Source organism: Indicator indicator, chromosome 1 (assembly GCF_027791375.1).
Source record: "Indicator indicator isolate 239-I01 chromosome 1, UM_Iind_1.1, whole genome shotgun sequence".
NCBI lineage: Eukaryota > Metazoa > Chordata > Aves > Piciformes > Indicatoridae > Indicator > Indicator indicator.
The window spans coordinates 73,393,267-73,536,923 of record NC_072010.1 but is presented as its reverse complement, the minus strand read 5'-3'; the positions used below and the strand labels follow the sequence as shown (position 1 = coordinate 73,536,923).

The following is a 143,657-nucleotide window of genomic DNA, read 5'->3' as shown; positions in this document are numbered from 1 at the left end:
GATTCTTTGGTGTATCTCTTCCCCACTTTGCAGCATCAGCAAACTTGCTGAGGGTACACTTCCCCATTAACCAGGCCGCTAATGAAGATATTGAACAGGTCTGGATACAGGATTGATCCCTGGGGTACACTGCTGGCTACTGGCCTTCAAGGAGGCTTTGTGTCACTAATACTATGCTCTGCCTGGCTATTCGGCCAGTTTCCAATCTACCTCACTGTCTGATCATCCAGCCCACACTTCAGAAGGTTTCCTTTGAGAATCTTATGGGAGACAATCTTGAAAGTCTTACTGAAGTCCTGGTAGACAATACCCACTGCTCTCCCCTCATCTGCCAAGAGGATATGTGCCTTAACACACTTCGGATGTGGAAAGTTAGACGCTCCACTGTTTCATAGATTGAAGACTTTTACAAAGAAAGCTTGTATGGGCATATCCCTTTGAAAACAAGAGAAATCTGCATTTAAATCTGAGAAGATTTAGGTGGTTTTGAAAGCCCAAATATAGGTTGGTTATTTTTTTTCCTGTATGAGGGAAGAAGCTGTAATCCCATTCTTGTTTCTCTATAGATAAATTGATTGCACATCAGCGCAGCTGACAAAACCATGCTGCTGCACCATTACACAAGCTGTAATGTTTCTGCAAATAGGAGCAGAATAACAACATGCTTCCAGAAGGATCTAAGATGGGTGGAAACTTATGCCAGTACACTTAAAAGAAAAAAACAAGACAGATCTGGAAGAGCAAAATATTTTTAGTTGGAAAGGGTACAATAAAAGAAGAAAGCATCTACTTTTTTTAGGAAAAAAAAGGAATAAGCTGCATATGGTAGAACTGTCTAAGAAAGTTTGAAGGTTTTAATCGGTGGGAAAAGCCAAGAAAACAGAACTAGAACATAAATGATTATGACTGGCTCCACAGACTGCAACACCTACTAGCATTCACGAAGGCCATGATGAGTTTCCACAGAGGATTAAAAGAACAGCTCCACAGTCTAGACTGCAAACAGGTAAGAAAACCTGGGGCTCAGGGCAACCCCATTTTTTGGGAATTACAGTACTGAAGGAAAACACATTAAATCCAAGTAAAGTTCAGAGTAAAATGTCATTATTTCAGCAAAGAGGCGTTCCATGGATACAGTTTCACTAAGCTACAGCCTGACTGTTGACATGTAACTGTTCAGTAAGTCTGCAGGTGGTCTCAGCAAGGTGCTGAAATGGTCTCTTAAACCAACATACTAAGTACGACTGAAAAAGGTGAGAGTCGCTGGACTGCAGAGCCCCTCTACCAAATCTGAGGGATGAGCATTCTGTTTTAACTAACCGACTTCTGATCCTCCTATCAAGACACGTGTTGCATTTGCGTTTCTAAAACGAACTCCGCCAACTCAAAGCCAGCCCCAAGCTCTTTATTTAGATGGCTATTAATAATTACTCAACCCGGTTTATCACGCCTCTGTGGTGGCCCTTCCGAAGGTAAGTGGCATTTCCGCGACACAAAGACACTGCAGAAGTGGAACTGGAAAGCTAGTACCACTCCATCCAACGCACTCCCCTAACCCAGCCTCCAATACCCTCCCAACCCCAAGGCAGGACACGACACGCAGGCCCCGCCCTCTACGCCACTTCCAGCCCCGCGCATGCGCGCTCCCCACTACCGCCTCCCTCCTCTCGAAATCCCCGCTGTGGGCAAACTCTCGCGGGAAGTCATAGGGAAGTATCGCGAGAGGTGCGCCGGCCCGCGCGGCTGTAGCGGCGGGAGGCTCCGTGGCGCCTCCCGGAGGTGTTGCCCGGGTCTCCCACCTCGCCGCGGCTGCCGCGGCCATGGCGGCACCGCTGGCTTCGCCGGGCCACCGCAGCCGCTTCGAGCAGGAGCAGGATCGGGCTGTCCGCGCGCTGGTACGCAGCGTGACCGGCTTGCCCGAGGAGGAGCTGGGCGGCGGCCCGTTCCAGACGGCGCTGAATTTCGCTTGGTCCAACTTCAGGTCAGCGCCCGTTACCCCCGCCCCGGGGAGAAGCTCTGCGGCAGTGGCGACCCCACGTTGATCGTCAGCGAAGGGGCTGAGGACGTGCGAGCGGTCTCCTCTGTCCCGCCGGAGCTCCCCGGCGCTGGTCTGAGGGACTGTGCTGTGGTGTGACTCGCCCGGCAGCCGCTGTCCCCTGCTCTCCTTCAAACAAGGAGGATGCTTTGTGGCTACTGGGCTGTGGTACAGGGCCATGGCCTGCCGTGCCTTCTGGGCATGGTGTCAGGGGAAGAGCTGGGAGCCGTTTGCGAGTCTCTGTCAGAGGGACAGTGGCTGTTAACTCTCGGTCTTCTAGGGTTTTTCTTCTGATCTGTAAAAAGGTACCCTTCGAAATCTAAAATTTTGTTTATTGGAGGGCATGAAATAGGCATGAAGAGAGCAAATAAAGAGAACTTCACCAAAATGCAATAAAGCTGCTGGCCAAGAACGCTGTGCTGCTTGAAATAAAGGTTATCAAGCCTGCAGGAGATAATGTTTGACGTTACTTGAATTTGTCATAAACATGGTCTTTATTAGCCTGGAATGCATATTATGTCTCCCTTTAATTCTATTAACTGCCGTCTAAAATGTCTGTACCAAAGTTGTGCACACTGCTTTTTCAGTTACAATATTTACCATTTCAGTGTCTGCTGACAATTTTAACAATCTATTTCCAGTTTTCCCATATTGTCACTAACTGCTGCCTCATTGGAGTTCTAAGTACATGCTTAACTTCATGCAGCAAATACCTAATCCATATAAAATCACTACTTCTTATGTTCTTTTATACTGTTTAAATAAAATTTTAAAGGTGAGCAATAGCATAACGGCATTGCATCAAGTCCAGCTCTGAATCCTAACTACTAATAAGTTCAAATAAGATTATTTTAATAACCAAATACCCATTGATCAATAGTAAAGATGGGTCTGAGGTGTGGGAGAGCTAGGTATGAACTGTAGCCAGTGTCTTGAAAAGCATAGCTTTTTGTTGAGTTCAGAGGGAGCTTGTTATATTCATCGGGAGTGCAGGAATATGGAGTTTGTAACTGTTGTATCCCAATTTCTTGTAATGCATCATAGGATTGCATTTACTGGCTTTGCAGCTCCATAAAAATAGGTGCTTTTAGTAGTCATTATTCTGAGTCTTCATGTTGATAACGGTAGCAAGGTTTCTCCAGCCAGGTAAATACAACCCGTCTTCTATCTCTTCCCTCTGTTTTGGTGACCCAGTTTGTGCAGCTGTGTGCTGTTTTAGACTGGGGAATTGTTGGCATGGAAAGAAATCGGAGTAATGCACAATAGAGGGAGTTGAAAACAGAGCCTCTGTTTAGTTCCAAGTTTATGAAACTTGTGGTTTGTATTAATCTGGTGATGTTTCTGTGTTGTAGTTCTCAAGTTCATCTGTTTCTTTCCATACATCTTCTAACTGGCCAAAAAAATGATACTTTTTATGTATATGTGTGTTAGTGTTAGGGTCATTAATTAAAGCTTTAAATAATAGACTAAAGGAATTTCACCAATAACATCCCTTCAGCTTAATTGGTCTTTTCATAGAATCATTAAGGTTGGAAAAGACTTTTAAGATCAAGTCCAACCATAACCCAACTTCCATGACCACTAAACTGAAGTGCCTAAAGTGCCACATCTACACACTTCTTGAATACCTCCAGGGATGGTGACTCCACCTGGGCAGCTTGTTCCATGCCTCACCACTCTTTCAGTAAAGAAGTTTTTCCTAATATCCAATCTAAACCTAGGAGGAAGTTCTTTACTATGAGGGTAGTGGAATAATGGGACAGGTTGCCTGAAGAGCTGATGGAGGAGAGCCTAGTCCTGGAGATGTTCAAGGTCAGGCTTGATGGGGCTCTGAGCAACCTGATCTAGTTAGAGATATCCCTGCTCACTGTAGGAGGATTGGACCAACCCAATGCATACCATGATTCTTGATGTGATGTTTATATTGCTGTCTTTTCAGTCTGTTGTTCTAAATCTTCCAGTTCTTGTATTTTGCCATTTTCTATTTGGACTAATGATTCCATATGTAAGCTAATGTGCTGTAATAAATATGAGGTAAGCTGTATTTTCTTACCCTAAATGTCAGCTACCTAGTTAATTTTAGTTTTTTTTTTCATGCTGTTTTCCCAAAGCCTTATACACAGCTCAAATCAGACTAATGGGTCTGTAGTTAAAACTATTTTTGCTGGAGGGAAGTGAGGAAATAAGCACCATATATAATAATATATAGCCACTATTTGTTGGAACAATGAGGGAGCCAGCCTCTTTTCCCTGGTGGCAAGGACGAGAGGAAATGGTTTCAAGCTGCACCAGGGAGGGTTCAGGCTGGGTGCTAGGAAATACTTCACAAAGGGAGTTTTCAAACATTGCAGTGCTCTGCCCAGGGCAGTGGTGGAGTCACTGTCCCTGGAGGTGCTTAAGCAGCATGTGGACCTGGCACTTAGGGACATGGTTTAGTGTTGACCCTTCACTGTAGGGTCAAAGGCTGGACTGGATGATCTTTGAGGTCTCTTCCAACTGGATATTTTCTGTGATTCTCTGATATATAAAAAGCAAATAAAGACATAAGCCCATTTTCTTTGAGTGTATCTTCGTGATCAAAAATCCTTGCTACCTGCCTTACAGTTTTATTTTTTAGCTAATTACTTTGACACTGAGATGATTTTAGATTGTCTTTCCAAATTCAGCCTGTTTAGCATAACTTTGCTTCTGATTCAGATCCTGTAGTTTTTGTTTCTGTTTGTGGTCACAAGATTTACCTGGTATCCAGTACAGTTGTTGGTGGGAGGTGAGGCAAAATACTGGGTTGGCTTTGAGGACCTACATATAGAGTGCTGTCACGTTCCATTCCCTGGCTTTTCTCTCTATATAACTGCAGAGCCTTATTCATATTCTCATTTCATCTGCAAAATCCATCTTGCCTTTCATGAATTCTTATTTTGTCCTTCTACATATTGCCTGGTATATCTTTATCTTGAATAAGCGCTCTTTTCTTTTAGGCACTCACCTTTACTATTTATAAAGGAGCTTCATTTGAGTTTAGAGGCCTTCCCATGTGGGTCTTTGTTTTACGTGTGCTTGTGATGCAAGTCCCAGATAATTTTTGTGCATTTGACACAGATGCCTTTGACAAAAGAGTTCTTGGCCGAGTTGCTCCACTTAATGTAACTGACAGCATACTTTAATTGCTAAGTTTGATGATATAGTAGCAATTTTCCATTCTGTTTAAGGTACTGGTTAAATGTAACCTGCACTCCATTTTTCTCTTTAAGGTTAGTCATACTCAATCCTTGAGTTAAGAGAGACTGAGAATAAATTTTGTTGATGCTTAATGCTGTTGCTGAATTAAGCATGTGTTATTAAACTAATAATGTACCTCATATGTTTTAATCAGCTTTATTTTCTTCTTTAGTTAAGCTTCCTTTGAAAACTCTAATACAGATTTCTTACACAGATTTCACCGTTTTCTTGATGTGAACAGTCACAAAGTAGAGAGGACAATAGAAGGGTAAGTTTTATGCTTATGGATTGATAATGGGTTAATTAACTTTATTAGAAGCATTTTTCTGATACTATTTTTGTTATTAGAATACATGAAAAATTGATAGTTCATTCTGACCTCGGAAAAGCTGCAAGCTGGAAAAGACTGACAGAAAAGTTTCTAAACTCGCCACTCCCCGGTGTTGAAGAAACAAAGGTATGCATGGTGCAATTTCCTTATTCTTTTTTTTCCCCAGCACTGTTATGTTTTACTGACAATGGGGACTTGTTGTTTTGGAAATTTCAGATGACTGAAATGGGGTTTTCAGTTGCAGTTCAGGTTGTGAATTTTCAGGGTTGAAATTTAGAAATGTGTTTATTGTCTTGCTAGGGCTTCCCCATGCTCTTAAAGGACATCTTATTGCAGAGCAGATGATTATACAAAAGTTGTAGCTGGAATCCAGCTGAATCTAGCTTGATTCCTACCTATTCTTGAAACAACAGTGAACTGAGCAGTTGTTGCTCTTTTGCCAATTTTTTTACCTTTAGTTCTGTCCATTGGGACATTTTGATTTTAGTATTTCCAAATGGTGTGTTCCTGCCCTTTAGCTTCTTCATTGAGACTGTATATATGTTTCACCTTTAATACACTTTGTGTGAAATCAGTTCAGGGTAAGGACTGGATGGGTATGGCAAAAGTTGTGTTACTGAGACTCTTAACACTCTGGTAGTTTAAGGATGAATTTGATCTTTGAAAACAAAGTTCCTGCTATTGGGAAATAAAAGTTTGTGATTTAAGAGGTGGTGCCCTATATAGTGATACTTTTTAATAGGCCTGTGTGTCTGATTTTACTTTCATTGAACTGACATTTATCTTTAGGTTTCCTCTAATTTGTGGGGAAAACCCTGGAACCCTCAATAGCTTACACATACCTGTTCTCTCTAGATTTTTTTTTTTTAAGTACCTTTAATTGTGTTTGTTTTGAGAGTCAAAATAAAAAACAAAACAGAAGCCCAAACAAACACTAAATATTTGAATGTTTCAAGTATCCTAAGACTTGAAAGAACCTTTTATTTTTCTTCTGAAAATGCAGTTGGGCTATAGCTGGAGATAGATACTATCTCATATTTGGGATGTTAAACTGTATTTCATTTTTAGCAGTGGCAAGTAACAGGCAAGAATGAGTATTTATCAGTTTTATGACTGGTAGGTAAAACACTAGCAGCACGTGTAATTCTGTTGACAGCCTACTGGTGTTCGTTGACAAACTCCTGTAGAGCAGGTAATGTTCAGTAGGAACGTATTATATTCCATCTATACTAGATGAGTATGATTGTGCTTTGTCAGAAATTGGGGCTCTGTTTTTTGTTTAAAAATAAGAGTAGATCTGGTACCAAGACAGCTGTAGGAACAGTTTGTGTATGTATGTCAAAGTATATAGGATGTAGATAGCAGAATCTCTTCTACTGAAGAGATTTGGAAAGTCAAAATCAGGCCAAAGAAAACCCTTTCTTCAGTAAGAAATGGTTGTGTTGTAAGCAGATATTAGGGAATAGACCATAACACAAATCTCTGCAGCAGAGCAGTGTTGGCACAGTATTCTAACCTGATGGAAGGAAGACCTCTGTTTCACAACTATATTAGTGCAGTATTGGAGTTAAAGGTGCATTTTTAATGCTTTTTGTAGCTTTTCAGGTGAGGGAAGATAATATGAGTGTGGTCTTAATGCAGGGATTTTGTCAAAAATCTTCATATAATCACAGAATTGTCAGGGTTGGAAGGAACCCCAAGGATCATCTAGTGCCAACCCCCCTGCCATGGGCAGGGACACCCTCCACTAGATCAGAGCCACATCCAGCCTGGCCTTACAAACATCCAGGGATGGGGCTTCCACCTGGGCAACCTGTTCAGTGTCTCAACACCCTCAAGGTGAAGAACTCCATCCTGACGTCTAATCTAAATGTCCCTTCCTCTAGCTTGGATCCATTTCCCATAGTCCTATTACTACCCGAGGCACTAAAGTCCCTCCCCAGCTTTCTTGTAGGGCCCCTTCAGATATTGGAAGGCCACAATAAGATCTCCTTGGAGCCTTCTCTTCTCCAAACTGAACAATCCCAATTCTCTCAGCCTGACCTTACAGGAGAGGTGCTCCAGCCCTCTGATCATCCTTGTGGCTCTTCTTTGGACACATTCCAGTGCATTAGTATCTTGTAATAGAGGCTCCAGAGCTGGACACAGTACTCCAGGTGGGGTCTCACAAGAGTGGTGTAGAGGGGGAGGATCACTTCCCTCGACTTGCTGGCTACACTTCTCTTGATGCAGCCCAGGATGTGATTGGTTTTCTGGGCTGCAAGTATACACTGGTGGCTCATGTTGAACTTCTCATCCACCAGCAGCCCAAGTCTTCTTCTTCAGGCCAGCTCTCAAGCCAGTCACTGCCCAGCCTATATCAGTGCCTGGGATTGCCCCAACCCAGATGCAGGACCCTACACTTGGTCTTGTTGAACCTCATGAGGTTGGCTTGTGCCCACCTCTCCAGCCTGTCAAGGTCCCTCTGGATGGCATCTCTTCCCTCCAGGATGGCATCCCTTCCCTCCAGTGTGTCTACTGCACCACACAGTGTGGTGTTGTCGGCAAACTTGCTGAGGGTGCACTCAGTGCCACTCAATTTAACTTCATTTTACCCTCTATTTGAAATAATCATCTGTATGAATAGAGGAATGAAGACATGGTTTCCTGTGGGCCCATCACCTGTGTCGTTCTGCTGAATGTAGCTGTCCATTACCCCTTGTCCTGTAGCAAGTTCGTACTTTTATAGTACTTCAGAGTTCCTCTTATGTTTTCTCAGTATTCACAGATTATCAGCTCAGTAAGAAGCATTTTATGCTATGGCTACTTTTGAAGTATATTGCTTGGCTAATTAGGAGGCAAAACATCAATGTTGCAGATACTCCTTTTGTAGTTCAGGACTGGGGAATGGGAACTCACATGGAGAATTCCTGCAGATAGGCTGAGTTTGTTCCTAACTAAAACCTTTATAGGCTGCTTATTGACTTGCCTTTTTTAATGTTTTAAAGACAGATACACACTATTCCATACTGTCTCTTCTGTTGTGTTTGTCTGATTCTCCATCCAACACCACCTATGTGGAAAAACCAAGAGACAAAGAAGTGGGTAAGTTTACAATATGTAATGAAAGATAAAATCCATTCATGGAATCTGACAAGGACATTTTCCCTCTCCATTTTATTACCTCCTTCATATTGAGGTGCTTTATTGATTGTCATTTTATGATTTATAGCCTGCAAATCTTTCCTACCCCAATTTATGTTACCTCACCTAGTTAATTTTCCAGCCACCCATATACCTTGGGAATTCTTTTTGCCTTGTACCGCTGTTACTTGCAAGCATTCTCCACCTATTCAGCAGTGCTTACATGCTTAAAAACAGATGAGTTTGTGTCCTCATCTGTCTTGTACCTCCATATGAGGTCTGTTGAAACAGCTGTGGTGATGTAAATTTCTATGTTCCCTATGTAGTCAAGGAAAGGGAGATACCTTTAAAGGTTTCCAGAGGGCAATCCCAGCTACTTGCTTTCTAGTGTAGGACTATTTTGCTCAGTGCCTAAAAATGAGGCTTGCGCTTAAGTTTGAGTGGATACCATCCCCCATTTGTTTACGGTGTTGTATCATAGAGTGAAAGAAGAATATTTCAGACTAACCTAAAGAAAATCTTGCATCTTAAGATTCCTTTTTGAATGATCTCTGCACATTCCCTCGGCGGTGTTTTGAATGCACTTTCAGCCCATTCCAGGAATGTGAATATGAAGAGGTTATCTCAAACAACACTAATTACAGTTGAGTAAGCTTCATGTTTAAGATATAATATATTGTAAGTGTGATTGTTATTTTTAAAGTATTACATAACACATCATGAGTATGTGGTGTCTTTTTCAGAGTAAGACAGTTCTTGCTTTATGTTGTATGCAGTTCAAGATCCATGTGCAAATGTAAATTATACATTTAGAATGTTTCCACCCAGCTAAATGGAACTAGTCACAATAAGTGATGTTGCATGTTTTTTCTGGGATTGAAGTTTAGGGTAGTGTAACATTGTACAGGTAAATGTGCTGATGGCACACTATGTTGCGTATTTTGAGCGTGTAAGCAACAAGATTGAGAATTAATAGATAAGGAATATATGTGGTTGATATGTCACCATTTACATGTCTGAAAATGTGTAACCTTGTAAAGGAACAGTGGTGTAACCTTAAGTGGAACGGAAGGCTTTTTTTTTTAGATCTAGAGTAACAACATGATTTTAGCTTTGGAAATGTTTTTACAGGAAAAGGAAATCACAGTTACATAATGTTTACATTTTTTATGTTTATACCTTTCTTAGAAAAGGAAGAAGAATTTGATTGGGGAAAATATTTGATGGAAGGAGAAGAAATTTACTTTGGTCCTGGTATAGAAACACCAGTAAGTAACTTCTTGAAGTGAGTAACTCAACTGTATAAACTGGTTTGGAGTATGTTGGAGACCTGATTGGTATGGTCTGTGTGATTCTGCTCTGTTGCTTCTTACTTCATACCAAGAAATATATGCAGACTCAAGTACAGTTACACTGAAACGAATTTGTTCTTCATCATGTTTTGCAATTAAACTGGTTCCTTTTGCTGACCCCTGCCTGCTCCTGTAAGAACTTCTTGTAATTCTGTGATCTCCAGTTTTCTCATTTTTCTGGATTTTAATGTTACATATAACTTCAACCCGTCTCTGTCAGATGGTTCAGTTAGTCTTAGTGCCCTGAATTTATTTGGTAGTGACAGAAAGAAAAGAGTTTATGTTGTGCTTCTCTTGTCAATAGGAAGTGAATATAGATCTGTCTGTTATATTGTACTGCAATGTACCAGGCTTTGTTGTGCTTCATAGGATTGGTCTGAAGAAAGTGAAGAGGAGGAAGATACTCAGCCTTTAAGCAGGGAAGACTCGGGTATTCAAGTGGATAGGACACCTTTAGAAGACCAAGATCCAAATAAGAAAGCAGTACCTAATGTTTCCTGGAAAGGTTAGAATAAGCATAATTCTTACAGTGTGGTCATATATACTCAAATTTAGCAAGCTAATGCAGCTTAATTTATTATTCCTTAAAAAGGTATTATGTTTTAGACTTGTACTTTTAAGGTGTACTACTATTTTATATTTTTAGCAGTAAAGAAGCAGTATGGAAGCTTTGATCTGATGTCTGCTGATGCTGATGGAGAAGTCTTTGTTTGTAGAAATGTACATGGTTATTCCAATGTAGCATGTAGTTTTATGAGTATAATGTAATGTTTTGTTTATTAAGTTTCAAAATGATGACACAATTTGCTTGACAACAGAAACATTTGATTTGGTTCTGTGTACAAAGCATTAAAAAAAAAAAGTTTATGTAATTAAAACACTAGTGGCTTAGACTTGAATATTGGCTTCTGCATACAGTGTTGTTGTGTGCAAGATACCTTGTATAAAAAGACTGCATAATAATCATACGTTGTATAAGTAGTAGCTCTCTAACTGAGATTAGATAAATTTTCATGGTAACCACAAAAGGAAAAAATCCACATTTTTAAGTCAAGTACTAAATGCATAGTGAAAAGGAACATAGTGACGATGTTTGTGATATCTGGCAGTTTGTCTTTCTAAGTCAGCTTGGTTTTGTATACAACATTTGAGAATTACTGGAGACCAAAGCAGACTTTCAGAAGAAAATTTGGAAACTGCCTAAATCTCCTGAATTAATTTTTTAGGATTTTTGTAATTTTTAAGAGATGAGACATTTCTAAGAAGATTAGTTTGTGCACAGTAGTATTGTACATGTAAATGCAGTGAAGTGTAAATAGTTGAGTTGTAACTTGTATGAAAAAATCTGTGATGCTGCAGCTGAGAGGACAGGCTCATTAATAACTTGTTCCTGGGTGATCCATGATGCTGCAGCTGAGCGGATAGGCTTATTAATAGCTTTTTCCTGGGTTTTGTAAGCATTTCCTGAATAAAAAAACCACCTCACTGCCTGCCACGTGTTCTCACAGTTGGTGAAGCTGATGCTCGCAGCTGGTTGGAGCAGCATGTAGTTCCTCAGTACTGGACAGGAAGAGCTCCTCGCTTTTCTCATAGTTTGCACTTGCATTCCAACCTGGCTGCAGTCTGGTAAGAAAATAGTTCACTTATGCATTTCTTACTGGCATATAAAGCTAAATAATGACTTTATTAAGCATCTTCACTGTAGAAGCATAAAGTTACTATAGTTATTACTGATTTAGTTAAAAACAGAATTTAAAGGCTATGAATTAATAAGGTAAACAAACAAGCTGCGGGGTTTTTTTCTGTTAATATATTTATTTTATTTTTATTGTATTTGTATATCAGAGAGAGAGAGAGATATGTTATTTTTTCAAAGAAGCAAATGTAATTGTTGAATTTTGTTTGGTATGACCCTTACAAAAGTCTGTGAGGAACTAATAGAAGTGGGTTGTAAGCGGTCCTGGAAATTAGAAGATCCCTAAAGCCTAACTTTTTATTTGGGTTTGGTGCCTCTCTTCCATATTTACTCTTAAACACAGATTTTGTGTGGGAAAGGAACATAAAGTATATTATCACGTTCCACTGTGATTTTGGAAAGAAAATTAGAAGGAAGTTCAATTAAGAAAAAAAAACAAAAACCCAAACCTGAATCTTCCCTCTGTCCTGAATTCTGATGTAGCAGTATTGCATTAATACAGATCATTAGATTTGTCTTCCATTCCTTAATTTGATGAATTTCTTCATCAAGGTGTTAAATTTATTTTAGTGTTGATTGATTATCTTGCCAATTAGGAAAGAAAATTCATAGTGAATATTAGGAAACCAGTAACATAAAGCAACACTGTTGCAGCATGTTACATATATGTAAACAACCAGTATTACTTAATTTGAATTTTTAAATTTTGAACATGATTGCCTAAGTTTTGCCACTGGTGATATTAATGAGTCAAAAATGCTACAGGTACAATTAATTGTTCTGTACTTTGCTAAAATGTTAAAAATACTGTGGAAGGTTTACAGTGCGTTACATAACTTGGCATCATAAGGGAAGGTTGTGAAAGTTTTAATTTCTTAACTAAACTTGGTCTAAAGTGAATTTTCTTGTATGGGTTAGAGAAATGAATATTTTACTTTTTAGCATAGTATTTTTAAAAGAAAGTGACTTGTTTTCGTGTTACTCTATGTGAAATAATAAAATAATCAAGAATTAAAAAAAAAGAAAAAAAAGAAAAAAACCCCAAACAATAAACCCCAAAACAACCCAGATTCACTGCTTCAAGAATTTGAATGCTTTCCATAGTATTTTGGAAACAAACTCTGCTTTTGCTTGTATACTTAAAATGCCCCCATGAACATTGAATTTACCCAGATATAATTAGAATAAAACTGAGCCTTAAGATTATTGCTTCACTTTTACTTTTAGGCAATTCAGTTGTTATTTCAGCCATTAAATTGTTTTAATTTCCTTTCCAATAAGGGACCACCATTTGTATACCAGTGATGCTTTATATGTGCCAGAAGAGAGAACGTTAGTCACTGAAACTCAGGTTATACGGGAAACACTTTGGTAAGAGCAACATCAAAAAGCTTGTATTTTAACTCTTAGTATTTCTCTCAAGGAAATGAAAGACTTATCTTTGAAGTTGTGTCTGAAGGAAGAATTATTACTAAGCTTTTAGCTTGCACCATCACTGGCAATAGAGGTACTGCTTACGTGTGTTAACCCCTCAGAGTCACAAAGAAGAAAGTAGCAAACTGCTTCTGGTATGTATTGGTTCTTCAAGTCTAACTGTTAAGAAGAACCAACTTGTTCTTATCCTGCCCTTTAATACAGTGTCCAGTTATAGGAAGTGTGTTTGAATTGTGCCATAGCTGGGAATACTGCAACCTGAAAGGAATCATAGGAGATATTTACTTGATGCCAGTGTTTTATTGTTCTTGTTCTAGCAACAATTTACACTACAAATAGCATTGTAGTTATCTGTGATCGCTTTGTGTTTGAAGAAAAGCAGCTTGTAGGCAAGGGAGAGCTAATTCTTTATATATATATAATTGTGAGCCCTTTAAGGGGGGAAATTACTACTCTCTCTGTTTCTTTTCAAGGCTACTTTCAGGAGTGAAAAAGCTTTTTATATTTGAGCTGAATGACGGAAAAGTGGCTGTGCAGAATGATATTATTGTAACTCATTTAACCCATGTAAGTTGTTTCTAAATCTCAACTGAATATATCTGTCATTAGAAAGATGTGATTTTGAGGAATTGGATATTAAGCTACTTGTGGGAAAAATCACACTTTCACAATTGTGTTTTCACTAAATTAGCAAAATCTGACAATAAAACTGAATGGGCTGCTCCCGTATCTGAGAATGTGGTGAAGTGATTGAGGTGGCAGAATTTTATTACTTTAATTCATTGTGTAAGTTTTGGGTTTGTAAAACAATTTTCATTATTTTAATTTTCAAAGAAATTTTCATTAAATGATTCTAAGAAGTGTTTGCACTTTTCCAGAATTGCCTGAGATCTGTGTTGGAGCAGATAGCGGCATATGGTCAAGTTGTGTTTAGACTACAGAAGTTTATTGATGAAGTGATGGGTCACAGTCCGGAAAGCATAATGCAGGGAACGGTTTCCACTCCAAAGAAAACTACCGAAGCCCCATTCAGAACCTACCAAGCTTTCATGTGGGCCTTGTATAAATATTTCATTAGCTTTAAAGAAGAACTTACTGAAATTGAAAAATGCATAATCAACAAAGGTAAAGTGCAAAGGACATTTTACAAGAGGGGGGCACAGAAGGAAATTGTTGTAGGAGGGAAACATGAAAAACATGATGGAGATGCATTTTGAAACTGTGAAAGATGCCATGATGCATTTTAAAGCCTCATTAATAACATTGACAAAATCTGATTTTCTGATGGCTGTTACCTTTGTTGTTGTTTTCCCAGATAAAACAGTCACACTTTCAATAGTAATAGATAAGTTGTCTCCCCGACTGGCACAGCTGAAGGTGCTTCACAAAGTTTTCAGCACGGGAGTAGCAGAAGTGCCACCTGACACTAGAAATGTTGTACGAGCATCTCACCTGCTTAATACTCTCTACAAGGCAATTCTTGAATATGACAGTGTTGGAGAAGCATCTGAACAAACGGTAGAGAAAAAATGTTCCTTTCTTAATAGAACAGCATGCTAGAAAATTTAATAACCTCAATTTCTTAATGTGGCCTTCAGCTTCAGAGAGTTGAGGGCAAGTCTCATAGTCATAGTGTATTACTGTTTTCTGACATCAGCCCATTCAACCTAGACAAAATCAGGTTTATGAAGAGATTAGCAGCAATGTCTTTTTAGGACTGAGGGGAGGAACTGTGAAGAATCAGAGGCCAGGAAACTGTTATGAAAGAGAGACCTTTGGAATAACTTTCCCTCTTATTTTCTTCAGAGTTTGGGTTTCTTACGGTAATTTGGTGATTATACTACTGAAAATGTAGTAGATGGCATGATGTTCTTTGGTTTCCCTGTTTTATATGTTACAAAACCAGAGAATGTTTTATGACTATCCCCCTAACTGTTTAAGAGATGCTAGAGTGAAAAAAGAAACAAGAGGAAGCATGCACAATAGGGCATTAAAATACTAAGGCTGTAATTTTCAGTTGAACATTTTATCTTCAAAAATCTTAAGTGTAGCTAAGTGTATTTTACAAATGATAATTTCACAATTAAGAGGTTAGGTTTTGCTACATTGTTTCTGATGCTTACTATAAAAACATTCACTCAGTTGTTCCTTTTTTTTCCCCTTTTAAATATAGGTATCACTTCTGTTCTCTCTCTGGGTTGAAACTGTGAGGCCGTACTTACAGACAGTGGACGAGTGGATAGTCCATGGTAATTTGTTTGATCCTGCAAAGGAGTTTATTATTCAGAGGTAGGAATGCTGATGCTAGACACACACAATGCTGTGCAAGTATGAATACAAAACCTCCTGTAGAGCCTAGGAAGTAAAGGGTGACAATAACAGTAGGTCCTTCACATTTTTTATTTTACTGAAGTAGAATTAATTTCTAAACTCATGCTTTTATAATTTGTCACAAACTTCCTATTAATACAGTTATGGAGCCCTGCTAGTTATTGCTCTGGAATAAAAATAAATCTGTTTTGTTTTGTTTTCCATCAATAATAATAATCAGCAGTCTGACTCCTAGTGTCTTGACTTTTTAAAAAGCAATTAACCATTTTTCAAAACCAAGACATTTGCAAAAATTAAAAAATTTACATTTTAATTCTGCTACTAATCCTGTAGTTGTTATAAATCAAATGCTATTTTGAAATAAAATAGTTATTGCTTCCAACTTGTAATACAAGTTAATATGATGTCTTCAATTACATGCACATATTCTAAATGTTATTTGATCTGTTAATTTTATTTTTTTGTTTGTATGCTACTTTTTGCTGGTCCTTTTTTTGAGGGCTTGAAGTGTAAAGTGAATGTAGAAATTAGAATTTCGGCCTGCAGTTACAAAGCTGTTTCCCAATATCTGCCAAACTTAAGTGAACCTCTGCCTGTTAAAGCAGGCCACAGTGAGCATGAAGTAAGGGAACAGCTCTAATACCACTCTAGTAAATCCTTTGGTCTTTGACATCCTTGACTTTTCTTTGTGTGGTTCTGTAGTTGTGCTGTCAGTGCTGCCAACAGGTAAGATTTTAACTTTTATGTATATTTGTGCTTCATCGTAATTATCTGTTTTAGGTCGTTTTCCATCTGACTTCAAAAACCAAACTGTATTTATGATGTAAACAACACAAAAAAGCAAAGTGAACTAAGAATTTAGTTTGATCTACTCTAGAATTTTTCAGCTTTCCCAGTAGTATTTGCTTCATTGTAGGTTTTAAATAAATCTGCAAGTCAATGACTAACCATTTTGTTATTAAGTTTGCATGCCACTGTGAATAAAGTTAACTTCTGGGACAAATCTAATAGTTACTCTGTTTGCCTTGTTTTGGGGATTTTTTTTGTTCATACAATTATCTCCTGTGAGCTATCGCTACCATCTGTTTTAGAGGTGTTTTGATAATTTGTGATAGGACAAGGGGCAATGGATGTAAACTACACCACAGGAAGTTCCTCAATGTGAGGAAAAACTTCCTTACTGTAAGGGTCACAGAGCACTGGAACAGGCTCTCCAGAGAGTTTGTGGAGTCTCCTTCACTGGAGACTTTCAAGGCCTGTCTGGATGCATTCCTATGTGACCTCTGCTGGATTATATGTTCCTGCTCTGGCAGTGGGGTTGGACTCAAAGATCTCCAGAGGTCCCTTCCAACTCCTAATCATGTGATCCTGTAAATGGCCTTACTTTGTATAGTTTTGAAAGTGCTTCTTGGCTATTCTGAGAGAAAGGCAAAGATGACAGGCATTTTCCAGTAACGAAGCTTTGTCTTTTGACAAGGGAAACACTCCTCACCTCTTCATTTTTTTTGCAGAAATAAAAATGTTCCGGTTAATCACAGGGACTTTTGGTATGCTACCTACACTCTATATAGTGTGTCAGAGAAGACAGAGAATGAGGAGAAGATGAGTGATAATGCCAGCGCCAGTTCTGGCAGTGATCAGGCCCCTTCAAGCACACAACACACTATGGTCTCATTCCTGAAACCTGTGCTAAAGCAAATCATCATGGCTGGAAAATCCATGCAGTTGTTGAAGAATCTTCAATGCAAAGATGGCTCTCCACAGCAGACCGCATCAAGAGGTGAGGTGTCAGTTTGCAGACCCTCGTACATTAGAGTATGAGTATACTTTTCATAATAGTGTTTCCTTGGTAATAGAATACTCCATCTTGAATGCCAGTGTTGTGACTGGTAACTTCAGATCTGATTGAAAACTCTCTTCCAATGCAAATGTGTGAGAAGAGCAAAGTGAATGAAAATTCAATGTTCCCTTTGCTTTTTATGGCTTTAAATTTTTCTTAAACTTGTTTTCATGTACTTGCAAAGTATTTTTTTGTTTGTTGTGAAATAAAGGAAACCAACTTTTATGTTCTAATAGTAAACTTTTATTTTATTAAATAGTTGTTTTCCATTACTAAGTGGTTGAATAATTCTGACTTAGCATGTGGAACTTTCTATGTCTTTAAAAAAATACTATTAATAATCTGATGAAATAAAGTTTGATATTTAGAATCTTTGAATGGTTGCAAAACATACTACAACAGTGTAGGCAATTATCTTGATTTATATTTTTTTTTTTTAGGAAACAAAAATAAAGTAGAGATGGTTACATTATTTGGGAGACTGTCTAGGTTTATTTCCTCCTTTGGTGTGAGAGTATAATTTATTCTAGTTAATACTGAAGGAGTGTTTCAGGGGCTAAGTACAAATTGCCTTTACACCTAAAGGCGGAAATTTTCCAACAATCTCATAAATACTTTGTATTTCAGACACCCATTCAGCAATCCACTTGAACATATGCCTGACTTAGGCATAAATCTAGTCCTACTGTTTCAGCAATGCTTATTTAAATATGTATTCAAGTGTTTTTCTGAACGGTGGCCTAAATTTGGTTTGGTTTGGTTTTGTTTTGTTTTCTCAAAGTTAGCAAGTAAATGTTGGACTGTGGAGTTATTCTAGTTCGGATGATGATTTCTCTTAGAACAAAATCTTACTGTGGAATGTGTTGCCTGATTTAGATGCTGAACGAAAGAGTTTGTATACACTCTTCTTGGAATCGGTGCAGTCCCGTCTGCGGCACGGCGAAGAGTCTGTTCCAGACATTATTACAGAACAGCAGGCCACAAAGCAGAGCCTGATAAAGATGCAGTCTATAGCAGAAAGACATTTGGAACTGGATGATGTTCATGACCCACTGCTGGCTATTAATTTTGCCAGGTAAATGAATGATCTCCTTAAGAGCAGTGTTCTGCCTGGTGATATTTTGTAGAAATTTTTATTGCTGTTGCTGAAAGCAAGCACAGAATAAAGAGGAGTACCAACAGGCAGTGAGAGAAGCTAAATTAGCACTATCTTTGTGCTGAGTTAAAGAAAAATAATTAAAATCACTGAAGAATCTGAGTAGCAGACGTGAATAACGTCGGTTAACACAGAAAGTGGGAGAAGTTTTTATCATAACAGACTTTTATCAAGTAAGTGTTTTAATAGCGAACACTTGTAAATTCTAAACTACTGAATGTGCTTGCTTGGAATTTGTACACAATGTCTTTGATTTGCAGAAAGCATATTGTTTGAAGAATGTGGCTTAAGTGCTGTACTTAATTTAAATTTCAAAAGCCTTCAAAAATTCATGTTAATTGTATAAAAATCCTTCATTATTCATAATGAGGGAAGTCATGTAGTGATTATAAATGTCATGGAAATTAACAGAAAAGACACTCTGAAAATCTTATTTTGTGACTGCGAAGAAGAAAACAGCTATATGTGTTCTGCCTAAACACTAGCTGATGATTTACTTGTTTTCAGGTCTAGGAGGACTTTGTTTTAAAGAAATCATAATTAAAAGTAGATAAGACTATTACTTCCTTTGTTCATTGGGACTATTTTATGTGTCAAAATTGATAGATGAATTCAAAGTCTGTCTCATACAGTCTGTCTCAGCATAGTTGCTCAGAGCCAGGTATCCTCTTACAGTGGCTTCAGCTAGCAAGTACCTTATTGCAAGTTATTAAAATAATTTGATCTTTTCTGTGACAAAATAGTTAAACTTAGTAAATGTAGTCTGAAAATATTCTTTTCCCATGATATAATATTACAGACAATATATAGGGAACCCCATATTTGAGGCTCCTCAGACCAGTTCCCTCTGTGTGTGTGGTGTTTTTTTGTTTGTTTGGGTTTTGGTTTGTGGCTGCTGCTTACATTTATACTCGGATTCTTTAATTTTCTTTTCTGGGACGTTCATCTGGCTGCTGTATGTGCACAATATACTTTTTTTAAGTTTCTATGATACTGAGTTTGTTTATTAAGCTGTATAGCGTTTCAACTTGGCTGTTGCTTTTTCAAGGATTATTCCTTGAGTAATTACGTGATTACAGTATGTCTGCTTGTACAAAAACAATATGAAGGATCACTTAATAGATTGGATATGTATTATAGTTATGAAACAGCTTTTATTATGTCTGCACTACTTATTTTGGAGAAGAGGATCCAATTTTGATTAAAAATTTTGAAGGTATGCCATTTTTGTTTTATATATTGTATGAATTATGAACCTCCTGTAAGTAGTTTGCTTTATTTTGAAGATTATATTTGGAACAGAGTGACTTTCACGAGAAGTTTACTGGTGGAGATGTTTGTGTGGATAGATCCTCAGAATCTGTGACCTGCCAGACTTTTGAACTCACATTGAGGTCTTGCCTTTATCCGCACATACACAAGCAATACTTGGAATGCTGTGGTAATCTAATGCAAACTTTGAAGAAGGATTATAGGTAAGAAAGTTTTCCCTTAAACAGTTGTTTAAATTGCCACTGGTATGTCATAGGCTGAAAGCAGGAATGTTATGTTGTGTTTCTACTACAATTTAATAATCAATACAATAAAATCATTAAGGAGGAAAAGGGGGACCTAACAGGAGAGAATCCTGGGTGAAAACTTGGTCTGTCTTAACAGCAAAGCTATCACTTGTTTTCAGTGGATATTCAGTAGGGAAATTACTTTAAACGGAACTTTTAATAGCATGATCATTTGAAAGTGGAAGACAAATTTTAGGAAAACAATGTATTTGGTTGACATGAGATTCAATTATGATACCATAAAATCTGACAAAATAATATAATCTGACATATAATATGTGGTACTTTTATATTACTTAGAAGAAAGTGGGCTGTTCATTTTACCTTTCAGGTGGTCATAAATTGTCATACTTGAAATATTTGATGTATTTATAGTCACAATTCTTGTGAGAGGTGGGGTGGTACTATTCTTCCTACTTTACCTGAAAAGGGAAAGCCATACCATAATTTTCTGGGGCTCCATATTAAAGTCTCTTCTTAAACAGACCTCTCTCTGAAATTGCATTCCCCTCTCTGTTTATGGAGAGGGACTGGATTTCCAGACTCTTAAACTGTTTTTCAAAATGGCCTGGCCTGTAAGACAGCTGAATACCAGGGCGTTTTTGTTGAAGTTGGTGCATCTGTTCAAGTTTACAGGGCAAACATGGCTTGGTTATTTCATTTTATTTGAATGTATGTGAAAGCTGTCTTGAGAATTAAGCTAAGAATTTACTGTGGACTTCATCAATTTTATGTTCAATACTGGATTCTTGTGGTTAATAGATTTAGGATTTTTGTTTCTGTAACAGTTCTGTTTGATTTCACTTGTATGGTTAAGACTGAGAAAATATTATATATTTTCTCCTTTTCAGGCTTGTAGAATATTTGCAGGCAATGAGAAACTTTTTCTTACTTGAAGCTGGAGATACCATGTATGACTTCTATACATCTATTTTTGACAAAATTAGAGAAAAGGAAGCTTGGCAGAATCTTTCTTTCTTAAATGTTCAGCTTCAAGAAGCAGTTGGGCAACGCTATCCAGAAGATAGTTCAAGGTAAAGTAGGGAATCCGTCAAAATATGGTTTAGTTATGTTTCTTTCATGCTTACCTATACTAATATACTTAACTTGCATTGTGCAATACAGTACTAATTCCTGTGTACTTATTACAATAATCTGTTTTAATGAAGTTCTCAGCTGTTGTCATCTCTTCTACCCAAGCCCACCAGATTAAATCAGTTAGTATTTAGCAATAAGAAATTTAAATAAGATTAAACTAGCCACTAATTTAAAACAGATCACCACCAATTAAATTACTTGTTTCTTTGCATAGGTTATCTATATCATTTGAAGCTGTTGACGCAGCAAAGAAGAAACTCCCTGTCCACACCTTAGATGGCCTGACACTGAGTTACAAGGTAGTGAGTTAATGTTGCTGTAGTTCTTATTCTAGAACAGATTTGAAATGTTTTATTAAAGTGACTTTTTTATTTTGTCTTCACTATCCTCTCCTTAGGTTCCTTGGCCTGTGGATATAGTTATAAGCTTAGAGTGTCAAAAAATTTACAATCAAGTTTTTCTGCTCTTACTGCAAATAAAGTGGGCTAAGTATAGTCTAGATGTTCTACGATTTGATGGTAAGAAACTTTCTTAATGAAAGATACTCAAAAAACTTGTTCTGTGGTCTAAGGATGTAAACAGTTTGCTGCTTTCTGCAGTAAGTGGTATAAACCAGTCAATTTTTATTCATTCTGTAAAATATATTCATCTCTATTAGCTTTGCAAATTAGATACATTAAGCAGGGCATGTTTTTCAGTTCTTTTCAGCCTTAATGAATGAATAAATACTGTTTATTCATGGATATCCTCTGTCTCTGGCACAGGTGTAGTTAGTTATATAGGAAGTTATTACTTCAGACCTTGCAGTTGAAAGGTCTGTTTGGCGCACCCTAATATTTTGCTTTGTGTACAGTTCAAGTTTTCATGAATAGTACCTTGCAAATGAGTCAAGAAAACAAGATCAAAACCATAAAATAGATAGTTTTGAATAAATAATCTAAGCTACAATTTAAATATTCGGAGGTCGTAGAAAGAGATCTCTTAGCATTTTTCTTCATCAGGTTAATGCTTATACTCTTCCTGTCCCATGTAAAGTGGAATCATACTTCCTGTTGTAGAAAAATAAACCAGAAAGCTGATGGGTTCATTTGTATTTTATATATCAGTTAAGTAACTCTTCCTAAAAGTATACAGGTTTCTGTTGTTTGAGTATGGCTTTGTGCTTATGCCTTTTCCACTTTGTGGAGATAGTATACACATTAAAAATAAATGTAGATTTTAATGTTTTTTTTTTTTTAATCCTTTTTACATACTCTTTAGCTGTTAATTAGCATTTTCTATTCAAGTATTTATCAAATTGCATTGTACATATACTGTCAATTCAGTATCTTGTTGCTATATTTTAATAACACATCTGAATTGCAAGAAAAATCTTATGTGCAGAGTAGTAAGATATAACAGATTTCATTAAGTAACATTCTAGCCATTGTTTGTCTTTGGAAGCACTTCGATATGATACTGTTGCCTTTTATTTTTAGAACTAGTCTGTGCCGCAGAAAATCCACAGGTTAAGGAAGGACCTTCACTAGAACAAGGAACACTTCCTGTATTTGGACCACAAACTGAAAGTATAAAACAACAAATACATCGCATGTTCCTCTTAAGAGTGAAACTTATGCATTTTGTTAACAGCCTGCACAACTACATCATGACAAGGGTGTGTCTTGTGACAAAATTTCATTTATAGTAAGAACTTGTAACTGGAGGTGAAGTATTAATTTTCATTTAAAAATAAAAGGCAAAATCGTAGTCTAATGTCCGTCCTGCAAAATGATTTTGAACTTAAACACATTTCATTTCTAACTTGCCAGTTCTAAATCAGTAATTCTAAAAATGCATTAGAAGTTTGACATGCATATGACATTTGGGTATTATTAGTTCTTTTTGATTGTCTCTCCCAGTACTAGATGACTGAAGCACAATCATGTATAAATAGTTTTCTGTGAGCTGTTACACTCTTAGGAGTTGTTATAAAAGTGTTATTACAGACATTTTAGTTAAAGGTATCCTTCTCAAAAGACTCCTTAATACACAGATCCAAAAGTGTATACACGACTTCTCAAATTCAAAGGCGATACCTGTAGTTTCGTATCTACTCTGCCCCCCCCCCATTTTTTTTTCCTGTAATAAAACTAGTACACTCCAAATCAGCTCCTCCAGGGACAGTTTGTCTGCCCTTGTGCAGTAACAGTATTCCTTTGTATATGATGAATGTCATTGTGCAGTTATGAGAAGAGCTTCAATTTTTTGCTATATTGATGTTCAGATGATAAGCCTAAAATTTGAAAGGGATGAATGAATGAATCAGGCAATTTTAGGCTCTTAAAATAAGTAATATTGCACGAGAGTCTTAAGCACTGTGTGCAACATGGAGTTTAATAACTATGGTCTCCTCTTTAAGATTCTTCACAGTACAGGCTTGGAGTTTCAACACCAGGTAGAAGAAGCTAAAGATCTGGATCAGTTGATAAAGATTCATTACAGATATCTATCTACAATCCATGACCGCTGCCTCCTGAGAGAAAAGGTGGGTAAGGAAAAATTTGAGTATTGTACAGAGCTTACCAGGACAAGAAAGTAGTTCAGTACTGATTATGCTGTTTTGCAGTTCATACATACTAAACAATGTACAGATACTCTTGAGGAAACGGTAACACAGAGCTAACACTGAGATCTGATTTCCTTTACAAGTCTGTCATGGATTGAGTTGAACCTGCTGCTGTTATTCATACCATGCTGCAGTCATGCCAGTTTCAAAAATGAAAGTGCTAACTGGAGCAAATTATTATGGGGCTTGAAGTTCAGATTGCAGCATGGGAGGCTTCCTGTTTCAGTTGCTGCTTCTGGGTTCTGGTTTCCTTGGGTGTACTGTCTTTTCTGCAGGCATGGTGGCAGAAGGAGTGGGAGTCAGGTAGCTGCTTGTTTTGTTTTTCTGTTTTATGCTGTTTTATTTTTCCTGTATTTTACTGTGCTTCTGCAAAATAGGCTTAGCTAAGGTAATCATCTATTGTATTATTTAATTAGATTATTAGTGAAGGTAATCACGTATTGTGCTTATGGTGTCTTATGATACATTAAACACGTATCTCTTTATCTCAGCCCTGAGTTTTTGTGTGTTACTCTTCCCCTTACTTTTGTGTTGGGAGAGCAGGCAGGTTAGCCCTTGCACTAAACCATTACAAAGGCTCAGCTCAATCAAGAAGAGAAGATAAAATTAAATTCTTTATGGCATGGAGTACCTTTGTATTGATTATTATGGTTAACGATGAATTTGTGACTGTTCCTTGTTTTAATTGTTATTTTAGGTGAGCTCTGTGAAAGAAGCTATAATGAAAGTGTTAAATTTAGTACTGATGTTTGCAGACCGTTGGCAGGCTGGTTTAGGGGCTTGGAAGTAAGTATACCTACCTAAAATTCTATGTGATCTTAATTTCATAGCTCAGAACAGGATTTCAAGATTTTTTTTTTCTGTGAAATAACAGGGCTTTGCTCAGTGTTTAACAGCAGACACCAAAGGCTAATTGGTATTTCTTAGCAAAAATGAAATTTGTTTTAGATAGAACTTAACAATTTTCATGGACTTGGGTAAGCTTAGAGTTTTCTACTTAAAAAGGTAGCCAGTGTATAACTTCTAAGTGTTTGAAAAGATTGTAGAGCATAGCAGCAAAAAGGGTTTTCTTTTCCTTCATATATGTTCATAGTGATAAAATGAGAGGTCTACAGGTTTGGTTTATGGTCATGTTTCATGATGATGATTTAAAATTGTAGGCAGGTAGCAGCTGACATTCTTTAACTGGTTTATGAAAAGTAGGATTATTTAGCTTGGTCTTTATTGTAGAAGGCAATAAATACTTGTTTTTCTTAAAAATCCTCTAATCTCTAAAACCTTATTTTTCTAGTCTGCACTGTCCAAATAATAAAGGGTTTTTTTAAAAAAACATGGTAAAGATGTGAAGCTATTGAAATCAGTGGAAGTTTTTACTTTGGAGTCAAGATTCTCGTGCAGAATGCTCGATCAAATTAGTTCAAATGCTCAAGTTTTACAAATAACAGAAAATCTAAAGTTATGTTTTTACATCCTTTTGTATAGTACAACCTGGGATGAGTGTCATAGTTGGGATTTGTAGAAAAGATGTTTGCTTCCTTTTGACTCATGATTGAAGTTAGAAATCTATTTGTAATTTCCAAGATCAGTGTGTTGGTCCATAGAGTTGTTCTTCACTAACCCATCCCTTAGAAGAGATTAAAAATAAATTCTGATATTTATTTTTTAGACTAGAATGGGGCAATTTGGTTGGTAGGGACCTACAATGATGATCTATTCAAACTGCCTGACTGTTTCAGGACTGACCAAAAGTTTAAGCATTTTGTTAGAGCTGTTGTCCAAATGTCTGTTTACAGACTTGGGGCATCAATCACTTCTCTAGGAAGCCTGTGTCAGGGTTCAACCACCTTCTTCGTAAAGAAATGTCTCCTAATGCTTAAAGGAGGGGAACCATAGGGGCTGGGAATGGCTGTCTTGAAATACAAAGCTATATAGGAATAATAGCTGTCAGTTGGAACCACACAGTTCTTTCTAGTTACTGCAGAGATTTCTAAGATGATGAGGAAATGATTGACACCATTTTAATAGTGCTCATGTATTCCAGTCAAAATAGCCTTTGGCGTTTAGGAGTGTTATACACAGACATAACTGAAATCTTGTGAGTTCAAGTCAGAATGCAATGGAAAGAGTATTTCTGTTATTTACCATGAAGTTTTGGTCATATTTTGAAGATAATTGTGGCTAGTGTGTTAAGCATTCCTCTGTTTAACTTGTAGGATGGAATCCATAGAGAAGATGGAATCTGATTTTAAAAACTGTCACATGTTCCTTGTAACTGTTCTCAACAAAGCTGTCTGTCGAGGCTCTTTTCCTCACTGTAAGTACCTGAGGCTGTTCACATACTCGCACTTACTGGGACACAAGTTTTACTATGAAAATGTATTTACATTTTCATCTTCTCTAATGCTTATCAGTACATCTTCAAGAGCCTCATTTTGTGAGGTATTTCAGAGGGACATGGCAGCTTGCTTCTTAATCAGTTAACTTCATTTTTATTTTTTGTTAGGGTATTTGTAGCATGCGTTTTTGATGATACCTATCTTCAGTCTACGTGTTTTCTGACGAGGGGATGGGGATGTCAAGCAGGCAACAAGCAGTTTTCTAAACAAATGGATGAAACTTAAGTTTGGGAGGGCATAGAAGACCATTCTGTTTGTGGATGAGAGCAGTGCTACATCTTGAACAGATAAAATTTTAGTATTGTGGTGCTGCAGTTGCAACTGCACTGAGGTCTTGGCTCTGCCCATCTACTGGAATTTGCTTCTTCAGTTGCAGAAGCAGCAGAAGTCATGTCTGTGATTCTACTTTCTGCCTATTTATTAGCTTGCACTGCTGATCAGTGCCAAGGGGCAGCTGCTGAATGGGGTTAGCTGGGATGTAGATGTATGTTCTAACGTGTTTCTGAAAGAGGTAATTCCTGGCATTGCTGCTACTCAGTCTAGGAGAGCTTGTCTGCAAGAAGATTCTGTAAGAATGGCTTTATTGCATAACCCCTCACGTTTGACTTTTGTGTTTTGGGTTTGTTTGTTTTTATAGAATCACAGAATTGTCAGGGTTGGAAGGAACCTCAAGGATCATTTAGTGCCAACCCCTCTGCCATGAGCAGGGACACCTCACACTAGATCAGGTTGCTCAGAGCCACATCCAGCCTGGCCTTAAAAACCTCCAGGGATGGGGCTTCTACCACCTCTGTGGGCAACCTGTTCTGGTGTCTCACCACCCTCATGGTGAAGAACTTCTTCCTAACATCCAATCTGAATCTAACCATTGCTAGTTTAGCTCCCTTCCCTCTAGTCCGAACATCCCAACATCCTAAAAAGTCCGTCACCAGCTTTCTTTTAGGCCCCCTTCAGATACTGGAAGGCCACAATAAAGTCTCCTTGGAGCCTTCTCTTCTCCAAACTGAACAGTCCCAACTCTCTCAGTCTGTCTTCATAGGAGAGGTGCTCCAGCCCTCTGATCATCCTCGTGGCCCTACTCTAGACGTGCTACATCACGTCCATATCTTTCTTGTAATAGGGGCTCCAGAAGTGGATGCAGTACTCCAGGTGGGGTCTCACCAGAATGGAGTAGAGGGGGAGAATCACCTCCCTTGACCCGCTGGCTGCACTTTTCTTGATGCAGCCCAGAATATAATTGGCTTTCTGGGCTGCACACACTGCTGGCTCAAGTTGAGCTTCTCATCCACCAGCACCCCAAGTCCTTTTCTTCAGGGCTGCTCTCAAGCCAGTCACTGCCCAGCCTGTATCAGTGCCTGGGATTGCCCCAACCCAGATGCAGGACCTTGCACTTGGTCCTGTTAAACTTCATGAGGTTGGCTTGGGCTTGGTTTTTTTTTTTTTTAATGCATGAATGTTATTGGTTTTGGGTTTTTTTTGGGGAGGGGGGGTTGGTGTTTTTTTTTTTTTGTTCTTTTTTCTTGCCAGCAGTTAGTATTTCACATTAAGGAGCTCGTTTCTTATTAATTCTTACTACTTGAAACATCCAGTGGATGGCTGCTGCTGAAATTGGTGGAATTTCGTCTGTCAGAGCTTCATCTATGGTCTTAAATCCTACATTGTTACGATTTATAAAATAAAAAAATATCTTCCTTTTAAACTACAGAATTGAATATTGCAATAAATACTTGCAGATTGCTGCAAATGCAAATATTAACTACTTCTTTGTGGTTTTGTTTGCAGTGGAATCTTTGGCTTTGTCACTGATGGCTGGCATGGAACAAAGTTACCACCTGAGTCCATTGAATTATTAAATAACTGAAAGGAGCATTTATGATGAAACTCCCTTGTTAAAAAAATGTAAGCATTTTACACTCCAGTTTGAAATGTGTATAGCTAAATGAGGCTGATAGTTTGGAGCTGTGTAAAATATTTGAAAATGTAAATAATGTACAGGTACTGAAATGTATTGGTTGTATTGGCAGTATTTTTCTCTGTATGTATATGCCTCAACATCAAAAACCATGTACAGTGTGAAATTCATCCTGTGTAAACAATCTTGCTTGAAAATGCATAAAATTTATTTTGTGCTGTAAAAAGCCTGATTTTTTTATTTATTATTAATAATTACTAATTTACTTTTTCTGGTGTGATGTTTGGTTGTTAATCAAAATGTAAGTTAATGGTTGACCTTTTATCCTTTTAAAAAAAGGGTAAGACCTATTCATCTTATTTCTTTAGTGGTTCTTAAGACTCTTTGGGACCAATTATGACTGTTACAATAAGCTAATGTGAAAAATACAAAATTATCTTCTCAAAATGAATTATTGCAGTCCATAAAATTCCAGTGATTTTAATGTTAGACGATCAAATGCCTACTAATTTTAGTAATAGCTCTTGACAGTTTAAGTGGGATCAAGATCATGGTATATAATATTTACAATATTGGATTGTTGAGATATTTCAAAGTTGATCAGATAGGGCTTGACCCTTCTTCTAAGCCCTTTGCAAATAACCCTTACATCTCATAGCTAATGTCTTGTAAAGTGGTAGATCGTAATACAGGAGGATATGTTTTTGGAGAAGTAAATGTGAAATGTGTTCTGCACAAGACGACTTGCCTTGTCTTTTCCCCAAGAAAATTTCTCTGTAATTCTAGCACCAGAATTTAAAAGGAGAAAACCCATCACATAGGTTTACTTGTTTATTTAGTTGAATAAATAAGAGATTTAGTAAGTGGATTTTGACTGTGGAGTGTGTTTCTGCTGAAATCCAATTGGTGACTTAAAGTTTGAGGGCTGTTTGTGCAAGGTAAACTTACATTACTGTCAACTGTAAGACTGTGTGGTTTACATTCTAGAACTATTTTTTTCAGCTATGAACTAATAATTACTTTATATGAAAATGAATATTGCGGTTCTTATTTGAACAGGAAATATCAAAAAGTCCTTCCAAGTTGCAGCCATAAAATGTTTTCAGGAAAAAGAAACTTCTTTTTTTAAATTATTTTTGTTAAAGTATGACAGTGGGAAACTGCTTCTCCGTAGCATTTCTTTGCTGTGTGACTGAGTGGAGGTTTTGCTTTAGGGAACATTGTTTGTATTACCCTGTTACCACATGACATGCTTTTCCAAGTGCATGTGTTTCATGCTAGGTGAACACCTATTAACAAAAATAATTTGTACTTCTAGTTTACCATGACTGGTTCTCACTTGAGACTCCAAGTTATTATTGTATGTGGAGACAGTGTGTGTTCTTTTTTAACCATTTCTTGCTCACTCAGAGTAAAACTGAATAGCATACGAATAGTTGTAAAAGCCATACTTGTACTAGGAAGTTCAGCACTTGTATGCACTGGTTCATTGCTATTTGAGTAGATGTATGTCTTGTACTCCGTGCTTTTGAAACATCTAACAAGTGGTTGCTTTATTTCTCCTTTCTGTACATGGTTACCTTCAGTGAATTCAGTGCTTTTTGTAGACTTACCTTGCATAATATTAGCTAGATAAGGGAGAAAACAAATCCTTCATGTGAAACAATTCCAAGCAAGTCCATTGCAAATTTTACTTGTTTTATTTGAAATATCACACAAGTGTAAGGTTTTGCCGTTTCACCCAGTTTCCTGCTTAGGAATTAACCTTGCATTTTGCAGAGAGATCTTGGTGTGCTATGAGAGTGGGTGATGCCTGCATGCCATTTTTCAGCCAGCTTCAAATACTGGTTGCTCTCTGCTGTCACAAAAGCACAGTGGAAAACCTAGCTCTGGCAGCATTGGCCAGTTCTAGACATGAATATCCTCTGTGCTTAGCTTTTTGTGTGTCAGTAATACTCGGCTGATGGATTCCCATGAATGAGTCTACCGTATGGCATCCCTTTCTCATTCTTTAGGACCACAAAAAAGTAAGCCTGTCCTAGTGGGCATCCCCTGTGATGTCACCAGGATCTTTTCATCAGTCCCTGGAAGTAGTTAAAACGGCTGTTTACCTGTTTGCAGGGGAAAAAAAAAAGAAAAAGAAAAAGGCTTTTAGTGAGGGTTGTGAAGGTTGGAGTATTTTTGCTGTTTACTCACTTTTCCTTGGAATGTTTTATTTGTTTACAGAGCAGTGTTGTTACTTGCATTCTGTCTGGATCCATTCCTTCTGCATGTTTTTGACTCTGTATCTTAACTTTGGGATACTCTTCCTCTTTGATGGAGGAGCCCTAGAATTTGAGTATGCTTTACTCACATGTCTGGACTTTCAAGTCTAGAGATGTTAGAAACACAAGGCCTAATTTATTGCATGTGTGTCGTTAAGGGAGTTCTGTCATAGTATATTTTTTTGTAAATTGTCAAGTCTGGATGAAGGAAAGCATAAAAAATGGCCAGTGAATGTGTAGAAGCTGAACTTTCTAAGCTTCCAAGGGAGTATCTTCTAATTTAAAACCATATTTAAAAAAAAACAAAAAGTCCACTAGATGGCAGATTTTTAAATTTTAAGTGATTTTTTATTTAATTAGTTGATCTCTTTCCAAGCTCATTGCTGTGGCTTTCCTAAGGTCAGAAGGCTAATCTGTGTTTAAATGAGAAAAGCCATATATTTTTCTCTAGATATGTTTGATCTAAAAAGCATAAAACAAGGAATAATTATTTTATAGTTAATTCTTGATTCTGGAGGAGAGGTTTTAATGAATTATTGAAAGAAAAGAAACAATCTGTTTTATAGTCATAGCCAGGTTATTCTGACCCTAGAGAACTTGAAAATAGAAAATAACTGTTCATATCCTGGTTTCAGGCATATTCTTCTATTTTATGCTAAGGCACAGAAAGGCCTGCTTGAGTTTTTGAAACACGAGATTAAGTACTTATCTGATGTACAGGGAGAAATGAATGGCTTTAAAAAGCAGCACTGATGTAGGTGGAACAGCAAGTGTAGATTTGGGTGCTGAAAAGTAAAGATTAGATGGTATTAGAAGATTATAATATTCATGGTAAAATGCCTGATGTCTAAAATTCTTAGGAAAAGAACACACTGCATTATTGGATGCTGTCACAGTAATATCTATATACTTCATTTCCACCTTTGTTCTCTTTAACTTCTGGGTACACTGATAAAAGTCACAGTGCAGCAGCCCTTGTCAACCTGGCTCAATACTTCCTTCTTTTATTTCCTGTGGGCTTCTGTAGTCTCTAGACCACAATTTACTGCAGATTTGGTAAATCCTCTAATGATTTCCTTGCTGTTTAGTTTTAATAACCCCTAATTAGCCACTAGGTCCTTGAGGATCTTTGCTTGCATTGAGCTACTGGTATAAAAAAAGTTAGCAACCAGTTGTTGATTGCATGGTTTCCATGGTAGCATGGATTAAAGATAGCATCTCTAAATTGCAGGCTGATTAAAAATATATATTAAAAATCCCTCTAATGGGGTTTTTAATCATTAACTGTAGGGATTAAAAAATTTCCCACCTTTTCTCCTATACACTTTTTCACACTTACTGAGAAACCTTTCCTGACTGGTACGACTCACATTTACCGGACTGTGCAGTGGCTCATTGCTGCACTCTGCATTTATTGCTGAGAAGATGGTAAGTGATCACAGGTGTAAGTAGCTAATAAAGTTACTGGTGTTAGAGGGGCAGGGCTGGGGTGAAGAGTAGACAGGGTGAATTGCCTAACATATGTGTCCCTGTTTCTGTACTGGTGTCCTGCATGAGCAAGATGAATGTAACTTAGAATCAAGAAGGGATTTAATGCTGGTTCATGTCTGTCAGGTGATGGTTGGTAAACTCTGGCATGGTTGGCAGCATAGCATGCAGCATTCTTGTAAAGCAGAGGGAAGAGGACATGGCCCTGTTTTAAAAGTAGAGAGTTAAATCTTGAGAAGACTGGGAGGGGATCTCATCAATGTGTATAAGTATCTGAGGGATGGGTATCAAGTGGAGGGGGCCAAGCTTATTACTGGTGCACAGTAATAAGACAAGGAACAATGGGTTCAAGCTTGAACATAGAAGATTTCACCTCAACATGAGGAGAAACTTTTCAGTGAGGGTGATGGAGCACTGGAACAGACTGCCCAGAGAGGTTGTGGAGTCTCATTCTCTGGAGACTTTCAAAACCCACCTGGATGCATTCCTGTGCATACTACCCTAAGTGATCCTGCTTTGGCAGGGGGGTTGGACTTGGTGATCTCTTGAGGTCCCTTCCAACCTCTAATATACTGTGATACTGTGATACTATAATCCCTCTGAGTTAGCAACAAAACTTTTGTCTAGCAGTTCAGAAAGCCAGAAAGCAAAACTAGGAAACCCTGCATGTCCAGATCCGTTTGAGAGTGGCGTTCAGCACTAGGAAGGAAATTGAAACCAGGGAGCTGCATGTGTCATCATATGCTAATGGATATTTATTAACGTGCAGTATGTTTGCTGTTGCTGGCTGTGCTCTTGGCAGCACACATGCTCTCAGGAGTAGGAGTTTTCTTGGAGTTAGAGGTAGGTGTGGATGACCAGATCACTCTGCACTTTCCTGAGACCTTATGAAGTGGAGAGCTGCTGGCTGTAGCAATGGTAGGAGTTATGTCTTCATGTAGCTGGTGCAAGGCTTCCTGCCATGGGCAGGTTCTTACTTGCTGAGCTGGCTGCTTATTGAGACCTCTGACACAGTTGCTGCTTCCTGCTTGATCTCTTCTGCTTAAACTCTCTGATGTGCTATGCCTTTTACATAGGTGCCTGTCTCCTCCTAAGACCTGAAACAATGGATTTACTGTAGGTAATGTGGAAGCATATAATCTTTGCATAACCTTGCCATGCTTTCAAACGTTTGCCGCATCTGACACAAAATGAAATCTGTGCTGACTTCTTGTGCCAAAAACGTTGCCAGTCCTTTAGGGTTGGACATGTAGTTGATATGTTGCCAGAGGTTGGATTTAATTCTTTATTTGATATACAGACAATTATGCATGATATTTTGGGTGTCATTGTGACCAATTGTGGTGGTTTGAAACTGTCTTTTTAATTTTTCCTTGCAAAGTTCAGAACAGAGAAAGTGAAAGAATGTAAATAAGTCACTATTGGGTGTAAGAAAGCAAAATAACGATTGTTCTAAACACTTCCATTGGATAGATAGAAATGTTTAAGAACTATTACCCAAAACAAAGTAGGCATTCTGCACATTCTGCGTTCGGCAGTGGGGGCAGTTGCTGGGCTGTCTGGCTGCTGTTTCTTCTTCTCTTCTGGCTGAAGATAACACACTGACCTTGGCAGCTAAGTTAACAACTTTCTGCTTAACTAACTCTGCTTCTCTGTCCAGGGGGGTCTGGGGGGGAAGCTCCTGGGAGAGAGAGGCCCCTTTGGGAGGGTCCCCTTGGGGGGAAGCAAAGGGAGATCGATTGTGCTTTTTCTGTTGATTGTATATATTTGTGAATGTTGTGAATTTTGTATATTTGTACATATTCATTGCATTTCATTGTAGATTTTAGACTCTGCTTGTAAATACAGCTTTTCATTTGCTTCCAGACTGAGCTAGCCTGGTTATTGTCGGGGCGGGGAGGAATTTCAGCTCACACCGACACACCAATGCCTGCCATGGCTTCATAAATAGCTCTTTGTGTCGGATCATGACAGTTTCCTGTGTTACCTTGCCTTCTTTCTGAGGATGAAAAGATCTCTGTGGACCCAGCAGGTGAAAAAAAATCACAGTTAGATATGATATTAAGTTAAAATACCTGAATAGAAAGGTGCAAAACCAAAGAGTACATCAGCATCTGAGCTATAGAAGACACGTAGCAACACCACAAGGTTACTGTTGAAGCTGTCAGGCTGTGGTTGAACGAACTGTTCTGTGGATTCTTGTGGGCTCCTGTGGAAGATTCTGTCATTGACTTTGGATAAATACTGTAAAGCCAAAAGAAAGATGTCTAAAACTAAAATAGCTGGAATTCAGGAAGTAAACTCGTGAGTGTCTGTGGCTAACATAATGCCTTGAACAAAGGATTTCTCTAGTTTTCAGACGATTGCCATTAAGCTTGTAATTGCCATATTATCTGATGTTGATCTGGTATAGGTATAGAACACATGAATTGCCAGGAGCGTAATACAGTAGTGTTAGAGATCTTGCTAAAGATTGTTGATAAGTGTGGATTAAATATCAGGTTTAAATAAATACCACCCAAAAAGGGGCTGTTTGAAATCCTACGTCTAACCATTGGCCTCATAAACTCCACACCTATCTGCCAGTGCACAGGAGATCAGTTAATGACTTGATTGGGAGCATGTAGATACATATATCTTTAGCTAGGCCCAGAATGCCTCCTTTCAGTGTGGCAAGGGTAATGAAGAAGAACGAACACAGCAGAAGGAGAAGCAGACCACCGAAGGCCTTTAATGAAGTACTGTTGTTGGCGGTACTTCAATCGCACAGAAGTGGAGAGATCAGGGATTTGTTGGAGGCATTGCAGAACTAAATCAGTCAACTGGCATGGTGCAAAGCAGGCTCTTCTAAAATGGTTCTGGTAACCATGCTTCATGTTACGTGAGAACATAGACATCCAGATGGTAAAATGTGATTGTCCCCTAATTCCAATGCCAAATAATAGCAAAACAGCACAAATATCAACTAGATGCATGTCATCATCAATTATCATCAATATTCTTTTGTCTGACTTTGTGGGTAGTTATAACCTTGAGCATGAGATGTTGATGACAAGCAGATTGTTCCAGTGGTGGAAAGTAGCTCCTTTGCCCACTCAATTCCTCTAGAAAGGTCATTGCAAGACCCTGAAGCACCAGCCAATCTCTAGAACATGCTGCTGCTGCTGGCAAAGTATGGTGCTGGTTGGCAGTGTCTTCCTTTCTTGCAAACTGGCACCAGTGGCTTTGGCAAGTGTGGGAGCTGCAGCGTCAGTCTCACGCAGGAGTACTATGAAGCATCATCCATCTGGGGTCAAGCTGCTGTTGATCAGAGCAAGTTGTCTGTCCTTGCTGCTCTGCTGTGGCTTGGTAACAGAGGTTTTGCTGCGATGCACAGTAAGTGGCTGTACTATGACAAGGCTGTTCAGAATTTGTACCCACCCAGGACAAGAAACAAACCAAATCCTACATTATAAAGGTGAGTTTTCCTTACTTCAGCAAGCTCATTGCATCAAGCAAGGTTTGTGGAAAAGGGCAAAGGATGTATTGCATTTGGTGGTATCAGCTGTAGTTTTAGAAACTGAAGCATCCAGCCTAGGTAGTAGTGTTTTACAGTTTTGACTGAGCTGAGTTAAGAAGCTGGGCTATGAAGGGTGAAATTAATTCATGTTAGTTATGCACTTGAAATGCTTATGAATGTATACAAACAGAGAAAAACAAGCTGCCACATCCTCAAAGAGAAATTTTTGTAGAAAATATGGTATTGTGGTACTGGGAAAAACATGACTGAAGATATGTCTGTGATATGATGAAATTGTAACAATAACATTTCTGCAATGATGCATAACTTCTCTACAGGCTGTGAGGAATCCTTGATAATATTCAATAGGTGGAATAATTAAAGAGTATTTGAAATAAAGAGAATTAAGGTGCTTAGCAATTTGTTCCCATTTTCCAAAGGCTTTCTTGTAGACGCCCTTACAAAAAGGCAATTTAAAAGAACACTTACTACAGTGGAAATCTCTTTGAAGAAAATCCAAACAACCAGTAGATGAAGTAAAGGACTAATTATTCTGTTCTCAGAACAAAAATACTTGAAAAGAGATTTAAAATTACTTGTCACAGCAATACTGTGTCGTTCACTGGTGATGAGAGGATTTTTAAGAGTAAATAAAAAGTTGGCTGCAACTTAAAGCAGTCAAATACAAGAAAATAGGCTTTGAGGAAAAATTATGTGAACGTTCCCATGATCTCAACTGTCTGTAATCTCTAGATATAACCGACCTGTGGATTCTGTCTACTGTAAATAATGGATGGAAAGAACAACCTTTGGTGAAAAAGAGCTGGCAGTTTTAGGTTGTGGAGCATCATCAAGTTCATCAAATGAATCTTGAAGAAGTAAAAGAAAACAAAAGAAAAAAAGAAAGCAAAGTTTAAAAAGAGCGCGTATATACTTGTTTGTTGTGTTTTGCAGAAAACGAGAAGTGGAAAGCTGTCAATAGCCAATGAAAAACAGCTGTTCTAGTTTCAATGAACGGTGGCATTTCGGGTACGAAAAAGGCATGCATGAAGCACCCTCTAGAGGACATTTAAAAGGGTTTTCGACGGGATCCCGTTTGCTTTCTTAAAAGTTAGGTCCTCCATCCTTACTGTTGCGCTCTTTCCCCGGCCAGCCCATAAAGGGAAAGAAAATAAGTGCCGACGCCGGAGTCCCCAGGCCCTAGATTTCCCTACGGGAGACTCGACGACTATGCTGGGGGTATGCTGACGAATATGTTGAGGAGTATCCAGGCTCCGCATCGCACTTCGCTGGTTTGTACACCAGTAGGATGGACGCACGGTCGTCTCATGTATAGATTTGTCTTCTTACATATAGATTTCCTTCTGCTTTCATTAAAACCAAGGAGAGGGCTCATGCGGTGACAGCCAAGGGTGCCGCTCTGCCTTCCGCGGCAGCCCCGGGACGGCTCCCGGCTCCCCGGGAGGAGGAGGAGCCCGAGCTGGAACCGGAGCTTGCCGGGCGGGGGAAGGGGCGGCAGGTTTGGGATGAGGCGGGAGGAGGAGGAGCTGGAGCGGCAGGAAGGGTGTTTCCCTGCGCAGCTCCCGGTTGAAGTGACTCAGACAGGAAACTCCCCGCCAGGCGCGGCCCAGGAGCGGAGCCGCCGGGCCAACGCGACCCTCGGCGGCGAACGAGCCGAGCGGAGTCCCCCAGGCAGGCGGACAGACAGACCCTTCCCGCCGCCGGACAGCGCTGTTCCGGGGAGCCGGCGGAGAGCGGGTGAGCAGAGCTTTCCCGGGCCCGGGAGCGGCCTGTCCGCGGGGTGGGGGCCGTCCCGGCGGCGATTCCGCCGCTTCGGGTGTAGCTTCACTCCGCTCCCCCGTTTATAGACGCTTTATCTGAGACGCTGGGCGGCTGTACTCCTTTTCCGCGTCCCTCTCGCTAGTGACTGCAAGCCCGGCACCCTTACCGATACCCCCACTCAGGTTTTGGTGCTACCTTGGACTAACCCCACCGCAATAGGCTGCGGCCCGCCGAGTCGGGCCTGCCCCGCTGCGGGGGCGCCGGGCCTTGCCGGGGCTGCTAGCTTGATGGCTTTGGCGGGGCCAGGCACCGGGGTGCTGGGCGCCGCCCCGGAGGCGCTGCAGTGGCGGGGCGGTGGACGGGAAGGGTCGTGCGGCATCTCGGTCAGGCGCTGCAGGGTGGCTGCGGGCAGCAGGAAGGCAACGGGCAGGTGACCGTTCCCTCCGGCGGGCCCTGCCAGTGAAGGAAGCCTCAGGGGTCTTTATCTAAAAGCCAGTTTTAGTCTCTTCTTCTGGGTTCGGGGTCTGAATTGTTCTCTTAAACGTAGCCTGTGTGTCTGGAGTATTAATGTAAGCAGTAAACTTCTCTAGGTGTGGTTTGGTACCCCATCCGTCTCCTACCTGTCTCTGACAAGCAAAGAGATGAAGGCAGACATGCAGTTCATCTGTGTGAATATTACTGTAGTTCATCAGCAACTCTGCTAATTATCTTTGCCTTTCAGTAGGTGCTTGTGCTTTGATTTTTATTCCGGTGCCGTTTGATGACAGGTTTGAGTAGCATTTAGACATGTAAATGGTTGGTTATGCTAGGGAGGCTGTCAGGAAGAAGTTACTTTTGTTGGATATAGCCAGTCTGCCTGAGGTGGTGGCTGGAGAGCACTCATCAGAGCAGGAAGAAAACTGTCTGGAGGAACTTCTTAATTAGAAGGTCATACTGCCCTTTGCTGTAAACTGTGGGAAATGGAAAACTTGGGCTAATGGGTGACTCCAGCCCTTACTGTGTTCCAGTTACTTATTTGCCATAGCTTTGTTATAATAAACGCATTGAAGACATACTCACGCAGCCTCGCTAGTTTATGTGTTTTTCAAAGTGGAGCTTCTATCATAACGTTATTCTGTGATCTATCTGAGCTGTATGCCAGAAAATGGTTGGTAGTCCTTACCAAAGTGTTCTGGTTCTTGACTCCACTTTAAGTCCTGCTTTTACCTCTTGAAAAGTTTTTTGCATTTGTAAGCACAGAGTTTTTCCTGATCTGATATAAAGAGCTCTTTAAGTATTCCCAGACAACTGGTCTGTGAAGTCTGGCCTGTGTAGACAGCCAGTGTGTCTCTAGCTGCCAGGAAGGAGGAGAAAGAGATCAGAAGTAGCCTGTACAGCAGGAAGGCTTAGTCTCAGTGTTATCAAAGCTTGATTGCCTTGTTCTCTAAGAAATGCGCAGTAGTCTTGCCCTGCAGCAGCATAGATTTTACTGGGGGTTTGGGTGTTGGGTTTTGTTTGTTTGTTTTTGTAAGGGAAATGTAATTGTAGTTTCTTTGATTGTACTTTGTGGTTTTCATAATGCTAAACTTTATTTATTTAAAGAATAAACGTCCCAGAATCTTAGAAAAATCAACAATCCCCCTAGCTCCTCCACTGAAGATGAGTGAGACTTGGTGGCTTTTGCTTACAGACCTTGGGTCAGTTCCTGTTGGGAGTCATGAGGAGAGTGAAGTGCTGTTTGAAATGTATTCAGCAGTGTTACCTTAAAATGTCTAAACAGATATTACAGTTGCCTAAAAAGGAAGTATTTGTCAAACAATCTAAGCTTTTCAGTTCTTAACTTCTGACTGTGTGACCTGCAAGGGATGGTAGTCCTTTAGTGATGCACCTGTCATATCCAAAGCATTAATTAACAAAATTCTTGTTTCTTCAGTTTGCCTTATGTGGAACTTGGTCCATGGTTTTGAACCCATAGGTTCTCTTATCCCCCTACACAGACTTCAAACAATTAACAGATACGTATTGCACCTATGTGTTTTATATTAGAAGTTTGTCTGATATACTTTTGAAGTGTAGTGCTTTGTTTATTCATTCTATGAGGAGATGTCTTGGAAGGTGACTCTTTCTTTAGGGTAATTTTCACAATCACTCTCTTCTCAGAATCATCTGATTTTTATTTTTCATTTTGTTTCTCAAATATTTCCAAGATATTTAAGCTGAGATCAAATCTTGAGGGTGCCTGAATTTGAGCTGCAAATTTGGAACAAAAAGGTGGAGCATCAACTCCCCACAAAGCTCCTTTTCTTACATTTGGTTTTACTTCTCCTTTGGCCTAAAAGCTGCAAGAATTGCTGTACCATACAAGAGAAAGTTAACTTTAGCATAATTTCCATGCATACTTACTTACGTGCGCATCAAGACTCTTTAATTTTACAGTTGTAGCTCTGTGTTCTTGGGGCAGGTTCTTCATGTGGTTCCTTTGCTGTACCAAACAGGTAAAGTAAACATTAATTGGGCAGTGTATTATACCATAGTGAGTCAGAAACCACTTGTATGACAGACTTTGATTCTCTTGAAACAGTGGTGGTGCGAGTTTCTGAATTTTTTTTATTGTTTATATGTGTTTAAATAGCTGTAGTTACTATGGCACATCCCAATTTAGTAAGCAATTACTCTTAAAACAAATTAAGTGCTTGTTTATGTAGGGATGCTGCAGGGGCTTGACACAACCCAAGCATGAATGGCCAGTGAAGTGGTTTAGATGGATCTTTCCATGCGCTTGGGAAAGAGTCCTCATCCTGGGTTTGGACATGCTCTCAGTTAGATCAGGCAGAGAGGGAGTAGCAACTATAACATATTTGGAAACTATTGAGATATATATACTTTGTTACATATACTTGGTTACAAGTGGGCTCTGACAGACTTTACACTTACAGGGCATCCTCTTAATTTTGGTGATGTTGTTACTTGGAGACATACCAAGTGAAAGCCACCTTTATTTGTACTTGTGTGCAGATTGGATGCAATAAGATGAATGACTACTTCAGCATTATGAAATATGATTGTATATCTACAAAAGACTTACTGGAAACTTAGTACTTGCATTTTAAGCTACAGAAGTCAGTTTAGGATTCTTTTTTTGCGATACATCTGCTCTTAGAAGCTGAAGCTTGTAGGGCTTGGAGGTGTACCTTGCAGTGTGATACTGATAACTCCGTGTGTATTGATTTCCTTGGTTTCGGTATCTTTCCATTAATGCACATCACCTGCTTTCCTGGTTGTAAAATTAGTGTATGATGCATTGATAAAACTTCTTACAGGAAGGCTGAGGCGCAAAATAGGAGATGATCTTTCTGTCTCTTGGCATCAAAAATGTTCCTCATTTTTTGGATGGCTCTTTATCTTCTAGACACAGGCAAAAATCCCAAAAGCTTTTTTTTCCGCCTTTGTAGGATTTAAAAAAATCTGTGTCAGTATGTACTGTTTGCACTCTTATGTCTATAAATATATGTGCATTTATAAATGTGTGTTGTGTAAAAAATCCTGTCTTGAAACTGTTCAATGTTAATTGGGGAAAGCGGCAGTCTTGGACTTCTAACTGTAAAAAGTAGGGTCATGGTAAAGATAGGTGTGGCACAAATAATTGTCAAGCATTTGCCACCTGAGTAGAAACCTCCCTCTTTTCAGGCTGACCATCATAGAATTGTCAGGGTTGGAAGGAACCTCAAGGATCATTTAGTGCCAACCCCCTTGCCATGAGCAGGTACACCTCACGTTAGATCAGGTTGCTCAGAGCCACATCCAGCCTGGTCTTAAAAACGTCCAAGGATGAGGCTTCCACCACCTCTGTGGGCAACCTGTTCCGGTGTCTCACCACTCTCATGGTGAAGAACATCTTCCTAATATCCAATCTGAATCTACCCATTTCTAGTTTTGCTCCATTCCCCCTAGCCCTATCACTATCCAATATCCTAAAAAGTTCCTCACCAGCTTTCTTGTAGGCCCCCTTCAGATATTGGAAGGCCACAATAAGGTCTCCTCGGAGCCATCTCTTCTCCAGACTGAATAGCCCCAGACTGAATAGTCTGTCTTTGTAGGAGAGGTGCTCCAGCCCTCTGATCATCCTCGTGGTCCTTCTCTGGACACGTTCCAGCACATCCAGATCCTGCTTGTAATAGGGGCTCCAGAACTGGATGCAGTATGCCAGGTGGGGTCTCACCAGAGTGGAGCAGAGGGGGAGAATCACCTCCCTGAGCCTTCTGGCTACACTTCTCTTGATGCAGCCCAGGATATGATTTGCTTTCTGCGCTGCAAGTGCACATTGACAGCTCATGTTGAGCTTCTCATCCACCAGCACCCCCAAGTCCTTTTCTTCAGGGCTGCTCTCAAGCCAGGACAGCAAGTGAATTTATAGTTGTGTAGCCTTTCTAGAGAAATCCAACGTGGAAGATGTGATCTGAAGTTGTGGGCAGCAGAGCTCAGTGTGCTGGGGAGGAAGCCCAGTTCTCCAAGCATTCCTGGCTGAGAGGTGGTAATCCCTCCTCCCAGGAGTAGCTGGAAGCAACACTCATGCCCTGATGCCATCTCCCTTCCCCAAATCTGCCAGACCTCTGCTTCTGCTGGCAAGGACCCTAATGGGGCATGAGTCTCATTGGCCTGGTGAGGTACTGAGCCCAGGGAAGTCTCTCACAGTTAAATGAACTGCTTGCTGGGTATTCCCAGTGTAGGACTTAGCTAGCAGAGATCTGTCAGGTGTGGATTTGCAACCCTCCAAGTCATGCTGTAAGGTCCCTGTTAAACTCTTCTCACCAACCAGAGAGAATTAAAGATGGGTGTGATGGTCCTTCATCTGAGTGGTTGCTCTGTGGTTCTCTGTGTGTGTTTCCAGGACAGGTGCCCTGGCACAGGTGCAACTTAAAGTGGCCATCCTCTGCAAGAGGGGAAGTTCAACCTGCTGACTTGAATAGAGTTTTTCTTATTTCAAGCAATTGGGTAACATGAGCAGCTGACACTTCTGCTCTTGCTTTTGTTAGAGGTAAGTTCCAGGGCAGCAGACTGTGGTGCCTTCCTTTCACTGGTTCATGAGTGCCCCTGATTTACAAAGCATTTACTCGTGGAGTGAAATTAATTGCATGTTTTTTGTGTGCTTTGGCTGGATATTGGGAGATTTTTTTTTTTAACTTTAACAAGGTGTCTCAACAAGCCTCTCACAGAGCTGGTTTCTGCAGGTCTGCTTTTCAGGAATCTTGGTTGGGAGGTAGTAGAATGACCAAGCAACTTTTTAAAGCCAGGAACGACTCATTTGTAGCAAAAAATGCCATTTCCCTTCCTCCTCTTTATTAAGTAAAAGAAAAAAATTGGTACTTAAGTTGGTTTTTTTAGGTTTTTTTTTTTTTTTTTGAGCCACTAATATTTCAAAACCAGTACTATGGCTTCATGTTAGGACATGAGTCTCAAGAGCAGATGTGCTAAGTAGTGATTACAGCTGTGTGAATGGTACAAGGTGCTTTTGGAGATGCTTATTTTATGTGCTACAGCTCTGCAAGGGATTTGTTTCTAGGGGTTAGAAATGTGGTAGTGCTGTATGTCACTTTAAGATGCTGCCCTTCCGATAGCGACATGGACGCCTTATTGGCAGGAAATAGAAGTACTATAGGCCTGAACTTCATTTATATTCTTATTCTAGTATAGCTGTAATTATTTTAAGTGGCTTCACTTATCACGTGATGATAACAAGAGTACGCTGAATGAAACATTCTGAATGTAAAGTTCAAGTAAACTCATGACATACTGCTCAAGATAGATGTGGATGCTTATCAGGTGATATCAGAATTAAACCTTTGATGAATTTTCACTGAAATTTCATATTTTCATGTGTAAAAATGGAAGTATGAAATGTTACAGATGATGAGCTCTTTTAGTGAAAAAAAGAAAGCTTAAGAAACTAAAAGCAAATGTTTGCTTATTTCCATTTTCTCCTACACCCTGTCCTCTAGTAACTCCTAAATTTTAAAAAGTAACTTAAAGTATAACTATCTTCTTAGTATAACTATCTTCTTGTCTCATTCTTCCCCTCCTCCTCAAATTGCACGTAGTGGTAAATTTATATATATATATATTTTTAACTGCTTCTGAAACCTAGTTTTGGTTTGTTTTTTAAATACTGTGATTTTGAAAAAAGTTACATTTCTTATATAAGAAAAGCTGCTTTTATGTGTGAGTAATACAAATCTGCCTAAAATGTCTTCCAACTTATTTTTCAGGTAAAGCAGTGTGACTATATATTATTTTTTTCTCTTACATGAAAGCTGAGAGAGTTGTGTTGTACCTACAGGTAGGGGGAGAGAGTGGGGGGGTAACAGGACAGAGTGTCTGTGTTAAAGAGTCTTTTTCACTGAAGCCTTTCTTTTTTCTTTCTTTCTTTTTTTTTTTTAAAACTTAAAATGATGCAGTGCTGAAGCCAGAATTTCAGCTGCATTGAAAAAAAAAAAAATGCTGGATGTAATTAATGCCTGGCATGCCACTGGGGGCATGTGCTATAGAATGGAGCTGTACACACAACATGGAGTTGCTGTGGAAGGGGGCTCAGGGGGCTGCACCTTCCTGGGGGTGGTTGTCCCCAGTGGTGCTGGGTGCTGGGGCTGGCAGCACCTCTGCAGGCCGGGACTGCTGCCAGGTGGGTTCCACTGAGAAGCAATAAGGCTGACCCTGAAGTAACTGTGTCTGGAACTGGATTCAGGATGAGAGTGCTATCCTTCCCTGAGAAAATAACATCTTCTTCCTTATTTCTGCTCAGTCTTGTGAAATAAAAGTACAGGTCAAGAACTCACATGCCTAAGTAAACAGTTTGTCTAAGGAGTTAGCTTCTTGCTTAAATTGAAGTCTGAAGACTACAGCCTTGTCTTTCTCTGGACCTTTGTGGCTCATTTTCTTCACCTGTAATCACACAGAATTAACCAGGTTGGAAAAGACCTTCAAGATAAAGTCCAACCTATCACCCAACACTAAGTGCCTCATCCAGTCTTACTTTAAACACTTCCATGGACGGTGACTCTACCACCTCCCTAGGCAGCCCATTCCAATGGCAAATCATATTTCTGTGAAGAATTTCTTCCTAACATCCAGCTTAAACCTTCCTTGGTGCAGCTTGAGACTGTCCTCTTGTTCTGTCACTGGTTGCCTGGGAGAGGAGACCAACCCCCACCTGGCTACAGCCTCCCTTCAGACAGGCTGGTGCTCAGCTAACTATCCGCTGCTGCTGTTGGGATATATGCATAGGTGTGCCCTTTCTGACTAAAGTAACAGCAGTCCCTCCACATCAAATACAAAGGACAACCAACCAAACCCATGTTGACTAGGCATGAGTGTGACAGTAGCCTTCCTGCAGGATGAACGGTGCTGTGTCTGAGCAATAGACTGACTCCATGCGCACTTGCTTTCCTCTCTGAGGTGTTTATTGCTCTTGCTGCTCCCTTCTTTATGTTTTGCAGAATTCTTATACTTGGAATCTTCTGCTGAGAAATTAGAGGTTTTCTTAACTGCTGAATGTGCCATAAGCAGTATGCTTCAGTACTTAGCTTCTATGGTAAAATTGAACCTTGCCCAAAGCAATGTGGGGCAGCTTTGCTTCCTAACATGCCCATGCAGCAGCAGGAAGAATCGGAAACAGAAGTATGAGACAAATATGCATCGAGGAGAGCTGCAGAAGACAACAGTAGCAACACAGCAAACTGGCAAAAGCAGCTAAACAAGAAGAAACAACAGGGAGGGGAGGCGTGAGCTGGGTGAGAGGAAAGGAACATGAGAAAGAGAAGGGGAAGGAGTTAGTCAAATGAAATGTGAGTTGCAAGTGGTGCAACTCATGGTGTAATATCAGAGAGTATTAAAGGGCTGAGGCAAGTGAGTGTAGCAAGACAGATCTCAGCATACCTAACTTAAAATGGGACAACAGTTTAATCTTCGGACTTCCTTGTTCACATGCATGTGATGCCTTTGGAGTAAACTTTACAGTGTTAGTCTTCTCCCACATCATTGTGATGGATTCTCAAATAGAAGTGGGGATGAGCAGAATCTGTTTCCCATTTTTGAAGTGCACATGTGCTTGAGAATCTTGCATGGGGGATAGAATTTGATCCGACATTTTATCATTTATGGAAGTTACATCTCTCCTCCAGACTTCAGGATATGGAATGATAGTGCAGATTCCCAGCTGCCTGTTGAAATACAAGGTGATTACTTGCTGCATTGTCCACTGCAGGTGCTGCTGCTGTAGGATTAGTATGTGCTCCTCCAGGTGCTGCTGCTTGCTGCTAACACAGCAGGAAAAGATCAACCCACTCTTATGCTAACATGCTAGTAAGAATATAGTGACTCCAGCCTTGTGCTATGATATAGGAGTGCTTGGGTTACACTATGTTCTCTTATTGTGGGAGAGTTTTCTTACTGATGCTGGTAGACCTGCACCTGATAGCTGGTGTCAAGAAAGGTGGTTCTGTCCTGCTGTGACCTGCCATTCTTGATGTAGGTTTTGTCCAAAGAGCCTGAGAGTTCCCATTCATTACCTGTTGTGATGACAGCAGAATGTCAGGCCTTCTTGTCATTGGAAAAGAGCTTGAATTCATCTAGGACACTGGAAGGGAATGCCTGTAGTTACTTGACAGGCGTAATCGATTGTCCTCTGAGTGCTGGTGTGTCAGGGAGCTATTTCATCTCTGTGACAGCATCATTAGCAGTGGTGTCCTCCTGACCTTGATTATCTTGTGGGAGGGAGAAACAGTACTGATTCATGAAAGCGTGGCTTTTAGGTTACATTAATGGTGCTGCCATAGCTTACCTTACCAAAATACCCAATACTGCACAGAATTAATTTGAACCTTGGTTGCACAGTTACAGCATAAGTGTCGCTTGTGTAAAGTGAAGGAGATCGCTTGTGATGTTTTCCTGCAGGGGACAGAAAGAAGCTGGCCAGGTGGCAAGGTATGCTACCTTAATGAAGAAGGTTGCATGAAAAATTCACACGTGACTGAATACAAAAGACTTTTAGTTTGGGAAGCTGAGATTTTCAAGCAAACAAACAAACAAAAAAGTCTCCACTTTAGCCTTGCATTTTCTTCCAAATCTGACTGTTCTTGGAAGCCTTCTTCCTGCCTTGCAACCTTCCAACAGCAGGGCAAAGCAGTAGGAGTCTAATACTAAATTACTAGTTTCCATTATGTAGCCATTCTTCTGGGACTTGCTCTGGTGCTGCGATGGGATAATTCAGTGCCAGAATTTTGGTTTCATCTTTTGCACCTATTGAGCCTTTTTACATTCTAATTGCAGATGTATTTTTGAAAGCTTAACAGTATGTCAAATCTGTTGCACAAAGGACTGTCAAGTCCTGTTTCCTTTCTTCTTTTACTTTAATCAGGCAGGCCAGTAAATGATGTGAAAAGCATTTTTCTTTGCTCCTTCAGCTTATGCAAATCTGTTGCTTAGGAACGAAGAGGAGCTCCAGTCCCAAAAGGAACATCTTATGCTGATCTCCTTGGCAAAAGCACAGCTTGTGCTGTCCAGAGCAGAGAAAAAGAGCATTCACAGAAGATTCTCAGTGCATTGCTGTTTTCTGAAGCATGTTAGCTATCATTCCGTTAAAATGTCTTCTGCTGGGTCTCAGTTGATAGGTATGCAGTTGAACAGCTGAGGCTTTTGAAGTTTTAATTAAAATTTAACTAAAAGGGAATGTTTGAGAGAGATCTTGGCACTCTGAAAGAAAATGTTATAGTAATCTCTGTGCTGCTCTTAGAAGAGAAAACCTGTTCCTTTATTAGCTCTTTGCTAACAAGGGCCTTTTGTGATCAGAGTCTTAAAATTTAACTTGAGTTAGGAACATTACATAGAGTATTGAATCAAATTTTCTTCATAGCAAAATGATGTAGTTGATTTTTTTCTGCTAGCCAATAGCATAGAAGAATGACACAATGTAACAGAAGAAACCTGAAACGGTTATGTTGCTATAGGAATAAAACTTCTGTGGCTCTGCAGACCAAGCCTATTCCTATGGGAATGTTGTCATTAGTTCCCATGGAGTTCACTGAGACTGGTCCTGTAAGATCTCAGTTCAGCAGATCACTCAATCATCTTTTTACATTTATCTTTTCTTTTTTATCTCTCATCCTGTGTATGTTTTTGAATGATATGCTTCTGCTTTAACTGTTATACATAGAATTTACTTGATTTTCATGGTATTCTGTCCTTTAAAGTATGGTAAGCTTTGCGATATTTATTTATTTCTATTTTAAAAGGAAAAAACAACTCCTGTGGATGCATATTTCAATTCAATGCACAGCAATTGTAATCTTCTGTATCCATGCCATGCTTGATATTTTATTTTCATTAAGATTCAAAGATGCTTTTGAAGGCTTATAAAAGAAGTGTGGTGATGTCAAAGGAAGTGCTGTTTAAAGTGCAGACAGACTTCCTCTTTGTCTTATTTTGAGCTTGGAAACATGTACAAGCACATGCAGATCAAATGTACCTATTTAAAAGCAAAATGAAAAAATGTGTTCAGTGGGCTGCAAAAAGGCATAGGGCATCCCTTCCCAGCACTTGTTTTCAGTCAGATGAAACAGTGTTCTCATCGCCAAAGTCATATTATTCTAAATTTTCTAGTTGTTTAAACTCCACCTTAATTATCTCACTCTTTGGCATGATCTTTTTCTGTTTTTTCAGATATGAATTATTTTTTCAACTTACAAATTTCAGTGTTTGAGACTTTTTTGGGGTTGTCCAGAACACAATTTTACCAAAAAGAAGTCCCTGAACATTATAAAACACCTCTTCTCTGTTGATCTGTATTCTCACACTAACATTTGCATACATTTTATTGGTGTGCTTAAAGCTGTACTGGGTGTAACTACAGCTTGTTGTGTGCAGCAGCAGGAGGTGGAGTGTGCTGCAGCATCTTTTCTTACTCTGTTTCTGCAATTGTACCAGCATGCTGACAAACACTGTGGTAACTTCTCCTGCAGTGGAGAAAAAGAGAGAAACTGTGCTTGAGCGGGTCAGGCTTTGCAGATCCCAGCTCTGAGAGGTATGAGGGTCCTGGCTGCCAGCTGTAGCCCAGAAATGCTGATGTAGCCCTTTGTGACCGTGGGACCCAAATTCTCCTCCTGAGCAGTGTGAACTTGCACTGCAGTTATGGTAGCCATGGGATATGTTTTTCCTTAACTGTTTCAGGCTGTTTGAAGTGTAACTGTCTGCATTTTGAATGGATTCACGCTGCTTTTAAATGTCAAGTTTTCTTGGAATTCACGGTCAAATGACTAAAAGGATAAGCATTGGAGAATTTCTTAATTCTGGTTCTTTTGAGATGTGTACTTTAGATACTGGTGTGCAAGAACGGTGAAACAAATTGCTCCCTGTGGTCTAACTTTCATGGTTAGGAGTTTATGATAATTTCAATGCTCAGCCCTGCCTTTTGCATATGAATGGTGAGTTTGTTTTATGCTTTGTTCCATGAAAAGCTTTTGCACTCTAGATTTCCCTGTGCACTCTGTTGCTTTTCGTTAATTATAGTGGAAGGTTAGCAGTGCTGCTACTTCTTTGACTCTTCTCATCCTGAGATTCAGTATGGCTCGACTCTTGGCCTATTTTTATCTTTTCCCACCTGCATAGGACAAGTGCAGCTGGAGGTGGTAGTGTGTGTGTTTAGGGCAGGGAGGGAAGGAGTGTGTCAAACCAGAAAGCAGTCATAGGTGGGCTGTTCGAAGAGAATGGGACTTCAGGAGAGGTTTACTCTACTGTCACTGCTGTAGGGACAGTTGGTGGTTCATTCAGGAACAGATCGTGTGTGCTTCCTTTTTCAGCACCCGTTTTCAGAGTTTATGCAAAAAGTGAGATGAATGATTGGAGGAAATTTATTTCATCCATCTCTTTTTCATCTACCGCTACTAACATACCGCAGCTCTTCATGCCAGGGCAGCTTGAGGACCGAGCTGAACACAGCTGAGCAAAGATATTTCTTTCATTTCCAAGCTATTGGGGACATTCTGGTAATTCAGCTGAAGTTAGGCTGAAAAAAAATTCCAGATCCATTATGTTATTTCTCTTTCATAGTTTGCTTGGTTGTTTTTGTTAGAGGTTAATGATAAAGGAGTTTATGGTTCACAAGCAGCCGATCTGTTACCTAAATGAGATGAGCCTTTGCTTGCCTTACCAACTCGAACGCTCAGGGCAGTAAGGTTGTCTGCTGCGCCTTCATGTATGATACCGATGCTGGGGAGGGCTTCCCTCTCCGTGGCACTGCCAGCTCACTCCTAAGAGCTTTCCCTTGCCATGCTATCATCTCTTTTCCATGGAATCTTACCTTCTGGGGCACAGTACAAGCATGTGGTAGCAATAGACACAGTTGTGTCCATCACCTGATCTTACCAGTGTGCAAAGTACACTTGGAAATGTCACTGTGTTACCTGCTGCAACCCACCATGTTTCAAGTGGTTAGACTGCTGATTTACTGTGCTGATGGTTATGTGAGGATAAATCCTTAAATATTTCAAGATGAGGCTGCTCAGGTGTTCCCAAGGTGTCAAATCTTTGAGTGATGCAAAGGAAAAAAATGCCTGTCAGCTATGGTATTTAAGTTCTAATTATTTTTGTTTGTTTGAAGGAAGTTTAACATTGTTACTCCTTTTTCCAAAAGGAGAGCAAGGGTTGACATAAAGTGAGTGCCTTTGTGTAACAGTTTACATTGGTGTGTTCTGAAAAGAAGCTGCTCTTGCTGTAGCTTGATAGTCTCTGATACTAACTTATTTATTTTAAGATTTTTTTCTTAAATTAAAGGGTTGAATTATGCTATTTGTTTTCTGTGAGGATGGTCACCTGACAATCTTCATCCAACGTGTAATACCAATTTGCAAGTAATTTAAACAACATATGTACTTCTACCTCTCCAAGGAGATACTTCCTGTTCCTTTCCTAGATATTTTCAGGATACTCAATATACCTTTTTGATTTCTTGAAAAATATTTTGTGATAACATGATACCGTCCTCGTCATCTCCTGATCTTGTCTAACACAGCCATAGAATTTCATGTGACAATTTTTGTTGTGAAGGGCTCTATCTTTCATTTGTGAGCAGATGTCATCAAACCCAGCTGTTTGAGGTTGAAACTTTTATGTTGGTCATCAGCGTCTTCTTAAAGTTCAGCTGTATGCATGCTTAAGGCTATTAAAGGCCATTTCTGGGGAAGTCATGGCCAAATGATTGTGGCAGAGGCGAAAGAGGAACTGTATGGTAATTTCTACATTTATAACAAGGTTTCAAGAAACCTACCATTACCAAAGTTCATTTGCTTTACTAATTTATTTTTTTTTAACTTGGTTTCTAAGCTACATCTGTTGGATTGTGTGCACTGTTGCTGAACACGTAGAAGAACTATCTGCTATCATCAATCATCATTTTCCTGTTTTAGCTATTTATAGATTGTGTGACTGAGTTGTCTTTTGATCCTTTCTTTGGTAAATAATCTGTTCTGATTAACTTTGTCACTGGAAGAAATCTTAAACCTTGAAGTGTTTTTAACTGTTCTAGAATTTAGAATTTACTCTGGAATTTAGGTTTTGGGGTTTTTGTGGCTTTATTTTTTTTTATGTTTGAGCTTGAGAGTTGAACAGTGTTACAGCAGTCTTCTCTTACAAGGATTATGAAATTAATGCTCTTTACTCTCTGCTTTCTGAGTCCTTACTTTCTGGTTTGGTTTTAAAAAATTACTTCTTCTAGTATTTTTTCTGGTTTTGTCCAAAAAACTTTTTTTCTCATAACTTGCTTCTGTTCATATTTTTTTTTCCCAAAATAGTTTGAACACTCAAATGCTTAAAAGAGCAAGGTTGAGAGATGCGTAGTAGATGTTTTCTGGTATTCTTGAAGTTAAGAATACAGATCTTTTGCAAGGACTTTGACATCGTTCTATAAGGATGGGTATGTGGGAATGGTGTCTCTACTAAAGCAGTGTTGTGAGCAGGGCACTGCTTAGAGTGCAGTTGCATGACTGAGAACATTACAGAATTATGACTTTTAAAGAAGATTGGCACATCCTCTCTGAGTATGTGTCAATAATTACACATCTCTGAAGTTAAATCAAAACGTAAATGATGCTAAAGGACCTTCAAGACCTGGTGCTTTTTTGTTTGGTTGTTTTTTGTTGTCTGTTTGGGTTTTTTTGTGTGGACAAAATGTGACAGTGAGCTTCTGTGCAGCACAAGCTTTTCTGAGCATGTCAGGCTTATCTGGTGCTCATCTCTTTCAGAACTGAAGAAAAAGATTACTGTAATTTAAGGTAGTGATCTTGCCTTCACATACCCAAAGGTTCCCTAAAAGACCCTGTGACTGATACCATTGATCCTTGGACATGGTGGGGCTTAGCACTGTGAGGCTGAAGCATGTATTCTGAAGGAGATAGGGATTTTGTTGCATTTAAATCCAGAAAAAGGAGTTGAGAGTTGGTACAGAAGGTGCTATTTTCTGCTTGGAAAGCCGAGTGTGCTCATCAAACACCAAAATTTAGCAAACCAGCTTGCTGGTGTATGTGATTCTCAGGAAGAGAGAGGAAAGATGTCAGATAATGTGTACGTCCAGGAAAACGTGTTCTTGGAGTGCATTTCATGAGTAATTCTTACATGTCTTCCACCTGAGAAAATTCATCCTGAAAAATCCGAGGTAGACAAAGGTGAAAACACAGCATTTTTAGGAATTCACTAAGAAGGTAATTATCACAGGTTAGGTAAATTTTGTAGTATAACTTTAATTATCAGTATGACTAAGGGACAGATTAATACACTGTAAAGTATTAGCTTTCTTGCCCAGTAATTTCAACTGTAAGAAGTCAGAGTAAATGACTCTTAGAGAGGCAAAACTATCCAATTTTGTGTCTTGGGAGTTTTTAGTTTTCTAAGAATTAAGTGGGGGGAAAAAAAATATAGTTTTGCCAGCCCTCCATCTTTGTACATTAGAAACAGCCATTGTCTTTTGGAACTGGAACCACAGCATAAAAGAAATGGCAAAACCCTTGAACTTCAAGAAAATATTTTCTGTCTCATTCCCAGAGCTTCCACATCAGGTGAGGAGTTGGCAAGGACTGTGCAGTGATGTTACCTGGCTGTAGAATGTGGTCTCCCAGTTAACATGGTGCGAGTGTGGCTGAGCTCTGGCTGTCTTCCCACCACTGGCATTGTCAAACCTCCTCTTGCTTGCTTTTGAGGGGTCAGAAAGGAAGTGCAGATCATGCCCTTGTAATGTTTGCAGACTTGCCAAAGCTGGGCAGGAAGGAGTTGTTTCCTCTTTCACGTCTTGCTAGGTATGAGAGTAAAAAGCTGAACAGGAGCGTTGAACTTGGCCAAGGAAACACCAGACATGTGGATACCTTTGGCAAAAATACAAAGCAGAGCAGTCAGCGAGCAACCTTAAAGCAAAAAGTCTTTTGTAACAGTCTACACCCAATTACTTATGTTTTCCTGGTTCAGAAAAATGCTCATCTGTCTTTGGGAAATCATGCTGAGGGGCTTGGAATAATATGTACCTTCCTATATTCATTTTCACAATCCAGAAGGCAGCAGGAAGATTTTTTTCTGCCCCTGTGTTTGTGGCCTGATAACAGGTATTTTCCAGATAGCAGGATCAGATGGGATTTCAGTTTGGCTTATGCTTTGGTTTGTACTTTAAAATAGTATTAAAATAGCATCAAAAATACTTTAAAAATCCATGCAGTCTAATGAACATAGGAAGATGCTGCTGGAGGATTGCCCCTGTGCAATTACAGATACTAAGCCCAAAAGCATGCAGATGTCCTTTTTAAAATAGCACATATGGAGATTAAAGGCTCTGTCTTCAGAACATTTTCCTGTAGTGCTGAGGAAATGCAAGTCAGGAGCCTGGCTTTTGTGAATGCTTGGCTCTGTCCTGCAGCAGGGGCCTGAGTCATCAATGGAAAATGTTTTGGGAAGAGAAGAAAGATATAGCATTGGTGAGAAGGTTTTGACACTTTCCTTGCATTCATTGATAGATAAGAGCAGTGATTTTTGATGTAGAGTGGGCAGTCATTTCTCAGAAGATTTTTGAACAATGAGTGAAGTATTTTTTTGTAGCATGTCCTTGCTTGTAGCTGGTGTTTTGTGGCCCTTTGCCTGTCCTGTGGTGGAGTTGGGAGAGGGCTATGGGCCCTTGAGTTCCACCACCCATGTGTCCCAGAGCAGCTGCAGAACCAGGTGCTTTTACTTTGGTAGGGAAGCTAAGAGAAGGAAGAGTTTCAAGCTGGAAGGTGACTTTCAGTTAAATGGACCTATGTAAAGTTTTGTGTTTTCTGCTTTAGCTAAAGCTTGATCTATAGATAGTCAGACCAAAAATGAAATACTATCTATTTGAAATGCTCTGATGTTTTGGCAACTCTCTTTCATTTCCTCTGAGGTAAAACTGTTGAAAGTCTGACCTCCTCACAGGACATTTGCCCAGGTGTGGAATTTTTTTTGGCATTTGTTTAGTTATTGAAGGGAGGATGCCCTGTGTTTTTTGCTAATCTCTAATTGGAGAATAACTGTGGTTCTTGTGATGGCACTTGAGCTGGGTGTAGGCAGGTGTTGGGCAAGCATCCCAGCACAGGTGTTCCTGTCAGCACTCCTGTCAGTCCAGTCCTTCCTCATTTTTCAGCTGGGATCGCAAACTACATAATAATGGGTGTTTGTTTGCTTATTTTAACAAAAACTCACAGGCTCAGGCAGGCTTGAAGCAAAGTTTGGGCATGGGTTTCAAGAAACAAGAGGCCCCTGGACATTTCCAATGGTTGTTTAAAGTTGTTGGTGAGCTCTCTCCATATGTGGTATGTTTGCTTTGCAGCAATGGTTCAGGATACAGGGTTAGCCTCTGAAGGTAGATAGGTAATCTCTTCTGGCTGCTTCCTTCCCTTTGTTTTGGGTTTTGCAGTTTTTTGGTCAGCTGTGTCCTTCCTTGGATGTAAAGCTGCTATTTCTCTAGGGCTTTCCCCAGGAAAACATAATTAGGTAAGAGAAAGTGAGGAGATTTTTCTGCTAGGCCACTAAAAAAGTGCAGCAAGTGGTAGGATTGCCAGCCCATTCCAGCTCTCTTGTGGTGAGCTTTCAGCAAAGCTGTGGCACAATCTGCTCATTCCTCTCCTGCGTCTGGGGCTGACATGTGCCAGGCAGGGGCCTGCTCCTCTGGGGTGCGGATGCTTGGTGTTCTTGTCCTTGTGTTAGAGCCAAGGGCAGTGCAGTGCTCAGCTCCTCCTTTTGTACATGATTTTGATCTGGCAAGTCAGAGAACATAACTTGTAACGCCCTCTAGAAAGAGACAGCTTCATTAGAGGTGTTACCTTAAAAATGAGGAATTGTTTACTCCGCTGAATAAATCATTATAGAGAATTGGATTATTGAAATGTTCCATTTCATGCTTTCTTCCTAAAACTTCTTCATATTACTGTGCTTCGCTCAGAAACTAAGCGGCAGCTCAAAACTCTGTGGCAGTACTCAGCGGTGTATGGAGATTGCTGTGACCCTGAGGGGTTTGGGGCCTCTCTGTCACTAACTGCTGAAAGCTGATCTGGATGCCCTAAGACATGAAACACTGGAGACTGTTGCAGATTTTGACAGACAGGTTTCCTGAAAATGGGCTGGTAATAGTATCTGTGCATAAAAGTTTGAAGACGCATCAGCTCAGAACTGAGCATTAGAGGTCATCCTTTTCTCTATTTTTAGTCTTTCTGGTGTGCAGAAGTGAAGGAAGAGAAATATTTCTCAACTCATAAAAGGAAGGAGGTCAGTCCTAAAAATCTAGGGTTTCACTTTGACTGTTTGCCTTCCATTATGGTTGAGGAGAAACTGCACATTTCCCACAATGTAAGTAGTTCCATGCTGCTCACATTACTTTTTTTTTCCCCCTGTGTATATTACATATAAAAAGTTACATGTGTGTATACATATCTGTATGTATGTATTTTTTTAATCAGGTGCAAAATGACTGCTCAAGTAACACTGGAGGATGCCTTGTCCAATGTGGATCTCTTGGAAGAATTACCATTGCCAGATCAGCAACCATGCATTGAACCCCCACCATCATCTCTGCTTTACCAAGTATGTTGTACTTGTAGGAAAAAAATTAATTTCCCATTGTTGTTAAGAAAAATAGGATGTGCTTTAAAAAAACCCAAACAGACAAAAATCCTCAAAACTAAGGTAGGTGTATTTACATTTGCACTGTATGTAAAAATTCTTTTCCTTACTGAAGATTTAATTCTATATTTTGCTTTCTCTGCAGCCAAACTTCAATACTAATTTTGAAGACAGAAATGCATTTGTCACTGGCATTGCGAGATACATTGAGCAAGCTACAGTCCATTCTAGCATGGTAAGCAGATATTCAGGTATATACTTCCACATCACGTGGAATGAAAGGAGAGGAATGTGTCTTCTTGTAGTCCATTATAAGAATATTGGTCATGGAAAAGCAAAAAGCAGCTGACCTACAACACCTTCAGGAGTCAATATGATGAAGTGTGTGGCCTTTTTTTTTTTTTTTTTTTTTTGCACACGTACTTCTTGACAATTTAAAAAATTGTCTGTCGTCTTGATCAACCAATGTTGCTCAGAATTTTCCTGCTTTCATTGTGCATTTTTCCAGTATTCTGAGGCAAGTTACTTGCATTGACAGCTAGCTGCTGTAAGTTGAGTGAAAAATTACCTTCCATCCTTCAAATTTCCATTATTTGTCAGCTTAGTGGTACTGAAGGACTTCTGTTGTCTTTCTCACAATTCCACAACAGAAGCTAGTAACTCTGTTGATGGTGTAGCTGTTTTGGGATACAAGACGACTTGCAGGCTGCCAATGCTGGTCTGTATTGAACTTGTAATTTTATGGCACTCTTGGAAAATGAGGAATAATATGCCGTGTCATTCTAGAGGCCAGTTAACAAATGGTGGAATAGGCAGTTTAAGCACATGATTATATGATACTGGAAATTATGTAAATTTACATCAGTCTACTTTTAAAATTATCTGGTGACCCCTGAACCTGTTTTGATTATTTGGGTGTTGTTGGATCTCTCCTTTTCGTGTGCTAGCTCTTTCATCCTTGACCATTCCACCTTCAGTGCCTAAGTTTAAAAAACAAACAAAAAAAACCCCAAAAATAACCAAGACAAACATCACTCCACCCCCCTCTCTCCCTCAGATTAGCATTTTTATTTGTATTTTTAAATCATACTATCTTTAGTTTAGGGAAGAAAGAACAACACAAAAACCAATTTGTAGAGATACTAATTTTTGTCATTAAGTAAGCATAATTGCCACAATTGTTGGTTAGTGATTTGATAGGTGTTTGTTAGCTTAAGTGATACGAAGACAGTGTGATTTCTTTCAGGATTAGGTTGGGTGCTAAAACAAGTGGCGAAGATAAAATGGATTTTTTTTTTTTTGTTAGCTGCTGGATTATAGTCAAACTAGACATCAGTAGCTAGTCAGCTTTGTTACATGTAATATGCCAGCTGTGCCTATGAATTATTAGTAAAATTATTTTACAGGCATACAGTGTGATGTATCATTCAGTCTGTAATATGTATGTTTGTATACATACATTCTGGTTAGAGAAATACACTTGTTTGGACAAGGGTTTGGAATGATGGAAGACAAGTGGGTTTAACTCTCTTGCATTACAATGCCTAGTTATATTGAATGTATTTCTTACAGAATGAAATGCTAGAAGAAGGTCAAGAGTATGCAGTAATGTTATACACATGGAGAAGCTGCTCAAGAGCTATTCCTCAGGTAAAGGATGAAAATTAAACTGCCATGCAATGTGTGAGCTTCTGTCTTGTCTTGGTGTGTAGTTGCACGCATAGAGCTTTGTCAGTCATCTCTGAAATTTAGTCTGCTTTGACTCCTGCATTGTTAATTCTGGCATGCCATAGCATAGTGTCTTCTAGCACTCGACGAACACTTGGGCTGTTTGGTAAGACGTCTATAGTGATACCTCATGGGTTTTGTGTCAGTTTTACTGATGGGTTTAAGAGTAGTATGTGGGTAATATGTTCTAGAAGGAAAATCTTTGATTGGTGGATCTGTTTAAAGGAAAAATGTAATTCAAAAGATTGAACCCTTCCAACTCCCCAACTTAAACCTGTCCTGAATTTAAGTATTAACAAATAACATAGCGCATTACAATTAATGTTCAGCTTACACATTTAGTTTACTAGACATCCTGGGTAGTAACTTCCTAAATATCAGCACTACCTATTGTTCTCTTGATCTGTATATGAAAATAAAGCAGTGCATAGGTGACAAGTTAGCCTCAAATGTCTGGGAATGGTTGTACAGGCGTGGGGTGGGAAGAATATTAAAATGCGTCAGAGAACTGTAATGTAATAGTTTTTGTACTGAAATGCAAGAAAAGCTTGTCCTGTGGTTCAAATATTTAGAGAAGAAGTCAGATAATGTGTTCTGCTTTCTGGTTTGGGCCCTATTTTACTGCACCATTTTAAGCAAGTGGCTTAATATGGAAAGAATATTGTCCTAACCATGCAGAGGTGTCTTGAAAACCAATTTTTTTGCTGTGAGGCGATAGAAAAATCAGGATTATGCTTAGGTGACTACCATGAAGTTACCAATCTCAGAAATATGTGCCTTCAGTTTGTCTCCTTAGGTTGGTAATGCATTTTCTGAGGCTTTATGAATGAAAGTTCCAAATGTAATGATGTCTTTAATTATCCTCAGGTCAAGTGCAATGAGCAGCCTAACCGAGTAGAAATTTATGAGAAAACTGTGGAAGTTCTGGAGCCAGAAGTCACAAAACTGATGAATTTTATGTATTTTCAGGTAAAAGGAAGAGAAATAAAATTTGTCAACAGACCTGTATTTTTTTATATTCCTATTTTGTATGCTTGATATTGTGCACTTGGATACTCAACCTAGTCATTATACTTTGAAAAAAATCTGCATATATTGTCTCAGAAGGGCAGAATTTCTGATGTCTGCCTTAAAAACTTCAGGTGATCCCTGTTAAGACTTTCAACAAAGATCAAAGATAATTCCATATGGTGCCTTTGTAGCACATGGGGACAGAGATTTGGCACTTTAGGAAGAAAAGAAATAAAAATACAATACATTTCGCGTGTATACATAAAGGCATCTCAGCACAGGAATGATTTGTTGGGGAGTAAGAGATTCACAAGTGTGAACAACGGAGTAACAGGTGTAGCTTTGCTATGGAAATCCGTAACTGAGTCAAGCTCACACAGTTGTTGTGACCCAACAGTCACCAGAGCTACGTGATCACTGGAGAATAGCAGCCTATCTTGATCACTCCTCCCATTCTGGCAGCTTGCCATTTGGTTCAATGCACTGAGGATGTTTCCAGGCATTATTTGGAGGGAGCTGGAAAAACTGAATCCTACGAGACTCAGAGAACAGAGGAGGCTGAATGAAATAAAATTATTTCCTGTCATCTTCTCCCCAACTGGTGGATCTTACTGACTACAATCTCCCTTTGTTCTAAACTCAGAACAGAATCCTCTTTACATTCCAAGTTGCTGTCTTTGTTGTACTTGTCATCTCCATCTCAAATGACCCTGATATGCACTTGGAAATAAGCCCTCAAACATGTGGCAGGATGACTTTGTGAGTTGGCATGTACTGCTATTAATCTGTGTGCTGTGGGTTTTTTTGGTTTTGAGACAATATACCTATAATCTGCCTTTTAATGCATATATGCTTTCTCACTAAAGATGAAATCACTTGTGTCCAAGGGAGTTTAAACTTTTATTACTTTAGTCTGAAAAGAAGAACCTTGGCCCTTGTGCGAGGCAAGCTCTGTGGCAAAAATCACTAGTGACGCTTGTAGCAAACAGCAAGTAAACAGAGGTGGAACTGGAAGGACTGAGCTGATGCCTTGTTAGACTTGCATGCTGTAAACATTTTTTTCTGCTTCAGCAGTGCTTTTCGTTCAGTTACGCAGTGAAGCTTCTTTCCAGGAAATGCTATATCTTTTATTCCCTGTTTCTTCTCTTTTCTCCATTAGAGAAATGCGATTGAACGATTTTGCGGGGAAGTGAGACGCTTGTGCCATGCAGAGAGGAGGAAGGACTTTGTGTCTGAAGCCTATCTGATCACACTGGGCAAATTCATCAACATGTTTGCAGTACTGGATGAATTGAAAAACATGAAGTGCAGTGTAAAGAACGACCATTCAGCCTACAAGCGGTAAGCAGCAAGGAGCAACAGGACCCCGGATTTCTGCTGCCAAGATACAGACCTCCCACGAGATGGCAGCAGTTGCTTTTTTTTCTGACAACTCTCTCTTTAAAAGTAGCCCCTTCAGTTGTGGTGCATCACCTTCAGACTAGGGATGAATTGACTGCATTAGGCAGTTTAAGTAAATGTTTGCTTTATGCTGTTCTTTGAGCGGTAGAAAACTTCTTCTGCCTTTTAATACCAAGCTTATCACATGCTTCCGTCTTGGTGTATGCTACACATAATCTAATTTCCTCAGTAAAGATTTGCTTTTTGAGAGGAATATGGCTTTCTGGTCACATGTGCCTATTCTATGCTATTTAAGGCATCCATTTTTGACATGTGTAGCTGAAAGCTGTCACACTTGTTCTCAAGACACTTCAGCTTTGCCCTTCAAGGGAATCGTGACCACAGGTGTAGCAGAGAGGGAAGGAGAATTGGGATATCAGTGGCCAAGTTACATGTTTGAGCTGCCAGATGGTATTGGGTATCTTTTGTCAAATGTGGAGGTCAGAGCAGCAGAGAAACACATTCTTTGTGTCAGCTGTAGCATCTGTTTTATCTATGTGGTTTTCACTTACATGAAATGTCATTTCTATCTCCTAGTAGCTGCCTTTTGTAGTTGTTGTACCTGGAGACCTCTTTAACCTACTTGGTTTGTGACTCGGTTTTATTGTTTTTGTTTTGGTGCGTTTGGAGGCATGGTTATGGAAGACAAATCCTGTTTTCTGGAATGCTGACTTTTTTTGGGTCGTTTGCGTGGCTTGGGTCTATAGAGCCATTGCTGCTCCCATCAGTTGAGTGATATACCCAAAGGTTTTTGGGTTGCCTTGGATTGGGTCTTTTAATTATAGAGTTTATGGAGGGATTTGGAATTGGCAAACAGTTAATTTGGGATAAATTAAGGCTCTCTCTCTCTTATAGCGAATTTTTACCTTCCTTTTTGGCTACTTTCCTAAAAAGCTTTCTCTTTATCTTTTATGTAACAGACTCTTTACATGCATTTGTGGAGTTTATAGCCTGTGTTTTGATAACTTGATTTCATAAAGCTGTGGCAAAAAAGAACTGGCTGTGTCTGCCAAGTTCTCCTTCTACTTGATTCAGGGGTTTGGAGGTGGGAGATGCACTGAGGTTGAAAGTCCAGTATGAGCAGTGAATGGTACGCCATTGTACCGGCACTTAAAGACCTGCTGACACCTTACAGTTTCCCTGGCAGATCTGGGGATGAGTGTGTCTCTACTGAGAGGACAGATTTACTAACAGGCAGTCCTGCTGAAGGCAAGTACTGTTTTTCTTTCTGTTTTAAAAGAGCTGCTCAGTTCTTACGGAAAATGGCAGATCCTCAGTCCATTCAGGAATCCCAGAACCTCTCCATGTTCCTTGCCAACCATAACAAGATAACACAAGTAAGCTTTAATTGTCCTTTTCCAAAGTACCTAGTGCTTTACAAAACAAATTAAAACTCTTCCAATTTGATAGTAACTGCTGTTCCCTAGGGAGTGTAACTAGTTAACTGATATAATTCTTTTTTCTTCCCCCCCACCCAGTCTTTACAGCAGCAGTTGGAGGTGATTGTTGGCTATGAAGAACTGCTTGCAGATATTGTAAATTTGTGTGTGGACTACTATGAAAACAAAATGTATCTAACACCCAGTGAGAAACATATGCTTTTGAAGGTAAGTCTGTTTTTGGTACAAAGTTAAAGAATGTCTGAGATGGAACATAGACATTTGAATTACAGGTTTTGGGCGTTTTCTTGTTTGAGATGTGTGGTGTTTTTTGTTTGTTTTTCTTAAATGGAATCAAATTAACCAAACAACTCAAATTGTTTTTTCTTTTTATTTTTTTCCTCCTCTCTGTTGTCTTTTTGTTGTATTACATGCTAAATCTATTTAGGAAATTTTTAATCCATTTTTGTTATTCATAAATCAAAGTTTACTCAGTTGAACTGTGGTCTTGTTAGGAGACTAATTTAATGGAATTGTGTTTCTATGAAGTATGATGACAACAGAAAGGAACTACTATGGTCTGGTTTTAGATATACGGCAAGTTTGTATAAAAGGTGTTCGGATGTATCAAGGCATTTTTGGTCTATCAAAGATTTCAGGGAAGAAGCAGCTTAAAATTAGGGTTAGTAAATAAATTTTATTAGCTAGTATATGTACATGTAGTAAGAGGGTGCTGTGCCACATGAAGTGTGGCTGATATTATCAGCCACATGTCTTGCAGTAGAGAAAAAGGTATAGAGTAAGAATTGAAAATTTGCCTAATGACAAATATTTTAAGTCCTTTCAGATTTAACTTCTGAAAAGCCCTGTGAGGACCAAAGTGAAGCATCATAGAACCATGGAATTATTCTGGTTGGAAGTGATATTTCAGATCATCAAGTCCAACTTCTAAACCAGCACTGTTGTTGTTGCTAAACCATGTCCCGTAGCACCACATCTATGCAACTTTTAAATATCTCCAGGGTGATGACTCTACCACTTACCTTGTCAGCCTGTTCCAGTGCCTCACAACCCTTTCAGTGCAGAAATTTTGTCTAGTATTCAACCTAAACCTTCCCTGGCACAACTTCAGGCCTTTTCCTCTTGTTGTATCATTTGCCTCCTCCCTGGGGGTGTTCAAGGCCAGGTTGGATGAGGCTTTGACCAACTGAGTCTAGTTAAGAGGTGTCCCTGCCCAAGGTGGGAAGGTTAGAGTAGGTGATTTCTAAGGTCCCTTCCAACCTAAGCCATTCTATGATGATTGTTGCTCAGAGGAAGAGACCAACCCCCCAACCTTGCTACAACTGACAGTGATAAGGTCTTCCCTGAGCCTCCTTTTCTCCAGGCTAAACAATCCCCGTTCCCTCAGCCGCTCCTCAAAACTTGTGCTCTAGACCCCTCACCTGTGGTGTATTAAGGGACAGACCCCCAAGATATTGATGACTTGACGACACCTGTAGATAGCTTAGAAGTTATCTGTTTATTGTGAGAACACACAAAGCTTATATACTCTTAGCAGCAGTTGAAAGCAAGCCTGTTTCTAGCAGTATTTTTTCACTTTAGCCACAAAAAACTTATCTAAATGGCCATTGGTCAAGCATTTCAAACGTTTGCACCACACAGGTCAACAGCAGATGTCCTTTATATTGTCTGCTCTCTACCCTACTGCCTCCCAAGGCTTCATTTTAATAAGCGTGTCTGTTTCTTTATCAGAAAGCTGTGTTTCAGGCTCAAAAGTGATTAATTCATCTCCTTCAATTCCCACACTTACCAGCTTTGTTGCTCTTTGGACACGTTCCAACACCACAAATCTTGTAGTGAGGAACTCAAAACTGCACATAGTATTGAAGGTGCAGCCTTACCAGTGCTGAGGACAGTGGGACAATCACCTCTCTAGTCCTGCTGGTCACACTATTTCTGATAGAGGCCAGGACGCTGTTGGCTGCCTTGGTCACCTGAGCACACTGCTGGCTCATGTTAAGCTGACTGCAGACCAACACCCCCAGGTCCTTTTCTGCTGGGCAACTTTCCAGCCACTCTGCGCCAGGCCTGTGGCGTTGGTGTGACCAATGTGCAGGACCCAGCATTTGGCCTTGTTGAACCTCATGCTACAGTTCTTGGCCTATCAACCCAGTCTGTCCAGATCCCTCTGTAGAGTCTCCCTACCCTCAAGCAGATCAACACTCCTACCAACTTTATTGTCATCTGCAAGCTTACTAAGGGTGCCTTGAGCCCTTCATCCAGATCATTGATACAGATATTGAAGAGAACAGGCCCCAGTATTGAACACTGAAGAAAAGAACAGCACTTGTGACTGGCTGCCACATGGATTTCACTCTATTCACAATGCTTGGGCCCAGCCATCCAGCCAGTTTTTAATCTAGTGAAGTGTATGCCCATCCAAGCGATGAGCAGCTAGTTTTTCCAGAAGAATGATGAGGGAAACAGTGTCAGAAGCTTTACTCAAGAGTGGGTAGACAACATCTGCAGCCCTTTCCTTATCCATTAATTCACCTTGTTGTAGAAGGAGATCAGGTTCATCAAGCAGGACCTGCCCTTCATAAACCTGTACTGACTAGGCCTGATTGCCTGTTTGTCCTGTATGTGCTGCGTGATAGCACTGTGATGGTTTTAAGACTTTGTCTTTAATTATTCTTCTCACAAAGTTCAAGCAGAAAAGTGAAAAAATGTAAATAAAACACTATTGGGTATAAGAAAGCAAAAGCGAATCAAGCCCTTATGGTATGGTGACTGATGGTTCAAGTACAAGTGTGGTGAGGCATGGCAGATTGACTACATCACTCTTACCTTGTTCTTGATCTGGTAAGCGATATGTGCTGGGGCAAGTACTGGATGGTTGGAAACTTACCCAGTCCCTCATGCAACTGCACGTAACACCATTCTTGGTCTGGAAAGACAAAATCCTGTGCAGACATGGAACTCCAGAGAGAACTGAGTCAGACAACTGAACTCATGTCAAGAACAATCTTGTAAAAAACTGGGCCAAAGAGCACGGCATCGAGTGGATATTCCACATTCCCTATTATGCACCAGCTGCAGGGAAGATCGAACGCTACAACGGTTTGCTGAAAACCACTCTCAAAGCCATGGGGGGGTGGATCTTTGAAAAACTGGGAGAAGCATTTAGCACAAGCAGCCTGGTTGGTGAATAGTAGAGGTTCAGTGAATTGAGCTGGACCTGCACAGTCAGACTTGTTACAAAAGGAAGAAGGTGATAGAGTTCCTGTTATCAGAGAAAAGAATCTGTTAGGCAAAACTGCTTGAGTATTTTCTCCTTCAGGAGAGGCCAAACCTGTCTGAGGGGTGGTTTCTGCTGAAGGTCCTGGGCATACCTATTGGGTGATGCAGGAGAATGGTGAAATTCAGTGTATTCCACAAAGAAATCTAACTTTGGCTGAGAGAGGTTAAATTCAGTGTTGTACAGACATGACATCTCACCCAAGAGGAGAATCCGTGAGATCTATGGTGCATGAACCCTGAAAGCCCTGAGTCACCTGAGCGTCTGTATTCCTTTTTTCGCCCCTGTTTTCTGTGTTTCCTGTGATTTGAACTTCTGAATCATCTACATCTGAGATAGCTGAAATGGACTATGAGCCTTATTTACTCATTGTTGTAGATATTGTTTTATATTAGATAGATAGTAGTAGCAGCCAATGGAATTGTTTAGAAGGGGTGGATTGTGATAGTTTTAAGACTATTTCTTTAATTATTCTTCTCACAAAGTTAAAGCAGAAAAGTGAAAGACTGTAAATAAATCACTATTGGGTGTAAGAAAGCAAAATAATAATTATTCTAAACACTTCCATTGGAGAGATGGAAATGTTTAAGAGTCAGTACTCAAAACAAGGTACAGGCAGTCTTTTTCTGCGTTTCTCCTTCTGGCTGGATAGCACACACACACACATACTGACTGTGACAAGCTAAGTTTAACAAACCTCTCTGCTTCTTGGCTTTCTTCTCTTTTGCCTGCTCTGGGAAAGGGGGGGACGGGGAAAGGGAAAGAAGCACAGCCCGTCTGGGGGCCAGGGGGCTATGTTGTGGTTTTCTGTTGATTATACATATTTGTAAACGTTGTGAATAGTGTATATTCACACATATTCATTGCATTTCATCGTGGATTGTAGTTTTGCCTGTAAATACAGCTTCATCTGTTTCCGAACTGAATTAGCCTGGTTATTGTCAGTGTGAGAGGGAAATTCCAGTTCCCTGCACTGTAACCCAGCACTCAAGATGATCTGTTCCATGACCTTTTCTGGCACTGAAGTCAGGCTGACAGCCCTTCTTATATGTGGGTGTCATGTTTGCTGACCTCCAGTCAGCTGAGCAAGTTAGTCAGGACCGCTGATAAATGATGGAAAGTGGTTTGGTGAGCACTCCTTCCAGCTCCCTTGGGTGAATTCACCCTTGGGTGAATCCTATCAGGCTGTATAGATTTGTGTGCTTCTAAGTGGTGTAGTAGGTCACTGACCATTTCCTTTTGCATTATAGGGCCTTCATTCTGTTCCATGTTACTGTCAACCAGCTCAAGGGGCTGGATGCTTGGAGATCAGTTGTCTTAGTATTAAATGCTGAGGCAAAGAAGGCATTGAGTGCTTTGGCCTTTTCCTCATCCGTAGTCACAGTTTCCTATCTCATCCAGTAGAGGATGGAGATTGTCCTTAGTTCTCCTTTTGTTCTTGTATTTATGGAACCATTTTTAATTATCATTTATGGCAGTAGCCAGACTAAGTTCTAGTTGTGCTTTGACCCTTCTAATATTCTCCTTGTATAACCTTTGTAGTCTGAATGAAAAAATATGTGAAATATAGAACATTTGCATTCTGCAACATGCCTTTCAAATTTAGGTCTTGTGTTTGGTAAATGCATGCTTGGAACCCATTAAGTTGCTGATGCTCATCTCTTGCTGTTCTAAATGCTAAATTATAACTTAATATCTTGGAAAAAATGTAGTTAGATTATTTTTTTAGATGCTTCTGAGCTCATGAGTGTGTAATTCAGAGAGGCACTGAAAGATATAAAAAGCAACAGCTCAGAGATGCTAGATCTAAAGTTTTGTTACAGATCAGTTTGCACATACAGAATTTTAATAAAATAGAAATGAAAGAAAAAACTGTCTAAAAATAGCTAGGTTTGCATTTCAGCCCAGAGATTTTTTTTGTATACTAAACCCATGACAAGTAGACTCTTTCAAGGATAGCTGATCAGACAATGTAAAAATGACTAGTATACATATAAAAAAAGAATCCTGCAAAAATATGTATTTGAAAATATCTTCTGTTTGAATGAGAGTGGATATTTCAAGACTGTTTTTAAAGTATTTTTTTTAATGATAAGAAGAATGATCTTACTGCAGCATGTTTTTAGCTCTTAAGTTGCTTTGCAAAGAGGTTTGAATTTTTTTCCATTTCAGGTTATGGGTTTTGGATTGTACTTGATGGATGGAAGTGTCAGTAACATCTATAAGCTGGATGCAAAGAAAAGGATAAATTTAGCCAAGATAGACAAGTTCTTTAAGGTGAGTTAGAAGAGTTGTGATGTTTTAAGTCCAATTAAATAGAATAAGGATTGCTTTGGACATTTATATGGATAAATAATGGTTTCCTTTCACCACGATTTGTGTTTAATAATTTAATCTGATTTATTCCCTGTGTACAGCAGTTGCAGGTTGTCCCACTGTTTGGTGACATGCAGATTGAACTTGCAAGATACATTAAGACCAGTGCCCATTATGAGGAAAATAAATCCAGGTAAGGGAGAGAAGGAAACAAAAAGGAGAGTGCCTGGGCTAAGGCAAGTCAGACATCTGGAGTGTGTTTTCATAATGGCTCATTAGTCTGTTGTAATTAATAAGATTTTCACTTAGGTCTACTTTTTGGTGTGGGTATTTTGCTGTTAATGTACTTCACATAATAAATACAACTAAAGAAACAGGTTGTTTTAAGACCTTTATATGCTGCTGCGCTCATTCTTGCATCTGATTTCTTACCAGCTGGGTTGGAGAAAATTAATTTTAACTTACACTAATTTCTATTTTTTCCTTTAAATATGAAACTTTCTTTAAAAGAAATGATGGATTTTACTAAGCAAGGTGAGCAATAGTAGTGCATGGGTAAATAGGCATGTGTATATTGTATATGGAGCAGCAACTTGGCTTATCTCTCCTCTCGTCTTTTTTGGCTAGGTATGCAGCACAGCAGCATGGCTGAAAAATGCAGCCAGTCTTTACATGAATGGTTCCATGGTTTATGGTTATTGCTTTGTTTTAGTGAACGTTTCCATGTTCCTCCAAGACCTTCCCTCCATGAACATACATGAATTTAGAATCCAGTGCTTTGCATTTTAATTCCTGCAGAAAAAAAAAACCCTAATAACCTGCATGTAATTGCTAAGAGAACACCAACAGCAGTGGGCCTACTGAGCTACTAAAAACATGAGGCTATTCAATGTGATGTTCTTGGTAGCATGTCTTTTGTGTTCCTCTTGATAACATGTTGATAGTGTATGTTGCTGAAAAGAGATGCCAGTTTGCATTTCATAGCAGCAGCATTAAAAAAAAATACAGAAAAGAAAAAAAAGAGTTTTATAAGACTTGGACAAAGTGCTGTTTGAATAGAGTCTCAGAAGGACAATCTATCACTAATAGATTGTGCCTCAGAAGTGTGAGGAAAGGCCTCAAATAGAAAAGGAAAATTTAATTTTTTTTAAAAGTCATGTCTTGTGTTTTTTTGCAGTATCAGTTGTGCTGTTTATTGCCTAAACTGATTTAGGTGTTTGTTTTTTTTTTTGTGTCTGAAACAGATGGACATGCACTTCTTCCAGCAGCAGTCCCCAGTACAATATATGTGAGCAGATGATACAAATCAGAGAAGACCATATGCGATTCATATCAGAACTGGCTCGATACAGCAACAGTGAGGTGTGTGGGTTTAGAACTATTCATACCAAATTCATGTCACTGATTAACAGTCTGAAGAGCAGGTAAACCTCAGGCTAGGTAAATGACAAAGCTTAATCACCTGAATCAAGTAAAGCTGGTTGCAGGCTAGTACGTGATATCTGCATGATAACTACACTATTTAAATTCAAAGTAATAATGATACATATATCTATGAAGGATGTGAATCCTAGAACTTTTGGCATTCCTCTTTTGAAATAGGTTGCTTAGCCCTTACTCCGGATGGGTGCTCATAGGAGTTTAAAGGAAAGTAACAAGAGCTTAGCTAACAACTACAAAAAGAGAAATAAAAAAAACCCAAAATTAGTGTATACATACATGTATACGTATATAGACTGTATAGCATACAATAATATATAATTAGTGTCTTGAATTGATCTGCAGCAATATTTTATTGATCAGATGCCAGTGATTTCCATTACTTAATGAAATTCTATGATCTTTAACTATATAAGCCTCTAAAAGAAAAAGCTTGTATTAATGCAAGTATTGCTACATTATGCTGTTTTAAAGTCTAATAGAAATTATGTAGAAATTTGTATGGACACAGAATGTTCTGATATGGATTTATTGGGTTTTTATGTTGTTTAATCACCTTCTAGGTGGTGACTGGATCTGGTCGACAGGAAGCCCAAAAAACAGATTCAGAGTATCGGAAGCTCTTTGATCTCTCTCTCCAAGGCCTGCAGCTTCTTTCCCAGTGGAGTGCACATGTCATGGAAGTGGTATGTTATCTGGGGAATAAAATTGATGAACAAGAGGTGACTTGGTGAGATTGGAAAGGCTTTGCTTTAATGGAATGAAAAATGTGTGGTGTTTTGTTCTCTTAATTCCCCTCTTTCTTCTTCCTTCACTCCTTTTTCTCCTCCTGCTCCAAACCACATTCTTGGAGGAAAGCACATAAAGGCTTGAAGCAACGATGCTTCTTTGAAGATCCAGTAGCATGTACTATCTCACACAGTACTTTCAACTTGTGAGCATTGACAACATATTCTTATGTTGCTTTTGATATGTGTTTTGTAGACGAAAATGTCATTGTTTTTCTTCCAAATGTCCCTACCAACAGGCAGTCACGCAGGAAGTGCTAGATCCACTTCCGCTGGCTGTGTTTAGACATCACTGCTTAGTAAACTGAAGCATGTAACCAAAGATGCAGAAAGGGATGGAAAGGCTTCCATTGCCTTTAGATCAGGCTTTTAGTCAAAAGGAAAGTAAATCTGGGGAAAGGAAAATTTGAAAGTGGATGGAAGAGGGTAAATGACAAACCTGCAGAGCTGTTTCTCTGTATTTAGAATTTCTTTTAAAAACATATGCCAGTTAGGAAAGTGACTGTTTATTCCAGTAAGAAAGGCTGAAACTGGAGAAGAGGGTGCAGAAGTCCTTTTTACGCTGAAGACACTTAAATAAAAGCTGCACGTCTTACCTGCACCAAATCATGTTCTAGGAAGGGTTGAAACAAATGAGATACTCTGTGAGAAGCCAGACTTGCTCCTCCTCTGCCTCTGATACTTGAGGGAGCATCAAACCATTTGCACTGTGTAAATCCAGTGCAGTCCAGTGCATAGCTAGAGACCCAGGTGTCTTTCTCTTCTATATTTTTGACTGCCTCTTTTAAAAGCCAGTAGATGACTCATGCTTTTTCTTCTGTTATCCCATTATTATTTAAATGAACAGTGTATTTTATGGTGAAAATCTTACTCTGCTCTTAAGAGAGAGAGAGGTTGCTGTCATCTATTTCTGGCCTCTGCAGCTTCCAGACTTGCTCCCTTTATGACTGTCATTGCTAAATGCTTTGTTCAGACTCTCTTCCTATATTATATCTCTGTAGCAAATGTCTCATTTTTAGCTCTGCTTTTATCCTCCTAGTTCCACAAATTTTTTTTTTCTAAGGACTGTGGCAGGGTTTTTTTAGTCTATTTTCACCACTTTATCTTTCTGATTTTTATGAATTCCCTTAAGCACTTTTCATGTAAGTTCACGTTCAGCTTCTCTTTGTACTCCTACTGAGAATTTATTCTGATCTGGAGTATCTTACTTATTTACCTGTCTTCTGCATTCACTTAATATCCATGAACCTTGTTGCATGCATCGTGTGCAGATAAAATATTTCAGCATTCCTTTGGTGTCCAGCTTAATGCTGTCAGCTTAATACCCCTCAACTTTATCTTTGTTTAATGATTTCCCCAGTGTCTCCTTTGTAGCACTTAGGTTACAGGTGTGATGCTATTCTTTGCAATGGCTAAATTTGTGCAAATATTAATCTATTATATGAGGCAAATTCACATTTTCCTGTAATCTAATACTTACGCAAAGATAATATCAACCAGATTGTACTGTTCGCTGAACTTAAACTGTGAGAAAATTGTATTTCAGTGTGACTATGATTTTTTGCTAGATGTACCCTGATGCATATTAGATCAGCCTGATACTGCTCAGAAACATTGTGTTTGCAGTGACTGAAAACTCAATATTTGAGAGAAATGCATGCTGTGCAGATGACATGATGATATTGTCACAGATAATACAGCTATTTTTCCACACCTTTAAGCCTAGCAAACATACCCCTTCTCCCCCTCAAAAACAGAAACACCCAAATCTGTGTAGTTTTCCAGCTGTCATTTGAATTATGAATGTGGTTAGTTAGCCAGGTTGGAAACTTCTCTTTGTGTGGTTGTGATGGATTGTCACGTTAAGATAAGATTCCAATGTTTGCTGGTCTCAGAGCCTTGCTGGAACTGTTTGGCAAAATTAATTTTTGCCTCTGCTTTTCAGTGCCTCAATAAGGACTTGCTCTGACACAGCTCAAAGTTAAAACAATCAGATAGTTCAAAGCGATGGATACAACAGATTTGGGATTGCCAGTGATGAATGCGCTGACTGCAAAATGATCTCAGATCCAGTCCCTGTCTTCTCCCCAGGTCTCAGCTGCTGCTGCAGCTGGTGGTGATGCTTGTGCTGGCCCATGCTTCACTGCCCTCACGCTGACCCTGGTACCACGTCAGTGGAATGTGCACTCCCCAACGCCAGAGGCAGTGCACCCCAGACAGGGGAGCATCTGTTCCTCATGGCTGAAACACAGGCCTGGATGGAGGAGAAGAGATTTTTCTCCCTCTTGCATTGCTGAGGCCTTCTATTTGCTTTGTCCACTGTTTGTCCTTGGCCATCTTCCAAACCCAGAGATAAGAACTGAGCAAGCAGCCCTGGCTCCTTATTTTGTTCCCGTGGTGGCCCTTGTTTGTCCTTATCTTTTGCAGAACAAGCTGCTTTATACTTCTTTTTGCATGCACTGCTGCAAGCACATACAGGACCTCAGCACATCAGCCCCCAGAAAGGAAATACAACATGCCACAGAAAAGGAAAACAAAACAAACCCACAACCTCCTCCCCCACCCCCCTTAAAATTCAAACCAAACAAAATAACACAAACAAAACCCCCAAACAAACAAAACCAAACCCCCAACAAATAATAAAAAGACCTCAAACAAACAAAAAAACCCAAAACAAACACACAGAAAAACCCAAAAGCAAACAAAACCCCCACAAACCACCAAAAGAAAACTTACACAAATCTCTCTTAAAACACTACAAGCCTTAATTGAATCCTCTTCTCATTTATCTCAACCCTTTTGTCTCCTGCCAAAATCGACTGTCTTAAGACAGCTGCTTTTGCTGCCTCAGGTTAGGCGCCAAAGAAGAATGCAATGGTTTAGTGCAAGGGCTAACCTGCCTGCTCCCCCAACACAAAAGTGAGGTAAAAGTAACACACAACTCAGGAATGAGATAGATACAAGTTTAATATTAGCCAGTTTCCAGAAGTAGTGCAGTGAAATACACAGGGGGGGAAAAAACCCAACAGCATAAACCAGAAGACCAAAACCAGCAGCTACCTGATTTCCACCGATTCTGCCGCCATGCCTGCAGAAAAAGCCAGCACCCAATAACCCAGAACCCAGAAGCAGCAAGCAAAACAGGAAGCCTTCCATGTTGCAATGTAAACCTCAAGCCCCATAATACTTTGCTCCAGTTAGCTCTTCCATTTTTGAAGCTGGCATGACTGCAGCATGGTATGAATAACAGCAGCAGATTCAACTCAATCCGTGACAGGTGTGTCAACTTTAAAATTGCAGTTAGTTAGGCAAAGGTCCTTATGCAGTTAGGTATTTATGTTATTTGACCCCTACTTCATCAGTTACCCAAAGCAGGGCCATCTTATCTTCACAAGACTCCCTCCTTCAGCTGTTTGGCAGGCCAGCTTCATGGGTCTTCATCTAACACAAATGCCTGCTGATTGTAAGTGACCTTGGTCCCAGAGCGTGGTAAATCAACTTGCCTTCCTGTTCTGTGGCAGGCTAGGCAGTTTCACAGTGTGGAGTTTTTTGGTTATGCTTTGAGGTTGGTCTCTGTCTTTCTCATGCTTGAAGTGGAAAGTGGAGCAGAAATTTTTTTGCATGCTAGTATCTGCTCAGTAAAAAACCCCGAAAATACATTACCCACTGCGTCCGAATTACATTTTTTTGAGCTGGGACAGGATTGCTATTTTTCAAGAAAAATTGTTAGGCAAATTCTTCTTTGTCATTTCCACTAGATAGTAGTTTCAGAATTTATGCAGATTCTGAGAATAGCATCAAATTTTGTTTTTCAGATATTCTTGAAAGCATTGTGGTATTTCTTAAAACTTATTAATTGTTCTCAGCTATGTTTTGTGTTTCTCAGGCCTTTTTTCTCCCCCCCCCCATCTTTTTCTTTCCTATTCTGTTGTGTGAACTGCAGTATTCATGGAAGCTGGTACACCCAACTGACAAATATTCTAATAAGGATTGTCCTGACAATGCAGAAGAGTATGAAAGAGCAACAAGATACAATTACACCAGTGAAGAGAAGTTTGCTTTGGTTGAGGTAAAATTTTGTTTCTTTTTTTTCCCCCCACAGGGATTTTCCAAAGATTAGTTCTATATAGGCATTTTCTATACCAAGTGCAAAATGACCACGTGCCCTGCACTGGTTCTGAAAGAGTGTATTTTCCTCCATTGCCTATGTAGGAGTAGCACAAGAAAACCATTTTTTCTCTTTTGGAACCTGTTAGTTTCTTTGTTCACATTTTCTGTACTTGAAAAAGGACTTTTTGAATAATTGCACGAACAAATACTATTTTTAATTTTTTTAAGGTGATTGCCATGATCAAAGGTCTTCAAGTGCTGATGGGAAGGATGGAAAGTGTTTTCAATCATGCTATTCGCCATACTATTTATGCAGCTCTTCAGGACTTTGCCCAGGTCACACTTAGAGAACCATTAAGACAAGCTATTAAAAAGAAGAAAAATGTCATTCAGAGGTAGCGTTCTTGTTTTCATCTTCTCCTAGATTCTTTCCCCCAGATCTTAATAATTTTGTTGTGGAATTGCACAGCTGTTATGTTCTGCCTCTGTCTGTACTCCCCTACTAGTCTGCTGGGTATTCAGTTACCTTGGTTGCGTATATATTGGAATTTGAAGAAGTGAAGTCAAAAATGAATGTCTGCCAGCATGGTTATGGTAAAAGTCCAGGCTATCTTGAGCCACTTAGGGCTACCACAGGAAGTCTTATACTCTCTGTAGTTCATTTTAAAGAAACAGAAAGAGTGAAATATTGAAAGGTAGGCTAGTATTTTTATTTTGAAGATGGGTGTTAGCTGTTCATTATGATTCTACCATTTCATCTCCTTTTGTCTCGTGTTTGCATCCCACCCCATAGTCTTACCTCTGTCCTCTTAGCATTCTGCCTTCTTTCTCAGCTTCTGCTGCTTTTGGCTTCTTAGCTTTACGCTTTTCCTCCAAGTGCTGCATCTGCCCACGCTTACTGGTGGCTTCTCCTGACCTTATTTTTTTTTTCTCTCTAGTTTTGTTTTGGTTTTCATCTTTACTTGTTTACTACTTGTTTACTCCCATGTTTCATCGCAAAGCTCTTAGAGGTGAAAATCATGGTCTAATTAGGCTACTGCTAAATACTCTGACTACCACAAAAATAGTGTCAAGTTAAAAATAAACAAATTACTCCAAATCATCGTGTTTGAAGGGAGAGTCCTTTTTGGCCCATAAAATCAAGTATTACTTTCATACCTGCTCAGATCTGGGAAGAGACATTTGCTTGATTATTCAGCACACTGTGGGATATGGCTGGTTGTATTTTTGACAAGTATCTGAAAACCAGGTCATTATTTGGATTTAGGATTATGAGACTGTTTGTATACATTCCAGCTGAATGCTGGAGCTCTGCTGTAAATAGGAATTCTGCTACTTTCAAGCCAAAACTCTCTCTCTTCAATTTGGTTAATAATCTAATTTGGTTTGATTGAAAATATGCTGTGTGGTTGAGAACAAAATGGCTTGTGTTTGTTAAGGATCCCACAGGTGAATTCTAGACAAGTGACTTTTGTCTCTGGTTAACTGGTTGGCTTTATTCTGACAGAGGAAAAGGGCTCTGGACTATTCTTTCTGGTAAACTATTTGGGGCAATTGTTTTGTGGATGTGGCATTCCTGAAGTTGCTGGTGAAATTATTTGGTTTTTTTACCTGAGTTATCCTGAGCTTGTAAGGGCTATTGCAATGTTTCTGTGCTAGTCCTTGGTGCACTTGGATGTGTATTGGTCTGAAGTACTGTGAATTGTGTTCAGCGTTTTGCAGGCCATCAGAAAGACAGTGTGTGACTGGGAAGCAGGTCATGAGCCATTCAATGATCCAGCTCTAAGGGGAGAAAAGGACCCAAAAAGTGGTTTTGACATCAAAGTCCCAAGGCGTGCAGTGGGACCTTCCAGCACTCAGGTATTTTCCTATATGGTGGTTGTGATATCTGTCAGCAATTACTGCATGAAGTGTTTTCTCTCTGGCCTGAAATATTAAGAAATTGTAGGTTTTGATTTTGATTTTTTCTTTAATGCTAAAAATCTACTATGATTAGATTTGTATTTGCAGAATTATATATACTTAACAAAAATCCTGTCTGGGTTGCTGTCACTTTCTCCTTTGATGCATAATTTTTCCCAAGTGTTCAATCTCTCTTTAATTTGACTTTCAGGGAAGAAATATTTTCTCACTGACCTCCTAATGTTTTTTTAAATAATATTTTTTATCTATTTGGATTATTTCTTGACTGACTCCCATCTCTGGTATGGCAGGTGGATTTTTTTTTTTTTTAAATCCCATTAATCAATAGGCGTCTGTGTAGTTTTACAATCTCTTTAAAACAGAATGCCTGTAAAATATGGGAGACTACTTGATTTCTGTTAACAGTTCTATTACTGTTCAGTAATGAATGATAAGAATACTACCTAAAATCTATTTAATCTGCTGCTGCCTTTGAAACAAGTCGTATTTCAAGTATGTTTTTTGTAGCAGTCATTGAAATCCCATACCTAGATGCTCATTCTTCTTACTTCCATATAATTGTATTTTTAAATTTTATTTATGGATTTGGTTGGAGAGTGTATGGTCTGGTATTTATAGGTCATCTGAGAAAAAGATGTACTGAGCACTTCAGGTGAAAAATTGAAGGCAACTATGTCTTACAAAGACAATCTTTTAATACCTAAAATCTCTGGGGAGGAGAGCATGTGTGGATAATAATCTTGTGTAATAAAAAGTTGCACCTAAATTTTGGTAAGATGTATTTAATGAAAATTTTGGGTTGGGAATTAAAAAAAGGTTTGGTGTGTTTGTTTTTTTTTTTTTTTTCTTTGTGGTTTGTTTGTTTGTATTTAATATACTTTCTTGGGAAGGGCAGAATTCTAAATGTCACCACCAACATGATTTGCCTTTGCTTGGTATGTTTGAGGGCTTTGTTTCACTGGCTGCAACAGGCTGTTTAGAGTACATGGTTCTGTCTGTTTTTTCTGCTCTTGGGCTGGCACACTTAACTGTCTTGGCTGGCAGGAGGAAGGGAGGTCAAATAGATTGATTTTTAGGCAGATTTTTCTCATTTTCATGCAGTTCTAAAATGGTTATGTATGAATTGGTAATACTTGAAAATCTGTGTGAAATAATTTGAGAAGATAATGGCTCTCTGAGCATCCTCTGAATTAAATGGGAACTTTTACCTTCAGGGAGCACCATATTGCAGTGATTATTCTGAATGAAGGAATCTTTCTCTCTGTCCTTCTCTGCATGCTTACTGTGCTGATGCTTTTCGTTTTTAACAAACTAACATGTTTTCTCTGCTTCTATTTCCCTTTCCTTATTTACCCATGTGTTTTTATTAACGGATTCTCTCTCCCCTGCCTGCCCCTATCTGTTGGTTTTTAGCTCTACATGGTTCGCACTATGACAGAGTCCTTAAACTCTGCTGAGCTGTTGAAGCAGCTCAAGTCTCTGGGACTGGAAAAGCTATTGCATGTGACACACAAGTTTCTGAGGCAGTCCTACATCTATCCGCCTCTTTTAAGCTTTGGTGGTAAGATACTACTTATTACTTTTACTTTTTATGGTGATGTGAACTGTTCCACTGCAAATGGTCTGCTGCTAAGTGTCAGTGGAGGTCCCCTTGGCATGGGTAGGCATTTGTGCTGGTGTGTAGGCTAGTGTTGCATCTGTTCCTCTTGCCTGAAAAGCTTTTACCCACACAGTGCCAGTTTTCAATTTGAAGTGGAGCAGTCGCTTACTGATAGTAATTCTCAGTGTTGCTCAACTAATATGCCATGTGTATTTTCCTTTTTTCCCCCCCCTTTCCACCACAATTGTTTCCTCTAATGATACAGCTTTACATGGTGAGAACTATGTTAGAGTCCCTCATTGCTGACAAAAGTGGTTCCAAGAAAACCTTGAGAAGTAGCCTTGAGGGGCCCACCATATTGGACATAGAAAAATTCCATCGCGAGTCTTTCTTCTACACTCATTTGATAAATTTCAGTGGTAAGATATGTAGATGATCAGTGTCCAGCTTAGCATGTCCTAACACCTCTAACACGACCTGGGAAATGTTTCCGATTGCCAAAGTCAACTTACCTTTGATTTATTTATCAAAAGTCTTGGTCTGTCCAAAGTTGAGATGTGATATTTAGTATTGTGGTGGGATTTTTATTTTGACTTGTTATACATCCATTTAAAATGTGTAAAATTTCATACTGTTACCTTCCCTTTCTATTTATTTTTTTTAAATGTATGTATTTATATAAACAAGGGACAGATAAGCTTATACACATTGAAATTTTAAAAAAGAAATAGTTTTTGTGTTTTCATTTTTTTTGGGATTAGTTTGTTTGTTTTCGTTTTGAGTACAGAGGAAACAAATTCTCTGTTGTGATAAATCTGATGTCATTTCACTACTCTTAGTATTCAGTTAATTGTAATCGGAAACATACTGTCCTAAAGAATTCACCTACTGACATTGAATGTATCTAGTCTTTGTCATCACCATGCTGTGTTGTCTTTCATTTTTATTTTGCTACCTGACTCCTTTACCCTCAGAGAAGGGAGAGCTTGTTAATGTCAGTCATAATGCTACTGGGGAACAGCAATTCAAACAGTGTTTAGAAGATCTTAATATAAAAAGTTCATTCCTGTTTTGGTTCTCAAGCCTTCTACAAAAGAAGGCTTTTGCTGAGTGTTTTCTGGGGAGGTGGGAAGCATGTCTCCATCCCCTTGACAGTGGCCACAGAAATGCTTTGTTTTATTCCCTCCATGTGTCTGTCATTTCCTGTCTATATAACATGTGGAGTGATTCAGCCTTCCAGGCAGAGAGATGGTACTGGTGGATCTGGTACAAGTTCATCTCCTTCACGTGCTGCTTCCCAAGCTCGGTGTACAGCTTTCTCAGCCCCCAGCTGAAAAATTAAACTAGAAATCCCCCTTTACTGGTGTATGTGGTTTTTCTATTTAACTGGTAGCCTGGTCCACTTCCATGCTTTTCCATGTAAAAAGACACCAACTTGAGGGCCAAAATGGTGTTCAGAACTTTTTGAAAAAGTCATTGGCTTTACAATTTGAATTTGGTTCACATGTTTGGCCTCTGTATAGCTCTAGTGACTCACAGCTGCTGTTTTGTTTCACATTGCATCATCAAAATCACAGTTTTATTGTTCCTAATGTATTTCTGTAAGAAGTGTAATTCTTCCTTATTTATTTCAAAAGAAACTTTGCAGCAGTGCTGTGATCTGTCCCAGCTGTGGTTCAGAGAATTCTTCTTAGAGCTCACCATGGGCAGAAGAATCCAGTTTCCCATTGAGATGTCCATGCCTTGGATTCTGACAGACCATATTTTGGAGACTAAAGAGGCATCAATGATGGAGTAAGACCTATTTGTGCTCTTCCACTGAATGATTATTCTTAACTATTGCCATTCCATTTTGTAATGTTACTGCTTTAATTTGTTTTAACAAGAAGTCACTGAAAAGATATTCTAAACCTTTATAAAGTTTTCGTCTGACATTTGCCAGTTTCCAGATGCTCAGAGCTTTCTTTTTGAAGTGAATAATTGAAGTAAGAAACCTTTCAAATGAGTATCATTGCACCAGCCAAATACGTTGTTCCCTGAGTGAACTCTCCTTACGTACTCCTTAAAGATGTAGAATATGATGCCTAATAGTGAAAGCATAGTTCCATTTTGATGGAAAACAACATCTAGAAAATAAGCATCAGACTGCAAACTTACCTATACAATTTCTTGAACTAACAAAAGGCTTTCGTAAAGGAAAAATTGTAATGCTTTTTATATAAACTCAAAAAAAGAGAAGATCCTATATGCATGAACCACATGTAGATTACAGTATTGACTGACGACATCTTGACTGCATCAGCCTAAGGAATCGTAATTTCTAGACCTGAAACTCTTCTTCTCTCCCATTCTTTTCCATTCAGGTACGTTCTGTATTCTTTGGACCTTTATAATGACAGTGCTCATTATGCACTTACTAAATTTAAGAAGCAGTTTCTCTATGATGAGATTGAGGCAGAGGTAAAGTAACCGTAACTATTGGATAAAAATAATCTGTATGTGGATGTGAAAAATTATGCTAAATGCCAGGACCTATTATAATAGATCTGGAATGGTTGGAGATAATAAACACACTGAGAAGACCAGAAGGTGGGTAACTGGTTGGGTGATATGTTGTGATGACACCTGTCGACCTTTGCAAAACACCTCACATTAATGCTGAAAACTGAATGTCATCCTCTCTTTTACTGGGAAATTCAGATGCATTAACTTGCTTAATTAGGTTAAACAGTGGAGGTCTTGGATAAGCTCCCCTTTTTTAATTTTAAGTGTCTCTAAATGCACAATTTTTTTTTTCCTCCCAAGGTAAACCTGTGTTTTGACCAATTTGTCTACAAGCTGGCAGACCAAATATTTGCATACTACAAGGCAATGGCTGGCAGGTAGCTATTCCAGTGGGGAGAACTTTTATTCATGCATTTCTGCTCTGCTTTGCTGTCTAATATACTTTAAGTGTTGTCTTACTTTGTTAATAGCCTGCTTCTGGATAAACGATTACGTTCAGAGTGCAAGAATCAGGGAGCAACCATTCAGTTGCTACAGTCCAACCGCTACGAGACACTCCTGAAGCAGAGACACGTCCAAGTGAGTTAACTCATTCTGTTGTATTCAAGTTGCTTGGCACTTTTCAAATGGTGTTGCTTTATGTAGGTATATAAAACTCTGTTTTAAGTTTTGTCACGAGTGGCATAACTGACACTTGAGATCAGCTCCTTTTGTCATATGAAGTAAATTAAGACAAAACCGTAAAAGATGCTGTGTCATTGCAAATATCTGTTGGTATTAAGCAAACACAAGCCAAATAGGAATGTCACGTGTGGTAGCGTTTTCTTCCTAGTAATGTCTTCCACCAATTTTCAATATATTGTTGGCACAATGTGGAAGCATAAAATACTGATATAAATACTTGGATGTAAATGCAATATGTGATTTTTTTACTTCTTTTTGTGAGAATTGGGATATAAATTGTAGTACTTAATTTGTTCACGAATGTATAAATTTTGTCCACCTGCTTTGTTTCTGAGTGTTTGGAGTGCAAGCTCACTATGTGAGAGTCCGTTAACCGGTGGAGTCCTTGTAGTTTGTCTCATCATTTGACTTTTTAGTTCAAAATTTCTTAACACTTTTACTTTTTTAGCTTCTTGGTAGGTCAATAGACCTGAACCGACTCATCACTCAGCGAATTTCAGCAGCCATGTACAGGTCAATGGAACTGGCAATTGGTCGATTTGAAAGTGAGGATTTGACTTCCATTGTGGTGAGTGTTGTACTGCAGTTTTGCTGGAACACTAATACTACAGTTGGGGTCTGTATGCTAGTTTAGTTTGGCTTTGTTTTAATTTGACTTTTATTTCTTTTATATGCATTGAGAATGATATGTATCTAGCCTCCTTTTTCTTTTTTTTTTTCTTTTCCCCTTAAATCTGTGTTTGTGTTTTAATGGCACAAGCAAAAAAAATTTTCTCTGACTTTGCTAGAAGTAGTTGTATAGTCATTTCTAAAAGACGAGGCTAAATGGCAGAGAAACTTGTTCTGTCCTAAACCTTAGTTAAATTAATGGCTGGCTGGGGTTTAACCACATGACCTGGAGTACTGCATCCTGGTCTGGAGCCCTCAATGTAGGAAGGACACAGAGCTGATGGAGTGGGTCCAGAGGAGGGCCACAATAATGATTGGGGTTGGAGCGCCTCTGCTACAAAGACAGGCTGAGGGGGAGCTGGGGTTGTTCAGCCTGGAAAAGAGGAGGCTCTGGGGAGACCGAACAGCAGGCTTCCAGTACCTGGAGGGGGCCTATAAGAGGAATGGAGAGAGACTATGGACAAGGGCCTATAGTAATAAGACAAGGGGCAATGGCTTCAAACTAGAGAAGATTTAGATTAGATGTTAGGAACAGGCTCTTTACTATGAGGGTAGTGGAACATTACCTCATGAAGTTCAAAAAGGACAAGTGCAGGGTCCTGCATCTGGGGAGAAATAATAGCAGGCACCAGTACAGATTAAGGGTTGCCCTGCTGGAAAACATGGAGAAAGACCTTGGTGTCCTAGTGGACGACAAGTTTACCATGGGACAGCAATGTGCCCTTGTGGCCAAGAGGGCCAATGGTATCCTGGGGTGCATCAAGAGAAGTGTGTCTAGCAGGGCTAGGGAGATTCTTCTGCCCCTCCACTCTGCCCTGGTGAGACCACACCTGGAATACTGTGTCCAGTTTTGGGCTCCCCAATTCAAGAGAGGCAGGGATGTACTGGAAAGAGTCAAACGGAGAGCCACGAGGACGATTAGGGGACTTGAGCATCTCCCCTATGAAGAGAGACTTGAGAGCCCTGGGGCTGTTTAGTCTTGAGAAGAGAAGACTGAGAGGGGATCTGATCAGTGTGTATGTATACCTGATGGGTGGGTGTCAAGTGGAGGGGCCAAGCTCTTTTTGGTGGTGCACAGTAATAAGACAAGGAAGAATGGGTGCAAGCTTGAACATAGAAGGTTTCTCCTCAACATGTGGAGAAACTTCTTTCCAGTGAGAGTGATGGAGCACTGGAACAGGCTGCCCAGAGAGATTGTGGAGTCTCATTCTCTGGAGACTTTCAAAACCCACCTGGATGCATTCCTGTGCAGACTACCCTAAATGATCCTGCTTTGGCAGAGGGGTTGGACTTGGTGATCTCTTGAGGTCCCTTCCAACATCTAACATTCTGTGATTCTGTGAACACTGGGAGAGGTTGCTGGGGATGGTGGTTGGGGGCCCCATCCCTGGAGATACTCAAGGTGAGGCTCTACAGGGCTCTGGGCAGCCTGATCTCGTTGAGGATGCTCCTGCTTACTGCAGAAGAGGTTGGACTAGATGACCTTCAGAGGTCCTTTCAAAATCAGACAATTCCATGATTCTATGACATTATATACATATGGGAAATACGTCAAGCAGTCTTATTAGAAAAATAACAAAACTTTTCCCTCTGATGTTTTAATTGTTTTGTAAGTGTGAAATCATGCAATACAATGGTTGAAGTTTGTTTGGTTTACTAAGACTAAACTGTCAAAACCTCTTACCAGAGAAGCAGCTTAGTCTTGCAAAATGCATTCTTTTAGTCATCTCCAGCTACATCATAAATTATACTTGCAAATCTGCTGTTACCATTGTAGTATATTGTTGACTTCATTAATTTGGATGCGCTATTACTTTTTACTTCCCATGCTTTAACTTGCATCTCTGTTCAAAAATGCTTTGGCACTGTTTGGCACTGTTGTGTATGCTGCCATACACGGGACTGTGCAAGTCCCAGTCCTGTTGAGAATGAGAATCTTGTCTTTTCGTTGCCCAGAAAAAAAACATAAACCTGCTGCAGTGGAGGGCCTTGGGAATAAGGTGTAAACATCTCTTGTAGAGAAGGCATATGAGCTATGAGGAAACAAGGAAAATGAACATTCTTGTGATTTAAATTTTTGGAAATGTTCACTTTTCTCTCTGCTTAAAGATAAATTGCAGATCAAAACAAAACAGCCTTATGCCTGGTAGAATCAAGATTAGTTTATTTACCTAAGCAGGTTGGTTTCACAGCATGACAAAAATAATGTTTTTGTGGAGGAACAAGATCTGACTTTGCTTGTGGAAGAGGAGCATCTGTGAAATACTGAGGTGTCTTAGAGTTAGCTTCCTGATTGAAATGCTAAAAACCAAATTTTATTTCCAGATGGCATGAATTTGACAAGTAAATATTCAGTCAACAAGAAAAAAATCAGACCTATTCGATTCTGCTGGAACGAAACATAACATTTCAAGTTATGTAAGAAACTTTGTCTTTCCATAAAAAGTTTTTACTAGTGAGGTTTTGTCATGCAGTTGACTGCCTTGATTTAGTTTCACTCTTTACTGAAGATAAATCAGATAACGAGGCCATAGAGCCTCTTAACTTTTTAGCGTTTGGAGTTGTAACCTTTGAATTATTGAAAAGTATTTTTCTTTGTTATGCGAAGGATTTTCTTAGTGGCTAGATGAACAGAAACTGTTGATGTGTTTGAGTTGCAGATTCTCACTCTTTTTTGAGTTAGAAAGTGTTCCTCTTTTTTCCCCTCCTTTAGTTTATGCAAAATAGTTTCTGCTGAAAACTGTTCATTTTTCTCAGGGAGAAACTGATACTAATAGCTGTTTTCCAAGCTAAATAAATTAAATGAAGGTAGTTAAGACTGACTTTTTTTACTGCAGGCTGGGCTTAATACTGTATTAACAATCATAGTTGTTCTCTTTCCTTAAATTGACCATTACTCAAATGTTTGATAAAGTGTTGAAGCATGGATCGGTTAAATCTGTTAGCTGTGTATGGGAAGATGACTAGTAGTTTGATGCAAATTACTTTGTGATAGCTTACACAGTAAGAAATGCAGATGTTTTGTGTCCTATGGCTGACTCCATTTAAATGTTGGAGTTTCAGCTTTTGCTCAGTGGAAGAGTTGGCATAGATTTGTGCTGGAGTTCCACCTGCAATTTGGAGTAATTTTAATGAATACCAGTAAAGTCTCAAGAGTTTTAGTAGGAGATAGTTTCAAAACAATCCCAAGAACCCTCTTTTTCTTTTTTTTCTTTTTTCTTTTTTCCCTTCTTCCAGCTCTTATCATTAAAGGAAGAGACGAAGAGAGAGTCAATTGTTCATTTTTACTTCTTTCTTGTCTTCTATTCTGTCAAGGTTGTTTATGTGCCTTTTTGAGTTCCTCCACTTTATCAAATGCACTTCTCACTTTCTTTCCTCTTGTTATTGTAGGAGCTGGATGGCTTGATAGAAATAAACAAAATGACTCACAAGCTTTTGAGCAGATACATGACCTTGGACAGCTTTGATGCCATGTTCAGAGAAGCCAATCACAATGTGTCAGCCCCTTATGGAAGAATCACTCTTCACGTCTTTTGGGAACTCAATTATGATTTCCTTCCAAATTACTGCTACAATGGATCTACTAACAGGTTAGCATGGCAGTCTTTGTTTGCTGCCATTCTTCTGTTACCCTCCAAGAAATTCTTTCCTGGCAAACGCTGACAAGTCCATCTCCATTCATTTAGTGTGTGTCCTAATGCTTTACTTGAAATGAAGCAGCATGAGTCATTTTACTAAGTACTGTCAAACGTATGAAAGCCTGTTATTTGTCCACAATAGAAGTCAAATGTAACTAGAGCATCAAAATTCTGACGTTTTAATGACTTAGCTATGATATGCTGAAAAATAAAGTGTATCCAGAAATACTGCAAGTGCGTATGAGGAAGATATTTTGGTAAACAGGATCCTCAACTGTGAGATGATGGAAATAAAATTAGATTCCTGATTCTGTGTTAATGTGAAGAAAAGGATTTTTTTTATTTTATTTTGCTGGAGAAGGGAGGAGTTCAGTATTCACTGCAGCTAGGTTGCAGCCTTCAAGGAGAGCGAGCCATGGAAATAGGAAGGAAGGTAGAATCTTATGTTTGAATGAGAGGAAGCTGCAGTGCTTGGGACTTCGCATTTTTGGGCTTCCTGCTTGTATTCTCATTTTAGGATTTGTGGTGCTTTCAGTTTTTATTGAGGTTTTGGTTAAAGCACTGTGAAGTCACAGTAGAGTGATACTGAATATTGAGCTGTAGGAAGCCTGTTCTCATCTTTCACTATCTCCTTGGAGAGCTTTCCTTGTCTGACATGTCTGTGATGGTTATACTGGATTTTTATATCCAAGATTCTGTTTGAGGAGAAAAAAAAATAATTAAAAAGAACATTTTCTGTAGTTAAGCGTTGGCCAAAAAACTTCTGTTACCTTGAGTCTCTTTGCACAAGAGAGCTAAATGTGTTTCCAAGGAAGCTACTGTGCACCTGCTGTATCTGGAGATCAATATTGGAATATTCAGCGCATAATATTTAAAATCAGCTCTTGATGAAATGCTGATCCTTTGCTTTTCAGCTTTAATGAAAGACAGTCGCTAGTTTCTTCAACAGTTCAGTGTGTTTTCATCCTGGCTATAAGGACTGCAAGATTGCTGACCACAGTGCTTGGGAAGCAAGTGTGGAGTGCCAAAGGACACAAGTGAAGTCCTGTAAACTGTTGTTATCCATTTAAAAACTGTATGCATGGATTGAGTTAGGCTGATCCTCAAGCTTGTTGCATAGTTATTTCAGGATAATTAATTTAAGATATGATAAAGAGAGCGTGATCTTAGGCAGTGTGTGTACCATGTGTCCAATTTCATCACAGAATTACTTTGGTTCCAGTAAAAAAACATAGAATAGTTTTTGTTTGAAAGGACCTCCAAGATCATTGAATTCAACTGTCAACCTAAGACCACCATGGCCTCTGAGTGTACCACTCTGTACATGCTCTAGCAATTCAATGTCTTTCTTATACTGAGGGGCTCCAAAACTGAACTCAGTATTCAAGGTGTAGCCTCACCAGTGCAAAGTACAAGGGCGCAATCACTTCCCTGGTCATGCTGGCCACACTGTTCCTGACACAGGCTAGGATGCTCTTGGCCTTCTTAGCCACCTCAGCACACTGCTGGCTCACATTCAGCTAGCTGTCAACCAGCACTACAGAAACCCAAACCCCAGCACTTTAGACAGAATTTGTGTTGTGTACCATATATGGTGCCCATTGATATTTTTGCTGAGTGCAGGAACAGAGAGGTTTTAGCCCTTTTGTAGCTCTTAAATGTGTTCATTATATCTGTTGCTGTTAGCATGAACTTTCAATTGATGAACTCTCTCTGCATTCAGCTCTACAGGTTATTGGGTATAAACCCATGAATGAGCTCCGAGAATGCTGCTAGTTTAATTCTGACTATGAATAGGAAATTTCTTGCATAAGAACTACTAAGTAACTAAAGAAAAGTATCAACCAAAGGCTGGAAGAAAGAGAAAAACGTGGTGAAAAGCAAAGTGGTTACTTAATGGTGAGGGGTTGGAGTTACAGCTCCCAGAAAATGTGTAATGCCTTTTATTAATTTGCCCACAGCCTAGGTTAAGTGTCCTTCTTTTAGAGTTTTGATCAGATTAATTTGTGTCCAGTACCTTTCAAAGCTCTTCTCTCAAGAGTGCTTTAACCTGAGATGTGGTGCTAGGGGACATGGTTTAGCACCGGACTTGGTAGAGTTGGATAATGATGGGACTTGATTGCAAAGGTCTTTTCCAACTGAAATGATTCTATGATTCTGTGATTTCAAACATCTGACTCTTTCAAGTGCTTAGGTTTGGTTCAAAGGCTGAGGATATACATGCCAAACTATTGAAACACATTGCATATTTAATTATTTGGGACTGAGGAATTTTATTGTGTCTGATAGTGTACTGAGATTAAACAGAGAGGATGCTATTAAAAGATTTAGGAATTTATGAATTTCAGCTGCTGATATTCTGAAATTTAGTCTCATTAGTTCTGAACAGCTGCACATCTGTGTCCAGACTTGGGTACAACAGTTTATGGAGAAGAAATGGGGAGAAGAGCAAGGGAACCTCTGTGGATGGGTGTTAGCAGTCAAATCCAGGGGTATTTTTAATCCACCTATTGTCAATCACAAAAGAAAGAAAACAAACTTTTGGCATGAGCATATGAACTGCAGGTCAGATCAAAGCCCTCCCTAGTCTAGTGTTCTGATACTGGCAGCAGTATGCAAAGGAGGCTTGTGGTGATTCTTCTTCCAGGAAATATGCAGGCCCCTAGCAATGATCAGGTGTTTCTATAAAACAACAATGGTGGGGTGTTAGTGCATTTCTGGCCCTGTACAGCTGTTTTCTCCCCACCCTGTTGCTTTGCCCAGTCTTTTTTTTTTTTTTTTTAAAGCCATGTGAGGTTTTGACATTCAAAACATACTCTAGTGAGGAGTTTGCAGTGAAGCTGTATGCTGCACAAAAAAGTATCTTTTAATTTGCTTTCAAGTTGTTGCCTGCCAGTTCTTCTACTGAAAGTGACCATAAACAGCTACTTCCCACTGGTATTCCCTGTGTTACTTGGGTTGTTTTTTTTTTGTTTGTTTGTCTGTTTGTTTTTTGAGCCTTCTCATGTTTTCCCGAGTTAAACCTTTGTCTTTCCACACCAGGATATTTGTCATGCTTATGCCTGCATCTGTACTTTTTCATTCCCCTATATCTTTGTGGAGTTAGGACCAGGGATCTCCAGAGGATTAAAATGACACAGGAACCATGTCAGGATTTTTGTTCTTTTTTCCTGTTTTGTTATCTGTATTGTTCCTTTTTCGGTCTTATTTTATTAAGTAATTCTAAGATGATCTTTTCCTTCCATGATACCTTGTTTTGTAAGGAGGGCTAATAGAGGAGCAAGCATGAGAAAGCCTAGACATTCAAATTGAGGATTTTCTGTGCTTTCTTGGCACAAATGATAGAAGCTTGCAGAGACAGTAGTCAGAATTGTAGCTTAATTTCCTCAACACGTTATCCAAATACGTATACTCTGCTAAAAATTCATGTGTATTGCACTCTCTTAAATGTAGTATGATGTTTCTTCTGAGGATACAGATTTGTAGCAGCATGAACAAAAAGACCAGCTTTTTACTTTTAAGTATACCTGCCTGCCTTTACCTCTTCCTTTTGTAAGCTGTCTTTCTCTTGCTGCTTTTGAGACTAACTTTCTCAAGAAAACAACTGTTTCTTCTTGTCTTGTATATAGTCACTGCTCACAAAAATTTCCAGCCCTTTCAGGCACTGCTGGAGCAAACATCAAAAGCATCGTCAGTGATAGCTACTTAGTTTCTACTACAGAAAACCAAATGGTCAACTACATTCCCTCAATTAAGAAACAAAACAAAAAAAAGAAAGTATTTCTGCCAAAAGGAAAGGTTATAACAATGGAGTGGTAGATATCTGTTACGCTTTCATGCTCTTTTTCATCTGTTGTTTCCTCACACTGTAGCCTTCTGTTGTCCTCCATCTTGACATTCAAGTCTAAAGAAGAGTGAGTTAATATGTAACACGTGCAGAGAGAGGAGGTGCAGGACTACCTTTAGGTCTGGTAGACAGGAAAACTATTTTGAGAAGGTAGATATGTTGGAATTAGTCATCTCCTAGAATGATGCACTCTTAAGCCTGTTGTATCCTCAGTTTTAGCTATAACCTCTCCATAATATAACAAGTGGTAGCATCTCCTCCTCCTCCTTACTTTTTCTTAACTTCTTTCTCTCATGGCATCCGTTATCCAAGAAAGTATAAAATGGGTGCTTGCTTCAAATCTTTAAAAAAGCTTCAGTGCTGTTTTGCTGCTGCTCTGAAATCTTAGAGATGGAGAAAACTGCAAGAAAGTAGAGGAGCACTGGGGAACACACAGCTGTTACTTGTGCTTGTACAGAGCTAGTGAAACTTACAGGCTGGGTCTCAGAAGTGTTTCTGCAGTACTTGATTTCTGATGCGTGATTTCTTCTCAATCCAAATACAGTCCGATTGGTTTGCTCACAGACACAAACGATGTTGTAATTCAAATATATTCATAACACGTTTTGGAAAAGGCTAAGAATTATAGTGACAGCTTCCAAAGTCATGAGGTGCACCCACACTTATATTCTGAAACAGTTTGTTCCTTGTAAGAGTTTTAGTTTAGTGGTAACAACTCAGATCTTGTCTAATTTGTCTGTGTGCTGAAACCCAGTCTTATCTGCAATGGCATGATATCTCTTAATTTCTTCCATTTCTGAGATTTTCTTATGGCATGGAAACTGATGTCAGTTTAAAAAGCAATAGAATCTGTAGAGAAAGAAGGCGAATAGAGTAATCTCTAGGGCTGTTGTATGTTGCAGATTACTTTGAATTCCATCAAATGTTTACAACATCTCTGGTAAATACATTAATGAAGTATGTGTGCAGAAACAGATTGAAGTAACCTCAAGAGGAAGTATTAAGTTGCTATGTGAGAGGGAAGGAGAGATACTTGTAAGCCAAGGAAACATAGATGTAGGAAGATCTAAATTATGTGTAGTATCAAAAGTAATACACAATAAAATACCTTTTTTTTTTCTCAAGAGCTCTCAAAGCAAGCACTTTCTGGAATCCTATAGGTACTTTTGGAAAGAGAACTAAAATACATATAAAAAAGTATTTGAAACTGAGTATACCTATTTTTGAGCAGGTCAAAAAAGTACAGAAAACCTTATCCTGAAGTTGTAGATTCTCAAAGAATGATTGTGATTACCTAGAAAGCAAACACAGTGGAAACAATGTTAATATATTCAGAAATAGAAAAGGGGTTTGTTGAAAATAGAGTTTCTGTCGTTATTGGTTTGGTTTTGTGTGTTTTGGGGTGGGTTGGTTGGTTGGTTTCCCCCCCCGGCCCTGCCCCTAGGAAAAATGATTATTGAATCATTTAATTTATGTACTGATTAAATTCAAACATATTTCAAACAAATCAGGTCAAGATATAATTATATCTTATGATGTTACAATGTACAGCAACTTTCCTGGAACCTTTTCCTCGATGCATTTCTTTTCCTCAGTTATCACTCAGAACAACCTGATGTGATACAAACATTTGATGTATCCTTAAACAGTGGTTCCCCTCCTCCCCTTCCCGTGTATATACACCTTTGTACCACCTGCCAAAAAATCCTTTCTATCAAGTTAAAAACTAAGGTAGCCATCCAACTTGTAAACACACACCAATAATTTTGCTTGATTTAGTAAAGTTGAGCAGAATCAGAATTTTAATAGGTGTTAATTAACTTATTTCTGCACGGAAACTATAGTACTGCAAAATGTGTGTTACACAGTTAATAGGCAACATCAGGGAAGTGGGTCTGTGCTGCTTGTTCACAACAGCACTCATGCCTGCAGAGCTCTGCCCAAGCACCACTCTTCAGACTCTGGTACCTTCTCTTTGGAATGGGCTATTCGATCCTATCTTTTATAGTGCTCCCTATCTTTGTAGTTCATTTGTCATTGTCTTAACAATATACAAAGGTAAAGCGAAACATGGTTTGTATTGTACCTGCTCACACTGAAGTATGATCCAACTTTTGTAACATAAATTTTGCTACAAGGATTATTACATACTTACTCTTGACTTTTTTTTTTTTCCTAAAGGTATTAACCTAAAGTATTTCCACTGTAAGTTTCTTTAGGAGAGAAAAAGCTCCAAAACATTAAATAGTAATGTCATGTTCTTCGAAACTTTAGTTCATTTAGAAGAACTTAATTCTGGAAGCAACAAAGAGCTTCCTTACGCTCTGTGAGAAGCTATTGCTACTTTGTTAGTTGCTTCTCTCTTTGCTGGACAGGTTTAGAGTAGAAGCGAAAATATTTTGCAAACCTGCACACCACTGGAAGAACAAGGTTGTAGTAAGTGATGGAGAGTTGCATTATGATTTGTGTTCAAGCTTTTGGGCAATACAGGCTATCTGCTTCCCCAGTTCAGCTTTGATTTTATATGTAGACCAAAGCAGGATAAGGTGCATTAAGTGCACACCTACTAACCTAAATGTAATTAATGAATTCTTTATTTTGTTCTTACAGATTTGTTCGGACCGTGCTACCGTTTTCTCAGGAGTTTCAGAGAGATAAGCAGCCAAATGCACAGCCACAGTATCTCTATGGATCAAAGGTTGGATTCAATTACCTTTTGTATTTATGCAAGCTAATATTTAAAGGTATCCTTTTTTAATTATAGAAATGGAAGAATATCGAAGTTATTAAAAACGAACTTACTAATTTTGTGACTATTTTAAATTCAACACATGCCTTTTTTCAGATGTTGCTCTGAAGTTTACCATATGTTTCAGCCAAAGTACAAGTGATTAGTCTGATGTTTAGTCTTATCTGACATAGCTAAAAATAAGTCCTTCTCTCAACCACCTTACATTGCGCAGTTGCTTATAGTGGCAGAGCAGACTTAAAGAAAAGATTAATTAGTCATCTGCTGAAGTGAGAACAGGAGCCCATCTTGGATGCAGATGCTCCCTTGTTACAGTGATGAAGATTGTGATGGCAGGAAAAAAAGGAACAGATAGGAAAGGCTGCATCAGGTGTTGCCTGACTTAAAAGGAATATAGGTTCTGGCTATCCTGAACTGCTTAAATTGTTTCAATTAAAAATGTAGCATTTCTTTGACGTTTTCAACCTAGGGACTTCAAAGTCCTTGTGACAAACTTGGCCTTCTGCCTATCTCATCTTCTGTATTAGCATCATCTTTCTCGCTTTGCAGGTTAGGAGTGCCTACAAGGTTTATGCAGTTTTTCAACAGAAGTGTACATGATATGCAGCCACACACTCTGTGCCCAATGCTGAGGTTGAAAAGGTGCTTACACAGGTGACAAGTTGAGAGAGTAGTTGTGGGATTTCATGGAGCTAGCTGAGTGAGGAAAGTTAGCTTGTATAGATTTATTCTGTCTGATCACTGCAGATTTTTACCCTTCAGAATTACTACCTGACAGTTAAAGTCATAGCACATTAACATATATCTGCATTTTTATGTCGAGTCAGAAATATTGTTCTATTTCCAACAGCAGTAAAAACCATCAGTGATATGTTCAGGTAATCATTTGAGAGTATTTAATAAGACTTCACCCTTAATTTTGCATTGTATCAGGGAGGCAAAAAAAGTATGGAAATAGTCAATAAAAAAAGAAGGATCAAAACAGAGGATTGTTAACTGAAAAAAAAATTAAATTCTGTACTCAATTATCCTTGTAATTTATACGAGTGCTCTGTGTCATTTTCACGTCTAGTTATTCTCATTATCTAGCTCTTACTTAACCATGACCATAATTATACCTTGTCTTACTGTTATCATATCCTATTTATATGGTGCATTCACTGTGATTTGCCCAGCAAGCTAGTTTTTGAGAGCTGAAGAGGTGGCTCAGAAGTTACAAATTTCAGTCCTAATACATTTCCTGCATTAGTAAACCTTCTATGCTTTTAAATTGTAAAGGAAGTAGTAACGGACTCACATGTCTTCAATGTGGAATGTAACAGATGATTGTCTGGTACTGTGAATAGTATTTTATGTAATTATTCTCCAGTGGGGGACAGTAAATTATAGGAGAGGGGGATTTTCTTACATTAGAGTTATTGCCTTCCTTACTATTTTAGGAACTGACCAGATGCAGTGAAAGAGAAAAAAAAAAAACACTGAATTTAGTAGAGATTGCTAACTCAATTTATCTTAGTGATGATACAGTGGGGGGAGTGACAGAGGATTAAATGGGGAACCCTTTTGTTTTGCTTTTTATCACTCAGGTTATATTATTAAAATTAGTTTAGTAATCATTACTCCGAGCTATACATCTGATTGTTTTTCATATGAGCAGTGACAATTGAGGAGGTTCTTAGATGCTATTCTTGAGCATCATGTATTTTTATTCCTGAATCTAACATTCTTTGCAATTGAGGATATCTGAATGGAATTTTAGGGTGACATTTCTACTCAATATAGCGAGTAACAGATAGTAACTCTTTCGTGCTATACACGAGGCTATACATTCTAGCATGTGAGATAATTGCATGATATTATTCTGTGTACTACATAGCCAGGCATGTCACAGAGCATCCTTGTTTGTGTCTTTTAATGATTGTATTGGTGAATTTCCTCCTGACTGGATAATGGTGGGGTATGGAGTAGCTATGTATTTATTATTTTCTTTTCTTCTTTGATGACTCAAACTACTCAACATTTTCAAGTGAATACTTTATATTGATCATATAGCCAGTGAAGATGACTTTTTATTTGCCTTATTTGACTTTGTTGTTGTTGTTATTTATTTATTTGGGTTTGGTGGTTTGTGGTTTTGGGTTGGGTTTGTTTGTTTGTGGTGGTTTTGTGTTTCATTTTGGTTTTCCATGTGTCTAAGGAATTGTTTTCCAGTTCATGAGGGTTTAGGTCAAGATGAGTGTTGTGGTTTCTTGTACGCTCATACGTACATGTATTGGACTGTAATGGTTAAGTGTTTTTCTGTGCAGAAGCTTTGCATGAGCAATGTGTTTCTTTAAGAGTAATTAAAGAAATTTTTAGCTTTGATCTCAAAGTGTTCATGTATTCTCAAATATTGGTAAATGGATCAAAGCACTTGGGCTGTATTAATGTGTTTTCATGCTTAGCATAGGCAGTTGTATCCACATTTTCCATTGTATCTCAAGTCCTCTGATTGTTCAATTAGCAAAACAAACTCACAGATATAACTTCTGGCTGCCAGATAGGATGGAGCCAACCAGCAAAAGCTCATCAGCCTTTTAAGTGATCTGGAGTATTTTAAAAGATCATTCAGCATGGTCATTGAAATCTCTTTACTCAAGTGAAGCTTGTGTAGGATCAATGAAATGGGTATTAGCAGACTGAAATTTGGCATCATGGGCTGGATGCAAAAGATAGTTAATGTACATATAAGGTAGAATCTCATCTGGGGATTCAAAACTTGCATGTTAATGAAGTACCTGGTTTTACAGAGGTCATTTAGAGCAGGATTTAGGAGTTCCTATCTGGCTTATACAACATTTTTCAGAGTTTCAACTTCGTAAGTCTTGTGCATTTCATAGAACGAACTGTGTAGCTCTGAGTGTGTGATGACGTGAGTCCCTCAAAACCAGTGTAGAAGTCAGATGACATTCCTCATGCATTGCTCGTTTGCAGTGGGCACGAGGTGGTTCATTGCTGGTGAGGTGATATACATGTTTATATAAGTAATTCATAGTAAACTCCTTGAGTGGAATTGTTTTACCTTTACCTTTATTCCTGGGAACACTTCCATGGAAGCTCCTTGCCTTTTCAATTTGATTTATATACCTCTTTCTGTATATATTTGCTTATGTATAAATAACAAAATTCAGTAGGTGAATTGCCTCAAAACCACTTTAAGACTGAACTGCTCCTTGTTCTCAGTATGGTATATAGATGTGTGTATAAGATAAATGCATATAAATATATATATACACATATATATTGGCTGCCTTAAAAGCCACATAAAGAAGTAGAGAGATGCAGAGATTTAAACAGGTTTTAAAGGGCTTAAGATGTTGGCAGAGATGAGAATGTGTCTTTCGGCTCCAGCCCTTTAACATTAAAATAATCTTTCCTCTCCTTGATGAAATTCTAGGCAGAGAAATATTATTGTTAACTTAATTACAAGATCGTTCTAAAGCATTGTTTTTTCTGTTGTCGCTACCCAGCCACCCCTTTTTGGCAGTAAACCTATAGTGTTTGTCATACTTTGAAGAGAGTTTTTCATTGTGTGTTTCATGAAACACCGTTTGAAACAGCAGTAGACTCTTGTCATTCTTCACAATTTATTTAAGACATTTATTTATGTATGAGACAAAGAAAAACGTGTGTCAGCTGGAGAGAAATGCTACATAGGGGATGGAGAACACATTATTGCTAACTTAACATATTTAGAAGTGTTTCCTAAAAGCAATAGTCCCATTCAGCACACATTTCTGTATGTCATACCTATCTGAGCAGGAAAAAAGCAAAAGATGCATCGAACTTTTGCCAGCTCATGTCTTCCTAGCAATATGAGAGCTGATGTCTTTCACAAGTTGAGAAATGTTGTCAAAAATACTGTAGTTGAAAGACCCACTGTCTGCTGTGAAATATTCAGCAGGCATTCTCTTGTCAAACTTGTATACCACCTTAGCTTAGGGTGAAAAGGCATGACAGCTGCCCAGCTGCTCCAGTCTTTGCTGGTACAACCAAGCTGTGTCAACAAGAGCTGACTTTACGCATACATTTGTATCAATAGCAGTTTAAAATGCCTGCAGTCACAGTGTGTCTTTGTTTTTCAGACGTACAAGGCTACACAGCAGAGACTCATTATGTTTCTATGGAACACAAATGCATGTAAGCGATTTAAAGCAGGCTGACTTATACATTTAAGCCAGACAAGACTCATCATGTTGTGAAGGTGAAGATATTTTTGTCCGAAGGGCCCTCGTTGGCGCTTTGCTGTGAAGCTAAAGGCAGAGGGAGATGATCAGCAGATTTGCTTGTTAAAAAACAAAATGTTTGGCTTGTTTTTACCTTCTTGCCTCTTCATTACACAGTACATACTGTGCAGTTAGAGATTTGCAGCTGATGAATGAGTTTCATCATTGATGCTAAAAGAAAGAAGGAAGGGCTAGGAGCTGCTCTCTGAATTCTGTTTCCTCTAAGGGAAGTCACTTGCCATGGACAGAAGGTGGCTTATGGTGGGAGCTGAGAGTGTGAAATTTATCTCAGGACACATCCTTAGTTTCATTAGAAATGCCCATACAGAGTCACTATCTCGCATATATTTTTAGACCAAGGAGAAATTTCAAAGGCAGACGAAAGGATACTACTAAAGTCCTGGTGAATTTAGTTTACATGCCAAGACTGACCTCATTCAGATGGAAGCTTTGGAGAGCACTACAGGTGGGGAAGTGTGTAGCCTGGGTATAGCAGTTTGTAGTGTGTAGTTTGAGAAGCAGTCGGGATTGTGAAGGTAAAACTCACACACTGGAAAAATACTGCCCTCAGGGTATACTTTCCAGTTGACTGTAGTGTAGCAGTCAAGGTTGCCACCTGAAAACTTCTACTCAGTTTTAATCTATGCTAGTTAAAAAAAAAAGTCTTGTGGTCACTTTTGATTAATTTTTATGCTTCCTGTTTTAGACTAAAGAAAAGCAACCAAAAAGAGCACTCAAAGTGTAAACTAATTATTTGCCACATGCTTAATATTTAAATAACAGAGTGAAGTGGAAGTGCTCGCTTCTCGGGAATTTGAAATTTTGCCTCTGAGTACCTCTGGCTGCATATGGGCTGTTGGAAAGGGATGAGACACTGGAGGTACAGCCAGGAGAGCTGGTGTGAACAGCTGTAACTCTCCCTTGTGAGTGTCAACAATACACAGGATGCATTTGAAGCAGTTGGGATGTCATATGTAGTGAAAATTTCCTCCTTGACAGGAAGTTTCTAATTTATAGTAGAACACTGTCCTGTCATTGGCACTTGTTCTTGGCTTTTGGAAGGTGGTATGACAGGCTCTTTGCACGCTGAGGGATTCTCTATGATTGTGGCCAGCTGGATGCCACCGGCATGCTTTTTCTCAGTGTCCTGCATCAGTTGGCTCTGCCTGCTGAGCTCCTCTGAGGTGTATAGCGTGCTTTTGCTCCACATCTTCCTGTGGTCTTGTTTGGAGGTCCTCTTTTGCTCTTGCAAGTGCTCATGTCTCCTTCGGCATAGGAGGTGCAGGCAGCCATAGAGGAGAACCGCAGCAATGATGAGGAGCAGGACACTGCTGGTGAGCCAGATGCCCAGAGCCAACTCTTTCTTGGTGTTGCTTGCAGATGCTGGGTCTTGTTCCAGCGTTTTAAAAACTCTGCACTGGTCACTAGAGGGGTTTGCAGACTGGCAGGTCACACAGACAATGTATGTTGTTAGTGGAGTTAGGTTTTCAACAACAAAGGAGGAGCGACTGGTGGGCACCCTCTCCTCCTTCTGAAAGCTCTTCCTTGAGTAGCTGGATAGCATGCTGTTCCAGTTAGGTTGGTACATGATGCTGTAAAAGGTGTCAGCACAACCAGCCATTTTTGGCCAAGTTACCATTGCTGTGTTTCCTGTGATGTTTTGGACAGTTATTCCCATTAGGATGTTGCTCAGGTGTTTTTTCTTCTCTCCCTGTGCTGATCTCGCTGTGGAGAGGGAAGAAACTCGTTTCCCAGGGAGATAACTGACAAGCTGCAGCACGGGGGATGTCGTGTGGAACTTAATAGGCAGTGGTCTGTAATTTAGGAAAGGAGTTTATTAGGAACTATGCTCTTGTCTTTGGCACTGGTGTGTAAAAGTGGGAGTTGGAAGTTGATAAAAGTTTGAGATATTTTCAACTGTATATTTTCCCCAAGTGGAGGGATAAACATATGCTTATAGAAATTTAACTGGAGCTGCTGCTGGTGCAGCTGACCCTTTGTATTTTGTCTCCATGAGAGACAGTATGTTTTGCAGAATTTGCAATACGGAAATCGCTTCCTTTCACAGTTTAATTTTTTTTTTCCACATAACTGTTTAATTTCTTTTTCAGTTGTTTTTCTTTCTAGTCTGAGTATCTTGCATTTTATTATACTAATCTGGTGTTTTACATAATCTCAAAGCTTGCTTTTCATAAGTAAGAAATTTTCCTAAGTGGCAAGAGAGAGTGGCAGGGCTGGATATTAAGGGATAAATTCCTTTACTATCCACAAGTCTTCATTATTGCCAGTCACAATCAACTGAAAACCAAAACAGTAAGCGGACACATGACCAGATACTATTTTGTCTCTGATATAGTTTTACATTAGTTTCTTATTTCCCAGTACTCTCTGTTTTTTACTGGTGAGTTATCACATCTGTAGCCACTGCTAGAGCAGTAGCTGTGATGACTGTACATTGGCGGCATAAGTATCACAGTATTTAGCCGTGATGCTAGTCAGCCTCTTGGAAAATCTTTCTCAAGATAAACTTAGTTGGTGAAAACCAGCTTCCACTATAGCATGGCTTTTGGATAAATAATAAAGTTTTTAAAAATTACATTTTTCTGTTCTAAGTGATTGTATATGATTCCATAGTCTGTCTGTCCTAAATCTATGCTTCTCTTCATAATAAAATTTAAATTTAAAAAGATTGCCAGTATTTTGAGATTCTCAGTTTGTGCTATCACTGTATCCATTGAAAGGAAAACATCTATTTTCTGCAATTTTCTAAATACGTCCATTAAAGAATATATAACAATCAGTGGATGTTTTATGTGGCATGGGGTGTTTTTATTTTTTTGCTTTTACTGTTGTGAGGAACTGAGTTTGGTATCAGATAAACTTATTAGACACGTTCTGGCATCTACCCAGCTTCTGCAGATACTGAAATCAGGCACATTAGTAACATCAGAGCTTTTACTTACACAGTTGCCTTCTCTTTAGTTGGTAGAACCCAATTACTTTAAAATTATAATTTATTTTTATAGAACAATTAGTAAAGCATAACATAGAACTGTAGTTTCTTCATCACAGCATTATGTAAGTAGAATGTTTGGATTTGAATTAAATAACAATGGCACATCTCTATTGTTACAAAATGTCTGTTATTAGAAGACACTTAATTACTGGCAGGTAAATGTTTGAAAAGACCATGTGATGTTTTATAGATTATAAAGTTAGTACTTACTGTCACTCCTGATGGAAATTTCAGAACAGAACTTTCATACAGTGATGCTGCTGTGAAAATGATATAAGCACTGTTTTCTGTATTCCTTTCACATGAGTTATTTCTTGCCGGATCTCTTCTGCTTGCCGGTTTGCTTTTTCTTCCTCTTGGATTCCCTGGGCTGAATTCTCATTGCTTGGTGCTTTCAGACTTTTTCTCCAATGCTGCTGGTGGCGTGGTTTCTCTGTCTCTTCCACTTGAATTCGTGCAAGAGTACATCTTGTGTGAAGATGCTGTTGCTTTGCTTTTCAAAGAACATACAGGAGAAAAAATAATGTCTTGTCCCCCCTTCTCTTTCTTGTCTCCTGTTGGATAGTGTACTGCCTGAACATCCCTGTTATATGCTCTGGTACGTGTACCAGTGATGCTGTGAGTGATTAATGTTAACACTTTGATGACATCAGCAACTCTCCTTTTTTTTTTTTTTATTTTATTTAAGTAGAGGAGGGAGCAAACATAGCTTAAAAAAATAATGATCTCCCTCCTTCCTTCCTTCCTTGCCTCTCCACCCCCACCACCTCTTTTTTAGTGGCTTCTTCCCGAAGTATTTTATGCTTTTGTGCATCATGGGAGGGAAGCAGCAGTGGTGTGTGATGGTGTTTTCTACATCCCTTATCACATTTTATAAATCTTTGTTCATATAGCATTTACAGGTGGATTGTGAGGGTTACATTAACGAAATATGTACTTTTAGTTGGGGTTGCTTCTTATTGTTATGTGTTGGTGAGTTTTTAAGGATTGAAATCATGGTTTTAGGACTTGGTTTTCTGTGAGAAATTTATGCTGGGTTAAGAGGAGTTCTCTCCCTTAACCTCATGGCAGTAAAATGCTTGAACCTACTGAAGTAAAATTCTTCTTGTGCTATAGCTAAAATAGATTGAGTACATTTACTGTGGAGACCTACCTGACTGGAAGCATAAAAAGCAAAAGATGAAATCTCACCTTTTAGGACAATTGTATAAATGCTTAGTTTATTGGGACATTCATCTGTATGTATTATCTTAAGGTTTTATCAGTTCTCTCCCTTGATGATGCCCCTGACTTTTTTTCTGTATGTAGCCATGGAAATACATATGTACTAGAGGGACACAGCTTTAGGCACTCCATCCAGTAGGGTGTGTTTGGAACTTATCCTTTGAGCCAGCTCCAACCTGAAAGCAGGACAGTGTCTTGTATTAGGAGTCTTAATAATTAGCCAGTTATGAGACTAAAATTCTGCAAGAGCATGGTAAAGTTTTGTGACTCGATTTCCTAGTAGTTTCTTTGTGCAATGCCTGCAATGCAATCTATTGCAGTATCTGGTATTGACTTCCAGGGATAACTGGGACATGATTTATATTCAAGGGAAGGCAAATGATCTTGCTAGTGAAGGAAAATTTTCTGTTACAGCTGGTGTGTGGAGTCAGGTCTGCCAATATACTGTTTCATGCATGTATTAGAGAACAAAGACTGCACAGAGGAAAGGCAAAAGCCACAGAACCTTCTGCAAGAAAGGTTGAAAGGATTTTCTTTTAACATTAAATTTCAGGTAGTAGGAGAACAAACCACTCACAGTGGAAAATGTTTAGTAGACTGATTCCTCTCATTACCTAGCACCAATCTACCATTGTGTTCACTATGAAGAAATAGTCATTAAATAGCCAAGCACCTGGCCCTATTTATACAACTCTGGAATAATTTCTATGAGGTTGCAGCCCAGACTTAGATTTGCTTTGATCTTTTGTACAGCTAAGAGGTTTGAAAAAGGGAGAGCCTTATTAATTAGTTGCATAGAGCAGTAACTGCAGCAGGCTGGTTTTGATTTTCATTTGTAGTTGAGTCCTCAGAGACTTGAAACACCTATTATGAGCTGAAAATTGGTAACCTCTTTCAAGTTGTTTCATACATAAATTATAGCTAAAGGAAGAGAAGATGAACGTTTGCAATGACTATTTATATCCCTTTATACCACTGTAAACAGAAAAATACTAAAGAGGAAATGTTCTTGGCTTTATAAATGGTAGGTGGGAGATAACTGGTTGGGGGGAGATGGGGAGAAAGTATTTACAAGTTATTCATACTAATACAGAGAATTTGCTTGGAGTTCCTGCCTTACAAAAAGGTTTGTATTTTAACTTCCTGGAGAGACAGTAAGATATAAAGTTACTGTTTTATTTTTAATATGCTTTAAAATACTGTTTAAATGAGATTATTATAAAGGTGCAGTCAGCTGAAGTTATCAATAATCATATTTATTCTTTTGTTTTAGGCATTGAATCTGGCATATTCCAGCATCTACAGCAACTACAGGAATTTTGTTGGTCCCCCTCACTTTAAAGTCATCTGTAGACTTCTTGGATATCAGGGTATTGCTGTGGTGATGGAGGAGCTGCTGAAAGTTGTCAAGAGCCTGGTATGCTAATAGTCTTCCCCCTGCCCCCACTATTACAAATGGTTTATGATAGGAAATATCTCAAGAAAAACCAAGGGAGTTTTAGATCTCAGATAAACCAATTAAAACATTTCTTCCATTGAAGGTCAGTATAAGCTGTGGTTGAGAGTACTCCGTGTCTTGTGACAGCAACAGAAGATGTCCCTTGGTATCCTGAGCAGTGTTTTGAAAACCTTGGATTCTTCATTAGAGATTAATTTATTTTGTGGAGAACTATGCTGTTAGGTTCTGGGTAAACTTTGGAAAGGTACAAATGTTTCAAATTAACTGACTTCAGCTTAACAAATTGTGCTGTTAACTCTCTTGATTTTTTTTTTTTTTTTTGAGAGCAGCTGGAGTGTGCTTTCTGTCTTGCAGAAATTAATTACATCATTGACAGATGACACCTTAATAACAAGGAAGGTTTAATCTCTTTGCATAATCTAGCAATGGGTACAATCAAGCCTATTTAGAAGAGTGCTCTGACCCGATGTTGAAGAAGTTATCCATACAGCCTGGGTCTCACTATTGGAAAGGGCCTCTTCTGTACCTAGGAGGAGGCTGAGGGGCTGGATATTTGTTTTATTGTTATCTATGTACACAGTCATAACGCATTGCAGTTAAAATTTAAGACATTTTCTTTTTCTCCCTGTTCACTGTAAGGAGCATGCTGCCAAAGTGTTTCAACTATACCGGGGGATAACTGTGATAGTCATAGTCTTGCTCTAGAACATCAAAAATCTACTTAGAATATTGTGGGAACTACTGTAAGCAAACTGCCTAATGTTCTAGAAAGGCTGGAGCCTGATTGAATGAGTGCTGTGGTCTAATTTTTAGGGAGAGAGGAAAACACAGATATTTTGTGTGGTTTAAGGTCAAGTGTTGGCTCGTTGTTTGGAGGGAATTTAAAAAAATTGTTTCTTTAGGTGGTAAAATGTCTCAGTTCATTAAAGGTAGCATTAAATACCTGGGCTTTTTAAAAGACAGACAGAAGGCCTGGGGGAGGTGTCCTGCTGGTGCCTGATGCAGATGCTCAGATGCAGGGAGACAGATGTGAAAGAGGTGTCTAGTGGGAGAAGGGTAGGCTGTAGACTGGAACTGGGTCTTAACTGTTATTGTCCAGAATAGCCAGTGTGAGCTCTTACAGACATATGTAATACTAACAATTTCTCTCTTGCTGCTTCGAAAGCATTCAAATGCAACTTTTTAAATCAAAAATTTGGTTGGTTAGTCAAGTGGTTAGAACAACATGACTACCTCTGTTTTACCTACCTGGCCTCAGCTGTTATGTGGCAAAAGCTGGCTAATGCTATATGAAGGAAAGTGCAACTGTATTGAGTTGAAAAAAAAGCTGCCTTTTTCAAGGTGATGACTGATAGAATTAAAGATTTTTTTTAGAGCTTGTTCTATTCGATTGCTAGCTGAACACGATTTGTCGTGAAGTTTTTCAGTACCACTGACATGTTTGCACACGTTTGTTTTCCCTCAGTTACAAGGGACGATTCTTCAGTATGTCAAGACCCTAATGGAAGTGATGCCTAAGATCTGTAGGTTACCAAGACACGAGTATGGTTCTCCAGGTTAGTTCATGTTTGGTGTTGCCACAGCAACCTTAATAAAATCACTGTCTTCTGGATCATGGGTACCTCTGCCTTTTCCTCCTTCTCTCTCCTGATAATCAGCACTCACTCTGGGTTTGTTTGGTTTTATTTTCATAACAAGAATCATCGAAGGCTGAGCTTTCTGAAAGTACCTAATAAAGTTTAAGACTTCTGTGCTTAGGGCAAATGAAAGGATGACAGATTTATGACGTGATTGGTCTTCAGCTGGGATGTTCACAATATTCAACATAAGCATGTTGAACTTCCACCTCTACAAGTTAGCCTTTCATGCTTGCTCTGTTTGTCTCATTTAGATAATCCTGTTCCACTGGAAAAGCCTCCATTCCTTCTTCCTTTGGCATTATCAGATGTAAGTCAAAAGGGTTATACTGCAAAGAGTCAAACTCGTCCTGCCAGAATAGTTGTCTGAGGCTTGTGTGGGGTGCATCTTAGCTACTTAACAGCAGGTGTGACAGAAGAAGGAATGACTTTGAAAGCTGCTTGCCACTATACAGAAATAATTGGCTAATTAGTATTTATCACATTGTTCACTGAAATTCTGAAACCGCTTCCTCCCCTTCAAAATATTCCTCCCCCACAACTTCTAATTAACACAAATTAATCCTTCCATGTGCCACCCACCTTGTGAGTATATCTTTATTTTTCCAGAGTCACTTAGGTTTCATAAATGCCACTCCAGCTGGAATGGAGTTGTTATTTTTCTCTTATTCCCACAGCTTGCTTAATACTCACTACCAATGTTAAATGAAATCGAGGACTCACTAAGAGCTTCCTTCCTGTTTTTCTCCCTGGAGCATAGAAAGGGATGAATCATGGTAGTTAGCAGGATAAAAATAATGTATCTGAGGCTTTTAGCCTTTCATTGAGGCCTGAACTGCAAAAACAGTACATGTACTTGTGGATTATGCATCACCAGGATCTGTGGTGCTGCAGGTGATGTTAGGATGCCTGTTGTCTCTTGCCAGAAATCCTCATCTGTAAGGAGTAAATACTTGGCAGGAGATGCCCAGGGACCTAAGCAGAACCTTTGTCTTGAGGTTCAAAGGTGATCCATCCTATCAGAAAGACAAAACTTTATTTATACAGTGTTAGCCTTCTAGGGATTGATTTAAAACATTTTTAAAATCCTTTATCACTTTTCTGCTTTGTAGAAATCACAGACTGTCCTGACTTTGTATTTACTCTTCCAAAAGAAATCCCATATGTTTACATGCCTTATGTTCTGAGACAGCAGAATAATTCTTGGTTTTATAATGGAAGATCCTAGCAACTGGAAATGGGCTGAATCTCAAACTCCTTCACTGCCCCTGTTCCTGAAAGGTTTTGCCTTTGCGGTTTTTCTGTTCCAATTTGTCTAACAGTGGACACTTAATAAATGGCAAAGATAGCCAATATAACAGTGTCACACCAAAGGGACACCTTTCCTTTCAAAGACACTAGAGAGAAAAGGTGTATGGAAGCTCAAGATCACCTCCATCCCTCTCTCACATTACTGAAGACTTGCATTGTGCTCTCTAATGTGTCTCCCTTGTGGATCTGCCCTTAGGGCAGGTATGACTGATAAAGAAAAATGTCCTCTGTGATGGGGCTGTGCTGTAGATTTAAGTTTTCATCTGGCATCTTGAGAGGAACTGCCAAATTGTAGGAGGGCAGGCTCAAACCACACTGGGTTTGAATCAGTGACCTCTCCTTTCTGTGCTGAATTCTCTGTAGCAGTCTTTGCTTCACCTTGTTTACATGGTTTGCCATAGAAAATGCAAGCTAACACGTGGCAGCTGTGCATGGAGCATGTCTGTGTGCTGCTTCTATTCTTCCATAACAAATCATTTAATCACTTATGTATAATTGGCACTCCCTACACATGCAGAGCAAAGTTGTCATTCTGCTCTACAGATTAGATATGTAGATTCTCATCTGCCTCCATGTTACAGGCATTTATCAATTCAGAATTAATTTCCTGAGTCCATTCTCCATAGGCAAAGTCATTTAAGTATGCTCAGTAAGTAAGCCTCTGGCTGTTTCATACACTTCAGATTTTTCATTTGGAGAGCTCTGCTTAGACTTTGTTGATTGCAGTTCCTTGAGCCCTACGTAATCAATCCCTAGACTAAACGGATTTCTAAACAGTGATTTATTCCTGTTAAAAGGAGCAGGGTACAGATAGTAGCATCAGAGTTGTTCAGGACTCCTCTTTGCCAATGGGTTTGTTTCCATAGGAACAGTATAAAGCAGTGGGGAACTTGCTCATCTTGTAGTCATAAAAATATTTGTCTAAAAATACATTAAGCATAAGAATTTTTAAAGGGACCTTGTAAAGTTGCTAAAGCTCTTAAAGGAATATTGGGCTGTAAGAGTTTAAACTTGAAATTTCATCTTGGAGGTGACATTTTCTTCTGCTGTTTTTTGGTTTGGTTTTGATAAATGATTATTTCATGTCCTGCCACTCTGAAGTGTGATTAGACACAGAAGAAAGCAGTTTGTCAGCTCTGCTGTGAGATGAGACTGGTATATCACCTCTAGAAAATAAAGTTTATTTTAAAAAACATCAATTAGCTTAGCAGGAGATAAACTTGATGAGAAAGTAGCCTAATTATGTATTTTTCCTAAGTATCATGTGTCCATGTTTCTTCTTTAAAGAAAGAACAAAATCAAAGGAAAAAAAGTACCCAAAACCAGTGCAGGGCAAACCACTCATTACACCAGGCCATTCTCTCTTGAAATCCCATGTGTTCACACAGCAGGCTGGGAAAGCCTCCCTAGTGCCCCTTGAGGATACTGCTGGCAATACCCGAGTTGCTTCAGCACAGCAACCTGGCCAAAAACCATTCTTTCACCTCTCCTTTTTCTGGAATATTTCAGGTCATAATCTGATTGAAACTGGAGCCAGCCTGCACTGATGAAGTGTGGTAGAGGGCAGTAGTGACTAGAGGCTGCCAGGGAAGCATTGCTGGGGGTGCAAAAGGGATAGTAATGCTTCTGTTATCTCAGGCTTTTGATCAGACTTGGAAGGGTAGGAGAATAGGTTAATTTTTTTTTATTTTTGGTGAAGGCTTGATGGCTTGAGTCCTTGTGGGGAAAAAACATCAAGGGATTTTATTTTAAATTGTTTGTTCTGGAACCTGTCCATTGGAGAAAGATTTGAGAAGGAACTGAAGACTATTTGAAAGAATTTGGGATAATCCAAAGCACGTAGATGATTGTGAAAGGGCAGTAAGGACTCTTTATATATACAGAAGAAAAAGATATTTCTTTCTAGCAAAATAAACGCACTGCATAGGCTTTGTGATTATAATTTCCATATACATGTATATGTTTAAACCTTACAAATGCTTCTTTTGAAAGGAGTGGCATGAATGATGATATGCAAAGTTAATGATGTCTCTTGTGAGCCAAAGAATTATTTGTAGCTAACATTTGAAGGTCTATATGAGAGTTAACATAAACTAAAGGTCATTATGGCATCCAGTTTCTTTGGAGCAATTTTGCCGTTGGAGATTATCAGGTTTTGCTGGACAATAGTCAAGTCTGCAGAAAATAATCCAAAACAAAACTAGACCAAGAAGTACTTGGTTGTTAGTCAGCAATTCAGTTATAGAATTAATAGCTAATTTTGTGCTAATGTTTTAGGTATCAGAATTGTTACAAGCTCTGGAGTGTGTTTGATTTGAATCTGTAGGTCTGAATTGAGATTGTTTCATAGAAAGTGACCCAAGTGAAGAATTCCACTACCTTTGTGTTGCACGTATTGATTTGGTCTGACTTCATAAGTTATGAGCATATAGGCTGCACAGCTGGAACTTGGCATCTGCTGTTTGAGTGCTAATGAGATGGGAGTTTGGAAGAAGAGATGGAACCTAATCCTTTGCTGATCGTCTATTACTTGTATTTTATATCAACAGCCTTTGTTTCTGTTGAGATCTGTATAAATCAGAAACTGGGATTATAAACTCAATTATTATGACACCTAGTGTCATCCCATTTGCAGAAATAGAGGGACTTAATTAAAATTGCTTTCTTGGAGAGAAGGAGCAAAAAAACTTGATTAATTTGCCTTGCAAAATGCTACATATATATAACAAATCCAATAATTTATGAATTGTTCCCCCAAATAAAATCAGGGAAAGGAGGATTCCCCTGGTTTCTCTCTGCACTGTCCTGTTCCTTATATTGGCTGTAGGTGACATGAGTTATTCTCAGGTTTTCACTGCCTGTATAACAGTGATAAAATTTTCTTGTGATATTTCTGGACACCAATCTTGTTTCTAAAACCACCCACAAAATCCACAGGCTGTGCAGGGGATTGAGAGGATTCTGAAACTCCCCTTCTTTTCCATCCCTGTCATGACTAATGGTTTTTGTGTTGTAGTAGCGGAATTCTCACCGAGTTGCTTCCTATTTGCCATATATGCAAAAAGGAAAAAGTATCCCCATATCTGTCCTTGACACCAATATCCTACTTGCTAAAGTAGTATACTCTCTCACCATGGTGACTGTTTGGAGAAGTCTATAGTTTCTGTGTTTCAGAAAGTCCTTCTATTATCCGACCAGCAATGTCTGCGTACATGCCATGGATACGACGACCAAAAGCATTGGTAGATATTCTGGTTTGATTTCCTCTATGACACAGACCTAAGGCCAGGATAACACATTGGACTTTTGTTTCCAGACAGTCTTGGTATGAGGAAAGTATTTGACTTGACTTCTGTCAGTTGATCCTTAGAGATGTGTCTTGCTAGGCATGGAAGCCCTTTCATCAACAGAGAAAAACACAGAGGAAATACTAGAGCATGTAACTAAAACTTACTGTAGCCTTGCAGTAAAAGTGGCTTCAATTCCTTCACTTTGCATTTTTTTCCTAGCATCAAAAATTGTGCCATTTTTTGCCATTCTAGCCTGACTTTTCAACGTTATCTTTAAAGAGGAATCCCAGTATTCAGTGCTCACTGCTGCACAAACACCTGAGGATTGCAACTGGGCTCTATACTGCAGCACTGAACAAACACTGACAGCCTTTTACAGAGCTTTTTCATTACACAGTCTCCATGCTATGGGAAGGAGGGAGTTGGTCATGTGCTGGGATAACTTGTTTGCTTTTTTAGCTAGATTTCAATGTGTTTCCTCTGAATAAATCAAACTTGGCAAGCGCTCACTACATCTGACCTTTCTCCATTAGTTTTTTAGTTCTGTTTTTCTATTGAGTCACTAAACTATGAAGGTTAGGTGTGAAATATTTTCTCTGCTGAATGCATGTGGGAACACTTCATTTACTGCACGTTTTCTATTAACAAACAGTGCTTTGAAATGCAACTGAACCAATCCTGCATCCCCTCACCACGCACTTTGCTGGTCTGTTCTGTTACTACTTTTAATGACGTAAGGCTTTCTGTAGCAGTGTGTGGGTTGGCTACGCAGTTCCCACCTTCACTCTGCATTATCAAGTTCCTCCGCAGAATTTGAGGGATTTCCTTGGAACAGAGACGCTCCAGGCTGTAATTTATGTCTGTGTGCTCCCCTGCCAGCCATTACCTCTCTGGGTAAATACTGAAGTGTTCATCAGTTGCATCCAAGTAACACATGGGAAGGTGGTGGGAGGTGTCTGTGCTCTCTTCCCTTGCCTCCTCTCAATTGCTTTAGATGTGATTGCGTGGAGATTTAACTGTCTGACTCAACTAAGTGTAACAGAAAGGAACTCCCTTACTAGCACACCTTTGCACAATGTATTTTCTTTTGTCACCAGTTGAAGTTCTTGGTGCCTTTTTAAAAGGACCTGGCTTCTGCAGGCAGATGAAAACATGCTGCTAAAAATTATCTTGTAAAAAGCCAGAGAGCTGTCTGACCTACTGCAGTTCTCCGCTCCTTGCCTGTTATATATATTGCTTTAACCTCCATGGTTGTAACCGGATTTGGTCTCTGCAGAAGCTGCCAAGCCCATGGTTGCCTGGGCTAGTCTCTAACCAAGGGACTGTGCAGCCTTTCGGGGCTGGAGGGGAAGGAGCTGGAAACGTGCCAGCACATCATTGTTGTTTGGGAGAGGTTTGATGGAAAAGACATATGCTTATGTAAATTGCGTGGTTTTGAAAATCATAATTTTAGCTGTTTTTTAACAGCTTTTGGAAAAACTTTGACATAAACAGTCTTCTGACTGTGCTTGTCTGCAGGATCTGATGCACCCTTGCCAGCAGATCTTGACTTGTGTTTTCTGTTTTTAATTGTTTCATGGGGTTTCCGATCACCTCTGGTTGTCTTTGGCACTGTCGTAGCCTGTTCCCTGTATCTCTGGTGTCTGCTCCTTGCTTGCACTGCCATCTTTGAATATAGTAGCTGAGAATTGAACATATCAGGTGTGCAGCAGGATGGGGGACAGAGGTGAGAACAGGATTAATACCTGACAAGAGCCCTAGTCTCTTTTCCAGATCCTGGAAAATTATTTTCTTGCCTCTTATACTGGCTCCCTCTTCCGAGAGTGCACTCCATTTTGCATGATTGATCCAGTTAAGAAGGTTTGCATGCCACTGGCTGAACACTTCATAACTTCTGATTTTTAATCTATTTAAATACTGCTCCTTTCAGTGTTCTCCAGGCTGCGTGTCTGGAAATAAGAAATCTGTGCTGAAACATGGAGAGATCCCTATACCTGTGTCCTCCCTTGGTTGTGCTCTGATACAGTGTATTTATGCACAATCAAAGCAACCTTTGAAAAGGCAAATCGCTTAGAAAATTGGAGTGCTTTTGAGGCAGAAGGAAAGATTAATCCTGATCCGTATGACTCTTTCCCATGTAACCAGTATCTTTTGTCTGCTTTCCCAAGGTGACAAGTGTGCCTGAATAGTCATCACTAGATTTAGTTCTAGCTCCTGAGATTTGGTTTGTTTTTTTTTTCCCTTCTCTTTTGATTTCAGGTATCTTGGAATTTTTTCACCATCAGTTGAAGGACATTGTTGAATATGCAGAACTGAAGACTGTCTGCTTCCAGAATTTGAGGGAAGTGGGAAATGCTGTCCTGTTTTGCCTCCTCATTGAACAGAGTCTGGTAGGTGCCTGCTGTGCTGCTTTAAAGCCCATCTGCCTCTCAAAATGTGCTCTCAAATTTTTGTTACTAATGTCATAAATAGCAGGATTGAAATTTGAAAGCTTACTGTTGCTGATGGGCAGATGGGTAGAAACAGTTCCTTGCTCTGATCTTTTACAGCTTCACAGAAGCTTTCATGCCCATGAGATAGCAGTGATGCCTGACTTTGCTGGGTGAAAGACATTTCCTCACCTGTGGTACCTGAGGATCAAGTATTATGATATTCATCATCAATTATGATCAAATACAGTATTCCTGCAGTCAGTTGGGGGTTGCCTGCTCTCCTTATGTTAATGTTATTTTCCTTCCCTTGTCATTCTTCTTGTCATCTGAAACATCACAAAATTAACATGGACTTCTTGGATGTTTTTCTCACTGCTAGGGTGGCTGACAGTGGTGCCTACTCTGCCAGATATTCATCTGTCCTGGTTTGAATGAAACTCTGAAATGTGTCCAGTCCTTCAACTGCTTCCTGTATGCTTAGCCTCTACCTTACAGCATGCGAACTTGCCCGTTGCTGAGGACACAGTGCTGCAATTGCTCTTTTCCCCAACTTCTCCTCTACTTTTCCTACTCTTCTTTCATGTCATACAATTTGCTGTTCAAACGAAGTGGCCAGACATGTAATTTCCTGGTCTTCACACTGGTGGATGTTTAGAGAGGGAAGGATGGGCATTGCTGATGTGCTGTCTACCCTTTTTTCTTTACCTGTGTTGCGCTTTTGAGACTGGGGTGGGGAGTCTCTGCCCTGCCTGTGTGGAGAGGATGCTCTGCCTATGCTGTGCAAGCACACCCTGCCACTGAGGCTGGGCTCTCCACCATATAGAGATCTTGGCTGACTGCAAACCAGCTGCATCATTTCCTCAGCAAGCTGGCTGGGGGCCTGCCACTGCACAAAAATAAATCCTTGTGTAAGTCTCCTTCCTCAGGGTGTATTAGTGCTCTTGATGTTAGATAAGGTAATGAAGACATGATGTTCCTCAGCATCCTGTCCATGTTATTAGAGGACTCCTCCCTCATGATGGAGAGTAATTGGAGGGACAGGTGACAAACACTTAAACTATATTCAGTAATGGGATAGCTGAAACAAAATGAGAAACTGGGTTGCTTTGGCTTCAGGCTAAGAGGGTACCTTAGGGCCTCAGGTGCAAGGCCAAGCAGGTGAAAGCCTTTGCTGCCTGAGGGCGTACTGAGGTGACACTAGCACTGGATGCACATTATCCAAGATGCCACCTTATGATGGTTTCTAGTAATACGCTCCTGCTTGCTGCACCTCCTCTTGTTTTTGCTCTCCATGGTGTCCCAATGGCCTGTCACAGATTTCTAGTATTTTTTCCACTGTGGTCATCTGTCATAACAGACTTTATACCCTGGTGGAAAATGTAGGTCTGTAGCATATCTCTTGTTAATCTTGACAGCCTAGAAACATGTGTTTTGATGATGCTGACATCAAGGAATAATAAGACCTGGGAAAGGCACGTGAAGCCTGGTACTCTGGCCTTGCCAAGGGTATGGCTGATGAACAGCTCTTCTAATACTAGCACTGAGGGATTACAAATGAGCAGAGCCTCTGATCCAAAAATGAGAAGGATTTAGCAAAGATATGCACCTGCTTCTCATCATATCTGCATTTTCTCTGCATGTACATACAGAGCAGCCAAGAGCCAGGAGGCATCTGTCTTCTTTCCCCTGTCCCTAAAGATATAAAATACTTCCTGAGAAGTTTTACCGCTGCTGTTGTGTGTCTCAGCCTGCCTGGCAGGGAGATGCTCCCACCATGATAATGGATTGTGGGAATAGTGTTGGTAAAAATAACCAAGCAGTGAGTCATACTCTTCACTGCTGTTTGTCTGTGCAGGAGCCGTCTGCCGCTTTCACACTAAAATTACTCACTCTGTACTTTTTAATAAATACCCTGTCCTTTAAGAACTGCCAGCTGAGGGTGGGAGGAGAGTGGCTGGAGTTTATTTGGGAATCAAAGTAACCTGGTGAAATTGTCTTTGGAAGCAATTCTGTGAGGAGAGTGGGGGCTCCAAGTGGCTCCATGCAGTGTTGATGGAGCCTGGCTGCCCTCTGGTGTTCCTGCAATGGCGTCGGTGTGCTTTTGGAAGCCCATTTTTGAGGATCTAATGTGGCTTGGGGATTATTTGGTCCTAAATGCCTCTCATTTCCTTTTCATTCCAGTCCCTAGAGGAAGTGTGTGACCTGTTGCATGCGGCACCATTCCAAAATATTCTGCCCAGAGTTCACGTCAAAGGTATCAGCTAAGTGAAAACACCTTCCTAGGGTAATGCTCTCCACTTATCTTGTCTGCTGCTGTGGCTTTAGTGACCATACTCAGCCATCCTTTACAACTCCACTGTTAATTGTGGGACAGAGGTAACAAGATTCAGGCCTGCTTGCCTGGCTGAAAAATATGTGCTCCTTAGAGAGGTTCAGGACAACTTACAGGAGGAGAGGAGGAATGCCCTGAGGAGGAAAAGTAGGGGGGATACCCAGGGCAGTATTACTCCTGTGGGGGTGTGGTGGGGAGGCTTTTCCAAAGGTGCCATTTAGTTTCCATGATTGTCAGTTAAATGGGGTAGGCTTGATGATACATGGGCTAGGAATTCTCAGCAGAGTAAGTAGTCCCAGGTCTCAGTGGGCTTTTCACGTTCCTTTTTATTAAACTGGGCTTGCAGTGGTGAATGTTTGCAGGGTAGCTTCCTTTTGTATCTGCTTTCTTCATCCTTCATCATCAGAATGTGAAGGTTTGGGGTTTTTATTCTTCCGTCATGCTTCTCTTCTTCTTGTGTTGTTCCTCTGCCTCCCTTCTTCTCCATTTCTTGCTGCTGAAGCAGCTGATTTGTTCTGCTTGGAGAAACCCCATCAGCTAAAAACCTTTGAGGCTATTTCCAGACTCACCATAGCTACTTGCATCTCTGCACAAAACTAACCAGACCATTGTAAACAGTATTTTCCCACTTGCCAGAGAACATTCCCTACTTGCAGTGATGAGGCAGTGCCAACTACTTTTTTTTTAAGCTTTGCTAGACGTAAGATTCCATAATTCCATAATTATACCCCACCTTCTAGAGTCAAGCATTTTATGTATGGTAAGGGCATTTTACTTGGCTTAGTACAAGTGGGAGTCAAATATGTTAGCAGCAGCATAATAGAGCCTTATATTCTTTCTTGAATTTAGTTGTTTTCTACTACAAATCCTCCTGTTTGCACATACAACAGAACATTCTAAAATACAAACACACGTTTTTCTAAAAGCACTCTGAAGATTGTAAATTATTCTTTTTTCCTTTTTCTCCTTTCAGAGGGTGAAAGACTTGATGCCAAAATGAAGAGACTGGAATCAAAGTATGCTCCACTACATTTGGTTCCTCTCATTGAGAGACTAGGCACACCCCAGGTAATCTCTCTCATTCATGTCAGAGGCAATTCAAGAAATTTGTGAGCCTGTTCTTTTGCACATCCTGATAGCTATGTCAGAACTTCAGCCTGTCAGAACTTCAGCCTGTGCATCCAGCTTGTTCGTAGAATGGGATTTATTTTTTTTCAGATCCATGGATTTGGTAATGCTGCTAAAGCTCAGAAGTTAAAACAGTAGAGATTGGGTTGGAAATGACAAATTTTGGGGAAATTGCTGATTTGCATGTATGTTGCTACATGATTCTGTTTCAGTATAAGGGCCAGCCTGGGAGGTCCTAGTGCAAACTCTACCAAAAGCAATCAGTTTTCCTGTGCATGTATATTTTAAAACAATTTACTCCTCTCTCAGATGATTATAAACTCTAGGAAAATGAGCTGAGTTGAGCTTTCCTGGAAACAAAATAACCAAAGAGATCATTCTTGAATGCCCTTTACAGCTTCAGCACTATGTTTTGTCATTGTGAGAGGGGACATTAATACCCTGCTAACCTTGGCAGTTCATGAGTGATTGAGATGTGAATAGCAGAAATTAAGAGCAGAGTGCTGTGAAACAGACTTCAGACTGATTTTATCACCCTAGGTGCTGTAGTTCAGTAGGTGATACTGCACTGTAGGGAGAGAGCTCTTGATGTGATGTCACAAGCTACGTCAAGCCCTACCAAGCACCACTGCTTACGGGTTTAGTCTGAGCCTGCTTGTGCTGTCTTTGGAACTTTCCTGTCTCCAACAGCAGCAGCTGAGGAAAATGTGCAGAAGAGTGTAGGCAGGAGCTATTCCCTGTACTGGCAGCAGAGCACTCTCTGGTTTTGCTTTTTACCTCTATTCAGGCAAAGAATTCTTTAAACTCCCCTGGGACTAGTCCAGGGTTAGCAGTACTGCAGTTAGTGTTACTTAACTACAGCAATGGCCTGTCCACTTGAAAAGGCTTTTACAATTTTCTTTGAGTGTTTTTCTCCACTGAACTGAAGCCCAAATTGGTGGCCTCTGACCTCACTTTAAATCAGGAGAAGCTGCTCCTAGAATAAACCAAGTGAAACTGAAAAATGTGATAGTGTGTTTTTGTTGTGCAATGAAGCCATGTCGTCAGGTGTTTTTTACCCAGATTTTTTGCTTTTTCTCTCCACCTCAGCAAATAGCAATCGCAAGGGAAGGGGACCTGCTAACCAAGGAACGCCTCTGCTGTGGCCTGTCCATGTTTGAGGTTATCCTGACGAGAATCCGCTCCTTCCTGGATGATCCCATCTGGCGTGGGCCCCTGCCCAGCAATGGGGTGATGCATGTGGATGAATGTGTGGAATTCCACCGCCTGTGGAGCGCAATGCAGTTTGTCTACTGCATCCCCGTGGGAACGCACGAGTTCACTGTGGAGTACGTACTGCCAGCTGCCAGCGATCCACCTGTGGGCAACAGTGCTTTGTTTGTCCTCCCTGTAACTGGACGGGGTCCTAGAATGGAGGGGTTTGTTTGCCTCTCTGCAAAAGCTTAGTGTGAAAACAAGGGAAAGTGCTGCGATCACAGGGAGGGGCTCATCAACCCTAAACACAGTATTGTTGTGTGTTTAAGAATAGCCCTCTATTTTAAGTATTGCCACTGTATACTGAATGATCCCATGACAAACAGACCCTAGTACACATCTTTCAATAGTAGTCAGGCCCCTACAGAAGCTGAACTTAAATAAAATAGCTGACCATCAGTGCATTCATTTTTAATGAGTATTTTCTTCTCTGAATTAAGAGCAAGAATGATCACTTGGAATTTAAAATGATTAACATGAGTTAACCAGGAACTGTGGTTCTTGGGTTTGTTAATTTTTACATCCTTGTTTTGAAAAATTGTAACGTGCTTTTCAATGGGTAATTGTGGAAGCAACAACACAGGATGTTTCCTTCCTTTCTTGCACTCAGAGAAGCAGAGTAGTGTGGAACTCCCACTTAGTTTTCTTCAGAAATATTTTTTTTCCTTTCAAAATGTAATGTAATGCCACTGGAGCCTAATGGGGAGTAAATGTTTTTTAAATAACTCTGCTTTGTGTAAAATTGGCTGGGGGCTGTCCTTTCTTTGCGTTGCTTGTGGCACCTAGAAAAGAGAACTTAATTTACTAGAGATTTTGCAGTATTTGCTAGACGAATGTCAAACATGTTATTTAGTGTAGAGATTGATTACTGAGCATTTCCAGGGGATATGTTTCTGAAGATGCTGGTGGAATATGCTTTATGTGGTTTCCTGTCTCAGGCAGTGCTTTGGAGATGGATTGCACTGGGCTGGCTGCATGATCATTGTGCTTTTGGGACAGCAGCGTCGCTTTGATGTGTTGGATTTCTGCTACCACCTGTTGAAAGTCCAAAAGCATGATGGCAAAGATGAGGTTATAAAGAATGTGGTGAGTCGAAAACACCTGTTCTATATTCGCTGTAGTAATGAAGACAACACTAAATCAGAGCTGTCTGTACTCAGATGCAGGGTAGATACATACAGCAATTGCTTTATAATGAAATCCTGAAAATGGGGGCACCAGGGCTTTTAGGAACAAAAGATTAAGGCATTAGTACTGGAGTTTGAAGATTGGTCAGTGAAAATTCTGATTTCCTGATACGTGGGATTTTCTTAGTGCTTTCCATCTCACATGTGTGCTTTCAGATTATGACAAGGCTGCTGCAAATTGTCCTTTTTGGTACAAAAAGCAGCACTGTCAAACCCCAAATGCATGTTGGATTTTCACTGGATTAGCAGTGTAAGGAAGACATTCCTAACATTGCTGGGAGAGGTGAGGTAACAGCATTTTCTGGTTTTGTGTCCAAGGCTTTTAATCTCCAAAGCTAATTCCTGTGTATCTCTGTTTTGGTGTTTGCAGCCTTTGAAGAAAATGGTTGAGAGAATTCGCAAGTTCCAGATTCTGAACGACGAAATAATTGCTATTTTGGACAAGTATTTGAAGTCTGGCGACGGAGAGAGCACACCTGTGGAACACGTGCGCTGCTTCCAGCCACCTATTCACCAGTCTCTTGCCAGCAACTAGGCTCCCCACCTAAACATACTTTTTGCACCTGTTTAGGCTAAAAGTATGAGGGAGGAGAAAACAACCAAGAAAAAAACACAGCAAGTTTCAAGGAATACTCTCATCTGCATTTTTCAGAATGCCTGTACCATTCCAGTGGTGCACTGTCCTCTTCAGTCTCCAAGCACAGTAACTGTACACAATCCATACTTATTTTTCTAGACTAAGATTTTATACACTTTGAATTAAAAACATGCAACTGTAAAAGATATTTGAAATCCCTTTGCATTCCTGTACTGAGGTGGCCATTTTAGACTGGACTGGCATACTTTTCCTCTGAATCTATTAAAATAGTAGCAGTGGAAGATAAGAAACGGAGTTGTGTAGCTAAAAAAAAAAAGAAAAACCCTACTTGTTTGTATTAGAGCATTAATTGCTTAATTAGCCTTTATTAAAAACAAAACAAACAAACTTGGTGCTTTGTGAATAATTTTTCTAGTCTGTTGATAATTCTTCTTTGCAAACCTATTCCCAGAAATCAGTAATCATGGAAGTTAAGGCTAATTAAGGTGACTGTTTCAAAGTTATTTGATAGGAAAGTGACTGATAGTGTTCTGATCTTTATAGAAGGCAAGTAGTCTGACTGATCAGAATGGGGACTGCTTACTTTTTCCTAATGAGAGCTTCTACCACAATTTGTATTTTGGTTAAGTGAGGTCTATGTACAAATAATGACATCTTTACAAGTGAGAAGGAATTCTTTTTTGCAACCTTGGCTACAAAGAGCAGGTGTAATCTATCCTAGTACATCAGCCCTACCACTGTTAATCACAATTTACTTATGCCAAGTATTTGTATAATTACAATTACTGTATTACGCAAACACCACATGGGTAAAATTGGTTGTAAAATTTGCATCTGCTAAAGCAGAATTTTAAAGCAACCTGTTCAGGCAAAAGCAGTGACTCCTGCTTGCTTACTGCAGGATCCTAACACAGCTTTTTCGTTGGCCATTAGAACTGGCCCAAACCAAACATGAGCTGAGATAGCTGGAACAGACACAGAAGGAGAATTACACATTTTACCCAGGATGTGGATTTCTCGTCAATGTTTCTAACTCAGTACAAAACCAAGAATGCATCCCTTTAAGAAGCTGTTTTTCTATCTTCCCTCTTACTAGCTGGGGGTTATGTTACAGCCCATCTTTTCTCCTCTCTTCTCAGGTGTTTTACAGCAACAGAATCAAGTGCTGTAATGGGTAAAAATGAGTGTCTGCCAGAGAAGGGATGCAAATGAGGACTGTGTAGGTACTGGGGTGGCAAGGATTTTGAGGAAAGAAAATAAATTAACTGCAGTTCCTCAGGAAAAAAGATGATGACAGATTTGCCAAGGACTCTATAAGCAAATTTCCGCTACTGCAGGTTCTCCCAGGACATCTGTGTTTGAGAGCTGCCATTCTGGAGCGCTGGCTGTTGTAGTGGGAGCACCCACAAGGCTGCCTCATGTGTGGGAAGACATGAGTAGGAAATCCCTGTGCTTTGTTACACTGGCTTGTCGCAAGGTTTCTTTTACAAGGTGCCAAACACACTTTTTTTTTACGAAAAATATGAGTTTGCAGAAGACTCTGAGTCAGCAGAATGCTTCCCTGTGCTTTAGGCTTTGACGAAGGCAATGTAGAACTCTCTTAATTTGTTGAGATAGTAATTGGTTTAGGGACAGGTAAATCTTACACACCTGAGACTTTGGCTTAAGCACTGTGGTACAGAAATGGTTAACTAGTAATGCCTGATTTTTGGCTTAAGAATTACTTAACTAGTCATGCTATGAGTTCCAATTCTTACCCATTAACTTCCAGCAGTAAGAGTACTGGTCTCTAGCATCTTAAACCTACCATCAATCCATTTTATGATCGCTTGTTTCCTGTTAGTGTGAGTTAGTTCTGTAAGTTGTTTGTTTTCCCTTTTTCAAAGGTCAGTTACTTTTTTTGAACAGGACTGTTAGGTTCAAGGGAAGCTAAACTCTCTTTACACCTGGTGTACCTACTGCTGCTGCCTAAAAGGGAAAAGGCAGGGAGGTTCATAAAAGGCAAAACCTTTTCAGTGACTTCTCCACCCCCATCAAAATGCCACTTGCAACACAGAGGAACCAGGTTCACTGCAGTCTTTTTACCACTGATGCAGAAATAAAGCGATTTATTTTTGATAAAATTGTCATTAGTGCAATACATCTTAAAACAGAAAAATGAAATGAAAGTATTTACACATAACTTAAGCAACAGAACCAACTGTGGTCTGAGGTCATTTTAGTTTGGTTTTTTTCTAAAGTAAAAATAAGGCAAATAAACCCCCCCTTCAGTGTTCTTTATCCAAAATAATCAAACTTAAAAATTAACGATTGTCTACATGTACTGTTAAAGAGGACATGATTTTTCCAGACGAGCTCAGACATTTGACAGCAGGGAAAAAAAAGCCAAAAAAACCCCCAGAGTTATGGAATTGTTCTTCTATTACCCAACAGGTAAATATTTTCAGAAGGCTGACAGACTTCCATTTCTCCTGCCTGAGCCACTCTCACTGGATTGCATTTCACCTAGACAGGGAGAACTTTCTTCATCATGATTATAGCAGTCATAGGTGGTCAAAGTACCGTTGGCTGCTCTGTCATCTTTCCGCAAGGAGAGGGGCAGATTTGCTAGGGTGAAGTTAACATCTTTGAAGGCATGCAAGAGAAAGATCCCCACAATAATAGTCAGGAAGCCACTGAAGGTGCCAATAATGTCATCAGCCCCCATATGTTGCCATTCCTTGAAAAGGATGGCAGAACAAGTTAAAACAGATGTTGTAAAGATTACGTAGTATATTGGAGTCACTATGGATGTGTTGAATATATCCAGAGCCCTGTTTAAATAGTTGATCTGCGTGCTCACACAGACAATAAGGCTTAGCAGCAGAATCCAAGACAAGGGATGTTTCAACACTGGTTTTCCTGCAAAAAGTTCCTTTATAGCGATGCCCAAACCCTTTACACAGGAGACTGATAATGCTCCAATTACAGAGCAAATAGTTATGTACACAAGAATGTTGGTCTGCCCATGGCGAGGTCCCACCACGAATATTAGAATTAAAGACACAATGACAACAAGAGTTGCGAAGACCACAAAACCTGTGGTTAGGAGAGAAAAAGGAAAAAAAAAAGTCTGTTATTTTATGTACCCTCTCAAAAGCATCTTAAAAGTACCAAGACAAACAATATGGCTCAGCTTAAACAGAAGAGTTTTTCAGGATCTTTCTAGCTGCTCTTCCACCAAAGTTAAAATTATTTTGAAGTTAGCTAGAACAAAGAATGAAACTCAGGCATATTGTAATACCTTTACCAGTCTATCAGCAAAGCAACTGCAGGATTAGATTGCTATACTGTTTTATACTTGGATTTACTGAGGTGTAGATGCCACAGGATACAGGCTTATGACTGAAAGCTCTGGGGGGAGGTACGCTTTGGCAGGCTCCTGCATTCAGCAGCAGAGTTCCAATAATCATTCCTTACGATCCACTTTTTAATCTCTGTGGTGCTTATTTCCTTGCATTTAAAACAAGATTTGTCTTTTCATACAAAGCATTCTGCAGATGTGCGAGTGCTTCATCTTCCACTAAGTACAAGAGCTAGTCTCCAGGATTACACCTCTTAGCAGACAGTTTACCACAGCACCTACTTCTTCATTTTAAGGATAGCTCTAAGTGGAGCTTAGAAACTCACACAATGCAATTAAAATTGTAATTACAGAAGGTGGATTTATCCAACTGTGCTGCTGCCTTTGTTTAAACTGTCGTCTTGGTGGTTCATGTCAAGATACAGTTCAAGGCCAGAAAAGTTCACAAGCATCATGCGGAGTTCCCTGTGGAATTATGTCACAGGACTCAAATCTCTGCTTCACTCTGACAACATGGGGCAGACACAGGCTATCTTCCTGGAACAGGGAAGCAGCAGTAACAAAACTACATGAAGAAATCATGAGCTGCATACATATCAAGCCATCATTTTTCTTACCTGGATCTCCTAGTTTGTGGGACATTTCATTCAAAGTTTCTACCTCCTCCTCTTGTGGAGCGTGAATAACCATCACAGTTGATCCCAGTATACTTAGCAGACACCCTATTTTTCCATGTAGATTAAGTTTTTCATTTAAAAAGAAGGATGACAGAATGGCACTAGGAAGAAACATGCATCAGCAAATATGAAATCAGTAATAGCTCATTCATTTGCTCATGATTTTACAAGTTGCTTTGACAGATCACTAGCATATACAAGGTGCAGCTTAAAAACTGCTGCCTAGTTGACTTTCAGGGTACTCAGTATGGCCAGAAATACCTGTTAATTTTGGGCATCTCTCCCCAGAAACTTATTTTTTACGCTTCTTCCCCAAATTCTCTATCAAGCACTTGTAAAATGATTTTTTTTAAAACCCAAAATCTTAGCTCTGCTTAGGAATGAAAATACTACTCTGTTGTATACAACATGCTTTTGAAGTGCACTAGATGGTAACTTTTCACAGATCAAGATGTAGATGCACTGCTAGAACCCTTTCCTAACAGTCCTTTCACATTTGGAGAAATTTGAATTTACTGGTTTATAGGCAGTCATTATTTGTTAAGAACAAACATTTTTTACAATGTATTTCAGTACAACATAATTCTAGTAAGTATTTTACTTCCTTCTCAAAAAAAAAAAAAAAAGAAAAAAATCACACTGCTTTTTGTTAGTGTTTCTTACCTTACAAGAACACTGAGGGCTCCTAAAGGAGTCACTAATGTAGCTGGTGCAAAAGCATAGGCAGCAAAGTTTGCTACTTCGCCAGCTCCCACTGCAGAGTAACAGTAACAAGAATTTTAAAAAGAGAAGTTATGCTGTGTTATGCAACAAACCTGTGAATCAGTGCAAATATTCCTGTAGACACAAACATGCAGTGAGGGACCAATGGAAAAATCTAATTCTAGCATTCAGCTAACGGTACTAGCAGACCACACAGCCCTCTTCCCTGCTACTATATTTAAAAACATGCTGGGGGATTGCAACAGCTATTAAAATGAATTCCGTTTAATTAGAAAGTATTTTCTTTTGGTGTCTGTGTTGTAGCTCCTCAGCATGCCAACCTGACTCATGAACTGCATGGAGAAATCTGCAATAGCAGGACACAGGGTATGTATATGTTAAGTCATAGTTACCTGAGCACAGCCAGTGACTGAAGAGTTTAAGCAATCAAAAAAACAAGTTCAGAAAACAGACATCATTCCCAAATATGCTTCTCTCTAAAAACCCTCTACATCTAAGTACATCTCTGCTGAGACAAAAACCAGCATGCATGTGCAAGCAAAATCTGCCTAGTTCCACTTCCCAAAGCAGGCAGTTAAATTAATGACAGAACTTGTGGTGTGACAGAATTTATATTAAACTCCTTAGAGCTGCACTCATCATATCACCAGATAGCATGACTATAGATCATAGAATCCCTGTCCTGTTCCTGTTTTGTAACCATATGGCACATTTACTAATAGAATGCAGATTATACTTTTGAGACTTACTTGAATATATTTTTGATACTTACTTGAAAGAAGTCCAGCCCACCACAGCCACTCTTTAAGGTATGCATGACCACCCTGACCTAAAATTGAAAGGATGTTTGCTACTCCATGAAAAGCACACACTGACAAACAGTAAGCCCTGTCACTGGTAACACTGCCATAACGTGAAACAATTTTTGCAGCCCATGCACTCAAAAACACAGGCAGCCTTGTGATACTTAGGCTTAATAGTTACAGGGGTTGAAATCAAAGTATCTTCAGTTTCTGTTGTGCATGTGCCTCCTACAGCCTACTTTGAAAACTAGCAATTTAATTATTATTTTTTAAATTAGAAATAGCATCGATTAATGTATCTGCAATACCCTGAAAAACAGTTCTTTCAACTCACACGAAAAGCCAAGTTATGTATCTATTACAGGAGCTGCTTTATGGAAATTGTGAGTGCTCTGTATGGTTAATTACACATACAAGTGTGTGAAATACAGTCACACTTTCCCATTCCAAACTAGGGAACATGAATCTCAAGATCAACTGTCTTTTAGAAAAAGATACTACAAGTACCATATTAAAAATATTCAGATTAACCCTTCTCAAAATCATCTCAGGATGCTGCAATCATCCTATCTAAATCTGTGCTCTTTCAGTTTAAAACCACTGTCCCTTGTCCTGTCACTAAAGGTCCTTGTAAAAAGTCTCTCTCTTTCTTATAAGCACCCTTTTAAGTACTGGAGGGCTGCAATAAGTTCTCCCTGGAACCTTTTCCAAGTTCAACAACTCCAACTCTCTCAGCCCTTCTTCACAGGAGATGTGCCCCAGCCCTTTGATCATTTTTGTGGCCCTCTTCTAGACCAAATTCGTCAGGTTCATGTTTTTCTTTTGCTGAGGACTCCAGAGCTGGTCACAGTACTTCAGGTGGAGCCTCAGCAGATTAGAGGGGTAGAATCACATCCCTCAACCTGCTGGCCCTGTTTCCTTTGATGCAGCCCAGGATGTGATTTGCTTTCTGGGCTGCAAGGGCACACTGTCAGCTCATGTCCAATTTTTCATCCACCAGCACCTCCAAGTCCTTCCTTCAGCCTGCACTGATACTCAGAATTGCCTTCATGCAGGTGCAGGACCTTGCACTTGGCCTTGTTCATGAGGTTTGCACCGGACCACCTGTCAAGCCTGTTGAGGTCCCTCTGAAGGCCAACCCTTCTCTGCAGTGCATCAACTACATCGCTCAGCTTGGTGTCATCCACAAACCTGCTGAGTTAGACACCGTCTGTATCCCCAATGAATGTATTAAACTACTGCTTCCAGTACAAACCCTGAGGAACACCACTTGCTACACATGACTATTACACGTGACTTTTAGTTTTCTAAAACAATCTCCTGGCACTTTAATGCAGTTAACACTCTCCTAAATTCACTCATTCAGGAGCACAGATGTAGTTGAGAGTGCTGCTTCCATGTTCAAATTGCAAGAACAATTTAGACTCTAACTGATGTGCAGAGGAATCCCTCAGCAAGTGTCCCTAGAGGGCATGGCATGTAAATTAAACAGTATGTATGGATGCAGAGGTAGATGTATCTGACATTAGAGAAAAAACACAGCACCTGTATGTTTTAGGTTTTATGCACCTGTAACAAACAAAACTATCAAAGCTAGGCAAGTTTCATAATCTTCTGTTTCACAGCCAAGTTTAAATGAAAGCAACATGTATTTACCTGCTCTCATGGAGCCTTTCCTAGCTAACCGGAGTAGGCCTTTCTTTTTCAGGATGAAACTTCCTCCGATGAAAATGCTGGAACTCATAGCCAACACCAGACCAATACAGAAGTCATATCTCCCACGAGTTTGGCTCATCTCGTAAACTACTAAAGACTGTCACATTGATCAGTGAACAGCAGAACTTCTGTTACTCAACACAAGATGATACAACACTGAAACCTGATCAAAATAAACACATCAGCATTAGACTGACAGAATAGAGACTGCGTGTGAAAACCCCCAACAGCTCATGTGAATGGTCTCTGCTATGAAAATCAAAAAAACAAACAAACAAAAACCCCCCAAAAAACCCCCCACAAAGATATCTTTGAAGCATGTGTCAGCTTGAACCATGGCTGAGTAACTAACAAGTCTGAACACACCAAAGGAAGGGCTTCTGATTTGGCATATAAAAACTGAAACCTGAACCAATGAAAGCGCTCAGAAACATTAGGGAAAACCTTAAAGATGTGTGATACATTTTTTCTTTTCATTAATTACACAGATCCATGTCTGGCACACCATGTAATTGACAGTACTGATCAAACACTTACAGTGAAATCAGTTTGTAAGAGAACAGCCACAGCATTTTTTCCACATAAACTCACTAGAAAAAGAGAAGATTAGAATGGGTGCTTAATCATACAGTAATATCCTTAACACACATAAACTTGAGATGCATGTGCACATGCACTTACCCCCTAGCAAACAATGAAATCTGGAACAAAAAATAAGGCATGGGTTTGTTGATATATTTTACAAAGAATTTCCTGTACCTGTATGGAGCATCTTTTCAGCTTAGCTACAGTGATCACGAAGAGTTTAGAGTTTAAACACTTTTACCTGGCCTGCTAAGATTCCAAATTTAGTTAGGTAAGACTTTCAACAACAGCTTAGCAGAAGTTTTAGTCTAGAAAAAAGGATTTTACATATTCAACTTGCAGCTTAAGAAGAAAATTTATTTCAGTGTTACAAGCTGCAGTGAAGGTATCTTGGATTCCAGCTAACACACAAGATTTTGAACTCAAGGTATCTCTAAAAATAACTTTTATATTGAAGAAAAAAGAAACTCAAAGTACTTCCGAGGTGATTAATCTTTCTATAGTGTAAAGGGAAATGAAAACTATTTTTAGGCTTGGATTTCAAGAAAAATTACAATTATGACAGTAAAGAGAACTGTTCCAAAGGAAGAAAATGCTCACATATAAACCAATTTTTCTTTCCTGGAAACACCAATCACAGGTGTGCTAAGACTAGCATTTAGTTTCCTAAGTAATTATTTTGCATATGACGTAAGTTGCATTAATGAGCTCTTGATTTAAAAGGATGGAATAAATTGTTTCCATTTCAGTGCTTACTGGAATATGAATTCCAGAGCTCCCAGCTCTAGTATTAAGATATAGCAGCACCTTCCCCAGGCAGTAGTAAATGCTGGTGTCAAGGCACTGCAATACCAGCACTGTCTTTCATGCCCAGGCAGAGATGGATGCACCTGTTGCAAGCCCAGGATTAGATAACATCATATTCTGATCTGCTGTGCCAGTGCATAGTTCCAATTCCTGCACCTGCTTCTTCAGAACCTGCTTTCTTACACAGCTACCTCTTCCCTGCATGTTCCCTGTTTGGCCACACTCCTAGAAAAACACCTAGCAGAGAGCAGCACGTAGGTTAACATTAAAACTGAGCTCAGACTCTCTTACTTGTATCCAGTTAGTCTGTGAAAAAGTGTAGGGCAACAGTACCTCAACAAGGCTCTATTCACAATGCTGCAAGACCCATAGTTCAGAATTCTCACGTTATCTTCCCTTAATCCTTGCATAGTAATTTTTAGAACTGCAAGTGTCTGCTTTCATTTTCTAGCATCTTTTCAAAATAAATTTAGGTAGATTCTTGCATGATACAAAGTCACCTATCAAGACTCAAACCCACAAATCATTACTGCAGGAGACAGCAGAGCAAGCCAGCTCACTAACTCCCTGGCTTGTATAGCCTCATCTACACAAAAATATTTCTGACAGAGGTAAAGAGCAACACTTTGTCCCATCCAGGCATCTTCCACCCACTGCATTTCAGAGACAACGGAAGAAGCACAGGCTGTTTTCTTTGGAGTAGAGGAGGATTTGATTGCAGAAGAACAAGGATACACTTAACACTTTAAGAATGATACACTTAACACTTTAAGAATGATACACTTAACACTTTAAGAATGATACACTTCAAAACTGTTAACTCTCCCCTATGTCCCAAACACACGAGAGTTTTTGATTCCCTGGTTTTTGACTGCACTTTGTTAATCTTGTACATGACTAAAATCTTAACCGCTTCATTAAAATTACTGCTAGCTCTTCTTGCTAAGTCTGTCTTCACACACATAATCAGTCTCATTTCTACTCAGGCTGGACTGCCATAGTTCCATCTAAGGTTTACACAGACATCTACATTTGCTGACCACTTCAGTCATGGTGAGCCCAACATCTCTCTGAAGAGATTTGGTCCACTTTGCATATAGCACAGATGTAATTTTCATGTGTAGAACCGACATGCATAGCTGCACAGCCAAAGCAATACTAGCCATGGCAAGTTTACAGTTTGGGAAATCAGTAATTTAATTTTAACCCCAGGACTCGGTAGTAAAAGAACAGTAACAAATGCATTCTCATAAATATCACGAAGAAAAATGATTATATTTGGAAATAAGAAAATGTTACAAAACGAGCAGTCTCTTTAACAAATAGCCCCCTCGTGTCTCTGCTTTGAGAAACACCAAAGCTGTCCCATTCCATCAGTCACGGCTACTATCAAGCTATAAACAGGAAAAGAAGCCAGAAAATATAGGAATTAGAGCTGGCAGTGGTTTTAACTGTATTTGGTGTAGCTCTGCAAGAGGTTTTGTAACCGAGTTCATAGCTGACTTTAACGCAGAAAATATTTCATCCATTCAAGATGAGTGACTTCATAGCAGACTACTAGTTTGCTGCTACAATTTCAGAGATGTTATGAGGGAATGAGACTTTCCTATCCACAGAAACTACAGTATTTACAAAGCCTGGAAGAACCACTAATTTATGAAGATCTTCTAGTATCATGAGTCATAACTCTCAGTCTCCAATAGTGTAATGACAGACAACACAGGGAACAAATACCGAGTTTGAAGGTTATCAGAGAGGGGAGGTGGAGAAAAAGCCTTTTGAAAAAAAGTGTGGGACATAAGCCAGTCCAGATCAGCCTTAAAAGTCTGCTTATTTTTAAGATATAACCAAAAAGTATCACAAATGCTGACAAGATACAGGCTCTCTGGTCTAAAATACAAGGAAATAGCAGCTCTCTGCTCAAAAATCCTTTTCTCCCAAAGACAGTGCACACACACAGCACTCAAACCAGCTTGTTACAAAAATTATACTACGTCTAAATCCTCAGAAACACTAAAAGTGGTGTCATGAGATCAAATAACACATTACATTTAAAAGCAGATAAGCATCACTATGCAGAAGTTAGCCAAAGAAAATTATCACTTCCACAAGTTGTACTTATATTCAGTAAAAGTGAACATGGTGGATTGTTCCAACTTTGCCTACTTGTCCATGAGCCCTCAAGAGTTCAGTAGACAGATGTTTCTCCTAGAAATAATTTAAACATATGCTAAAATATGTAAATACTAGAATTCGTAACTTTCTTGTCTAAAAGCGGACCTTAATGGTGAAAAAGATGACACTAAGCTAAAACATACTTTAACAGGCCATTTACTTCAAGCCCTTGCCACGTACAGCATCATTCACCGTTGCTTCTCATTACAGATAATTCAGCCAGGTTACGAAGGAAAACTCACGAACACCGCAGCCATGCTTTGATGCCGTTGGGAAATGTTGTTACGTAACGGTCTGTATTTATCAAGACCTTCAAGTTGACTACCAAAGTCCTGTTATATTTGTTCACTCTGGATTCGGAAAACATACAACTGCTTTTATCTTTGCACCCACATCTTAACATTGCTCTGTGTGTTGGGTGCTTGGCACTTTCAGTTGCACCACCCTCTCTGGGTTCCTTCCCAATAGCCCACAAGGATTTCTATGAAGTGCAGCTTCCAAAGGCACATACAATATTTTAGCTGAGCTATTATTACTTCTGCAACACAGCAGAACACTACACTTCCTTTCACACAGCAAGTAGTTCTCTTAGCCTTTCCCCGGCAGTCATCTACAGTTGACTCTCCAACCTCTCCATTAGTATAAACACTAAATTCTTTTCTACAAGAATTAGTGTTCTCTAAACTGTATTGGTACAGCAAATTGTTCTTGCCTGGGTGTAATAACTTTCATTTACTCCCATAAAAAGCATCTCTTTTTTCAGATATATTTCCTGAAGATATCCTCCCGAGTTTACACACTGGCGACCCTTCCCTGCTCAGTGCCATTACTTTTCTGTCCTTTTGGCCACATCACTAACACTAAATAGCACAAGATTCAGACAGGACTCATGGAGAAGGATTTTTAAACAAAGGTCTTTTAACGAAACTTTAGTAATAGCTACTCCAGGTACAGCCATTCAGCATCTTTTGAACTTTTCTGTGGCACTTTATCTCAATTCTCCTTATTTACAAGAGTTCCGTAGTTTTATGTTTCTAACACTGAAATAGCACCTATTTAATACCTTCCTAGCCACGAGGCTTTTCACAGAAGCAAAAGGAGCTGAATTAACAAACTTCTTTTAACAAATGCACATTGACTCTGATGTGTCACATTGACTACTATGTGCTCTCTCCTCCCTTGCCATAGACACAAAAATCACAGGAAAAAGAAACGCTTGCTAATAACGAAAATGCAAACATTCAGTGATGAGCCTTTTGAAGGCTCATTATACATACCAATTTTGTTCCAAAATCCAGAGGCATTCGCTTCTTAAGTATTTCAATGTTAGGATTCTAAAATATAAGTTAGAAATAATATTAATTGTAATTTTAAGAATTTGGCTAAAAACACTATGTCCATCATTTCAACAATTTCATTTTCATGCATGACAGAAGACTGTACATTGTCTAATCTGTACTTTAAAAAGGGAGAGGATTAAGAAAAAAAACCAAACCAACAAACACTTGAATGATGATGTAGTGCGATTCTAAAGTTGATCTTCCTTAGGTATGTCTCACCTGAAGTGCTACAATTACTTCATCCCTTTGCATTTCACTTAATTTATCAAAGAAACTAACTTACCATCTAAGCTATTCTTCAGAAGGTAACATGTTAAATTTGAAATATTATCCCAGTGCTTTCAGTTTTGTTCTGTAATTTTAGTGCTAAGGCACTTTCATTACAAAAGCTAATATGAAGTTTTAGTTATTAGCATTGGTACAGTGAGTTTTTAGAGGGTGTTTATATACAAAACTCCAGGGCAGTGGGGAGCATGAACACAAATATTCTCAGTAAGATTACTAAAATCCCCAAAATATAGATAACTTTTAAAGTGTTTTTGTTATGTTCTGTCCACTCATGAACATATCTTTTACAGACAGGCATAGAGAACAGAACGCTGAAAGGATAGATATGGCATTAAAATCTATTTTTTGGTATATCTTATTCTCTGTATTTGCTATTTGTAGCTATTCCCTTTGATTAAAAAATGACCTTCACTTAAAGCATTTTCACATAAAACTAAAAAGTATCTTCACTAAAACAGAGTGCTATTCACTAACTAAATACAGACAGTGCTTTATAGCTGATACTGCATTGACTGTATTTCCTAGAAGTCTATCAAAACAGGCTCAAGATAAGATGACATGGCTTGCTTCATCTTTGCTGTACCTAGTACACTATGTCCACTCTCAGCAGGATGAGTCACCAGCACAGGTTCACTAAAGTTTTACCTTTAGTATTCACGACAAACAGTTTCAAATTTAAGACAACTCAGTAAGTTAAAGGTCGAATCTAGACATTAGTCACTGATTTTGTTGGTTTTTTCTGATCATAACTGATAATCTTATAACCTGCTTTCTATTTGCTGGGATTTTATCATAAGAATTAGTAACTTTAATGAAAGTAGAACTGGTGTGACACTGAATTATAAACAATGATACTAATGAAAGTTTATATAATAATTTGTCAATGTACTTGGTACTTTTCTGGGGAGGAAAACCCAACTATACAATGAAGCACACCAAAAGTATTCAGAAAGAGACATGATGACTTACATTTATTACGTTTTAATTAAAAATAATGTTAAAGATATTGCAGAAATGGAGAAAGCTGACTGGTTGAAAAAGGTAAGAAAAAAATAATTTGGGAATTAAGAGTCAGACCCAGGCTATGTTTTCACAGTATAAGAATAAACACAAGTAATCATCTGAACTACTATGCAAAATTATTTTTCTCCATCTCAAACTCAAGCATTGCCAGGGCTCTGAAGTTCTGCTGAAGCAGATCTGAAACCAAGCTGCACAACCTTCAACCGCAGATGATCTCGAACTAACCCGAAGACAAACTGGTTTAGCTCCCTGCCAAACAGCACGCACCCTCCTTTAAGCAAAACAGCTCCGGCAGAACCTGCGCTCCGTAACTTGCCAATTCTGCCTACCTAGGGAACCTAACATACATCCAGACTGCTAAGTTTTAATCTCGGCCTCCGGAGCCCAAACCACAGCAAGTTTTCCACTACGGAGAAACCAACACAGCAAAGGTCTCCCTGGGATTCCGCAGCCAGGTCCGAAGCTCGTAGCCGTGGCAGCCACGCAACCAACACCCACCCGGAGGAAACACAGTTCGCCCCGGCCTCCTCTTTCCTCACCCACAACGCCGAAGGCCGAGAACCTTGCGCGGCTCACGGGGAGGGAGCCGAGGCGGGGGTGAAGGCACCCCGGCACCGGCTGTCCCGAGGCGGCATCGGGAACAGCCTAGGCCTGAGGGGCGGTGAGGCCAACCCAGAGTCGGAATCCGGGCCGCTGGGCCCTCGCTGCGGCCGAGCACTCAGCAACCACAGGCGGGGGCGTGGACCCTCCTCATGCACCCCAGGCACCACCCCTCCCACCCCCAGCGTCCCTAACCACCGCCTCTCCACCTCACCCCGCCTTCCGAGGGGCCGGCCAGACCCGCCACCGCCCCCATCCATCAGCCAGCCTGTGACCAGCCGAACCACTTCTCCGCGACCAATCCGCCCACGTCTTCTGTTACCTGCGGTCACCGCCCCTCACATCCCCATAGGGAAGGGCCCCGGGGCCACTGCGGCGCACGAACGAAGAGGAGGCGAGGGGGCAGGGGGAGGCCGGAGCGGGCGGTGGGAGGAGCTGGTGGCCGCGCACCCCACCGCCATGAGGGGAGGGGGAAGACCGGCAGCGGGGTGCGGCGGGAAGGATGGCAGAAGACGAGGGCAGACGGCGTCCCGAGCCCAGCCACCTCCGCCCCCCGATTCCGGTAGCGCCCGCCGGAAGGGGTGGGGCCCAGCCAGAGAGAGGCAGTGAGTCACGTGCCCTTTCCCATCGTCCCTTTGGCTGCCTGGCGCGGGGCGCGTAAGGCTGTCGCCGCTGCGAACGGCCGGCAGCTGCTTGCCCACGGAGTCCCCCCCGGCGGCCGGGGGCAGGGCGGGTCCGCACCTCTTCCGGGAATGGGGAAAAACTCTTCGTGGAAACAGCACTGTCTGACCCAGCGTCAGCCGGGTTATACCCCATATTTTCCTGCACCCGTGCCTAGTTCACGCCCGCGTTTTAGAGCTGGTCCTCCCGTCAGAAACCACGTTACCTAGCTTTTAGGCTCTTACAAAAAAAGAAATATTGACACATGCAATAAGGAAAGAGATACTTTGCAAGACGGTTTACTAATCTGTTTAATTCAGGTCCCATGCTTCCTGCTTTACAACCAAAAATGCTTTCGTAGGATGGACAGTGGATACACATGGTTAGACAAATGTTTCTCCTCAGCTTATAGTGAAGAGTCTTTGAAACAATCGTACCAAGCTTTCAGACTCGCATCAGCTAGCGCGGGTACTTTTGCAAGTCCATGTTTTTTTTCAGGGCGTAGTATCTGCTATCTGTATAGACATCTCGGGTTTAAAAGTACAAAGAGCAAAATTACCACCCATACGACCTCAAGAAAGAGTACCAAGTTAGCTGGTGGTGTAGCTGTGTTGCATTACCAACTAACTCTTGTGAAGTAATTTCCATCTGCGTACACACAGTGATGGAGTTGTGATAGAACCAACAGCTGCCATGAGCTGCTCTGTAGTACTTGGTCCTTGGGCAAAGTAGTGCCAGCTGGAGGAGTTTTAAAGCATCCCACCAGGATGGTAAATCCAGTGAGGTTTGGACCTGGCAGAGAAAATTGATGACAGAATCAGGCACCTGTAACAGGGTCTCTTTCACAAGAAGAGAACAGAGAGTTGAATTTTCCTGCTAACAACATGTTCTCAAAATACACTCATCCTATGTACTTAAAAATTAGAGGTGCTGCATGTAGAAGGGAAAGCTGTTCTAGTTTTCTGGTCTATCTTCATATATTACCTACATACAGCACCTTATAAAATTGCAATGACACAGCCGTTAAAAAAGTCATGCCAATCCACTGCATACAACATGTTATATTGGAGACAAGTGAATTCCCTTGTTTAATAATAGCTTTTAACCTTGACCATCAGTAATACTGATGCATCCCCTAAAACACAAGTGTGAAGACTGGAAGTGCGGTTAACCATACATTCCACCATTAAACGAACAAACCCCAACCAAGCAAAAATCTCCAAAATCAAACCAAACAAACACCTCAAGGGCAACATTCCTGCTCTGCTTCCCCAACCCCCTGCCAATGCCTAGAAGTCATTTATTTGCCATTACCTGATAAGAGGAGCTAGGAATTTCAGATGATGGATTAGATGGGTAGCCACTGCAATTTTCCAAGTCATTCCTGCAACAAGAAGCTCTTGTGACAGTAAATTAGACTGGTGACACAGACATCCTTTACAGCTATTGCTACTTGATGCACAGCTAACTGTGATGTATTAGATCTTGAAATAAAATCTCCAGCAGCTAGCCAATAAGCAGCAATGCATGAACAGAGCATTGGATAATCCTTAAAACCCAGTTTGAAGTGACTCAGGCCCCAGCAAGCATTTATTGCAGAGGTGTGTTCATTTTACCTGTGAGCAAACTTCAGCCCAATGAAGGTATTAAGACTACAGCCTGCTGGTAGACACCACTGAACAACAACTGCACCCTCCGTGTGGCAGCTGATCTGTACCCATGAAAGACTCTGCTACGCAGCAAAAGAAAGGCTGCTACTTTATGAAAGAATAATGGAAATAAGTTTGGGCTTATGAACTGGGATTAGGCTGTACAGCAGCTAGATGTGTGGGAAACAGATTTTTGCCCTCCAATGTGATAAAAAAGAGTCACAAAACAACCATTGAGCTAGAAATAAATCATTTATTTTAAAACAATACAGGTTAATAAATAGTTATCAGAAAACTTAATAAATAGCCTTTTATAATTTACACAAGGCAAATACAACATGCCTATAACTATTGTTTAAAAAGCAAAAAGAGTAAGCTTGACTAGTAAGCCATTAACAAATCTATATATACATTATTTGGAAGCTAATAAAATAAACCATTTTTTTGTAACCTGTAGTAACTATATTGCAATAGCATTGAAGCAACCAAACCTGACACTGTATGTTTGTTGCCATCCACCTTTCCCCTATATCCCATTAGAAGCATTTTTTACATTCCAGGGAAAGAAAAAAATAAAATTAAATTAAAATTTTAAAAAAAGAGAAAGTTCCACAGCTGAAGAAGGATTTCACTTCAAAATATCCCTTTTGTGTAATATTTTCCACTCTGTAGAGCAATTGTCTTTAGGGAAGGGAGGGGGAACCCAACCCAACAAAAAAACCCAATAAAAGCCCTAAATTTAGTTGTAGCTTTTAAAAGATTTCTTAATCCATAACATTTCAACACTGCTGTCTGAAACACTTGGGCAGTAGTAATAATAACTGTTGACATCATTGGTGCCTAACACGGTACACACTAAACTGTGCATCACTGAAGTCCACATTCAGTAGCACCAAAGAGATATTACAAAGACTAACCTCTGTAAAGATAACAGGTAGTAGATAAACATTTAACAGTGAAAGTTCAGCACTTACGCCATCTCAAGACAACTGAGGAAGATCTGTAGAACTCCTGATGGATTTTATGAAACAAGAAAGTGAGAAGGGTACAATGTGCATACAAATGCCCATGTAAATCACCTCATGTTTATTGACCCCAAACCTTTCTTCAAATACAAACCCTCTATTTTTTAAATAAAAAGCTAAACCTCAGTTTCTATTGATTCAACATATTAATTCAGTGTTTTCATTTTTCAGTGCTAGTTACTTCAGAAAAATACATATATTCAATATAAACCAAGATTATTAATAGGAAGCCTCACTTGTCAAACTGTGATATGACAGGTTATTAATGTTAGTTGCAGCTCACTAATACATAGGCTCTATTTACACATAGAGAGTCCTGGAAAGTCAATACAGCAGATACTTGTTTAGATATTCTTATTTTTTATGTTAAGTATTTAAGGTGTAACAAATATCTTTTTTGGTCGTATCAAAAAAGTTTCTATTCTCCTACTGAATATTTAAGGGATTTTTGTGTTTGACACCTAATAAAGATCATGACTGACACATGTAAATCCTCCATACACTGAAGGGATAATGATCAAAGAGCTATCTTCAAGTGGGTACAAAGTACATGTGTTTGACAAGTATAACAGAAGCCAGGCAGAGTGAAATGCCTTTCATGTGGATTTGAATTTAATTAGGATGCATTCCACTGCTGTAACAAGTCCACTTTTTGTATGCGTAGCCTCTCCAACTCAGGAGTCAGAACTGAAGTCATCTGTCTTGTAGCTATCAACAGACACAATGCAAAGAGAACATGAAAACGGCAGATCTGGGAGGGACCACAAAGCTCAGGAGACAACTATGCACATTTGCTCCCTGAGATGATGGAGCTCAGATACCTATTTTATTCAAAGTGCTTACTTGTCAAAGGGGTGGGAAAAAAAAATACGAATAAGGGAGCGCCTAAACTTCAACGGTGCCTCCTCTGAAATCAGAAAAGCAATGGGACTAAAAAAAGGTAGGACACCTAGAACGAGGAGGGTGTGGGATGGAGGGGGGAAGAATCATACCAACAGTGACAACAGAAAATGCTAATACATTTCTAAACTTAGAACTGAACCAGATCGAGGTACAGCAGAACTCAAAAGAAAACTGCTACATACTGAACAAAGTAGCAAAAATAACGGTTTCCATTACTTAGCATTCATGATGTAAAAGGCTGCAGATATAAATGAGTGCAAGGCCACAAAAATTTCTTCCACCTTGTGTGCTGGCTTTTGACATCTCTTTTTTTAAAAAATAAGGTTAACTAGACATTTCTAGAAAGCTCATCACACATGAGGAGTAGCTGGGGAGAAAAGGAGAAACCTATGCAGACATTTATCAGCTGTTAGAATTGTCAGTGGACCACAGAATATGGCTGCTACTTTACTCTGCATAGTGAGTGCTTATCAAGTAAAGTTGTGTGTATGGTGCAGAAAATGACAATGTTTCAACAGGGCAGTCAAGTAATTTTGGATGTAATGTTTACTAATAATTTGCAAATGCACCTAATGTACTAGGATAGGCACTTCCTAAATAAATGGGAATGAATTTTAAAAAGAAATAAGACAAACAAATATTGCCAAAGGAGGACTGAGATGAGACCACAATAATTTCCGTTCTGACCTAAAGATTTTCACGTAAGTCTTCAGAGATTAATGGCTAGTACAAAATTAACATACAATTCATAAACTTTGGATCTGAATTTGGTAAAGACAACTTGACTGCTTCAGAAAACACCTCACATTGTTTTAAAAATCAGGTCACTACAAGTCTCATAACCTGTATACAATTCCAATTTCAATCAGAAAAAAGGGAGTTAATGTGACAAAACGTAACTGTTTGCTGAGAACCAAGATAATAGTTTCCAATCAGTAATGGACAGAGGTTAGTTTTAACCAACTTTCATAGTCCTACACCATTCACCTACAATTCTCAAACTTTCTAGAAACCATACACAGTATTTGAGAAACCATGAAGACAGCCTTTTCTCTTCTAGCACTATTGTATTTCACCCAGTTTTCATGCTGGCCTATAACAACATACATTTCTGCCAACTCAGAGTCATTCCCCAACTGTTTGGAATTATAAAACAAGCTTCCAAATAACATATTTGGGCTCTTATTCCCTCAAGACAGTCCCTTCAGTATACTAAATCTTTAGGATTCACTGTTCACGATTATTGCTGCCATTCTTCTGAAATGAAAATGGAGGCTGAGTTCTAAGGTAATCCTGGTCAACACAAAAACATCAGGGGAGTGCGTGTATTACTCCCCATTAATCAATGTCCACATTCCTGTCAGTCAGCCACAAAGCTACATGCATGATTACTTGATAAAGTGTCATGAACTTTTTCAAATTCTGTTTCATAATCATGTTAGCACATTTTGTTTGTTTAAAGAGATGTTTGGAGCTAGGGATGTTGATTTCCACTGTACCCTTCCATTTTTGTTCTTAAATGGAAACCAACATTCACGACTTTTCAAGCTATCCTTAGAAATTTTTGATTTGTAATGTTTTAACTACCAAATATAAGTGTAACATGAAAATTAACTGTTTTTTTCTCTGACATATCAATGTTCTCTAAATGGTTTAAACTGAACAGTTCAGAACCATTCCAATCATAGCTTAGGCTATCTGTACTACTTGTCAAAATATTGTGGCCGAACTGTTCACACAGGTCTGTAAATTACTGGATCTGAATGCATATCCCTCTTGATTATCTGAAATTCATCTCTGAGTGCCTATGCTTTTTCAGTCCTTAACCTCTTTTTCCCACATTACAAGAGGATCAGACCACCTTTTTTGAGCTATGAGAAATCTCATGCTCTTCTCTCTCTTAAATTTCTTTTCTGTGGTCCCTGCTTATTATATACTTCACAAAGTGGTTCCCTGTATGTAGTCACTTAAGTAAAATATAGGTATGCTGGACTGCTTTAAACAATCCTCCCATAGGTTACCTCTTCCCATCAGAACTATGGGCTTTACAGAAGCTGTCAAGGCATCTAAGTGTTTCAGGTTTGTAAATTCTTCCAAAAAACATGTGTTTCTTTCTGGATAATTTACATGTTTAGAATTTGAATAGAGTCCAATATTATAGACAGTGAAATTAAATTACTAAACCAGTATAGGCCATCTGAAACAAGTACATTCACATTTATGCAGTATTTTTGGATTACAAAGGCACTGAGATAGTTCTGAGCTGCTTACAAATAAGCCACCATATAGGCAATGAGTCTGTGCATCATTTCCACATCCTTCAGCCTTTCTGTCTGCTCCCAATTAAAACCTCTCAGATGAATGAAGTAATGCACATAAGTTACAAAGGAAAATGCATACCTGGACACTACCATCAGCTGATAAATAATTAGTGAAAGTTTTTTAAGGATCCCACTGCTCTGTATAAAGAATTCAATTTAAAACTCTTCAGTGTCTTCACTGCATGGCCGACAAAGTTGCTGAGACAGTCACTAAAAGGACAAACCTGGTTCAACCAACATTTGTCTCAGAACTCACAGCCTTGACAGTGAACACACTGTTATATTGAGATTAATGAATTGTTTCGCTTTTCTCCCCCCCTTCCCACCCCCTGTCATATTTTAAGGTATACATCACTCATGAAAGGTGTCAGATTGAGTGCATTGGAAACTGATGTTCTCTGCCAAGAAAAACAGTGCCTCAGAAGCCACAATACAAGCTTTCACACACAGGTCTATCAGAATATCCTCATATTTTTCTGACAGATGACCTATTAAAGTAAGAAAATACATCAGTCGCTATGCTAACTCAATCAATGGTTCCAATTAAGGTCAATTATTGTGTTGACTGGGGTACACGGACAACTGTTCCTTTGAAACTGGATGGAGGCCTCCAATTCATTTCACATAGGCCACCAAATCGTCAGAGAGTAACAACCAACCTGAATCATATTTAAGTCAGTGACCTAGAAATGAAAGCCTCTGCATCCTTCCCTGAGCCATCCAGTTTCCCCTCAAAAAATATTTTAATCTGTCTTCATGTTAGGTTTATTTAAATCCCCAATATTGAAGTTGAATTCCTTGAAGACTTGTATAAGAACAATTCCAATAGATACTGTGGTGAATCCACAAGCCATTCCCAAGAAATCTACCACTCCTACATTACTCCATTCCCTGAAAAGGATGGCTGAAGCCAGCAGGACTAGGGTGGTAAACACGACGTAATAGATGGCACCAAACACAGAGGAGTCAAAACATTCCAGTGCCTTATTGATGTATCTGAACTGAATTATAATGCTACATCCTAATACTGCCAGAAGTACTAGACAGAGGTACAGAGCCCTTTGACTCGATGGGTTATTGTGAAAGATATCCTGAGCAGCCAACCCAATGCCTTTTGTGCTGGGAACAGTGAAACTGCCCAACAGAGAGCAAATACTGATGTAAACCATGATATTAGTAGGTCCATGAGCTGGAGCTATCCAGAAGATAAGCAGGAGAAGCATTAGCAGCACTATGCAGAGATAACCCACGAAAACTGGAAAACAAGAAGAAACAAGACAACAGCAAGGTGAGAACTCTTCATCTTCTAAAGACTTCAGCAGACAAATCATGTCATAGGTGGCATACATGAGGATTAAGATTTCTGTTGAGTACAGATCTAAATCACAGAGCTTTTAGAGTTGTTGTGGGCTTCTCCAACTGATGATGCTGCACATTCTTTGAGTAAAACAAGCCATCCACTAGTAAAATACACAGTTACACATCAGAACTGGATTTAAAATGGCTTTTTTCTTACTTTCTCTTCCATCAGCATTAAATTCCTTAAAGTCCTCTGTGACAGACAGCAGTGATACCACCTCAGTGATACCACCAGTTCAACAAAGCATAGTGGGTGGTTCTAAGCAAAGAGCTTAAACATAGAGTTAGATTCCTTTAAGGTGAGTAGAGAGAGTTGAAGAGTAGGGAGGCCATATAATTTACATTATAGCATCGGTACACATAGAATCATAGAATCAGTCAGGGTTGGAAGGGACCACAAGGATCATCTAGTTCCAACCCCCCTGCCATGGGCAGGAACACCTCACACTAGATCAGGCTGGCCAGAGCCTCATCCAGCCTGGCCTTAAACACCTCCAGGGATGGGGCCTCATCCACCTCCCTGGACAACCCATTCCAGGCTCTCACCACTCTCATGGTGAAGAACTTCTTCCTCACGTCCAGCCTGAATCTCCCCACTTCCAGCTTTGTTACATTCCTCCTAGTCCTATCACTACCTGACACCCTAAAAAGTCCCTCCCCAGCTTTCCTGTAGGCCCCCTTCAGATACTGGAAGGCCACAATGAGGTCACCTGGGAGCCTTCTCTTCTCCAGAGTGAACAGCCCCAACTCTTTCAGTCTGTCCTCATAGCAGAGGTGCTCCAGCCCTCTGATCATCCTGGTGGCCCTTCTCTGGGCACCTTCCAGCATGTCCATATCCCTCTTGTAATATGGGCTCCAGAACTAGACGCAGTACTCCAGGTAGGGTCTCAATAGAGCGGAGTAGAGGGGGAGAATCACCTCCCTTGACCTGCTGGCCACACTTCTCCTGATGCAGCCCAGGATCTGGTTGGCTTTCTGGGCTGCAAGTGCACATTGACAGCTCATGTTGAGCTTCTTGTCCACCAGCACCCCCAAGTCCCTCTCCTCAGGGCTGCTCTCCAGCCAGTCACTGCCCAGCCTGTATTTGTGCCTGGGATTGTACACAGTTTAGACTGTTGAAAAACATTTCATACTTTACAGTTTTAAAGAAATACATTTCCAATTCACTTTTGAAATGGTACATTTAGTCCAGGGCATTTGTTTTCTTTGCAGATTTTTTTTGGATAGCTGATGTTACTTTGTTTGAGTTTCTCTTCTCTAAAGCACTTAAAAGAAAATAACAATACTTGGCAGTTTAGCTCTTACGAAAGAAAAACAAAAGTGGGTTTGGCACTTATTAGCACTAGCATGTGTCATCTAGCAGCTAGTGGAGCTTCACATTCTCTGTAAGAAAGAGCAGGCATTTCACTGTCTCAAGAGAGTATTTCTACACATCTTTATTGTGCAAAGAAATCTGCTTGGGACATAACTGGGTGTTGAATTAAAAAAAAAAAGTAGAATTAAAGAATAGAAGACAATCAGATTTTTTGTTTGTTTGTTTACATATGTATTGCGTTTGTAAGGCAAGGTTTTGGTAGCAGAGGTGGGACTATAGAGCTGGCTTCTGTGACAAGCTGATAGAAGCTTTCCCTTATGTCAGACAGAGCCAATGTCAACCAGCTCCAAGACAGACCCACTGCTGGCCAGAGACAAGCCAACCGGTGATGGTGGTAACTTTCTGTGCATCTGTGATAGCACATTTGAGAAGGGGTCAAAAAATCCTGCACAACAGCAACTTCAGCCAGAGAAAGGAATAAGAAAATGCGAGAGAAACAACTCTGAGGACACCCAAGCTAGTGAAAAAGGAGGGCGAGGAGGTGCTGCAGGCACCAGAGCAGAGATCCCCCTGAAGCCCATGGTAGAACCACGGTGAGGCAGGCTGTCATCCTGCAGATACCCACCTGCAGCCTGTGGAGGACCCCATGCCAGAGCAAGTAGATTCCCAAAGGAGGCTGGGACCCCATGAAAAGCCTGTGCTGGAGCAGGCTCCTGGCATCACCTGTGGCCCCATGGAGAGAGAAACTCATGCTGGAGCAGGTTTACTGCCAGGATCAGTGACCCTATGGAGGACCCATGCTGGAGCAGTCCGTTTCTGAAGGACTGCGCCCTGGGGAAGAACCTAACGTGAAAGCAGCTCATAAAGAACAGCAATCCGTGGGAAGGACTCACACTGAGGCAGTTTGTAGGGATCTGTCTCTCACAGGAGGGACCCCACACTGGAGCAGAGGAAGAGTGTGAGGAGTCCTCTCCTCAGGAGAAAAGGAGAAGCAGAGACAATGTGTAATAAACTGACCATAACCTCCATTTCCCATCTACCCTTCAGGGTAGAAGGCAGAGAATCTGGGAGCCAAGTTAAACCCAGGAAGAAGGGAGGGGCTGAGGGAAGGTGCTTTATTTCTCATTATCCTACTCTGATTTAATTGGCAATAAATTAAACTAATTTTCCCAAGTCATATCTGTTTTGCCCATGACGGTAATTGCTGAGTGATCTCTCCCTCTCCATATCTTGACCAACAAGCTTTTTGTTATATTTTCTCTCCCCTGTGCAGCTGGGGAGGGGGAATGACAGGGTGGCTTTGGTGGACACCTGGCATACAGCCAGGCCAATCCACCACAGCACAAAACAACTTAAATTGAGATCCTAGAATCACACCATTCATAGAATCATAGAATCAAGAAGGCTGGAAGAGACCTCAAAGATCATCGAGTCCAACCTGTCACCCTAAACCTCATGACTATCTAAACCATGGCACCAAGTGCCACGTCCAATCCCCTCTTGAACACTTCCAGGGATGGTGACTCCACCACCTCCCTGGGCAGCCCATTCCAATGGCCAACCACTCTCTCTGTGAAGAACTTTCTCCTCACCTCCAGCCTAAACCTCCCCTGGCGCAGCTTGAGACTGTGTCCTCTTGTTCTGGTGCTGGTTGCCTGGGAGAAGAGACCAACCCCCTCCTGGCTACAACCTCCCTTCAGGTAGTTGTAGACAGCAATGAGGTCACCCCTGAGCCTCCTCTTCTCCAGGCTAAACAGTCCCAGCTCCCTCAGCCTCTCCTCATAGGGCTTGTGCTCAAGGCCTCTCACCAGCCTCGTTGCCCTTCTCTGGACATGCTCCAGCAATTCAACATATTTCCTAAACTGTGGGGCCCAGAACTGGACACAGTACTCAAGGTGTGGCCTAACCAGTGCTGTGTACAGGGGTACACATGTCTAAGTAGGAAAATACACTTTTTCATAATTTTAGAAAATTACAAAATCAAATGGCCATTATGCTGAGCTTGCTGTGCAGGATAATGTTTTCAAAAGTGTCCACATTTTTCTTTCTGGGTATATCAATGAACCTGACAAACTCCAAGAACAGCAAGACATAGGTTTCCTACAGAAAAGCTGTATTTTTTTTTTTGTATGTGCCATGTACTTTTTTTGACGTGCTTCCATCACATCATAGTTTCTTCAGAAGTCAATTCTCCTACCTGGTGGAAGTGGTAAGCCTCTTGCTCCTGCATGCTCTTGATCAATCTCACAAAATCATTATGAGTTAATAAAAGAACAAAGTACCTGGATTTGTAAGCTTCTCTTCAAGCTCAGCCTGAGTCGTTACACTCTCAGACTTTGGGGAATGGATGATGAGAACAACAGACCCAGCGCAGCTCAGCAAACATCCCAGCTTGCCAAGAATGTTCAGTTTTTCTTTCAGTAAGTAAGAAGCTAAAATGGACCTTTCACAAAGAGGAAGAGAATCAAGAGTTTGAATACATCCTGTTAATAATGCTCTAACAGTGATGTGACACATGAGTTTCCCTCTTAAAGGAACAGTATCAAGTGTTGGTGGATCCTCAAATGCATTTCTAACTCAGGAAAAATCCATCCAGTCTCATCTCAGGGCAAAAACCCCAAAGCAAACCAAAACCAGAAATACCCAACCCAAAAAAATCCACAAAAAACCCCAACAACCCAATTCACAACCCCCCCTGCACTACATTACATCACCTCCTCCAAAAATACCAAATTTTCAAACCAGGCGTCTGGCACCTGAGACAGGTATCTACCCATTAACAATTTGGTGAGCTGTCATGAAGCCACATTTTATAGGTGCTACACAGCCATGAGACTGAAGTGACCTTTAGTTACAAAGATCACAGGGCTCAGCTCAGTCACATATCTGATCAAAATACATAAAATTATGCAGCTTAGGATAAATAACAGGTGGCAAGTAGAACATCATCAGTGTGCTTCAGAGCATATAAAACTGCAGGCCACCATGTGGCCCCACAAAGCAATACGTACTCTGAAAAAGATGACCAGTGCAGTCAGAAACACAGTTCAGTAGGCAACAGTAGGCAACAGAAAATTCTTGAGGCAATGCACAGTTTTAAAAAAATTCCACAACTGTAGCGTAGCTATTCACAAAACATGTAGTTGCACATTAAGCTGCTTTTAGGAACATGCACTGTTTTTTTTGTCTGTTGACCCCCTTCCTTGCCCCCAAAACATAATATTCAAGAAACGGAGGGCATGCATATGCAAAGGACATCCTTGCTTCAGGAAAGGGGTCAAATCCAACTAAATGAAAATCAGCATCAATAAACACGTGGGCTGTGGATAGCAAAGGAGAAAAAGAATGTGAGACAAAAGGAAAAATCTACATAGTAAAGGAACTGTGAATAAAAGAATAGGCAGAAGAGTCTAGAATAACCAGAGGGAAGAGCAAAAGAACTCAAACCAAACTAAATTTATCTGTTCCAGATCATAATGATAGTTAAAGGACAAGATACTCAGCAACCCTTTATTTACCTTTGCTAGAGGAAAATTTGGAATAGGTGACATTATAACACATTAACAATCATAAGTCTGACATCATCAGTGATCACTGAGTCCATCTGACATTTTACTAAGTAGTAACAACATTCAGATAAGAAAAAGAAAAGCAAACTCTCACCCAAATGGAACGCCAAGAGCTCCCAAGGGCGTCACTAGCACAGTTGGAACTGCAGTGTAGGCCAAGAAATTCCCTATTTGACCCAAAGCCACTGTCAAGAGAACCAGAAATAAGCCTTTAAATCCCTTTGTAAAAAGAAGCAATGACAACTTACCCAATACTGTTTGGGAAAGATTGACCTAACTGGAAAGCAGATGTTACAGATTTGCTTAGCTCTGTTAATTTTACACTTAAAAAAAAAATGGCTGGAATTTTTCCATATTTTAAAACTATTTTTTAAGATAGGATTTTTATTTGCCACACAAGAAAATCCAAGAGGGCACAGTAAATAATCTCATTTGCAACTTCTCTTAGTTAAATATAAGTAAGTCTATGAAACACTCATGGATTACTCTCAAATATAGCAGTATTACACTCAAACATTTATTTGAGGGGGGCTAAAATATATATAATTCCTGATTTCAGCTTTAGAACATGTATGTATGTAACATGAATGCACTTGCTTCTAGTTCCTAACAGCAGTGTTGCTTTCTTTTTTTTTTTTTTTTTTTTGAGAAAATAAGGACAACACAGAAGAAAGAAATCTAATAATGAAATATTAAGCACATGCATAACAGCTCTTCAGTATACAGTAGATTGCCTCAAAATTTCACAGTACAATATTTAACATAAAAAGTAATTCCTGGCCACTGTAAAAAGAGCAGATCCCTGACAAATCACAATAATTGCCTCACAATCTTTTAGTTTTCTTTCCCCCAATAAAAGCAAATTCCAAAGGTACCACACTATTGCACATCACAGCTGTAACAAACAGTTCAAGTATTCAAGTTTTCAGTTAAAAAAGAAAAGCTGGATGGTTTTGCAAGTGCTGGCAAGTTTATAATAGGCAACGTGATGCTTGCATAGTTACAGGGTCTGTAGTAACTGGCAAGAACCTTGAACACAAATTAAACAGAGCTCCAATTTCCAGTTGATGTTAAGAGGCATTGTCAGCATTTAAAAACATTTAAAGAATTCAAGCTGTCTTTATACTCAGGTGGCCATTGCCCTCACCTATCAAATATCGTTACCATCATCCCGTTCTTTACACCTGCAAAGCACTGTGTGAACATTAATTAATTTACCAAATTAGCTCACATTATCAGTAGAGCTGAAGACCTGTGTAGCCT

General features: G+C 39.7%; 5 protein-coding genes across 9 annotated transcripts in view; 2 read left to right on the top strand and 3 right to left on the bottom strand.

Moving 5' to 3' along the window:
- The first annotated feature begins 1,820 nt into the window (after positions 1–1,820).
- Positions 1,821–28,127, top strand: TUBGCP5 (tubulin gamma complex associated protein 5). The gene is made up of 23 exons (XM_054399378.1): positions 1,821–1,981; positions 5,469–5,522; positions 5,603–5,711; positions 8,573–8,669; positions 9,897–9,976; positions 10,430–10,565; positions 11,569–11,686; positions 13,038–13,127; positions 13,664–13,757; positions 14,069–14,315; positions 14,506–14,708; positions 15,364–15,479; positions 17,033–17,301; positions 18,238–18,436; positions 19,804–19,992; positions 20,928–21,110; positions 21,389–21,473; positions 21,572–21,692; positions 22,653–22,831; positions 23,576–23,701; positions 24,480–24,568; positions 25,996–26,096; positions 27,961–28,127. The coding sequence occupies exons 1-23, from the start codon at positions 1,821–1,823 to the stop codon at positions 28,029–28,031; spliced, it is 3,117 nt and encodes a 1,038-aa protein (XP_054255353.1). The 3' UTR covers positions 28,032–28,127.
- Positions 28,128–55,099: 26,972 nt separating this feature from the next.
- Positions 55,100–115,870, top strand: CYFIP1 (cytoplasmic FMR1 interacting protein 1). 4 transcript variants are annotated; one of them, XM_054384523.1, is made up of 30 exons: positions 55,100–55,216; positions 55,401–55,490; positions 56,828–56,905; positions 57,851–57,952; positions 59,154–59,335; positions 60,675–60,771; positions 60,913–61,041; positions 66,284–66,388; positions 66,529–66,620; positions 67,672–67,789; positions 68,431–68,553; positions 72,599–72,724; positions 72,994–73,160; positions 74,478–74,625; positions 76,554–76,707; positions 77,926–78,082; positions 78,652–78,748; positions 79,094–79,170; positions 79,264–79,372; positions 79,926–80,045; positions 83,537–83,736; positions 90,242–90,329; positions 100,159–100,302; positions 101,810–101,900; positions 108,842–108,972; positions 111,196–111,268; positions 112,320–112,414; positions 113,564–113,802; positions 114,667–114,814; positions 115,286–115,870. In XM_054384523.1, the coding sequence occupies exons 1-30, from the start codon at positions 55,100–55,102 to the stop codon at positions 115,448–115,450; spliced, it is 3,762 nt and encodes a 1,253-aa protein (XP_054240498.1). In that variant the 3' UTR covers positions 115,451–115,870. The 4 variants fall into 4 exon arrangements, with proteins under 4 accessions (XP_054240498.1, XP_054240514.1, XP_054240505.1 ...); XM_054384539.1 differs by lacking the exon at positions 55,401–55,490; XM_054384530.1 differs by lacking the exon at positions 56,828–56,905.
- LOC128969662 (fibronectin type III domain-containing protein 9-like) lies at positions 95,652–96,323 on the bottom strand. Its single transcript, XM_054384558.1, has one exon. It carries the CDS (start codon positions 96,321–96,323, stop codon positions 95,652–95,654), a length of 672 nt encoding a protein of 223 aa, XP_054240533.1.
- Positions 115,871–117,696: 1,826 nt separating the features above from the next.
- NIPA2 (NIPA magnesium transporter 2) lies at positions 117,697–123,336 on the bottom strand. 2 transcript variants are annotated; one of them, XM_054400780.1, is made up of 6 exons: positions 123,313–123,336; positions 122,716–122,938; positions 121,029–121,085; positions 120,197–120,287; positions 119,474–119,634; positions 117,697–118,591 (listed from the first exon to the last, which is right to left on the bottom strand). In XM_054400780.1, exons 2-6 carry the CDS (start codon positions 122,852–122,854, stop codon positions 117,957–117,959), a joined length of 1,083 nt encoding a protein of 360 aa, XP_054256755.1. In that variant the 5' UTR covers positions 122,855–122,938; positions 123,313–123,336; the 3' UTR covers positions 117,697–117,956. The 2 variants fall into 2 exon arrangements, with proteins under 2 accessions (XP_054256755.1, XP_054256764.1); XM_054400789.1 differs by lacking the exon at positions 123,313–123,336 and having other exon boundaries at positions 122,716–122,947.
- A 13,511-nt stretch (positions 123,337–136,847) lies between these two features.
- Positions 136,848–143,657, bottom strand: part of NIPA1 (NIPA magnesium transporter 1) — a 13,493-nt gene continuing 6,683 nt past the window's right edge. The window contains exons 3-5 of the mRNA XM_054385977.1: positions 142,489–142,579; positions 141,108–141,268; positions 136,848–137,406 (exon numbers count right to left, since the gene is read on the bottom strand). Coding sequence (XP_054241952.1) covers positions 136,895–137,406; positions 141,108–141,268; positions 142,489–142,579 — 764 coding nt within the window. The 3' untranslated portion in view covers positions 136,848–136,894. The remainder of the gene's footprint in view (positions 137,407–141,107; positions 141,269–142,488; positions 142,580–143,657) is intronic.

Bases quoted from the DNA above. Each gene is read 5' to 3' on its own strand.
- TUBGCP5 (XM_054399378.1), top strand. From the start codon at position 1,821: ATGGCGGCACCGCTGGCTTCGCCGGGCCACCGCAGCCGCTTCGAGCAG. The intron at 13,758-14,068 runs GTAAGTTGTTTC...GCACTTTTCCAG, and splicing joins TTGTAACTCATTTAACCCAT to AATTGCCTGAGATCTGTGTT. The intron at 19,993-20,927 runs GTAAGAAAGTTT...TCTCCTTTTCAG, and splicing joins ACTTTGAAGAAGGATTATAG to GCTTGTAGAATATTTGCAGG.
- CYFIP1 (XM_054384523.1), top strand. From the start codon at position 55,100: ATGACTGCTCAAGTAACACTGGAGGATGCCTTGTCCAATGTGGATCTC. The intron at 59,336-60,674 runs GTAAGCAGCAAG...CTGTTTTAAAAG, and splicing joins GACCATTCAGCCTACAAGCG to AGCTGCTCAGTTCTTACGGA. The intron at 78,083-78,651 runs GTAAGACCTATT...TTTTCCATTCAG, and splicing joins AAAGAGGCATCAATGATGGA to GTACGTTCTGTATTCTTTGG.
- LOC128969662 (XM_054384558.1), bottom strand. From the start codon at position 96,323: ATGGGAATAACTGTCCAAAACATCACAGGAAACACAGCAATGGTAACT.
- NIPA2 (XM_054400780.1), bottom strand. From the start codon at position 122,854: ATGAGCCAAACTCGTGGGAGATATGACTTCTGTATTGGTCTGGTGTTG. The intron at 120,288-121,028 runs GTAAGTATCAAA...GTTACTCTGCAG, and splicing joins GTGGGCTGGACTTCTTTCAA to TGGGAGCTGGCGAAGTAGCA. The intron at 118,592-119,473 runs GTAAGAAAAATG...TCCTAACCACAG, and splicing joins CCACAAACTAGGAGATCCAG to GTTTTGTGGTCTTCGCAACT.